Source organism: Urocitellus parryii, chromosome 9 (assembly GCF_045843805.1).
Source record: "Urocitellus parryii isolate mUroPar1 chromosome 9, mUroPar1.hap1, whole genome shotgun sequence".
Classification (NCBI taxonomy): domain Eukaryota; kingdom Metazoa; phylum Chordata; class Mammalia; order Rodentia; family Sciuridae; genus Urocitellus; species Urocitellus parryii.
Window position 1 is genome coordinate 121,992,937 of NC_135539.1, and position 144,179 is coordinate 122,137,115.

General features: G+C 33.8%; 1 pseudogene; it reads left to right on the forward strand.

Annotated features, from left to right (window-relative positions):
- The first annotated feature begins 7,503 nt into the window (after positions 1–7,503).
- Positions 7,504–95,809, forward strand: LOC113197305 (small ribosomal subunit protein mS33 pseudogene; annotated as a pseudogene).
- The last annotated feature ends 48,370 nt before the right edge of the window (positions 95,810–144,179 follow it).

The window sequence follows — 144,179 nt, forward strand, 5'->3', positions numbered from 1 at the left end:
CAATTTCCCCGTGCCTCATGATGATTTGTTCTGATGTATGCAAAGCCTCCCGCCCACCCCAAAAAGTGTACTTAAGCTCTGTTTGAACCTCTGCTCGGGGCTCTGGGCTGCTCTCCCTTCTTGAGTGAGCACAGAGTCCCAGCGCGCTGGAATGGATCCCCAATAAATCCCCTTTTGCCAATTGCATGGAGTAAGTCTCTTGTGTGGTCTCTCCCTCCGAAGCTCTGCCGGACCCCTCTTACATTTGGTGCGTTGGCCGGGAACAGCGCATCGCCGGACAGGGAGACCCTAACAATGGACTACTTCGGGGGGTAAGTAAGGCGCCTTATCTTCTTCTTCTTCTCCTCCTCCTTCTTCTCCTTCTTGTTTTTCCTTTGCGATCGCTCAGAGTCTGGTCTGGTTTTGGGCTGGAGAGCGTGAGCTCTCAGAGCCTTCTGGTTTTGGGCAGGAGAGCGTGAGCTCTCAGAGCCTTCTGGTTTTGGGCTGGAGAGCGTGAGCTCTCAGAGCCTTCTGGTGCTCAATGGCGGGCGTGAGCCCCCAGAGGGCGTGAGCCCTCAGAGCCTTTCTGGTTTTGGGTTGGTAGCGTATGGTTCCCAGTGGAAAACGTGAGTTTTCCCTGGCTGTGGCTGGCTGTGGCGGACAGACGTGTCTTTAGCCAGCCACGTTCCCCAGAGGGACGCCCTGGGGAACTCAGGGGAGGGACGAAGGTCCTTCATCAGGGGGGGCGAAAACGCCCCAGTCGGTGCTGCCAACCCGTCTGGTTTTGCCGGCGACTCTTTGTCTACTGTCTGGGTTGAGTTTATTGTCTGTCTTTAGTCTTTGCCTCTGAACTCATGTTAAACGTTTATTGTATGTGTGTCGGTTGTCTCCTCTCCCTGCTTGGTCCAGGCCGCGGGCGCCGAGTGGCGGTCTGAGCGGTTCCTTCTGTGGCACGGGCTTCGCTTTGCCTGGTCTGGGTCGGCCGCCGGGACTTCTGTCTTTTTCTCCGCTTCATTCTGTGTTTGTGTCTCGTTTGTATTGTCTCTCTGCGCTTCAGAGCAGAGTGGCCCACCCTCGGAGTTGAACGGCCCCCAGGAGAGTCCCTCCATCTCTCTCTCTAATCTGCAAAGTCAGATATTGTCTTTTAGCCGGGGCCGCATGGCCATCCAGATCATGGCTTCTAACCTTTCAGGACCTCTGCGAATCTCTTCCTGCATGGGTGGGGTCCGCGCAGTTTGCTGGGAGGATTCCACCCGATGGTAGGGCGGATCTGTCCTGTCCTTGTTCCTCCTGGCCCCTCCACCCACCTGTCCTTTCCGCCCCTTCGCTGTTTCCCCTCCCCGGAAGTGGGGGGGTGCTCCAGCGGGCGGGGTCGGAGGTAAGGTCGGCAGGGGACCGCCCCTCCCCCTCCTCTGCCTGCGACCGGTTGCCATCAGGCGCATTTCCGGGCGGGTCAGAGATGGGAGTTGGCAAGGGACTGCCCCCTCCCTCCGACCACCTGGCGAGCGGGGGAAGGTGGCTGGGGCACCCTGCCCTTTCCCTCCCTCGTGGAGGCAGAAGGGACCAGGTCCCCAGAGTCTGAGTCGTTGCTTGGGAATGCAGCCCCAAAGCGGGTGCATTTGTTACTTTGCTCCCCTTTGTTAAACAAAATTAGGAAAACAATGTTTTCTTTCCCTCCCTTAGTTGGCTTGAGTACAAATAGAGATGCCTGCTGATTAAATTGGTGTTATTTGGCTTTGGGGGATGGGAACCAAATTTTCAGTCACAAATTTTGACACTTCCAAGGGGGCTTTTAAGAAGTCCCCACTTTGCTTTCTTGGGAAAGCTTAGCACTCAAAATAACTGCAAGCAGAGGATGAGCATTTTGGGAGCTGGCTACTAAAAATTTAGGAAAAAAAAAATGCCTAGTGTCAAACCAAACTGGAGGAGCTGATCCTGCGGGTGAGAGATAAGATTAAGGGGCTCCCAGCAGCTGCCAGAGCCATTTAGCTCTGGGGAGTGTCCTCAGTCCTTATCTACATCTTAAGGATTAAGCCACCTCCCACTTAAAAAGAAGGGACACTGAATGCAGTAAGTCAGTCACACTGAGAATTTGCTGTGACCTTGCATGTGTGTTTGAGAAAGGTGACCCTGCTCAATGACCAGGGTGGATCCAGGATTAGGGTGTATCCTGCAGGTTTTAGGAAGTATCCGGGTTTAAGATAATTTGAGTTTAGGGCGTTCCCGGATTACAATAGGGGTTTTAGGGAAGTTGGAGGTTGAAGATTATTGCTGCTAGGATTTGGGTGTTCCTGCTGCTTGTTCCCGTTTGAGTTCTCATGAGATTAAAATGGGATTAGGGAAAAGCCTCTTGGAGTAGGTAAATTGGTGGCAGAACTTGGATTTCCCCAGAACCTGTTTGTGTAGAGGCCAGTGTGAGTTCGGGAATAAAGGATTGCTGTTTGAATCTACAAGGTGTGTGGTGGCTCGTGATTCTGTGCCAAGCCGAGACATTGGCAGCCCCTACGTGAGGACATCTTGTCCACTCATGGGAAATCTAAGGTGCCACTGATAGGAGTCATAATTAAATGGAAGTTCAAAACCTGGAGAGATTTTTTTTTTCTTATCTGGTCTGTTTTAAAGGTTATTATAGATTGTTTCTTAACATCTGGTATCTAGATGAGTTTGAAGCATTGTATAATCTTGCAGTTAAAAGTTAGGGTTAGGTAATTGTCTAGTTTGTGGTTTCAGACAATCCATGCCAGAGAACTTAGATACTTAGGATAGAAAATTTAAAAAAACTCTATTTCCAAGTTGGCAAGTAACTCCCAATCATTCAGTTTTATTTTCTCATCAATTTTTGAACTGGATAGCCTAAGAAGATTTCACTAGGTATACAGTGCATTGATTTGGGCAAGGATAGTAAATTACGATTTGGTATCTGTTTCTCTCAGTGTGTAAGATTTAACAAAAAGTGTTGAATTAAAATGTTGGTCTGGTTTATTGAAATGACATTAATTAGCAACAGTCTTGGGAATTTTCAAAGCTTAATTTTGGATATATATGGTAGTGTGTGGTTCTCTTTTAAAATTTTTCAGGCAATTTAGTACTACTTTAGGAACTTCAGAACAAAGAAAGTGGCTTAATGATCTTGAAGGTACTTCTTCTGATGGTGGCTTTTATATTATCAAGAAGGATCCTATTTTCCGTTCTGTGTGAGCAAGTTTTTCTAGTGTAGAAAGATATAAAGATAAAAATTTGTAAATTGTATCTTAAATTAAAAAAAAAATGTGACTTATGGTTAAAATGCCTTAGGCATAAAGTTTCTGTTCAGAATTCTGGTCTTCCCAGGTCCTTCCAGAATTCAGCCAGGACTTGAGTTGATATGCAAATAGAAGAAGCCTGAGGCTCAATAGGAGACAGATCTGAGGCCCAAGGGAAAAAAAAAAAAAGAATAAAGATGTCTTACCTGAACTCAAACTAGATTAAACCAAAAAGTAAACTGAATGGCATTTACTAATTACTGGTGGTTAATTTTTTTAGGACTTTTGCTTTTTTCTTAGATTCTGTCTCTTTATTTTTGAGCTCATGATTTTGTTCCTACAGACAAGTTAATGTTTTTCTGATAAGTTCTATTTTTGATCAACTGGAGTTTTTTTTTTTTTTTTTGAAACATTGCATGGAGATTTCATCTGCGAAAAGCTACAAGGCCTTCACTATTATGTGTGCACACTCTTGTTATGTGTTGTATGTCGGTATGTCTGTATGTGTGTATGTCCATATATCCTGCAGTGATATGACAAATGACAGATGAGGAGCACTCATGAAAAATTAAAAATGGATCCAAATATCTTTAATTCACGTGATTCAAATGGTTCAATTTAAATTGGGTAAACAGATAAAAATAAAGATGTCTTTAAAATTAAGCTTATAAGTTTTTCTAGGTGTTCAAAAAGGCCCTAATAAAATGTTGATGTCTATGAAATAATCTGCTTAGATTCAAAGGTTTGCAGGTATTGTTTCAAAATGTGAACAGAAGGAGGTTAACAGATAAAAAAAAGAGAGAGAAACTTCTAGGTATGGACTTAATAGAGGGAAAGTGTGTTTCTGGATAAGAGTTTAAGTAATTAAGAGGGTTTAAGTAAGTGATAAAAAAGGTCTGTGCAAGTTGGTTATAAGTAAGTTTTTGAGCAAATAATCTTTAAGAAATTAAACAGCTGGTTAAACAAGTGCTGTTGTTTTAGAGAATTGTGCTATGTTATTTCTTTAAAAGCCCAAACTCGGTTAGCATAAAATCATCAATGCAATTGTGATGTTACTAATGTGTTCATATCTTCCAGGTATACAAGTCTGTAAGGTAGAAGCTTTACAAGCTGGTGTTCTAAAGTTGTATGGTAATTTTAGGCTCAAAGAGAAAAACATGCTGGAAATGTGTTTTGTAACTGGACTTGTTATCAGTGAGATATGTAAAGTTCTATGTTGCTTTCTACACTGAGACACAATTTAAATGTATTTTTAAGTTAATGAGAGCCTAATCTGGGTAAAGGTTTTATTGTAAAACACAAAAGTACTTTGCTACTTTCCTACAAGAGGTTAAAAGTTTTCAGCCTTTCTTTAATTTATGTTTTAGATGTGATATTATATTGTGTTAGCTAATATTCATGTAAGATTGAGCAACAATTTATGTAGACTTTGTAAAATGATGTCTAAAAAGCAAAGATTAGCTTCAGAACTATAGTATTTAAGACTTATGATGAGCCCCGCCTTACTTGAGATAAGGCTCTATGTCCCATCTCATGTGAAAGTGACTATGGAAGAAGTAGGCCAGATTTCAGTGCATTTAAGGTTGTGTCCAAAAGTTGGTTTTGACACGATTGCCAGGACCTCAAACAGGGGATTATAATGTATAACTCAGCCAGAATTCAGGTAGCTATTACATAAACTAAATATGTTTTTATCCTAGTTAGTTTTGTTTGTAGTTTGCTTTTAGATGGTCTAAGGACTGCCTGTTAATGTTTTAAAGAAGTACTGCTTTAAGAACTCACAACCTGGGTTAACTTAAGATAAGGATTTATCACATACAGGATAGAGAGATAGTCAAAGCCAAAGCACAGCTGTTCCTGGACATCTTAAATGATAATAATAAATAGACTGGAGGCTACAAAAGAGATTCTTAGACAGAAATGCCTGATAACTGTCAAAGGGACTGTTAGAGTAGTTGTAGTCTAAGGCCTTTATTTCTAACCAACACAGGTAGGCTTGATGTTTGCCAGTATGGTTATCCAGCCCTGAGTAGCAGAATTAAAGATTTCTCTATTAGACACAGAGGTCAGTAAAAGGATTTTGCATGATCAGATGGCATTAAATTATTAGACTATATCTTAAGGGAAAAGACATCTGTAAACCTAAATGTTAGTTGTTGTGTTGACATCCCTGACATTTTTGACAATGTGACAAATTCCTTAAAGAATTACATGCTCAGATAGAAGCCATGTCCTCAGCAACATTGTCGTGGAAACAGTATCTTAACTCCTAGTTCCTGGTATTGCCTGATAGGAAACATTGTTGATCTTTGTCTTGGCCATTATACTCATTGGCATATTTCTGGGCTGTGGCATTTCTTGCTGCATCAATCTGGTTCCAGTACTAATGAATTCTTGTTTCTCTTATAGACCACCTATCACTCGAATGGCCCTCCAGACTATTACTTCTCAATTGGACTTTTAGCATGGACCACTCAATAGACCCGATATTTTTTAAGGGGGACTCCAAACTGCTTGCCCCACACCATCCCTTTTCAGCCTGAAGAAGCCAGAAAGATCATCTTCGTCCCCCTTCCTCACAGCAGTAAGGAGTTCCCAAATTAGAGGGGGGAATGAAGCCAGATTTAAAGTTAGGTAGTCAGTGTAGTTAGATAAATCGGGGTCTAATACCAAGTGAAATCTAAAATGGAGGCCATGCTAAAAACGATTCCAGGAAACACAGGACAACTCGTGGTAATCGGAAGGCAGTGTGCTCCACTAACAGAGATGAAAAACGAGACTACCCAATAATTATGATTCATTACTTTTAAGATTAAAAGTAGTCAGAAAAAGGAGTGGGGAATGAAAGGGTAAAGTTTCTAAGCTGGAAAGCTTGAATGTAAAAGATTAGGTATGATTAAATTCCTCTGTTACACCCAGATTCCTTAGATAGTTAAGACAACACCCTACTGGCCATTTAGCCTAGGGCCCTGTGCAGTTCCTCACAGGGCCTGGACCAGTTTGAATGTGTAACCCGCTTACGAATGACCAATCACCCTCGCCCGCCAATGAATGTGCCAATCACGTTTCAGAGTTGTTGTTCAATTTCCCCGTGCCTCATGATGATTTGTTCTGATGTATGCAAAGCCTCCCGCCCTCCCCAAAAAGTGTACTTAGGCTCTGTTTGAACCTCTGCTCGGGGCTCTGGGCTGCTCTCCCTTCTTGAGTGAGCACAGAGTCCCAGCGCGCTGGAATGGATCCCCAATAAATCCCCTTTTGCCAATTGCATGGAGTAAGTCTCTTGTGTGGTCTCTCCCTCCGACGCTCCGCCGGACCCCTCTTACATCTCCATGACCCAGATCTCGGAGGGATATAAAGTCCAGGAGTGGGCAGGCAAGACAGAATAGATAGCTCCATGTCCACAAGGAAGGAAGTGGACTTACCCACTACCAGGAGCGTTGCCCTGGGCTCGTGGAGGGTTATGGGGGGATCCTTGAGTCTGGGCTTCTTCAGTCATCAGCCAGTCCCAGAAGCTCAAGAGAAGGGACTGCCTGTCTGGCCATACCCCCGTGATGAGAAGCCAGGGAGGGACCAGCCAGGGGACAGTCACTCTTCCAATTTCCCAGCTCCTTGTAGCTGGGGTATGGCCAAGAGGGGGGCCGTGGGTTAGGCACAGGCAGACCCAGTGGCCTTCTTGTCTGCCTGTGAAGCAGGCCCTGGGTGGGGCAGACTTCTGAGGACCCCTGGGAGCCCTGGTGGGGGCCGGAGCTGGCTGCAGACCTGAAACCAGGGCTTGTGTCCTGAGTGCCACCTTTTTCTGTAAGCAGGCCTGACAGCTGTGTTCAGCTGTTTCCTCACGGACATTATAAACTTTAAAGGCCATTTTCACCAAATCTCAGATGGGGGTTTGGGGACCATCCTCAGCCCACTTTGGCTTTTTTCTGATATCAGGGGCTGACTGGGTGATAAAATGAATGGCCAGAAGGGTCACCCCAGAGGGAGATTCAGGGTCTAATCTAGTACAGAGAGCGAGGGCCTCCATTAAGCAGGTAAGGAACATTTCGGGGTTCTCATCAGGCACTGAGTGACTTCTGGTAGTTTTTTAAAATGAACAGTCTTATTAGAAACTGCCTTTCTGCATGCCTTCCAGCAGACATTGTATCATCTGGGCACGGCGGTGTCAGCCCTGTTCTCCATTTTGATAGTCCCAATCAGGATTTGTGTTAGGGACTGCGGCTGCGCCTGTAGGCATGATGCTATCAGTCAAATGACCTGCTCTGCATGGTCCCATGTAGCTATCCAGATGGAGTGTGCTCATCCGGGTAAGGGTGGAGGTAAGGATGACTTGGACATTGTGCAAAGTAAGGTCATAGGCTTGGGAAAGGTATTTAAATTCTTTGATATAGATAGTGGGGTCAGCAGAAAAGGAGCCTAAGTGTTTTTTGATTTGGAGAGGTTTTTGTAGAGAAAAAGGGACATAAACCCAGATGACCCCTCAGATCCTGCCACCTCATGGAGAGGACAGAGAAGTTCAGGATCTTGGGTCATTTGGTGAGCCTAGTGTGGGCACTTAATGGGGAAGAGACAGGAGAGGGAGGGTGGTCTAACTCAGGTGGAAACAGTTCCAGATAAGAAGGAGGGTCAAGACAGGAGCGTCTAGAGGGTGGTAAGGAGAGTGTCTAGGGAGGTTCAGTAAGCAGAGTGGGGTCAGGAGCAGAGGGGGACTTGCAAGGAGGATTTGGAAAGTGGAGCAGATAGAGCAGAAAGAGGGGTGCGGGCACAAGTTCCAAAAGGAACCTCTAACCACTTTTCTGTCTGTTGGCAGAAATGGTCCAAATCAGTGAGGATTTTACAATCAAAATTCCCCTCAAGAGGCCATTTAGAGCCATTATCTAAAGTGTATTGTGGCCAGGCCACGGTGGAATAGAAAAGGAGCTGTTTATGGCATAAGTCTTGAGAGAGTCCCAAATTGGAAGAATTCATGTATAAACACCCCCAAGGGAGTTTTGAGTTCCAGAGTGGACTCTGTATTTCCTGTGATGTTTCCACACCTGGGTGAGCAGGAAGGAAAAAGGTGTCCCAATTACCTACTCTGCTCAACGGAGAATAGAGTGGTCTGGTCAGGGACTGAGACGTCTCTACAGTCCACTGGGGGCTGGAAGGGTCAGAGGGGAATCTCTGACTTGGTAGCGACTTACAGACAGTCCCTGCAATCAGGAGGGAGTTGACAGATCAAAAAGAAAGGACTTAACCCACATCTGCTGGATAGGATGAGGGCAAGTGGTCTGGAGATCCCTGATTGTTCCAGTGGTGGAGAGGAGCAGCCTCAACCCCTAGGAGAAAGGCATAAACTCCTTCCTGGTTTTGACACCATATGTAAAGCAGAATGGGAAGTGAGATCAGAAACCACAGAACAAGAATGAGGAACCAAAAGAAGGTTTATTGGCGACACTGTCAGGGAGGTTCACCGATCTGAGAAAGGGTGAGGGCCAGGGAAGTCGTGGGCAGGAAAGGCAAGAACAATGCTAATAAGGAAAACTGGAGGAAGGAGGGCCTGGGCAATCTAATTTGCAACTACTGACAGCAGGTTGGTGGAGGTGAGTTTAGGGGGACTGTGTCTGTCCCAGGTTGGTCAGGGTCAATGTGAGATGACAGGAACAATTGCTTCAGCCTGCAGGAATCCATGGTCATTGGGGTTTGCTGCTATGTCAGCTTCTGATTGACCATTTCAGCCAGGTGGCCTGCCCACAGCTGCCATGAAAGGGGAGGGGGAAGGGAAGCCTGCTCACCTAACAAAATAATAACTGAAAATATTTTGTAAATTACCAATATATACATTTTAATTTTTAATTAATGATGACTGTAAAAGTCTATAATTAATCAAAAGGTTTTTATAGTGTGTAATTTTAAAGACTGTAGGAAAAAAGCCAAATAAAGTAACATGTTTGTAGTGTCAATCTGTTATTAAGGATGCCAAACTCTGTTTAATTTCTAAGGGTTATGATACAGGACAAAACAATTAGTGTCACAGAAAACATCATAAATGTTATGCTCGAATTCAGGACCCCCAAAGACCACCAGAGACCCAAGATCGATGTAAGCAGCAAAGAGGTGTTTATTGCAAGCTAGCTCGGTCCTCCGCGTGCACACACAGCAACTGGTGATGCTGAGAGGCCCTGAGCCCAGGGTTTGCAGCAGTTTTATACATTCTTTGGAGAGGGCAGGGACTTCACATACATCATAGCAAATCATCACACACCGAGGGAAAATCAAATAACAACTCTAAAACATGATTATCACATTCACTGGCAGGAACAAGTTGGGTAGGGGTGATTGGTCAGAACAAAAGGGGTATTGGTTTGAACTGATTGGTTTGAGCCAAGAGGGGTGTATGTGCTGAACTACATGGTTTCCCAATATGTTATCAACCACCATAAACTACTGGGAGGGTCACCTGGCATCCCAGGTATTTCCCTGTCTCATGCTGATTGGTGGCTGCTAGGGGATTGCTATGGATCTCCACCTAGCCTGACTGAGTCAGGGACACCTGGGGCAGCAGATCTCTCCTGTTATTTGTAGATAAACAACTTAGCAGGGTGGGAATGTGCCTGGGAGTGCTCTGTGGGTTTTTCCAAGTACAAAGGCCATGTCCCTTCCTTGGACAGGCTTTGCTCTGAGATAGAGGCTGGTTTTTCAATAAATAGTTCAAATTTACTATTAACCTCAAGGATAAAAATCTATAATAATTTCATTCCCAGGTTGAAATGATAAAAAAACCATGGTTATTTTCCTTTATTTTTACTATCCTCCTATGCTAATAGTACAAATTCATGAATTTCACTGTGACATTTACATATATGTATATAATGTAAAGGTACAGCGAAACGTCAGAGGGAGAGACCACCCAAGAGACTGACTCCATGCAATTGGCAAAAGGGGATTTATTGGGGATCCATTCCAGCACGCTGGGGCTCCGTGCTGGGGCTCCGTGCTCACTCAAGAAGGGAGAGCAGCCCAGAGCCCAGCACTGAGCTCAAGCAGAGCTTAAGTACACTTTCTGGAGAGGGCGGTGGGCTTTGCATACATCAGAACAAATCATCATGAGGCGTGGGAAAATTGAACAACAACTCTGAGACGTGATTGGCACATTCATTGGCGGGAACAGATTGGGCGGGGGTGATTGGTCATTCGTAAGCGGGTTACACATTCAAACTGATTGGTTCAGGCCCTGTGACAAACTGCACAGGGCCCTAGGCTAAATGGCCAGTAGGGCGTTGTTTTAACTATCTCAGGAATCTGGGTGTAACAGAGGAACTTAATAATACCTAATCTTTTATATTCAAGCTTTCCAGCTTAGAAACTTTACCCTTTCAATATCATGAGTTAATCATGTCTAACTTCCCTTCTTGATCATGTCTAACTTCTCAAAGAATCTTCCTTCTTTACCCTCAACCCTGCCCAGTCCCTTTTTTCTTCCCTTATAGTCTTTTTTTGTTGTTGTTTTTGCTTGATTTTGTTTCCACATACGAGAAAAAACACATGTTACCTGCTATCCTCCAGTTTCATCTATTTTCCTAGAAATACAAAAATTGCATTCATTTTTATGGCTAAATAATACTCCATAGTGTACACATAGCATATTTTCTTATTCATTAATTTATTGTTGGGAACCTAGGCTGATTTCATATCCAATCTATTGTGAATAGTGCCACAATAATCATGGTTATGCAAATTCCTCTTTTGTAGGATGATGTCTTTTCCCTCAAATATATGTCCCAAAGTCAAGTAGTTAAATCACATGGTCATTATATTGTCATTTTTTTTGAGGAATCTGCATAATATTTTTCATAGTGGGTGTAGTAATTTATATTCTAAAAACTGTGATAAGGCTTCCATTTGATATCACTGGTTACCGCTGATGAGTCCTGCTTCTTCACATGTTGAAGTATAACATTAGAGAAGCACACTGAGGCAAGCATATAAAGCAAGCTTTATTTCAAAAGGCATAAGATAGACTTCTCCTATGAGGGAGAAGGGGGCCATAGCTGGTATCCCAAGAAGTGAGGGTGTTTTGCCTTTTTATATGTCCTAGGCTTCCTTTCTTCTCCTGCTCTCTTCCCCTTATCACTTTCCTTCCTTCCTAATGTCTAGGACTAGGAGATGCTCTCTGGGATGGCCAAAAGGTGGAAAACAGGTGGGCTGAAGGGGGAAGGGCAGGATGGAGCAGCTCAGGACATAATATTAACAGGTTTATAACTCCCTGTAGGGAGGGGCAATTCCTGGAACAGGTTACCTTAGCAACAGGTGGGGGGGGGCAGGTTATCTTGATAGGGTGGAGAGAAAGGGCTCAGAAGGCATTAAAATTTAAATTCCTCCATTCTCTGGATCTGACTCTTGCCTATCTGACTTCACTTTTCCTAGCATCCTATCTATCTATCTATCTCTATATATATTTAAATATAAATATATATTTAAATATGAATATATATTTAAATATGAAGATATATATATATATATATATATATATATATATATATATATATATAAAGATATATGCATATAAAGATATTCATACACACACTGTTATGCTCGAATTCGGGACCCCCAAAAGACCACCAGAGACCAAGATCGATGTAAGCAGCAAAGTGGTGTTTATTGAGAGCGAGCTCGGTCCTCCACTCGCACACAGCAACTGAGAGGCCCAAACCCAGGGTTTGCAGCAGTTTTATACACTCTTTGGGGAAGGCAGGGACTTCACATACATCATAGCATCTCTTAGCAAATCATCACACACAGCGGGAAAATCATAAAACAACTCTAAAACATGATTAGCACATTCACTGGCAAGAACAAGTTGGATAGGGGTGATTGGTTAGTATAAGAGGGGGATTCTTTGAACTGATTGGTTTAGGCCATGAGGGGAATATGGCTGAACTACATAGTTTCCCAACATGTTATCAACCACCATAAACTACTGGGAGGGTCATCTGGCATCCCAGGTATTTTCCCTATCTCATGCTGGTTGGTGGCTGCTAGAGGGTTGCTATGGGTCCCCACCTACCCTGACAGAGTCAGGGATACCTGGTGCAGCAGATCTCTCCTATTATATGCAGCTAAACAACTCAGCAGGGTGGGTATGTGCCTAAGAGTGCTCTGTGGGTCTTTCCAAGGACAAGGGTCATGCCCCCTTCCTTGGACAGGCTTTGCTCTGAAGTAGAGGCTGGTTTTTCAATTGCATTAAATACGCAGACCTGTGTCCTCCTACACCATCTGTTACTTCTGTTCCAGCACAATCAGGAATTAAATTGGAGCTACATTCTCAGTCAGTGAAACCTTGCCGGATAGGACCCCATACAGTCATATTTCCACCATGCTAAGGCCCACCAAACTCAAAGTTTCTCGCCAGCCCTCCCAGCCCTTAGTAGCTATAATCTCTACTGACATAAAGCATTCCGAACAGCAGTTGTTAGATTCCATACAGGATCCATATGAGCCTAATGTCAGGAGTCCACCACAGTATTCATGGCTACGACTACTTACTGAAACTGTAACCTTCTTAAATCTAACCCTCCCCACCATTACACCAACTGATTGCTACTTATGTGCCTCTCTGACTCGACCTTTGCTTGCAGCGGTTCCCTTGAACTTCTCGGCTCTGTCCTCTCAAATTTCTCCACTCCATCTGCCCGCCATTCTCTCCAAACCCTTTCACCCGAAGCTCCATTATGGGAACCCGAGGAGTCTAACCATACTGTGATTCCCCGGCGCTGCCTCCTGGGCTTGGGTGTCTCCCAGTCAAAGTTTGCCACTCTAACTTCACCTTTAACTTCACCCTCTATGCACCACCTGGCTCATTCTTCTGGTGTAAGCCGGAATTTCTGGTGGAGCTCTAGGACACTCCTTATGGGCTGTACAAGGCTTAAGTTCTAAACTTGAACAAGCACTCACTTCTACAGCAGAATCTCTAGCATCTTTACAAAGGCAGGTCACATCCTTGGCTCAAGTTACTTTTCAAAATCGAAGAGCTATAGACTTACTCACAGCCGAAAAAGGTGGAACCTATCTCTTCTTGAGGGAAGAATGCTGTTACTACATCAATGAATCAAGGCCTTGTGGAAACTAATGTAGTCAAGCTCACCGACTTGGCTACCTCTTTGAAAAATCCACCAAACCAAAACCCATTTGCCACCTTCTTTTTAGCCCACTTCCAATCGTGGCTGTTGCCTCTTTTAGGGCCCATATGTCTCCTTTTCCTGATGTGTCTGTTTCTGCCCTGTCTGCTTCGCTTCCTACAGGGCCAATTACGGAAGATCTCTAACCAAACTTTCAACCAGCTTCTGCTTAGGTACTACCAGCCTCTGATGACCAATGAACCCCCAACATCTTCAAGAGAACAGCTCACTCATTGCTGAAGCTCACTACCAGGCACGAAGGAATGCAACGGACATCAGACAGCGGGAGACAACTAACCCAGAGAACCTCTTAATCTGCCATCCTGGATTCTTGAGCCTTTATGTCCTTTTAAGCCTCCTCATGGCCCTTTGCTTTTCTTTGTCAGTCCCCCGACATGGAACTTCTGCCAAAAATTGACATTTATTGACATATTGATATAGCAATTTGTATACACGGTAAAAGCGGGAGTTCATAATCCACTTGAATCAAACCGTGTAATATGATGTATTAAGAACTATGTAATGTTATGAACGACCAATAAAAAAAAATAAAATAAAAAAAAAAATAAAAAAATTGACATTTGCTTTAATTTTTATCTTCATCCTGCTTTTGTTTGCTCTGATCTTCTTCAGGTGCTGGTGACGCCATGTCAAGGCAACTCTTACAGTATTTCCTAGAGTCTCTGCTACAGGATCAGTGGCTGATACCAACTATCTCCTCCTGTAAGGGGGGGGTCCGGCGGAGCGTCGGAGGGAGAGACCACACAAGAGACTTACTCCATGCAATTGGCAAAAGGGGATTTATTGGGGATCCATTCCAGCGCGCTGGGGCTCCGTGCTTACTCAAGAAGGGAGAGCAGCCCAGAGCCCAGAACGGAGGTCAGGTGGAGCTTAAGTACACTTTTTGGAGAGGGCGGTGGGCTTTGCATACATCAGAACAAATCTTCACGAGGCGCGGGGAAATTGAACAACAACTCTGAGACGTGATTGGCGGGAACAGGTCGGGCGGGGGTGATTGGTCATTTGTAAGTGGGTTACACATTCAAACTGATTGGTTTGGGCCCTGTGACAACTGCACAGGGCCCTAGGCTAAATGGCCAGTAGGGCGTTGTTTTAACTATCTCAGGAATTCCAAGTTCTGGGTGTAACAGAGGAACTTAATAATACCTAATCTTTTACATTCAAGCTTTCCAGCTTAGAAACTTTACCCTTTCACTCCATCCAGGACTGGTTCGATGCCATCGAAGACTTGTGGTTTCAGGGAACTTTCATAGACTTCACCCCTATGGAAGTAGCTGTCTATAGTCACTGGGTTTTATTTCTGGTTGCCATGATATACCCAGACCTGCCCCCCCAAAAAAAAACATTCCTCCACTTCCCCTTCTAGGCCCCAAGCTGCCCCCGAACAGCAGGAAGCAACCGGATCTGTCTAACGACGCCCCAATTCCTAAGAAAACAAAAAGGGAGGAATGTTGGGAAAACATATAACGGCAGCAGCACCCCAGAAAAAAAACCCTAACATGGCGCCTAACCACCCTCTTTCTCCTCTTTGTTTCTTTCACTGGCTCGAAACGTTCCCGCAGGCGCCAATGTTCAAACCCGGTTGGTGGGAAGCCTTAGCCCCAATAAGAATTCACTTCTTGGGTTCCAGAACTGACATATGGAAGAGCTTGCCAATAAACGGATGACTTGTTATCTACCTCGGCCCTGTGACCCCTCTTCAGACCTATATAAACACACAGCCTTTTGTAATAAAGTGGGAAACTCTTCGGTAATCTGTGTCGTATGGTGCGGCGTTTTCCAGTCTTACATGAGTCAATTTTCAAATTATGGCCATTTAATAGTATTGAGTCTCCAAATCCAAGAACACAAAGTATCCCCACATTCTAATGTCTACTTTTTTTTTCTTTTCTGTATTATAATTTTTCATTGTGGTGATATTTTACTTAGATTTATTCCAGATATTTTATTTTTAAAGGCTGTTATAAATGGGACTGCTATCCTGATTTCTTTCTCAATGAGCCTGTTAACTTTGAGAAAAGCTACTTATTTTTGTATGTTAATTTTGTATCATGTACTTTGCTGAATTTATTTATCCATTCTTGAGAAACTGATGTGACTCCATTTTTGAGAAACCAGCCTCTACCTCAGAGCAAAGCCTGTCCAAGGAAGGGGGCATGACCCTTGTCCTTGGAAAGACCCACAGAGCACTCTTAGGCACATACCCACCCTGCTGAGTTGTTTGTCTACAAGTAACAGGAGAGATCTGCTGCACCAGGTATCCCTGACTCAGTCAGACTAGGTGAGGACTCCTAGCAACCCCTTAGCAACCACCAATTAGCATGAGACAGGGAAAATACCTGGGATGCCAGATGACCCTCCCAGTAGTTCATGGTGGTTGATAACATGTTGGGAAAACACATAGTTCTGCACATACTCCCCTCATGGCTTAAACCAATCAGTTCAAAGGAATCCCCTTCTTGTACTAGCCAATCACCTTTACCCAACTTGTTCCTGCCAGTGAATGTGCTAATCATGTTTTAGAGTTGTTTTATGATTTTCCCGTGGTATGTGATGATTTACTAAGAGATGCTATGATATATGTAAAGTCACTGCTTTCCCCAAAGAGTGTATAAAACTGCTGCAAACCCTGGGCTCAGGGCGTCTCAGCGTCACCAGTTGCTGTGTGTGCAGAGGACTGAACTATCTCGCAATAAAGGCCTCTTTGCTGCTTACATGGATCTGGTGGCCTTTTGGGGGTCCCAAACTCGAGCATAACATTCTGAGAATCTTTCAAAGTCCTTTGGTTTCTGGAGGTATAGAATTAAATCATCTGCAACAGGAAAAGTTTTACTTTTTTCCTTTCTTATTTGAATATTTTTAATTTCTTTCTCTTGCCTAACTGCTCTAGCTAAAATTTCAAGCACCATACTGAGTAAGACTGATAAGAGTAGACTCCCTTGTATTATTCCTGACCTTAGAGGAAATGGTTTCAGGTTTTCTCCATTTAGTGTTATGTTGGCTATGGGCTTGTCATATACATATTGAGGTATGATCTTTGTATACCTAAATTATTGAGAATTTTTTTAATGAAGAGATGCTGGGTTTTATCAAAATCTTTTGCTTTATCTCTTGAGATGATCATGTGATTTTTATCCTTAATTTTACACATGAATTGTATGATGGATATTGATTTATAGATTTTTAAAACAACCTTGGATCCCTGAAATGAAACTGGCCTGAATATGGTGTATGTTCTTTTTATTGTACCGTTTTATCAATTTGAATCAATTTATTGAAGATTTTTTCATCTGCTGTTCCCAGGAATGTTGGGCATTAGTTTCCCTTTAGCTTGTATGCTCAAGTTTTGATAGCAGGATAATAGTGTCTTTGTAGAATGAATTCGGAAGGGTACATACTTTTCCTTTGTATTTTATGTAATAGTCTTGATTCCGCCAGTTATGGGTGACAAGTTCTGCTTCCTCATATGTTGAAGTTTGCACATTAGAGAAGCACACTGAGGCAAACATATAAAGCAGGGTTTATTTAACATAGACTTCTCCCAGGAGGGAGAAGGGGGCCATAGCTTGTATCCTGGTATTCCAAGAGGTGAGGTGTTCTGTCCTTTTTGTATTTCCTATGCTTCCTTTTTTCTCCTGTTCTCTTCCCTGTATCTTCTCCTTCCTGCTTATGTGACTAGGCCCAGGAATGCTTGGTGGGATGGCCAAAAGGTGGGAAACCAGTGGGCTGAAGGGGGAAGGGCAGGATGGAGCAGCCCAGGACACATTAATTAACAACTTTATAGCTCCCTGTAGGGAGGGGCAATTCCTGGGACAGATTACCTTGGCAACTGATTGGAGCAGGGGTAGGTTCTAGATAAGGGTGGAGGAAGGGCTCTGGAGGAATTAACATTTCAATCCCTCAGGGGACAGTCTCATATTTCCCAGACTTTCTCAAAATTGGCCTCCTTAATCTGACCTGACCTACCTATACTGACTGCCTCTCTAATTCTGGCTTTAGTTTGAGTATTGCTGGTGTCAGTTCTTCTTTAAAAGTCTCATAACTGAGCACTGAATCTATCCAGATGTGGGTTTTTTTTTTTGGGGGGGGGTTATTACAGCTTTAATTCTATTACTTGTTATTGATCTATTTAGATCCTTTTTGTTCAATTTTGGTAGATCACAAGTTTCCAGAAATTTTCCCATTCTAAATTTTTCCAAATTATTGGTGAAAGTGAGGAACCAGGAGACATGTGAGCGAGAAATGAAAGATGGAAACCAAGCAGAGACACACACAAGAGTTTATTTGTCAGAGCTGAGAAATAAAGGCACATCTCTCCATAGACAGAGAGAGGCAAAACGGGGGCCGGATCAAGGATTAGAGCAGGGCAGGTTCTAATGTGTGTCATGAAGGGTAGGGTTGGTATGAGGGAGTGGTGAGCCTTTCTCAGAAATGACCTTGGGCAGGAAAGCAAAATTTTTCTTAAAATGGTGATTGTCACTTAAGATGGTCATCCAGATGGTAAGCAAGGACCTTACAATTACATCTAGATTTTCAACATGCTCCCTAAGGATTCTCTGAAGTTCAGTGGTATATGCTGTAATGTCTTTTCAGTTCTGTTTTTATTCTTGTGTATTATCTTTCTCTTTCTCTTGGTTAGCTTAGCTAAATATTTGTCTCTTCTTCTTCTCCTCTTTCTCCTTCTTCTGCTTCTTTTTCTTCTTTGTAGTACTGGATATTAAAATTAGGGCCTTGTGCATGCTAGGCAAGTACTCTACCACTGAGCTATAGCTGTAGCCCTAAATTATGTTTATCTTTTTAAAGAACCAACACTTTGTTTCTGTGGGGTGTGTTGGAGACTCCTCACTGAAGTTAAGTTTGCATCTTGCAAGGGCGCCAAATTAAAACGTTTTCTCAACCAGTGCCCCTTGGGCACAGTGTTCACTCAATGTTCCTGAGTCACCCTGCCAATCAGCACCCACCACATTGCCTTCTTAAACCAAGCTTGCAAGGTCATGCTCTTTGCCCTCTTCCTCTCTTAACTCTTCCTCTTCTTTCTCTCCTCTATTCTCTTTCTCGTTCTTCCTCTCTTCTCTCTGCCCTCCTCCTCTCCTCTCTGCCTCTCCTTTTCTTCCCCTTCAGGCAGCCCCCTTAATAAATCTCTTGGTATAATCTCCATCTTGGGTGAGTCACTCGCCTTTCAGTTTCATTGATCCTTTGCATTATTATTTTAGTCTCTATTTCAATTAGTTTTCTGTAATCTTCTTGAAAGGAAAGTGACCACAACACTTGGAGCAACCAAGAGATCTTTATTGCAGCAGTGAAACAGAGGCGAAAAGAGAGAAAGAGAAGGAGAGAGAGAGAGGGAGAAAGAGAGAGAGAGAGGGGAGAGAGAGAGAGAGAGAGAGAGAGAGAGAGAGAGAGAGAAAGAAGAAAGAGAGTGCAAGAGCAAGAGAGACAGAGAGAGCAAGAGAGAGAGGGGCCCAGCAGGAAGGAGTTTTTATAGCCAAAATCTAATAGGGTCTCTGGGTCTGCAAGCTGCCTTGTTGGCACACAAGGGGGTTAAGTGCTCCGCCTTGAGAGGGGGTGTTGAGTGTTCAGCCTTGAGAGGGGGCTTGGGCATTTTGGCTTGAAGCAAACAGGTGATAAAGAACCAGACAGAGGGTTTGAGAAGCCAGGTCATCCTGCAGCTAACTTTGTTTGGCATGCCCTGCAGACAACTTATTCAGCTTGTCCTGTACCTAACACTTCTGATCTTTCTTATTTCTTTCCTTCTAATAATATTGAGTTTGGTTTGTTTTTGATTTCTAACATCTTGAGATACATAATTAGGTTAAGTGAGATAATTTTTCTTTTTCTTTTTATGCAGGCACTTATTGCTAGAAACTTCCTCTTTTTTTCAATAGTATATTTTTTAATCTCCATTTGTTTCTATAATTTCTATAGTTTCTTTTGCTGTTGATTTCTACTTTTATTCCATTGTGATCTAATAAGGTGAAAGAAATAATGTGACTTTGTTAAATTTGTTAAGACTTGATTTATATCTTAATATATGATCTATCTTGGAAAAAGTCCCATGTGCGGATAAATAGAATGTGTATTCTGCAGTTGCTGATTGGCATTTTGTTTATATATGTTAAGATCATTTGATATACAGTGTAACTAAACTCTGATGTTTCTTTGTTGATGTTTTTTGTCTGAATTATCTATCTGTTGGAGATAGCAGAGTATAAAGTCAACCACTATTCCTGAATTGTGTACTGTCTCTCTTTTTATGTCTAGTAGCACCTATTTTATAAAATTGAGTGCTCCGATATTTGGTACATGTATTAATCAATATGTACTGACCTCCTATTATTCCTCTAACATATTTGGTTTTAGAATCTATTTTGGTATATTTAAGAATAGATGCTTCTGCTTGCTTTCAAGTTCTATTTGCGTGGAATATAATTTTCTACTCTTTCACTTTCATTCTGTGCATGTCTTTATCAGTGAGGTGGGTTTCTCTTAAGGAGCTTATTGTTGGGTTCTGTTTTTAAATCAAATCATCCTGTGTCTTTTAATTGTAGAGATAAGAACATTTACATTCACGGTTTAGCATAGCACTGATAGAAAAATGAATACATAAGATAATGTAAAAATATAGACAATTCAGAAATAAATGCATGTATTTTTAGCTGATTCTCAACAAAATTGCCAAGAACTTAAATTTGGAAAAATTATTTATTCAATAATTGATGCTTAAAAAACTGGATAATACATATGTAGTAAAACTTGAGCTTTCCTCTCATTGGTTATATTTTTTCAGGTTAATTATAATCTTATGAGATCACATTTGTATATGTGATCTATTGTTGCATAAAATGTCATTAGGGAGCACATAATTGAATGTACCATGCTTTATTTATCCATTTATCCATTGGCATATACTCAGGTTGATTCCTTACCTTGGCTATTTTGAATAAAGCTCCAATAAACATGGAAGTGCAGATACATCCTTGACATACTGATTTCCATTCCTTTGCATACTTACCCAGAAGTGGAATTGCTAGATCCTGTGATAGTTCTATTTTTATTTTGTTGAGAGACTTCAATAATGATATGCAGAATGGCTGTATTAGTTTACATTCTCATTGTGTTAATTCTAATGTTTTTACATCTTTGGCAACATTTGTTATTTTTCATCTTTTTGATAAGGGCCATTGGAGCACGTGAGATGTGATATCTCACTTTAGTTATAATGTAGTTTGCACTCCCCTGATGATTAGTGGTCATAACCATTTTTCTTATGTATGCTAGTTGTCTGTGTGTCTTTAGCAAAATAGCTCTTAAGTCCTCTATTCATCTTTTAACTAGATTATTTTTATCCTTGAAATTGACATGTTGGTTTTCCTTATATGTTTTGGATATAATCCTCTTACCAGATGCATAGAGTTCTTTATTATATTACTTGTTTCTTTTGCTACCCAGGAGTTTGTTTTTGCTTTTTAAAAAATGCTTTAATCCATTTTTTTTTTTTTTACCTTTACTTGTGTTGTCTGTACTTTTTTGGTCATATACAAGAAATCTGTCTGCAGACCAACATCGTAGGCAATTTTCCCTATTTTTTCATATAGCAACTTTTGTTTCAAGTCTGATGTTTAAGCCTTTAATCTATTTTAAGTTGATTTTATATATAATTTAAGATGTTTTAGAATTTGACACAAAATTAAACTGAAGGTTATCTGCTTCTCATCCATATAATATTTCTGATGAATCTTGAGGGGTTTCCGTCCAGTGTTGTTATGGTTTTGATGTTTGGTATCCCCCAAAACCTCATGTGTGAGACATTGCAAAAATAATTTAAAGGAGAAATGATTGAGTTATGGAAACCTTAATCTAATTATTTTGTTACTCTCAAAATATGCTAAATGTAGACAAGGTGAGTGTAGTTGGAGGAGATGGATCATTTGGGCATGCCTTTGGGGTAGATATTTTGTAAGTTGAGCTTAGTCTCTCTTCTGTTTCCTAATGCCATGTCACAGCAACTAATGTTCTGCCTCACCTCAGGCCCCAATGAAAGCAGTTGTTGTCCTGACCGGCAGGACACATCAAAGTGGGCAGCGAACCTAGATGGGGAGAAATGAAGGGACAAGAGACACAAAAGGTGACAGCAAGACAGGAGTCTGATCAAGCTGCAAACTTTTATTGTTCACACAGGGGTATTTATATGCTGGGGATGGGGAAGCAATTGCTGGATGTGGGTGGTAAAACTGCCAGCTGCAAGATGTCTGATGATCCTGATAACCACAGGATGTTCCAGGGAGATGCCTCCCAGGTAGGATGTCTCCCAGGGGGCTGTCAGGCTATTCTTTGAAGGAGAATTTCCTTCTAGTCCCTGACAAGTTGTCTCTGTGGACAGAGACCTCTGAATCCCGAAGTCCCCCAATACACTTTTCTTCCTCTAATTCTTATTGTCAGGTCCCTTTTAACACAGAAGCAAAAAAACTTATGAAAACAAGTGTTTAATTAACTATTATTTCAAATATAAAAAGCTTAAGATCAAACGCAAATGTCAGAAAAACTCTTGATTGTATAATTCCTTTTGTGATAGCAGCAAATAGACAAAACAAAATATAAGAGAAAACTGATTTTCCATTAATTTATGTATTTATGTATTAACTATTATCAAAGAAAGCCAAAAGGGACATTTTAATCTTATTAAAAGGTTTATATTTACAGGATGCAATTAATAGTTGTTTAATTTTAAGTACTTGACAATAAGTTTAGGTAAATTTCAATGATCCTGTGAGGCAATACTAATTTTTTTTTTAATTCAAATATTTTTATTTCTTCCTAGTTCATTTAAGGTGACTTAAAAATTGACAAAAATGCAAAGCCCTGGCCTGAACTTAATTCTAATATCAGGGTAGTCTTCAACTGATAAACCTAAGGCATGACACCCAATTTCCTTTACACCCACACTAAACGGGTACATGGATATAACATACATATACACACATACTTGCAAATATATGTGTACACAAATGATTGTGGAGTCCAATAAAAAAGATTAAAGCATTAGAGGGTACATATATAATCTGATGCACAATATCTATTATTTGTTTATTAATGTGGGAAGAATATTAAAAGAAAAAGCACATTCAAAAGAGAATGCAGTATGAGAAACAATGACAATATTTAAAAGCAATTAAAAATCAGCTTGATAATATCTCTGTTGAAACTTCACACACCTGGTATAAAATTTATTTAGGAACATTATGATCTTAAGTAGATTAATAGAGTACTAATTTTATTCAAATAATCAACTTATCATAATGTATAACTTATTAAATTATATTAAATCTTCTTAAGCAATACATTTATTTTGTTTTTATTCTTATTTTTAGATTTGTTTTTGTTAATTAAATTAAGAGTAAAGTGATCACATATTCCTTCTCAATTAATTTGATTGATTGATTGATTGATTGATTAATATAGGGGATTGAACTCAGGGGCACTCAACCACTGAGCCACATCCCTAGTCCTATATTATATTTTATTTAGAGACAGAGTCTCAATGAGATACTTAATGCCTAAAATTGTGGCTGAGGCTGGCTTTGAACTCACAATCCTCCTGTTTCAGCCTCCTGAGCTGCTGGGTCATTTAGTTTTTGTTTATTAATTTTTTTTAATGTGAAGCAGAATGATTCCAAACTCAGAGTTTCTGCCAGAAATAGAGTTGTATTTGTAGTTTATAATCCATAACTGCCAATTTATTATTCTAAATAGTAAAAGCATTTTTTTGATCTCTAATTGCCAACAGTTAATTACTTATAAAATACTATAACAAAAATTTTCTCTCATGTTTTTTCACCTGATTAATCAAAACACAGGGTATATTTCTACTTATTGCTAAATATCTGTGTTAAAAATCTACTACAATTTTAGATTAATAAGAAAAATAACATAATACAAAGTAGTTTAACACTCGAATTAGAATTCAATATTCAGGATTTAATTCTAAAAACATTACATGAGGCTTATTCCTATATTCATACCATTCTCTCAAATATTAGTGAGGTAATTTATTGATTAAACTGCAAATACTTGCTTGCTATTATACATGAAAAATCAAAGCAATTTTACATCTGCTTCCACAAAATATTTTACTTCAAAGAGAAGCCTTGATTAATATTTTATTGGAATAGATTTATTTCCCAAATTTTACTTTTTGAACTTTTCCCTTTCCAGTTTCACTGGTTCTAAGAAATCACATTCTGGGTTTTCTTAAGAAATAGCAAATTATTAGGGGAAGGAAACAGTTACCAATACAATCACAAAATCATTCAAGCTTTATTTATACATGGATTAAAAACATCACATTGTGTATCATAAATATGTAAAAATATTATGTCAATAAAAATAAATTTAATTAAAAAATGTACAATAGGTAGTACTGCCTAGCTCCATATTCACCTCTGACTCCTTTTCATATATATATACACACATATATAGGAACTGGATACCCAGAATCCTATCAGCATGTATGTGTACATTATATATGTAAATGCACTTGTTGTTCCATAGAGGTCATATTTTTTAAAAAAATCTGAAGACATTTTAAAAAGACAGATGTGTGATAATGCTAAAAAATACATAAAATAAAAAAGACAGGTAAGAACAACAAAAACAAATACACACACACACATGTAATATTTTCTTATACAAGATGCCAAATTTGAAACTATAGACTCTGAAATAATTTATATAAAACATCAAAGATGCTACTGACTTCAAGGTGCTTCTGTACAAAATAATAATATAATTTTTGTTCTTATTGGTCATATGGGATGGTTATATGATGGTATTTGAGGAAAACAAACTGAAAGAGTCTCCACCATTGAATTGCTGGTAGGTGATGCTGGACAATGTAAGCTTGAAAAAGAGAGAAAGTAGTGGTAGATGTGCTGGGGATGTAGCTCAGTTGGTAGAGTGCTTGCCTCAAATGCATAAGGCCCTGGGTTCAATTCCTAGTACCACATTAAAAAAAAAAAAGTAAAGTAGTGGTGGCAGGGGGGGGTGGTGGTCTGTGATCAGATAATCCATAGATTTAAGATTCATTGAGTAACCTGCTTAATTTTGTTACTCCTCAATTCTCACATAAGTTAATTTCTAAGGTAACAATATGCAGTTAGATGACATGCTTCTTCATGGTACACAACTTGAATAAGCATATACAGAGAGTCTGTCAGAATCAAATGGATGATGGCATCAAGGCAACGCTAGAACAAAAATTGATAACTACGACTAAATATAAGTTATTGAATGTAAAAATAAATGAAATAGACTTTCACATTAAGGAACTAAAATATGTTTAAAACAAATTAAAAGAAAGGGCATAGAAAAAATTAAGAAAATATAATTAAATAAAAAAATAATTTAGATGTTACTAGAAAAAAGACTGTGTATAAATGAAATAAAATACACATATGTTTGGGATAGTTGGTAAAAGATAATTAAATCTGGATACAAAGCATTAAAAATAAAAAGTATATTGACAAATTTGAATGCTATTAAACCTGCTCTTTGTGCTAAAACAAAGTTTTATCAGTAAATTTGGAAAACCGTGAATAAAGTATGTGAATTTCAAAGAAAAGATTGTTAGTGTTAAATTACAGGTATTATTTAACTTAAAAAAGACTTTACTTAAAAAGTATGCTTTGTAATTCTATAAATTAATATAAAATTCACAGTTATATCAGGCAGCATTATTTACACAAAGAAAATAATGCATACTTTCCATTTAGTAAATGTAGGGTATAGGTGTTACCGCTGTTGACCGGTGACGAGTTCTTGCTCCCTGATGTTGAAGAATAACACCAAAGAAGCACACGCCGAGGCAAGGCCAGAGTAGAGATTAGAAATTTATTAAAGGACAGAAGAAAAGACTTCTCCCGGAGGAAGAAGGGGACCCAGAAGGTGGAATCCGTGGAAGTGCAGTTGTCTCCCCTTTTTATAGTTCTTTCAGTGATGGAATGTAGGTTGGAAGGCCCGAGGGGTAGACACAGGTGGGCCAAAGAAGTGGTCTGAGCAGGAAGGACTTCATTATCACTTCTTGGTGATGGGCTATCTCCAAATCTGCTGGGGGCTATTCATTAATACTTCTTCCAGGTGGACTTTGGCCTAGGGCCTCTTCAGGACTTCATTAACATTCCATGAGTTGTCCTGTTTTCCCTGAGTCATTCCCAGCATGGCCTCCATTTTAGATTTCACTCGGTATTAGACCCGATTTACCTAACTACACTGACTACCTAACTTTAAATCTGGCTTCATAGGTACTTATTAAGATATTAAGTATGTCAAGTACAGTGATGGAATAGAAAATAGTATACTATAATCACAGTTATTACATTAAAGGAAAACAAAGTTGTTTCAACTTTAGGAAAACTCAACATAATTCAATTCTACAAATACTAAAGGAAGGAAGCCCATTTGAATATTTCCATAGATACCAAAATACATTTAATGGTGTTTAATAAGTAACCCAATTTTTATTTATTTTTATTTTTTTTTAAGAGAGAGAATTTTGATATTTATTTTTTACTTTTCGGCAGACACAACATCTTTGTTTGTATGTGGTGCTGAGGATCGAACCCGGGCCACAAGCATGCCAGGTGAGCACGCTACTGCTTGAGCCACATCCCCAACCCCCAATTTTTAAATATTTTAAAAAAACATGTGGTAGGATATATCATTTATTTGTCCTTTTATTTTTAATTAGTATTAACAGTGAATCATGGAGAAACTATATACTTTAAATTATAAATGAAAGATACAAAACTGTTCATGCAAGAACATCAGAGAAATAATAAGAGAGTAAATAAGCCTCAGATTAAGAAACAAATTGAATTACAAACATTACATCTCCAAGTTTTTCCAGTGAATAACTATTTTAAAGTAAAAAAATGCTGTTAATTTTTAAATTAATATCCCAATTAATTGTCAAAATGTAAAAGTTCTATAATTTTCCAAATTATATTTTTAATACAACATCAACATTGATTTTGTGAAATAAAAATATACAAATAGATGTATCCTTTCTTAGGTGAATACTACATTAGCAGGATTGTATTCATTTTCTTCTCTTAACTTTACAGTACTGTTAACAAAACAGACGAAGAATTCAGATCTACCAAGGTCAGGTAATTAGCCCAACATTGTACACTTATGACATTATTGAGATGGTATGAAACTCAAGTTTGCATTTCTCTAAAGTCTATGATTATTAGCACTTCATTTTTCATAATAGGTAGATGAACACAGAAGAGATATATAGAAAGGTGCAAAACAGAGAGTGAGGGATCTTAGATACAATAATTTAGATATTTAAATTTTTAATAAGTATATATTTTATGGTTTACATATATTTATTTCTTACTTTTCACATCACAAGAAACTTAAAATATATGGTGATAAGTTGTATATTTAAAGTGGTATATAAATTATCTTATATCTTCTGTATTCATGTGCATCACCTGCTGATAATCTCAAGGTTATGCTTGCAAGGTTCATTGCTGCTATGTGCAGCTCTGTTTCATTACTATCTCTGGACATTTGGATTGTTTTAAATTTTGATGATGATAAACAAGACTGAAGTAAACTATGGTGTTCTTCACTGTGTGTAGTGTGAAGGTTTCTCCAGATATATAATTAGGGTGGAACCACTGAATAGTAGTTTTATTATGGTAATAGGCATCTTTAATTTTGTAAGATATTACCAATTGAAATTAAAGTGGGTTTTTTGTTGTTGTTGTTTTATTTTGGAAATACACTCCTGCCAACCTGCAGGGATTTCCCTTATGTACATCCTCAGCATCACAGGTATTATCAGACTCTTACTTTTTCCAGGATGAGGACACAGAGATCTTTTGACATGTATTGATTTCTGCCAGTTGCCATTCCTGCAGGACTCCTCATACTCATCTCAAAGAAATCATTCAATTTGGAGTTCTCTCTGCCCCAAGAAGCAGAGGCTAACCATTTTTAAACTTATAAATGAATTGGATAAAAGGTTAAAGGGGCTAGCATATGAACATATAACTTTACGAGAGGCAATTATCTAAAGGAAGCCTACTTTATAAAGTTAAAAAGGATATAAAGAAAAATTCTGCTCTCCAGACATTATTTCCTAGTGTCTGGCAAGCAGCACCAACTTGCTATCTTTTATCCTTTGTAATTGAAATATTCCTCCAAGGCTCATGTGTTATAGGCTTGGTCCCCTATGCAGGAAGTTTCAGAGGCAGCACTTTTAGGAAATTGTTGTATCATGAGGGCTCTATTCTCTTCAGTGGATTAATCCATTGATAGATTCATAATTTGAATGAACTATTGAGAGATGGTGAAAAATGTAGAGTTGCAACCTAATTAAAGAGAATAAGTCTTCGACGTTTATCCCTGGGGTCTATATTTATCCCAAGCCCTTTATTTGGTGTCTCTCTGAATCCCAGCTGCTGTGAGGTGAGATGCTTTCCTCCACCACACTCTTCTGCTTTGATTCTCAGCCTCACCAAGACCCAAAGCAATGAAGTTGGCCATCTATGGACTGAGACCTCTGAAACCGTGAGCCACACATAAACTTAGCTCGTCAAAAATTGTTCTTGTCAGGTTTTTGGTCACAGCAGAGAAAAGGCTGAAAAAGAAAAGATTTAATATTTCAAATACTGAGTCTCCTAACAAGCAATATTAGAATCCTAATTGAAAGTTAAGCATATTTAGGATGATTTACAATTGTGAAATCTTCTATGTGTATTAGGAATGTACAAATTTCTGAGTAACTATATTATAGCACAAAAGAAGCTATGAAAGTATAGAGTCTTTCTTACTCTTTATCATATTCAAGTAAACCCCAGGTCACTGACTGTCAAAATAAAACAGAACATCACGAATATCCTTCCCAAGGTTAATGATGTATTGATAGCTTTATCAATGGTAACTGAAATCTTCACTTTTATTATAAGGCCAACCATTGTATGCTGTTGATAGCATTATTCTGAGGGAATTTCATAAGCTGCTTTTGCACATGAAACATTGTGGTTATTGAATGTTACTGACATTTGCTCATTAAAAGCTGAATTTTCCTATGTGAGTATAAGAAATAAAATGAGACGCAGGGACTACTTTTCATGTGAAAGCAAAATGCTACAGCCAGTCAAATCAATACTGCACTATCCCTTGAATCAAGCTACTAGAGTGTTTTTGATTCAGAATATTCAACTAGCTATGCTGTCTTGTGGTCTATACATGAGCAAAGTATTTGCAATGTTTTTGAAATATTAACAGATTAAAGGATTTTGATATTTCTCACTATTTTTCATTAATAATGTTGTCCTCAAAATATATTTTTAATACCTTTGGCAAAGCTTGTGGGAGAACCTCAATTTCCTTACAAATAATTTTTTTTAAAAAAATTATAGGATAAGGAATTATTCGCTTAGAGATAGAAATTTTCTTTGAAAAAAGTAAGAAGAAATTTTAAAAAATGAACTCATAGTATTTAACAATTAAAATGCCAGATTATATTGTAATCAAGATATCATACTAATTCTACACACACCTCATACACACGGACCCGTACACACACACACACACACAGAGAATGCTTTTTTATACTTTAACAAAACACACAATAGCATTTTGATAAGGAATAATATTATGTATACTAAATCCTATTTAAATTGGTGACCTAACAGACAAGCATCACTTATCAAAAATCAAAAAACATTGCAGCTCCAAACAGGTTTATTTATTTATTTAAATAGATCCTATCTCTTTTTTTTAACATTTATTATAAAATAATTTTAGACTTGCAAGAAGTTGCAAAATAGCACAAAGGACTCTTGTGTTTCCTTCATTCAGTAGCTTTGGTTCTCTGCCTGTTGTAACTGCTGAAGATACAATTCAAATGAATGATGTTTTTTGTTGTTTTTTTTGAGAATTATGAACAGTCATTTCAGGTTGCAAACTGAGGAAAGAAATATTCTAGTCACCACTTCATTAATAAAGAAATTAATGAAATAGTAGTATGAGTTTGTTTTCCAAGGATTCTAGAAAGAATTCTTTGTGTGAGATTATGATGGAGTATAGAGAATAATTAGGAGATTATAGCATTAGATTATAAATGGAAAAATAATAAAAATCCTACTGCTTTTTTAGAGTACAAATTGTAAAAATCAAGTCATCATTAATAAGAACAGGGAGGTTGTGGTCACCCAAACTGAATGCATTATTATTAAATTCATTAACAAATATAACAAAATACAAGAATTGAATCACAGATGATTGAATCTGACAACACATACCAAAAAGCAGGTCTCACTGTGGAAACTGCCAGAGCTCACCCTGGGTCTCCTTGGAAGCCAGTTCAAGGTCCACATAGAATGGTTTAATTGCTCTAAAAATGCCCTGTACTTATTCATCCATCTTTCTTCCCCTGCCCTCAAACTGATATTTTACTGTCTCTAATTTTACCTATCACAAATATTATATAGTTGGAATCATATAAAATCTAGCCTTTTCAAACTAGCTTTTTCTACTTAGTAACAGTTAATATTATTCCATGTCTTTTGTGGCTTAATAGGTCAGGCATTCTATTATTAATTAACATTGCAGTTAACGGATTGCCACAGTTTACTTATCCATTTCAAAATTTCAATTATTCATTTCTGGTATTTAAGAAAGCAATTTTAATTTTAAATACTAACCATATATATTGCAACTTTGTTTTATCGATTAATTAGTTTCAGAAATTTTTGCACCATTTTTGGAATTTTCTACATGGAAATTAATGTCATGTGTAAACAAAGATAGTTTCATTTTTTCCTTCCTAATCTTCATGGCTTTCATTTCTTTTTATATTTATATTACATGAGCTAGGACTTTGAATAGGAAATTAAATACATTCATAAAGAATACATCTTTGAACTAGAAAGTATTCCATTTCTCATTATTTAATGTAATGTCAATTATCTGTATTTTGTAACTGTTCTTTGTCCAGTTGAAGGAATTTTCCTGTATTCTTAGATGCTGAGTGTTGTTTTTTTTCATGATAGGTATTGGTATTTTGCTCTTTTGCATCTATTGATATGTTAGGATGACTTTTCTGCATAGTCTAAAAACGTGACAGATAACTTTGTTTTTCAAGTACTGAACTAGTCTTGCATACCTAGAATAAATATATTCCACTTGACTATAGTGTTTATATTTAATTCCATATATACTTTTACATTTGATCTGCTAATACTTTGTTGAGGATATTTGCATGTATGTTCATGAGATATTCTGTTCTATTGGTTTCTTTTTTCCTTTTTTTTTGTTAGATTAATACTGATTTCATAGAACAATTTAGAAATTTTTCCCTCTGTTATGATAACCTGGGAAAGATTATAGAAAATTGGCAGTCCTAATGATTTCAAATCTTTAGTAATAATCTGCCTTCTGAATTAAAAATTACTGATAAACAATGTATAAAATTTTTGTATAAGATTTTAATTGTTTAAAAGATTAATCAATCAATCAATTAAAGTGAATTAATTTCTAAAAGAAATTAAAAACAAATGAAATATTTTAGTTGTCCTAGTTTTTTCAACACATTTAAAATTATTTTAAATCTATATTTCATTTGGTTAGGGCAGATACCATAAGACAGTGTTTCCAATTCTTTCCTCCCACTTCATACAAATTGGTCACTCATTTTACTTATCCATAATCTATAATAATAAACATATTGTTGATATTGCTAATTGGGAAAACAAAAACATTAGATCAATTAAGAATAGGACAATTAAGTATTTATTTTACCTTCATTTGTTAGTTCTCTAAAGACATTCACTTTCCTTATGTAGGTTTGGGGCTCTGATTTTTATCATTTCTTCCTCTCTGAAAATTTTATTTTTAACTTCCTTGCAAGACTGATCAAATGGTTCCAAATTCAATTAAATTTTGTTTGAGGATGTCTTTATTTCTCCTTAGCTTTAAGAGAGAATTTTACTACTTATTCAATTTACAATTCTTGTTTTCTTTGGCTTTGTCTTTCTTTAGTATTTTAAATGTTTCACTCCATTTTATTCTCTTTTTTAAATTTTGTCATTTGTTTTAATTAGTTATAAATGATAGTATAATGCAGTTATACACTTATATAATACATAGATGGGATATAATTTCTCATTTTTCTGAGTGTACATGTTACAGAATCATTGGTCATGTAGTCACATTTATACATAACAGTAATAATGTCTATTTCATTCTACTATCTTTCCTATCCCAACATTCCCTCTCCACCCCTCCCCTCACTTCTCTCTACCTGATCTAAGGTAACAGTGTTCTTCCCAAGTTCCCCCTTGCCTTATTGTGAATTAGCATCTGAATATTAGAGAAAACATTAGGTCTTTGGTTTTGTGGGATTGACTTATTTCGCTTAGCATGCTATTCTCCAACTCCAACCATTTATTGGCAAATGCCATAATTTTACTCTTCTTTAAAGCTGAGTAATATTCTATTGTGTATATATATCACATTTCTTTTACTTATTTTTTAATTTAATTTTTATTCTAATTTGTTTTATGACAGCAGAATGCATTACAATTCATATTACACATATACAGCACATTTTTTCATATTTCTGGTTGTATACAAAGTATAATCACGCCAATTCATGTCTTCATACATAGGGAAATGATGTCCATGTCATTCCACCATTTTTTACACCCCTTGCCTCCTCCCCACTCCTCCCTCCCCTTTGCCCTATCTAGAGTTCATCTAATCTTCACATGCTTCTCCTCCCAACCCAACTATGAATCAGCCTCCTTATATCAGAGAAAACATTCAACATTTGTTTTTTTTTGGGATTGGCTAACTTCACTTAGCATTATATTCTCCAGCTCCATCCATTTACCTTCAAATGTCATGATTGTATTCTCTTTTATTTGCTGAGTAATATTCCATTGTGTATAAATACCACATTTTCTTTATCCATTCATCTATTGAGGAACACCTAGGTTGGTTCCATAATCTAGCTATTGTGAATTCAGCTGCTGTAAATATTGATGTGGCTGTGTCACTATAGTATGCTGATTTTAAGTCCTTTGGGTATAAATCAAGGAGTGGTATAGGTGGGTCAAATGGTGGTTCCATTCCAATTTTCTGAAGAATCTTCATACTGCTTTCCACAGTGGTTACACTAATTTGCAGTCCCACCAGCAATGTATGAGTGTACCCTTTTCACCACATCCTTGCCAACATTTATTGTTGCCTGTATTCTTGATGATTGCCGTTCTGACAGGAGTGAGATGAAATCTTAGAGTAGTTTTGATTTGCATTTTTCTAATTGCTAGAGATGTTGAACACTTTTTAATATATTTGTTGATCAATGGTATTTCTTCTTCTGTGTAGAGTTTCAGTTTCTTAGCCCATTTATTGATTGGGTTATTTTTTTTTTTGGGTGTTAAATTTTTTGAGTTCTTTATATATCCTAGAGATTAATGCTTTATCAGAGGTGCATGTGGTAAATATTTTCTCGAAATCTGCAGTCTCTCTACTCAAGTTATTAATTGTTTCCTTTGCTGAGAAGAAACTTTTTAATTGAATCCATCCCATTCATTGATTCTTGATTTTACTTCTTTAGCTTTAGTAGTCTTGTTAAGGAAGTCAGATTCTAGGCAGATATGGTGAAGATTTGGACCTATTTTTTCTTCTATTAGGTGAATTTCACTCTTGCTTGCATGATTTCTGAAGAATCTGATTCTTATCATTTTCCTCTGTAGGTATTACATTTTTCTCTTTTGATTTTTCAGTTTGTCTTTGGTTTTCTGCAGTTAGAATATGAAATGTCTATGTAAAATATTTTAAATATTAATTTTAGCTTTGTGTCCCCTAAGCTTTCAGGATCTATAGTTTGAAGTCTGTCATTTATTTTATTTTTTACTGTTCTTAGAAATTTATTACTTAAATATTTCTTCGATCCCCATATCTCTTCCCTCTATTTTCTGGTGTCAGCATTATGCATATATTATACCTTTTTTCATATTTCTTGAAAATTCTGTTCTGTCTTGTACATTATTATTTCTTTTCATTTTGGAAATTTTCTACTGACATAGCATCATGCTCCCTAAATCTTTATTCAGTCCTGTCAAATCTATGATGAGTTCATCAAAGAAATTCTATATTCTTAATAACTCTGCTCCTCCTGCTTTCTATCATTCACTTTGGTTCTTAGAGTTTCTATTCTCTGCTCACATTGCCAATCTGAATTTTCATGTTTTCTACTTTTTTTTCCCTATTACTTTTGCATATTAATCTGAATTGTTTTAAATGTCTATCTGACTATACTAAAATCTCTGATATAGCTGACTTGAATTTAGATCCTTGTATTGTCTCTGAAGATAGGTTTTATTTATAGAGAATTTTCCTTTCATCATGTCTTGAAATGCTTTGCTGAAGGCTGGATATGATGGTTCATGAAAAAGGAGCTAAGGCAGCTAGATTTCAGAGTGTAGTTTTATGTTTTTCTGACTAGGAACTAGATTGCACTTACGGTTTGCTGTATCTGAAGTTTCTAGAGGATAAGATTTCCCCTAGTGTCCTTATTTGTGTCAACCGTGGTTTTCAGGTTTCCCTAGTGACTCCTTTTTAAATAGAATTTGATTTTTTTCAACTTTTTCATTGTAACAATCTGGTATATTACAACATGTAGTCTATAGTACTGTGATTGGCACTTTGCTTGCCATGGGCTTGTACTCCTGGGTTCTGACTTTCACAATGCTTCTAAGATATTTTGAACCTGGAAAACTAAAAGGGATTTGTCTTGGCTATTTAGCTTCTATTATGTTGGTGAAGCTCTATTAAAACAGTTATGTTTTAGAGGAATGATTTGTTAAAGATAATGGAAAACTTGAAGCATATTTCAAAAGTGGGAACTTCCCCCATCACCTTATAAGATGCATAAATGTTCTTCTGATGTATATTCTGAAAAGTTGGTGAGTGTTCCTGGATGTAAAACTCATGACCATAAGGATTCTCACAAAGTTTGGATCTTCAGGAATTTTCATCTCGACAGTTTGACCACACTCAGTCTTCAGCAGCTAGTCAATAATTGTCCTACCAGTTATTAGTTCTTGGAGTGGATTGTTTTTTTTTTTTTTTTTGTTGTTGTTTGTTTGTTTTTGTTTTATTCCTAGAAAACTATGATTCTCTGAATTTGTCTGCCTCTCCAGAATTCAGGGCAGTAGCTGTCCTATGACTTCAATTCTCTGAGAGAGCTAAAAGGAGTTGCTGATTCTCAGTAGCTTGACTTTTTTATTGTTCTTGAAAGGTGTAATGACTTCCAAGTTCTTTGTATGTTGGATCAAAAATGAGAAGAAACATGTTTTATTTAAAAATATCAGCATACAACAAAACATTAAAACTCCCTTATATTTTATTTAATATTTTTAAATAAAAGATTTATTTAATTTAATATTTAATATTTTATCATTGTTTTGCTTTACATAATACAAATGAATATACTCAGCATTTTTATGTTGATCCATTCTTTTTTCCTTAATTTTCTCAAATTCTTGAATAAGCCAAATCCTGAAATTCAAAATTATAGAGAAGTGAGGTATATTTTTGTTTTCACATAAGCTTGTGTGTTGGCTTTATGTAAATAATTCATTTTAGTCCTTTTTTCTTGTTCCTTTCCTTCTTTATTTATATTAGTGTAACTTCCAATTTTCCTTCTAAAATTCCATCATTGTCATTAGATCTGTTGTTTCATGTTCAACGGGGAAAAGCACACAAATATAAACAAGCTGCACTATCATGCTTTTTTTAAAGCTTCCTCGATCACATTATCATAGCAAACATATGCATTGCTAAAAATTAAGATTTAATTATTTCAAGGCATTGAATGATTTAATTCGGACTCTTGCTTCAATCAACAGCAGTCTTTCATATACTATATATAAACATCCTCATTTATTAATTCATTTTTGAATAATGTAAAATTGTTTTAATGAATATGTAAAGAAGGGAATGTGAGATACATGACTGGACAAGATCATTTACCAAAGAATATAAAAAGCTCATTTATCTTCCACTTTCTTATCCAAATTCAGTGCATAAAGAATTTTCCCTGATCTGTTTGTTAAATATTGCTAACCTCTTTCTTTCTTTCATTTAGTAGTATTGTCTGTTTCATGCAAAGCTTTTTAAAAACTGCCATGCATCTTACCCCTTTAGTATAGTGTCATCTTCCTGAATACAGTAATTTATCATTCTGTAATGACTGTGGCAGAGCTACAATTTTGAGCAGAGTACATTTCAGTTCTGTTGATTTGTCTATGCTCACCAAGTCTCTACTTCAGTGAGTCATATTCTATTTTTTTCTCTGGATGTAACTTTCACAGGGAAAGAATGGTCAGCACACATGTGCAAAGTCTCTCTAATGCTCTCTTTCCTCTGTCATTGATCTTGTCAGTACTTGAATCACTTGTGCTTCTCTATTTTTTTCCACTCTCACTAACATATGGAACTCCTATCTTTAGCTGTTGTCCCATCATGTGAAGACTAGATAATGGTGACCCACACGAGTTCAAACTAGTCATTGGGAAGCACATGTCTCTCTCTCTTCATGGACTCATTTCCCCAAATGGACAGTGATGAGTTTACATTAGGTCACCCTTAAAGTGAACAACTGTGGTCAAATGCAAGGTAAATTATAGGTTAGCACACAGGAGTTTGCCTGTAGCTAGTAGCTAGCTTTGACTTAGAACTATTTGTTCTTAAATGAATTGGGAATAATAATAGTTCCTTACTACTAACTAAAATTTGTACTTATTTCTTTTTCTTCCTTTATGTGTGTGTGTGTGTGTATGTGTATCTCTCTCTCTCTCTCTCTCTCTCTCTCTCTCTCTCTCCCTCCCTTCCTTCTTCCCTCCCTCCATATGTGTGTGTATATATAGATTTAATATATATATATATATATATATATATATATATATATATATAACATATAATACATACTACTGTCTGAAAGATAGCCTCCCCTGGATTCAATATGATTTTGACATGGTATCTTTGCACACATTACCAGCATTTCAATTATTATCATTTATAGCAGACACCATTGCTTTGGTATAATGGACAGATAACTTATTATTGATAGTAAGGAAAGGACAGAAAACAGGAGCAATGTAGGTATTCTTGTATTTCTTCCTTCAAAGTGTATTATAGAAAAACTAATATTACCCGAAGAGGACTCAGTAGAGTCTTGGAGTTCTTTTGTGAGACCTTAAATTACAAATGCAGAAAGTTGTCTCTGGATTAGGAATACTGGAGAAACTTTCTTCATATCTTTGATGTTAAGCAACGAAGAGTGGTATTATATCATTTGATCATATTTTATTCCTTTATTTTCCTAAAGAAATGCAACGTGAATCCAAGAAGAAAGTAGTATCAATAACTTGTCAGAATATGTCCTTTTACTTATACACATTTTACAAATTATCTCTAAACATAGGGTTCCAAGTTGACTATGGTATGTTCTGTAAATTTATAGAACAGAATTGTTATCCAAGTTATAAGTAATCAATAGGTGTATTGGAGTCATATTTCATTTGACTTGCAAATTGATAATCAAAGCTTCCTTACCTGAACTACAAAAGCTAATATATTACAGATGTATTTGCTCTACAAATGTTTAGAGACAGCTAAATTATATCATCTATCATTTGAAAAGGAGGGACTAGATCAATTAGAAAAATTTTAATTATTTCTTTTTGGAGTTTACATATACTAAGTGAAGCAGTGGTATACAGTAAAAAGAAAACAAAACCTTTAGAACTTTAAAATAGTCTTATAGAAACACATGCACACATATGTGAACTTTTGCATATATATAATATATCAAAGAATAATGACCTATAATGACCTATAATTCAATCCTGTCTAACTCAATAGATTTCTATGTCCTAATCTCTGTAATAGGCAAATATATTGTTACAGAGCAAATGAGAATTAAGATTTTAAGTAGAACTAAGTTTATTATTCATATGACCTTGAGATGGTATAATTATTAAGGATTAACTAAGTGGATCTAATATAATGTCAGAGACTCTTTTAAGGGATAAAGGAAGCAGAAGAGAGAGAACCAGATATACAATAATAGGAGAAAGACTAAGACCAGCAATTTTGGGATTGCAGATGGACAAATGGGGCCATGAGCCAAAGAATGCCTATGATCACTAGATGCTAAAATAGGAGAGGGAATGGATCTTTCCCTAGCAGCTCCAGAAGCCATACAATGCTGGCAAAACTTTGATTTTAACCCAGTGAAAACTGTTTTGTACTTATGACTCCAGAAGTATAAGATGATAAATTTGTGTTGGCTTAAGCCACTAAAAAATTTTGAGTCATTTTTTTTTTACAGCAGCAATAAGAAAATAGTACAATTAAATTCAGAATATTTCTTATTTTGATCTTTGTTTTTATTCAGGCAAATGTCTGTTTCTCATGACTTTTCTTTTTTCCATTTATAACTTGTTAAAAACTCAGGATTACTCTGATCAGCAATTTCTCTATTTCTCATTCTTTATTTCACAAATACTATCTCCCATCTGGCAGTCATGACCTAGGTGAGAAGATCACAAGTAGTTGACCGTTTTTAGCTATGCCATGGTCATCCTAGCAAGTATCTTTTGATTTCATTCTTTACACTGCAATTTGACTTGGACAGGATCAGCAATATTTTGGTAAGCATTATCCGAGTAAGAGAGTATTTTGTGAGGTGGACTCAAACCAAATGGTGCTCTATAATTGTTTGGCTATGTTTATTTCATATAAGAAGTTAGTAAGAAGAAGGAAATTGCTTGAAAAGGGAAAAATAAGTAGGAAAACTGCAGTAGCTAAATGTAAAATAAAGTACATAGAAAATAGTTGGGATATTATTGAATAGAAGTTTGAAAAGGCAAATCAGAGAAAAATAAAAGTAACTTTTCAATTTGCTCCTACTTTGGTGTTTTTGAAAATCAAATCCGTAAATTGGTTTTTAAAGTACAATAAGTTTTCCAAAGCAAAATATTTTTGCTAAATTCAAGTGTTTGGCCCATTTTGTTTTTCCAAGAAGAGAAAAAAATACTTCCAATTGTTGCTTCCACTAATTTTACTAGTGGTGACTGCTGTGGACAGAACTGTGCTCCACCCTCACCCCCCAATTCATATGTTGATGTTTTAATCTCCTATGTGACTATATTTGGAGATAAAACGCAAAAGGAGTAATTAAAATTAAATGAAATCACAGGGAGGGTCTGATGGTAAGGCCACCTGAGGACACACTGAGAAGGTAGACAATGCCAAGCCAGTGTCCTCACCAGAAACTGAACTTTGCTTGGCTTTAATCTGGGACTTCACATTTTTTTAAGGTATTTATTTTTTAGTTGTAGTTGGACGCAATAACTTTATTTAACTTATTTATTTTATGTGGTGCTGAGATCGAACCCAGGGACTTCACATTTTTAGGACTGTGAGAAATATATTTCTGTTGTTTGAGACTCTTGGCGATGATATTGGGTTATGGGAGCCCTAGAACACCGTAACAGTGACAATTCCTCCATAAATACACAAAGACTCATGCATACTAAAATAATGATGACAGCTTAAAAATACACTTAATGGAATATACCAACTTTCTCTGTGTATCATGTCTTAATGCTTTATTCTACAAAGTAGCTTTTTTCTAGACAAAATCTAAAATATTATTCCTGAAAATTTGTACTCCATACTCTAGTGTTGAGTATTATTTCACACCATTTCTATAATAGTAAATGATGTGGCTTTTGACTTAAGAAGAATGTGTTATAGAAAAAAATAATATCAGGGGATTACGAACGAGGAGCTCTAGTTTCAAGCCCCAGATATGTCAGTATCAATTGTGAAAGCTTTGAAAAACTTAAAATTCTACTTTTAAGTATATATATGCTTCTTTAAAATCAATAGGTTGGCTTTGATATATCAGATCTTTTCCAAATCTAAAATTATATAAGTATGCATGTCTCCTTGAACACTTCTAATTAGGAAATCTTCTTCATATTTTTGCCAATCTAACATTCTGTTCTATTTTTTCAGCTTCTACAGTCAAGTTTCAGTTATATTTTAACTACATATAGACATTTCACAGCATATGGCAATCCAACAGTTGAATGTCACTATTAAATAATGTTTAAATCAGAGAATGGATTTAATATATGCTTTTTATAAAATAGAATGAAAAATTATTGTATGCATTCCTGCCTCTGATCCTGGTCTAATTTCTAACCTAACTATATGAATTGCTTGTGAGGACTCTGGCTCCTGGTTGGAGATCTCTTTGCTATCTTTAGGTCCAACCATAGACAACTAAGAACCTTGTAAGACCCAGAAAAAGGCTGATGTTGGTGGACTTGACTAAGTGTAAGGACAGTGCACTGAAGTCTCTGAAGGGAGTGAGATCAAGGACTGAGGCCCTTCTTCCAGGTTCTGGTCTCTTTGTATTTGCATACCTAATTACCAGCTTTCATTCCCAGGTCTCTTTATTTCAGGTCTTGGCAGAGACCAGTCTTCTATGCTGAGGCCTCCCTATGCAGTAGATAGCAGAAAGTAGGAATGGGAAACCTTCATGATACTTCCCCCTTCTTTCACTTTTTCATTTCTACCACTCCACCTCTTGCCTACCTCCTCACCTTGCCTTAGTCCACATAACTGCCTGAGAGCTGGTATTCAGGGTTCCTTCAGCAATTAAAATGATCCCTCTGACTCTGCACTGATGTGTCTTTCCATGGAGGGAGTCCATCAGGGAGTCAGCACCTTTTCCAGCTTTAAAACTGGCTTATGCCATCTCAGTAAGTGATTAAGTGATTTAAGGCTTTCTTTCTTTCTTTCTTTTTTTAAACTCAGCTATTCTGGTATCTGGCAGCTCAGTACTCTGTCTTCTCTCCTTTTGTCTGTCTGTCTGTCTGTCTGTCTGTCTGTCTCTCTCTCTCTCTCTCCCTCCTTCCCTCCCTCCCTTCCTCCTTCCAGCTCAGTTGAGTTCTTTATAACCTTCTTTATAGCAAGATGGAACGTCTCTTTGGTGTAATCAACCTACATTTCCTAGTTTAGGCAAATATGTGTAGAAAAGCTTTAATTATGCTTTGATAGATCGCTTGCTATTTTGTTTTGTCTTATTTTATCAGATTAGACATAGTTTTTATTCATTCCTTGTCGGGGTTTTTAGCCCTCTTTCCCTCCTGACCTGCGGGAGAGATGGAGACGAGGACGAGCCAAGAAAGGAAGAATATATGCAGGTTTTGTAAAAGATAAAAAGAAATATGAATGACAAATCTTCATGGAAAACTGTTGTACAATTGTTAATTGGAAAATACACATTGAATTCACAATGATACATTTGAACCAATCAAAACTAAGTAAAATCTTTCTACATCAAACTGACAGTTATTTGTCTGTTAGAAAATCACAATATTATGTAGTCTAAAATAAGTTAAACTATGTCTTTGGAAAAGAATCAGCTTTAATCATTGAAAAATGAGGTGGCATGACCTCTCTTTATAAGACTGAACATTTGCACTCCTAAGTTTACACCCTAGAGAAGGGCTTGGCCATTCCTACCAATAAACTTGAAGAGAATCCCCAAATCTAAGCAAACTAACAAAAAACAAATAAATTAGGCAAATCTTACACAATGGAATAACATGGAGCACTGAAACTAAATACAATTCAGCTCCACTTGTGAACATCTATATCTTTTACGATGTACTTGAGTGACACAAAGAAATTTTCAAGAGATTTACTATATTATTATAATGCCATTTTATATATAAGTAAGTGATAAAAGTCTAAAAATATATAGGGGATACTTTTTTTTTTCATTTCAAGTTTCTATTATGTCTAGCAGGAGAGGGGAGTTCTATTTTTTTAATTTTTTATGTATGTATGACAGCAGAATGCATTGCAATTCTTATTACACATACAGAGCACAAGTTTTCATATTTTTGGTTGTATGCAAAGTATATTCACACCAATTTGTGTCTTCATACATGTTCTTTGGATAAGAGAGGAGTTACTATTTAAAGGGACTACAGTGTTGACATTCAGAGATGCAAAACTTTCTGTTTCCTGCATTGGAACAGAGGCTTTATGAGTGTTCATATCATATATGAAAATCTCTAGTTTAGCAAAGATTGCATCTTTCCATGGAACTTCCCTTTTAAAGAAAGTAAATATTTACCTCTTTGCATTCTTGTTTAAAATTCAGCAAGAAATGTTGTCAAATCTTTGCTTACCCATGGCAGCTGTTTCCAAAATTTTTCTTCTTTCAGTTCTTCTCATTATCTTGAGTATTTTGTCAGTCCTTACTGTTTTTCTATTTTATAAATATTTTTATTATTTTTAGTAGCAATTATACATGTGTATTTAAATAATATTTGTTTTTTAGCTCCTTTTACTTTTCTTAGATTACATAGAGCAAATGACTAGAATCATGCTGTCCAATGTTGTAGCTGCTAGGATTTCGTGGCTATTGAAATTTATTGGTAATTAAGTAAATTTTAAAAATTCAGGAGCTGTTATGTTACACATACTTTAAGTGTTTAATAACCACATAGGGTCCTTAGCTATCATTTTAAACAGTGTGCATTCTAGAACATTTCCTTAATTCAGAACCAGGTAATAAACCCATAAAGTAAACCAGCAAACCCAGAATTCTGCCATGTAGAATAATATTTGAATGGAATTTATGTCATATGTTCCTGTCTTCCACATAACTAATTTGATTGACTTATTAATTGCTCTTAAAATAAAACTCAATTACCTCAAACATTGATTTATATCTTAGACTTTACATTTAATCATGTAATTAAATATTTCCCACTAATAAGTTTTTTTTCTTTATCAAAAAAGTATATGAATTTGGAACACATTAAATACATAGCAGTTTTTCACATATAACTCATTAATAAAAGCACACAGAAACTCTTCCAAAAAATACTAAAACCTTACCATGAACTAATTTTATCAGAATTTTATGGTGGGATCTAGATATCACTATTTTAAAAATATTAAGTGGATAATTAGAATGTGAAGATCTTCAGTGAAAATATTTAAAATAGTTAAACTTCTTTAGTCACTATAGGTTTCCTAGATAAAACATGAAAGTAATCTTGCTTCACCCAAATTCTGTTTGTGTATACACATATGTATACAGATACATCACATTTATATATCCACAGATAGATGCACACACAAACACACACATATTACACATTATTAGAATAGTCTGTTTTTAATGAAACATGCTCAAATATTTTTAGATTTGCTGAAATTGGTAAGGATGATCTAGATAATTCCATAGAGCCCTACTGTCCCTTGTTTTTAATATTGTTCTTTACTATGCCATGTTTGTCACAGCTAACCAGTCAATTTGATACATTGCTAACTGCTTACCTCCATACTTTATATTTAGAGTTCACCATTTTTTCCCTAATGTTCACTTGCTGTCCCAGAAGTCTATGAAGAATATCCAGAATATCATATTACATTACACATTACATATTCTATTTCTTCAGGTTTCTCTAAATTATAACATTAGCTCTTTAGATTTTTTTTTTTTAACTCATCCTAAGTGTGGAGAGGTAATAGTCTGAGAGTTTGTAGAATGCTCCTCAGTGAAGATTAGTCTGATGTTTTCATAAGGTTTAGATTGAGTATTTGGTTTTTTGGGGGAAAACCCAGCGATGAAGTCATATTTAATACAACATATTAGGAATATATACTATTGTTTTAATTACTCACTGATAATGTGAACATTGATCCTTTGGCTTTCTCTACTGAAAAGTTTCTCATTTATTCCCCTTGCTTTGCCTTACTCTACAAGGAGAGTACTGTGCACAGCCAGCTTATTCACTCAGGAGACATGCCCCTTCTTCATGAGCAAAAAGATTACCTACAAAAAAAAATGAAATTTTGAAATTTGTGTGGTAGATTTGTCTATTTTCAGCATTTATTTATTGTTATATATTTATTTTTATTTTTTTAGAATTATTCATTTTACATTTTGAATTATAACCCAGTAGTCATTTATTTTGTTGCTCAGATTTTTTGGGGAATTGGGGACTTTTGTAGTTGGCTCCTGTGTCCTTGTGGCATACATCCATCACTGTAAAGTTTTGTTAGTGATTTAGGAGTTCCTTACCTTTTGGAACTAGAAGATTCTCACCTGCAATCTTCAAGGGGAGGGAATAAGTAACCACAGGAGGTGTTGACTGGCTGGAAATAAAAGGCCCAAAAAGTAGTATTAAGAAATAAAGCAAAGGAGAAGAAATATATTGAAACTGGGGGCTTGATGGGTGGAAAAGTCCTGATGGGTCTGACCCTAACAAAGGGGAAAAGCCCAAGAATGCTTTATTTATAGTGAAACACATCAAAGGAATTCATTGTGAGGAAGGGTTCTTCAAGTTAAATAAGAAGTGAGAGGCCATGGGGAAGTTGGCTGAATGGGGACTTATCTCTTGCATAGTAAATTCTTCCCCCTCCAGGCAACTGGTGCCTCAAGGCTAGCTGGGTACACTGATTCTCTTTCAACCTCTGGGGAGTTCCATTTGAATTTAGGGCTGTCTCAACCAATAAATTCCTCAGGGATCACAGAATTCTCTTTGAGTAGGATGTTTGACAAGGCAAAAAAGGCAGTCTCAGATGGGTGAGATTACACTGAGAGTCCTCCTAGGTATACACCTCCTGGAGATGTTTTAGACACGCCCACAATTCATTCATGGCTCCCAGCAGAAGATGCTTCAGAATTAACTTATATTTTTCCTGACCCACTCTAGGATCAATCAGTTTTTTAAAGAACATGCTTTCCTTTTATTAGAGACTGATACATATCTGATGCTAGCTGCATTCACTGCTCCTGGGGTATCCATGCTTCTGGATCCTCTCAGCTAACAAAAGAAATATGTGTGTATACTAACTCCTGCATATATCTACTCATATTTCTCTATGTAGACATCTGCATCCACATTAAGGTAAATATGAGCTCATATTGATGTCTCCCAATCTAAGCAATTGCACCATGAATCACTCCTATCTTCTCCCCATGACCCTAACCATCCACTATCTATTACTTCATTATTAATTTTCATTATACAAGTTCTTTCATTTTTACCATGATGATTAAGGTAGATATTATTAAAGTAGTGTGTAGTAAAATCTGAAATGAGTTAGTAAAGCAGATTATTGTTTTAACCAGAAAGCTAGAACTTATTTTTTTTTAAAATTTTAAGTTCCCTTCATTAGTACATCTTATTATATCAAGAGTTTTGAAAATGTTGCTCCATATGATTGGTGTGTTTGCTCTCTGAGTGGATTCTATCTGCTCTACACTTCATTAAATACAAAATATAACCAAATTCTAACACAAGTTTCAGAGTTTTTTTTTTTGTTGTTGTTGTTGTTTATTTGTTTGTTTTACTGATACCACTGCCCCTTACATTTTATATTATGCTTATTTTTAAAAATCTCAACAAATCACCTCAGGATATATGAGGAATACAGGAAATATCAATTCATTACTTTCTCTTTTGGGGTGGTTATGCTTTCTTACCACTTGTTCTATGTATCAAATTGAGGTTAAAAAAATGGAGCTATTCTAACGTTAATGACAGTTTTGTAATGCATCAAATAGCCACTGAAAACAAGTTGTCTGATTTTCCCATTCTAAGCCAGTCTTTCATAAATTGGGGTGCAATGACCCAACACCTGTGTCTGACAACCTAGGTCACTTGTTAACAAATGTGGGCTCTTGGGCTCCACACAGCTTACCTTAGTTACTTCAAGGTAAGAGCTAAGGATAAGATTTAACAAGCTCCCTGGATGATTCTGAGGCTCAATTACTAAGCCATTGCTTTATGTGTTCTACCTGGAATTAGGTAGAGGTTGGATACCCAATTAATAGAGGTTTTGTGTCTCCTAATTGGCTATCCTTCATCATGGGGCCCTGTAAGAAATAAATGTTGCTAATTTGCTTTCATTATCTTTTTTGAAGACATTAATTAATACCTAGTAAATTATTGAATGTTCAAAAATAGGAAACATCCTTTTAGGTAAAATTAAAATCGAAACAAGGTATAGGTTGATGTGAAATCCTAAGGAATTTGGCCATTGATGCTTTCTGGAACAGTTATGGGAGAAAAGAAAAGAAATACATATTGGAAAATTACACAACTTACTTAAAAAGTGTCAATGAGATGTCTGTCAGAAGGAAGCTTTTAACTTACATATGAAATTGAAGTAAGTAGCTTCGTGAGAAATTACCTTACAAAAATGTGCCAAACCAAAGAATCAACATTAAATCTCCATTTTCTAAGTTTAAAAATAAAGTCTCTAAAAAGTAAACCATACCTCCCCCCCCAAATTCTTCTTTTTACTCTTTCACAATTAATTATGAAATATTTTTATTTATTAACAAATTCTTAATCCTTTCTTGTCTGAGTAATTAATATCTGACAGTTGGCAATTTAAATGTGTTTTTACATTTCCTGTCCTTTTGGCTAGCATTGTCCAATCTAGTGACTGCAAAATCTTCAAGGTGCAGCTTGTCCTATCTTTAAGGACCAAAAATCACTTCATAAAATTTCTTTAGGAAAATAAGTGTCACATCTCTCTGGAGTTTCATCCATGTAATTATGCCCAAAGGCAAGAGAAATGAGGCAGCATAGATAAATAATCCCTTCATTTTCTAGTATAGTTCACTGCCACTCCAGCTGGTATAAACAAGTGTGGGGACTGCTTTCAAGCTTGGAAGCTCAAGGCAGCTCCTTGAATCCATAAATCAAACCCTTGTCTATATTATCTCTCTTACTGTCATTTACACAAACTCTTTGTGAACGTATGTAATTTCCTCCTCTCTCTTCATAATATCAAGACCACAAAATCTTTCCTCTTGAATATTTTTGCCTCCCCATGTGTTTTACGAAGATAAGTTTTGTGGCTGACTGACAAGTTTCCCTCGTTCTAATGATTCTTTCATTCAAGATAACAAATAAACAACAAAAGACAGTTACTTCCAGATATATATGACCATATATCATACTTTTCTATGTTCAAAGCCTTTTCTCCAACAGTCTATTTCATACAGACCAAAATATTTTTTCTTCTGATCAAAAATAATCTATATCAATGCATTATTATGTAATCATTATTATAATATTATTAGTATTTTTAACTACATATACTGAATATTAGATTAACAATCTTCAATTTTTAATGCTGCCATTGCTCACACACATACACACACACACACACATATACACAGCACACACTCTTTTTTCTTTACTTATAAATACTGTTGAGGACAATATGTTTGATGAAAAAAAAAAAAACAATTAAAAAATGTTTAGTGTCTCTAGTTTATATAGCAACAGCAAACCAGATTGTAAATGAAAATATTATAACATTTCCCAAATTCTATTTTATGCAAAACTACTGTTCAGAAAATCTTAGTAGATTTACAAAGATATAAAAACCAAATGTTATAAAACTGTTTATGAAACAAGTTTTTAAAAATAAAGTTTTTGAAAGCAGAATTTTTCTACATCTTTCACATGTCTGTAAAAATTGTGAACTCCAAAAATGATATAGAATATGTTGCACCCAAAACTTATTATGAAATCAAAATATACTCTCAACTCACAATTCTGTTCTAAAAAAAATCTCCTTCATCATATTTTAGCTTTTATATGAAATATAGCTTGGATAACACCCTTGTTAAATTACATATTTTGCATCTATTTTCTGATTCCTGTCTTATTTCCCAGAATCAAAGACATTGTTTTATTCATAATCCAATGTATTGTCCATATTCCTAATGCAAGTGGAATGCTTTATTTATACACATACTTATTTTCATTTAATAACAAACTATATTATTATCTTTATCTAATTTTGATTTCATGTCATTTAGAAGGTTAGTTATCTTTATTATAAATTCATTAAATAAAATTTCAAACTATTTAATAATAAGGAAGTAAACCTATTAAATATGAACAAAATATTTGAAAATAATCTCCTCAAAAGAAGACATACAAATGGCCAAGAAATACATAAAAGTGCTCATCATCTCCAATCTTTAGAGAAATGCAAATTTAAACAATAACTAGATGTTATCTTCTACCTTTTTCTTTGGTTATTATTGAAACAATGAAAGACAGTGTTTTTGAGAATGTGTCGAAAAGGAAAGCTGTATGTACTGTTGAGGGTATGAAGAATTACTACAGCCATTTTGAAAAGTAGTATGAAAGCTGCTGAACAAACTAAAAATAGAATTTCTATAAGATCCTACAGTGCTGTTTGTGAAAAGAATGTCTGCACTATCATATTAATTAAAATGTTATTCACAAAACTGAAAATCAATGATAAAAGAAGAAAGGAAAAATCAAACATCACCTGGAGAATGAACAATAGGTTGCTGAGTGATCAATGGGTTTTAGAAGACATCAAGGAGGAAATTAAAAAATTCCTAGAGTTAAATGAAAACACAGACACAACATATCGGAATCTATGGGACACATTGAAAGCAGTTCTAAGAGGAAAATTCATTGCTTGGAGTTCATTCCTCAAAAAAAGAAAAAACCAACAAATAAATGATCTCATACTTCATCTCAAAATCCTAGAAAAAGAAGAGCAAAACAACAGCAAAAGAAGTAGAAGGCAAGAAATAATTAAAATCAGAGCTGAAATTAATGAAATTGAAACAAAAGAAACAATTGAAAAAATTGACAAAACTAAAAGCTGGTTCTTTGAAAAAATAAATAAAATTGACAGACCCTTAGCCATGCTAACGAAGAGAAGAAGAGAGAGAACCCAAATTACTAGCATACGGGATGAAAAAGGCAATATCACAACAGACACTTCAGAAATACAGAAGATAATCAGAAATTACTTTGAATCCTTATACTCCAATAAAATAGAAGATAGTGAAGGCATAGATAAATTCCTTGAGTCCTATGATCTGCCCAGATTGAGCCAGGAGGATATAGACAACCTAAACAGACCAATAACAATAGAGGAAATAGAAGAAACCATCAAAAGACTACCAACTAAGAAAAGCCCAGGACCGGATGGGTATACAGCAGAGTTTTACAAAACCTTTAAAGAGGAACTAACACCAATACTTTTCAAGCTATTTCAGGAAATAGAAAAAGAGGGAGAACTTCCAAATTCATTCTACGAGGCCAACATCACCCTGATGCCGAAACCAGACAAAGACACTTCAAAGAAGGAAAACTACAGACCAATATCTCTAATGAACCTTGACGCAAAAATCCTCAATAAAATTCTGGCGAATCGGATTCAAATACATATCAAAAAAATTATACATCATGATCAAGTAGGATTCATCCCTGGGATGCAAGGCTGGTTTAATATACGGAAATCAATAAATGTTATTCACCACATCAATAGACTTAAAAATAAGAACCATATGATCATCTCAATAGATGCAGAAAAAGCATTCGACAAAGTACAGCATCCCTTTATGTTCAAAACGCTAGAAAAATTAGGGATAACAGGATCATACCTCAACATGGTAAAAGCAATCTATGATAAGCCACAGGCCAGCATCATTCTGAATGGAGAAAAATTGAAGGCATTCCCTCTAAGATCTGGTACAAGACAGGGATGCCCTCTCTCACCACTTCTGTTCAACATAGTCCTCGAAACACTGGCCAGAGCAATTAGACAGTCAAAAGAAATTAAAGGCATAAAAATAGGAAAAGAAGAACTTAAATTATCACTATTTGCAGATGATATGATTCTATACCTAGCAGACCCAAAAGGGTCTACAAAGAAGCTATTAGAGCTAATAAATGAATTCAGCAAAGTGGCAGGATATAAGATCAACACGCATAAATCAAAGGCATTCCTGTATATCAGCGACAAATCCTCTGAAACGGAAATGAGGACAACTACTCCATTCACAATATCCCCCCAAAAAATAAAATACTTGGGAATCAACCTAACAAAAGAGGTGAAAGATTTATACAATGAAAATTACAGAACCCTAAAGAAAGACATAGAAGAAGACCTTAGAAGATGGAAAAACATACCCTGCTCATGGATAGGCAGAACTAACATCATCAAAATGGCGATATTACCAAAAGTTCTCTATAAGTTCAATGCAATGCCAATCAAAATCCCAACAGCATATCTTGTAGAAATAGATAAAAGAATCATGAAATTCATATGGAATAATAAAAGACCCAGAATAGCAAAAACAATACTAAGCAGGAAGTGTGAATCAGGCGGTATAGCGATACCAGACTTCAAACTATACTACAGAGCAATAGTAACAAAAACAGCATGGTACTGGTACCAAAACAGGCGGGTGGACCAATGGTACAGAATAGAGGACACAGTAACCAATCCACAAAACTACAACTATCTTATTTTTGATAAAGGGGCTAAAAGCATGCAATGGAGGAAGGATAGCATCTTCAACAAATGGTGCTGGGAAAACTGGAAATCCATTTGCACCAAAATGAATCTGAATCCCTATCTCTCGCCGTGCACAAAAGTTAACTCAAAATGGATCAAGGAGCTTGATATTAAATCAGAGACACGGCATCTGATAGAAGAAAAAGTTGGTTATGATCTACACGCTGTGGGATCGGGCTCCAAATTCCTCAATAGGACACCCATAGCGCTAGAGTTAACAAATAGAATCAACAAATGGGACTTACTCAAACTAAAAAGTTTTTTCTCAGCAAAAGAAACAATAAGAGAGATAAACAGGGAGCCTACATCCTGGGAACAAATCTTTACTCCACACACTTCAGATAGAGCCCTAATAACCAGAATATACAAAGAACTCAAAAAATTAGACAATAAGATAACAAATAACCCAATCAATAAATGGGCCAAGGACCTGAACAGACACTTCTCAGAGGAGGACATACAATCAGTCAACAAGTACATGAAAAAATGCTCACCATCGCTAGCAGTCAGAGAAATGCAAATCAAAACTACCCTAAGATACCATCTCACTCCAGTAAGACTGGCAGCCATTAGGAAGTCAAACAACAATAAGTGCTGGAGAGGATGCGGGGAAAAGGGCACTCTTGTTCACTGCTGGTGGGACTGCAAATTGGTGCAGCCAATTTGGAAAGCAGTATGGAGATTTCTCGGAAAGCTGGGAATGGAACCACCATTTGACCCAGCTATTCCCCTTCTCGGTCTATTCCCTAAAGCCCTAACAAGAGCATGCTACAGGGACACTGCTACATCGATGTTCATAGCAGCTCAATTCACGATAGCAAGACTGTGGAACCAGCCTAGATGCCCTTCAATAGATGAATGGATAAAAAAAATGTGGCATTTATATACAATGGAGTATTATTCTGCATTAAAAAATGACAAAATCATAGAATTTGGAGGGAAATGGATGGCATTAGAGCAGATTATGCTAAGTGAAGCTAGTCAATCTTTAAAAAACAAATACCAAATGACTCCTTTGATATAAGGGGAGTTAACAAGGACAGGGTAGGGACGAAGAGCTTGAGAAGAATATTTACATTAAACAGGGATGAGAGGTGGGAGGGAAAGGGAGTGAGAAGGGAAATTGCATGGAAATGGAAGGCGATCCACGGGGTTATACAAAATGTCATATAAGAGGAAAGGAGGGGTAAGACAAGATAATACAAATGGAAGAAATGATTTACAGTAGAAGGGGTAGAGAGAGAAAAGGGGAGGGGAGGGGAGGGGAGGGGAGGGGAGGGGAGGGGGGATAGTAGAGAATAGGACAGACAGCAGAATACATCAGACACTAGAAAGGCAATATGTCAATCAATGGAAGGGTAACTGATGTGATACAGCAATTTGTATACGGGGTAAAAGCGGGAGTTCATAATCCACTTGAATCAAACCGTGTAATATGATGTATTAAGAACTATGTAATGTTATGAACGACCAATAAAAAAAAAAAACTGAGATAAATTTTTCACTTTGTACATTGATCTGAAAAACAAAACAAAACAAAACAAAACAAAAAAAAAAAAACAATAACCAAGTCATGGAAATGAGATGATTTTAAATGTTTTTACCACAAAGTAATGATAAATATATGAGGTGATGAATATGCTAACTAAACCAATTTGATCCTTTCACAAAGTATACAGACAATAAATCATCACATTATATTCCCCCAATACACACACGTATTATTTACAATTAAAAATAAAATAAAATTTAAGGTAAAAAATACAACTGTGGTACAGGACAACAGATTGTTGTCTTCTTCACTCATGCATTCCAAGTATCCATAATACTGTTTTCAATATAATGGGAATTCAATAAATAATTGGTGAGGACAGGAAAAAACATAAGTAAATGCAATCATGTTGCTAATTGTATTACATGGATTTGGATGAATTCTACAATTACTAGAGATTGTCAAATTGTATAGAAAAGCAGACACTCAGCATGAGATGTACTTATAAATGCAAAACAGATGGAAAGAAAACGTATGAAAATAGGTCATCAAACAGTAAATATGTGAAATAAAGAAAAACATGTCAAGAAATGTTCTTATTCCTTATAAATGTATGTGAATTTTTAAGCACATATGCATATGAAAATGTGTATGTGCACATGCTTGTTTTACAGCACTGCGTATTCTACCCTTTCTGATTTTGTCCTTGTATTATGGCTACATGGAGTACTGTTTTATTTTACTTTGGGATGTAATCTTTTTAAGTACATGGTGTGTTTTGGTGTGTGTGCGTGTGTGTGTGTGTGTGTGTGTGTGTGTGTGTTATTTTGTCAAGAAAATAATGATGATTCTTTGAAGTGCATGAAAATTTTAATCACATTACCTTGTGTTCTCAGGTAAGCCAAACTTTCCATTTCTTCAAGCAGCAAGAACTGAATAGTGGAAAAACTTCCTTCAAATTAATGTAGCACTCCTTGCCTTTTAATGATAGCGATCCTGAATCAGTTCTTATATTACAGTTATTAGGGTTTTTTGTTGTTGTTTTGCCTTTATATAATATACTAAAATATATTCATCAGGGTTCAACACAAAAAAAAATGGACCTAAAGGAGTAGATAGATGATGAATGGACAGACAGATGAAGAGATTGACTAAAAGGAATGGGCTTTATGTTTAAAGTAGCTGACAATTCCAAGATCTATAATCATCAAACCTGGAGACTTATGGAAGCCAAGACTGTGGTTGCATTCTGAAGGCTGGTAGCCTCAACACCTAGGATGAGCTGTTTGGGTTTGAGTCCAAATACAGGCAATGACAAATGCTCTATTTTGATGATATTTAGGCAGAAACAATTATGTTTAACCAACTTTTCATTTTATTCAGGCCTTCAAATGATTGGATGAGACCTACTCATACTGGGGAAGATAATCTTTGATACAAATATTCCTCACACTCAGAAACTTCCTGAAAATCACACCATAATAATGATCAAACAAATATTTGTTCATCCCATGGCACCATCAAGTAGATACATAAAATAAACCATAACACGAGTTGATAGACATATACTATTAGGGTGACTGTAATTTTTAATTTTTATTAGACAAATGTGGAAAAAATTTGTATGCTTCATTCTTTTTACCCGGATAGTTCAATGAATAGATTTTTCTGTGATTTGTTCTTCCTTTCCTTGGCTGGTGTCTTTGAGTGTGTGCATTCTGGTTGAACTCTTTGTTAGATGAACAATACAATAACTCCTGGTGTGACCTTGTGATCCTGCTCTTTACTGGTTCCTCTGCTTTTAAGGGCATCATTATTTTAAAGTGTACCTTTATTTGGACTTGCCCTTGATGTACCTTCTTCCTCCTAATCTTTCCTTAAGATCCTCCCTGGGCTTAGATAATCTTTTCTTGCCTACATCAAACTACACGTCTTTGCTAGTCTTTGCATAACTCACACTGATGGCAGGCATCCTCCTTTAAATGCAGCTTAAGTCACAGCTTTCTCTCAGGCAAGGGGTGGTGAAAAGAGCATGAACTTTAGAAGTAGACAGGTCTAGGCACCATCGCCTGCTTTCTAATTACTGTGGTGTGTGTGATCTTTAGAAAAGGAGTTAACTCTTTCGAAGGCCTTCCTTCCTATTTTCTCATTTGTAAGATGAAGACCAAAAACAGAACAAGACAACAAAAATCAAACCTCATAACTTTATAATTAATGTTAAATAAATAATTGTATATGGTTGGAGGTAGACAATTTAATAAGTGCATATTTTGTGAGCAATTGCTGTGTATAAGGTACTCAGATATTTGTAGTTATTGTTTTTGCAAGGGAATTCAATTGATTAAACTTGTGTTTTCTAAATGAATTCAGCATGTAGTTTAAAAAAAAAAAAAGACAGTCTGGAACCAGAACCAAACAGAACACTTGTTCAAACCTACTTCTGCTAGTTGTCAACATTTATGAACCTGGAGATGAGGCAAGTAAGTTAATTTCCTGCCTGTATTTTCTAATTCTAATTTTAAACTTGATCTAGTATCCATCTTATAAGGTTGTTGTGAGGTTTAAATAAATAACTGTGTTTCAACTTTCTTGATATATTTTTCTATATATTCAAGTGGTTTGGCAAAGTTTTCTATACATTTTCAATGGTTTGATCACAGGCACATATTAAAGCTGTGTTGGTGACTGCTACAGAATTCACATACTTGTCTAGTTTCCTAGTATTCACGGGTTCGCTGAGTTGTTACTCTGATTTGAAATCTACACTATTAACTTTTAGGATAAAATTTTGCTGCATATGTTGATAGTGTTTTAAATAATCCCAAACTTTTAAATGTTTTTATTAATATAAATTGTACTCTCTATTTCTAAATTTGGGGAATTGATAGTTATTAATATTGAACTATATTTTAACACATTTTTATTCATAATCCAATGTATTGTCACATTTCTAAGTATGATTCAATATTAATAACTATCAATTTTTCTAAAAGCATATAAAAATTCAGTATCCTACTGGTGCAATTATCTATACTATTTAAGACACTGTAATTTAATTCATGTCTCTCCTGAATGTGACTCTTTTCATGAAAGGAAATTAATCAGATGAATAAATTTAATTATGTAAATTGCTATTTTATGCCTTCCATCTTAGTAGGTTTAAAACTACTATTGTGTAGTTAATTGGCAAGTCTTATGCTGACATTCAAACATACCTCACTTTTCCAACTAAATATATTCATTATTGTTTTATTTCAATCACTCAAGATCCCTAAATTATTTAATTTCCTTCTATCTGAAATAGGTACACTTCTCAGATAGAGGTAAGTATACTTCTATGATAGTCCATAATGACAATCCTGGTAGTGATGAACTATAATTTTGTCCCCTTAAGATGGAATATGGTAAACTAGATATGACACTTTCATGATTAGTTTACAAAGGTTTGTGGTTTCTATCTTGCAAGCAGACTTTGTATTGCCTTCTTAGCTTCCAGCTTTGAAGTACACTTTTAACTTTAAGAGATCATGCTATAAGAAACAGAGTGAGAATATAAACCTTTGGTTCCTGCACCCCAGAAAGAACTGAGTCAAACCAATAAGTAGTATAAGTGCAGAAGAGGACTTCCCTCAGTTGAGCTGTTGAATGAGACTGCAGACCTTGGGCTGACCTCAGAGTGTGGCCTTGGGAGTGGACATACCTCAGAGCTAAGACAGTCTCAGAGTCCTGCTAGTTGTCAACATTCTGACCTACAGAAGCTATGAGGTAGTAAATATGTGTTAGTTTAAGCCATTAAATCTTGGGTAATTTGTAACATAGTGCAAGTTAACAATACAACCTGAAAGGTAAGAATAATAGCATTTCTCAGTGCTATAAGCCAAGTCCTTTCTTCACTACAGAATGGCAAATTGTGATTTCATCTATACAATTTCAATTCCAATAAAAATATTATAACTGGTTATAAAATATATGTGAGATAAAATAAATATCATTCTATACATTACTAGTCATGTATAAGAAATAAAAAGAACAGATCATATTTATACTTGGGGTAATATTTTTTTCAAAGAATGGACTGATTGGATTTCTTAAAGTAGTTAAAGGAAATTTTTGCCTAAGACAAATTACAAATGGTAATTATCCCGTTGTTTTACATTTAGGAAACACAGACAATTATTTTGTTGCAAGAACTTTCCCAGTCATACTTCTCAAATATAGTCATATAATTGAAACAATATGAATTCTATTTAACATAATAATAATTAAGTCATGACCTAGTCACCCACATTGAGGAGTAGAACAAGAGCAACACTTTTTTTTTCTGAGTGTTCCTTTTGGTTGTACCTTTCTGTTTCTTCCAAGGAGGTATTTACTGCTTTAAATTATATACTTATTACTCTTTTACTCTGAAAAGTTTGCTACTTATGTCTATATATTAAAAATATCATATTTTCTTTGAAAGTATGCATGAAATTACAAAATGTCAGTTAGTGTGACTGGCTCAGATCAATTGATTACAAGGTAAATTAAGGAAATATAATTTTTTACATTCTCAGTAAAATAAACAATAATATAATTATTATCAAAATTTTAGCATACAGTTAATTTAATCATCCAAGTTTTAAAGGAAAGAGAATAACTGTTCTACTCTGTTTTATTATACTGAATTTCCAACAAAAGTATCCAAGTACTGTGACTACAGTATTGCATGTCCAATTAGATAATTCTCGGGAAATATTTATTAAACCTTTCATGTATGACACAAGTTCAAAAGAAAACAAGGTTTGCATTATTTAGAATACATCATAATCTACTTTGCATTAGGAAATATAATGCAGATATTAGTATAACATGAAGAAATTGATACAACTTGTATCAGGCAAGATAAAATTGGGCAGATTTAGTTTGAGTAAAACTTGAAAATATTTGGTTTAGTTATATCTGGAACATGAAATTTTTAATATATTGCCCACATATAGGAGCATCAACTGCTTACTTGGAGTAGACTCACAGCTCAAGAGGAACAAGCTTCTCCTAGAAGCTTCACCCAACACCAAGCTTGCGTAGCTATAAGAAAGGATACACAGTAGGAACTGAACAGCATATATAGCCACAGCCTAGAAGAAACCTTATGATTTCCAAGGCAGCGTTTTGGTGCTATTAACACACGAACATGTTGTCAACCTGAAGGAAGATATTAATACTGGTTCATTCTGCTTTTCTGTCTTGGAAGTGGCTTAGCTTCTAGATGCACCAGATTCACCATCAGATGTTCACAATAGTAAAAAGTATTTAGTTATATATGCAGTCTTTGCTCAAATTCTCACTTAAATTAAAATCTGAAGACTCCTAACAATTCCTTTCATTAATATTGTCAGATCAACCAAGGGTCATGTCCTAAGTTGTGCTTTAAGTTGGAATAGTAGATAATGGACCAGCTGTTCATTTTTTTTTTTTTGGTTTCACATACATTCTGGAATTATTTGAAGTTATTTTTCAAGACTAGAAGTCAATCATTTTGTTTATAACATGATTCTGAAGTTTAGTGATACCAATAGTTTCTAGCTCTAGATCCTAGTCATTACAATATATCCTTAGGAAGTTATTTGATTTTATCTAAGGTATAGAATAGAGCATGTCATAAGAACAAGTAAAATGGAATTGTTAAGGAGTGTGGATTATTCAAGTACTTCAAAGAAGAACTACTGCATAGCAACATAGAATGAGGATTGGGATAGATGGCTTTAGAGATGTAGGAAGCAGTAAAACATGCAAGATCTTATACATTAAGGTGTATGCAAATAATTTTCTGCTTTGAAAAGTCACTGAAAGAGAGAAAGCATTATATTCATAAACCAGACTGGTGAAGGTGTATCTAGGCTGCAATAAATTACTATGGAAAGTGACAGTGTGAAGGAACTCAAAGGATGAAGTAATTTGCCAGGGAGAGAATTCATTGGACACCCCGATTGTTTGACTCATGTGTAATATACATATACTCAGTTTTTTGTATAATTAAAATTAAATAACATACTTATTACAATGACAAGCATACTTATTAAATGATATGTATTGATAAAATAACATTTGTAATAGAGGATACATAAAATGATAAAGATAACATTTAACCATAGTGAATTGGAAGAAAACAGCAAAGTACATAGGAAAAAAGGAACTGGTAAATATTGACACAAGTAATGAGAAAAAGTGTCATGATTTTAGTTCTACTTGATAGTTCAGTGTCAATAGAGAGTATTTAGTTTCATTAATTAAGAAATAGAATACTGACAGGAAAGCCAAAGAATCTATTTAAATTATATCATTATTGCTGATTGATTGATTAAATATTCAAGTGCAGTGACTAACTTGCTATCTTTTAAAAATGAAATTGAATTTTTTCAAGTTAATTTAGTCAAGACCCAGGAAAAATTGAACCTCTTAGAATATTGAACATACCCCTATTCTTAAGAATTATTTTGAAATAAAAACCTATGCTATATAATATCTTTGTTTTTGTATCAAATCATATATCTGTAACTTCCTGGGAAGTTTTATATCTATGGTAATTAACAATATATCATGAAGTATTTCAGGCTTATTTTGCACAAACAGTTCTATTTTATGCTTATTTACATTTATCTTTATTGGCATTAAAGTTTATTACTATTGAATGTGTCTCTTTTATATGTTTGAAAAAATTACAACCCCTAGTTAATTATTATCCTTAGAATTTTACCATATCATATTAACAGAAGTTTGAAAAATTGTAAAATGAATTGCTAACTTTCATGCCCACAGAAACCAGGACATCAGAATGCCCTATTTTTTCTCCTTGCTCTCAGTTTACAGGCCAGTAAAATAGCTTGATTTTTCCCCAAACTCCTATTTTATAAATTATACTATTTGATATTGTTGTTCAAGAGAATTTGTGGTTTATAAAGTTTAATGTTGGGCTGGGGATGTGGCTCAAGCGGTAGCGCGCTCGCCTGGCACACGTGCGGCAGGGGTTTGATCCTCAGCACCACATACCAATAAAGATGTTGTGTCCGCCGATAAATAAATATTAAAATTAAAAAAAAATAAAGTTTAATGTTACAAATGTTCTGCTTTTTTTAATTAGTAGAATTCTATTTTTCTTCAGATAATAAAAACATTAAATTAGCAAAATATTTTTAACTTGAATTATTTTAATCCATCAATTAATGGCAGATACATTGAATTCAAAATTTAAGAGTCAATATAAGTAAAAGATTAATCATAACAATAAGACAAATATGTTTGGTACTGATTCTCAAAATAACCACGAAATCTTAAAATATTTATTCAAAATAGTGTTTTTGAGAAAAATAAACATTTCATTTTTTACTTTTTTACAACTTTTACTTCTCTTTTACTTAATGAGACATAACACTGTGGGACAATCGGCTTCCATTCTGTTGACAACAGCAGAAGCATTCTTTAATGCATTTTTTGATGTCCTATCAGGAGAAAATCAATGCAAAGAGAGGGAATATCTCTAGGCTTTTCTGCTCCTATGCTTTACTTTTATTCTTGGAATTCTTGACTTCCAAAGAAAGTCAAAATCTTCCAAGTGTAAGTCTAACCAAGACTCTTCACTATATTCTCGAGGAAAAACTGTTCAGTAAAAGAAAATGCAGCTTAAATATACCAATTGTTTGAAGTATATCTTTAACTTCGAATTCCCAAGGTTGGGGTGGGAAGTTTTATGTACCTAATGTCTTTCTACAGGAAAGTCTTTAAGAATTTTAGGGACTGCTTGAGGAATAAGGCAGTATATACAGTGTCTATAAACTGAGTACTAAATGTTTTGGCAAGGGTGCTATTGCTCCTGTCATATATTTAAGGAAATTGGACACTAGGGGAATATGTATCTTCTGTGGTGTTAGAAAAGAAAATGCTAACAGAGGTAAGGCTTTGGCTTTTACATTTTATTTTCAACTCTGAAATTTAGCCTCACAATTGTATTTCATTGCATATATTATAACCCTGTCATGGTAGCCATGATGACAGACAAGGATTAGAACTTCACAAGTATTTTCAGTGCTTTAGAACAGTATTTGGCTTTTGTAAGAAATAAAGAGAAACTATACCCCATGCCACCATGACTTCAATTTTATTTTTTTTTAATTTCTATAGAAGATATAAAAGTGCCAATTGTCACTTGGAACTCAAAAGACCCATTTTAGATTGACAGACATAGATGATTTATTCACTGCCATAAAATTTCACAATTTTCTCAAACCAAGATATATTATCACCACCTTGCTAGGAAACAGTTATATTTAAATGTAGTCTCTATAGGCAAGGAATTTATAATCACTTCCAGTTTCATTAGGGAATTACTGAAGAAAGAAGTTAAACTGGGCAACTAGTTGACACAATAAATAATCAAATATTGTTGTTCACTTTTGATAAAATAACATTTATAATAAATGATACATAAAAAGATAAAGATGACAGACAATAAAAAATGAGAGAATTTCTAAAAGTAGGAAATAAGCAATAGATGATAAGAATTTATAATAAGAAAAAGGATAGCTTTTATCACTGTTATTTAACATTATTGGATGGCATATAAATTATGTGATAAGACAAGAAAAATAAATTATAAGTTTATATTATATGAACTATATAAAACTTTCAGGAGTGTCTAGAATGCAATAAGTGTGCCCTAAACGAATTCAAGTTTTATTATTTATAGATGATAAGGGTCACTATCAGGGCAATCCAAAAATAAATAGAATATATTTTTTCATCATAAGAAGTTTAGTATGGGCTGGGGATGTGGCTCAAGCGGTAGCGCACTCGCCTGGCATGCATGCAGCCCGGGTTCGATCCTCAGCACCACATACAAACAAAGATGTTGTGTCCGCCGAGAACTAAAAAATAAATATTAAAATCTCTCTCTCTCTCTCTCTCTCTCTCTCTCTTTAAAAAAAAAAAGAAGTTTAGTACAGTGTCTGATTACTAAAATCAATAAATTCTTACACAATTATATTAACAAATTTGAGTATTTACTTATAAAAAATACCATTTCAATATAATAGCAATCTATTTTTGATTGTCAAATATTTCTGAAATAAATTTGGAATTTTTATTGGAAAATAAAAATAATATGCAAACATGTCAGAGTTTCAACCCTTCCAATTGAATGTATTTGCAAATTAATATAAATAGTTAAATGCACTTTTTTTAAACCAGGAATTGAACTCAGGAGTACTCAACCACTGAGCCATATCCCTAGCCCTATTTTGTATTTTGTTTAGAGATATGGTCTCAGTGAGTTGCTAAGCACATTGCCATTGCCGACGCTGGGGCTGGCTTTGAACTCCTGTCTCAGCCTCCGGAGTTGCTGGAATTACAGGCATACACCAAACTGCCCAGCTTAAATGCATTTTTTGTAGCATGATAAATTAAATTTAAATATAACAAAAAGATCAGTAAGCAGAAGCAATGCAGCTGATTCCCTTAAAGTGGGGTCCCAAAAACTTATTTATACAAAATTGCAATTTCTAAGAGATATGAGAAATATATTTAAAGCTAGATACAGTGGCACACACCTGTAATCCCAGTGGCTTAGGAGGCTGAGGCAGGAGGATCACAAGTTTAGCAAAGCCAGCCTTAGTAACTAGTAACTTAGGGAGGCACTAAGCAATTCAGGGAGACTCTGTCCCTAAATAAAATGTGAAAAAGGTCTGAGGATGTGGCTCAGTAGTTAAGTCCCTTGGGTTCAATCCCAGCTACAAATAAATAAATTAATACTTATATCAAATGTTGATTTTATAATTGGTTCTCCATTGAAATCATATATATGTATAATAAAATTATATATATATACACATATATATAATTTCATATATTTGAAAAGTGAATTTTGATAATTTTTCCATTAGTTATAGGATAATATAATCTTTATTCTATAGTCTGTTTATAGAGTGTTAGAAAATGAATTTACACTTGAACATTTACTTTTCTCAAAGTGAAACTATGCATTCATTTATTTAAAAGAAAATTTTGTGTTAATATTCATATTGAGCGGTTTCTTAAAAAAATGGTAATTTGCTGAATATGGAAATATGTGAGATAAAATTGTATTTAACCTCTTTCCTTCCCATGTAATTGCTTTCAACATAATTCAGGAAAATTTCTAGAATTAAAAATAAATTATATCAAGGAAAAGACTATGTTGAAAATATTGCAAAACAAATCACCAGCAAGAAGACACTAGGCGGGCTGGGGATGTGGCTCAAGAGGTAGCGCGCTCGCCTGGCATGCGCGGGGGGCTGGGTTGATCCTCAGCACCACATAAAAATAAAATAAAAGATGCTGTGTCCACTGAAAACTAAAAAATAAATATTAAAAAAATTCTCTCTCTAAAACAAACAAAAAAAGACACTGGCATAAAATTATTACTATGTATTCACAGAGAGGAATGCTGGGAAGTGAACAATCTATTTGGCATAATATATGGATTAATTTTCCAGGAGAAAGACCCTTCTGACCCTGTTACCTTTACCTTGTTTTAGAAAAATATAGAAATTGAGAAATTAACTATTTCAAAAGGTTATAAACACAGTGCAGTGCACCAGGAAGCTTGGATTAGGTGGTAGATACCTATAAGAAAATGTCTAATGAAATAGTTATCCTTTTACTGGAAATTGGAATGTTTAGAAAATGTTAGGATTTTGCTTGGGAAAGAGATGGGACAAGGAGAAAGCTGAGGGAATGGAGAATACCAGGTTTTAGCCCTCAGGCAGGCATTGCTAGGCTAAGTTTTGGAAAACAAGCTCTTTACAGGTCAAATACATTTCTATGTAAATAAAATTGTATACACTATTTTTAAGGTTATCTAACTATAAAAAAGTGGTGTGGGATGGAATATCACTATTCATAATGGCCAAGAAAGGGAAACAACCTAAGAGCCTTTCCACCTATGAATTGATTTGAAAAACAAAACAAAACTTGGTACGTATACACAATGGAACACTATTCAGCCATAAAAAGAATGTAGTACTGTGACAGCATGGATGCTAATAGAGATCATTATGTAATATGAAGTAAACTGGCACATGTTCTAAAATACAGCATCTAAAACAGTTAATCTAGAAATTAAGATTAGAATGGGTATTTCTAGAGCTTAAGTACAATGGGAAAGGAAGGAGATGGGGAAAAGTCAATCAATGAGTTAAAGAGACATAGAAGTAAGATACTTTGTTTTGCTATGGTACAGTAGGTGACTATAGCTAATGACAATTTACTGTATATTTCAAAAGTTAGAAGAGATTATTTGAATTATTTTATCATAAAGAAATGGTAGATGTATAAGGCGATAGCTAAGATTAACATCATTTAAACTCTAGATAGGGGAGAGGGATGGGAGGATAGGGGAGGGGGCAAAGACTTAGCAAGGATGGTGGAATGTGATAGACATCATTATCCAAAGCACATGTATGAAGACATGAATTGATGTAAACATACTTTATATACAACCAGAGATGTGAAAAATTGTGCTCTATATGTGTAACAAGAATTGTAATGCATTCTGCTATCATTTATTTAAAATAAATAAATAAATAAATATTACATAATGTGTTTATGCATTGAAACATCATGTTTGCTGATTAATATGTAAAATTTTATGTTTTCATGTAATATTTATGTTTTTTAAATATTTTTTAAAATTTATGTTTTCATTAATGAAAGTAATTTAATATTTTTTTAAAAGGAAGAAAAACAAGGTAATCCATGAGCTAAGCCATAAAGTAATAATCATGTCAGAATATTGAAGTCTTACAGAATATATTTTGTGATTACAAGAACATTAAATTTGAATTATAATATTTAATACTCTTAGTTTAAGAAAGAATGATATTATATTCATGTATGAATTCTCTCTCTGAAACTTATTCTCTCTGAAAAGCATTATCTAGAAAACAATATTCTATTAAATACTGTACTTAGTTAAGTTGAATATGTTTTTTATTGCTTAAGATATATCTATTCAACATTGGTATAATGTCTATTAATTCAATTTAGGTAAATAATATTTTGCTAGAATCTATGGTTTTATTGTTTCAAGAATGAGACTATGTCTATGAGAAATCTTAAAAAAGATTCAAATATCTGTCTGAATGTCACATTGATAAGTCTAATTCAAATAGTTAATGGAATTTTAAAGTTTAATGAGCTTTTCAGGGTTCATTAAACTTTTAAACTCTAACATTTACTGGACTCAAATGAACATTTTTGAGGGGTAAAAGTCACATTATATTATTAAGACAAAAGTAAACATGAACTTTTTTAAATTTTTGAAGTGGCAAGCATATTTTTTGTTCTTTTGTTCATTTTTTTTCAGTATTGAGGAATATCAGTATATAAAAACATTTAATTCATCCCCCAAAATATGATGATTACTTATGTGCATTACTCAACATGGATTGATTTTTAATTAAATTTATTGTAACTTATAAATGTAACAGAAATATTAGACATATTTATGGTATACAATTTGATGTTTCAATAAATGTATATATTATGTAATGTTTATTTTATTTTTATTTTTTTTTTTATTGGTCGTTCATAACATTACATAGTTCTTAATACATCATATTACACGGTTTGATTCAAGTGGATTATGAACTCCCGCTTTTACCCCGTATACAAATTGCTGTATCACATCAGTTACCCTTCCATTGATTGACATATTGCCTTTCTAGTGTCTGATGTATTCTGCTGTCTGTCCTATTCTCTACTATCCCCCCTCCCCTCCCCTCCCCTCCCCTCCCCTTTTCTCTCTCTACCCCTTCTACTGTAAATCATGTCTTCCATTTGTATTCTCTTGACTTACCCCTCCTTACCTCTTATATGACATTTTGTATAACCCTGAGGATCGCCTTCCATTTCCATGCAATTTCCCTTCTCACTCCCTTTCCCTCCCACCTCTCATCCCTGTTTACTGTAAATATTCTTCTCAAGCTCTTTGTCCCTACCCTGTCCTTGTTTACACCCCTTATATCAAAGGAGTCATTTGGTATTTGTTTTTTAAAGATTGACTAGCTTCACTTAGCATAATCTGCTCTAATGCCATCCATTTCCCTCCAAAATCTATAATTTTGTCATTTTTTAATGCAGAGTAATACTCCATAGTGTATAAATGCCACATTTTTTTTATCCATTCATCTATTGAAGGGCATCTAGGCTGGTTCCACAGTCTTGCTATCGTGAATTGAGCTGCTATGAACATCGATGTAGCAGTGTCCCTGTAGCATGCTCTTGTTAGGGCTTTAGGGAATAGACCGAGAAGGGGAATAGCTGGGTCAAATGGTGATTCCATTCCCAGCTTTCCGAGAAATCTCCATACTGCTTTCCAAATTGGCTGCACCAATTTGCAGTCCCACCAGCAATGAACAAGAGTGCCCTTTTCCCCGCATCCTCTCCAGCACTTATTGTTGTTTGACTTCCTAATGGCTGCCAGTCTTACTGGAGTGAGATGGTATCTTAGGGTAGTTTTGATTTGCATTTCTCTGACTGCTAGCGATGGTGAGCATTTTTTCATGTACTTGTTGACTGATTGTATGTCCTCCTCTGAGAAGTGTCTGTTCAGGTCCTTGGCCCATTTATTGATTGGGTTATTTGTTATCTTATTGTCTAATTTTTTGAGTTCTTTGTATATTCTGGTTATTAGGGCTCTATCTGAAGTGTGTGGAGTAAAGATTTGTTCCCAGGATGTAGGCTCCCTGTTTATCTCTCTTATTGTTTCTTTTGCTGAGAAAAAACTTTTTAGTTTGAGTAAGTCCCATTTGTTGATTCTATTTGTTAACTCTAGCGCTATGGGTGTCCTATTGAGGAATTTGGAGCCCGATCCCACAGCGTGTAGATCATAACCAACTTTTTCTTCTATCAGATGCCGTGTCTCTGATTTAATATCAAGCTCCTTGATCCATTTTGAGTTAACTTTTGTGCACGGCGAGAGATAGGGATTCAGATTCATTTTGGTGCAAATGGATTTCCAGTTTTCCCAGCACCATTTGTTGAAGATGCTATCCTTCCTCCATTGCATGCTTTTAGCCCCTTTATCAAAAATAAGATAGTTGTAGTTTTGTGGATTGGTTACTGTGTCCTCTATTCTGTACCATTGGTCCACCCGCCTGTTTTGGTACCAGTACCATGCTGTTTTTGTTACTATTGCTCTGTAGTATAGTTTGAAGTCTGGTATCGCTATACCGCCTGATTCACACTTCCTGCTTAGTATTGTTTTTGCTATTCTGGGTCTTTTATTATTCCATATGAATTTCATGATTCTTTTATCTATTTCTACAAGATATGCTGTTGGGATTTTGATTGGCATTGCATTGAACTTATAGAGAACTTTTGGTAATATCGCCATTTTGATGATGTTAGTTCTGCCTATCCATGAGCAGGGTATGTTTTTCCATCTTCTAAGGTCTTCTTCTATGTCTTTCTTTAGGGTTCTGTAATTTTCATTGTATAAATCTTTCACCTCTTTTGTTAGGTTGATTCCCAAGTATTTTATTTTTTGGGGGGATATTGTGAATGGAGTAGTTGTCCTCATTTCCGTTTCAGAGGATTTGTCGCTGATATACAGGAATGCCTTTGATTTATGCGTGTTGATCTTATATCCTGCCACTTTGCTGAATTCATTTATTAGCTCTAATAGCTTCTTTGTAGACCCTTTTGGGTCTGCTAGGTATAGAATCATATCATCTGCAAATAGTGATAATTTAAGTTCTTCTTTTCCTATTTTTATGCCTTTAATTTCTTTTGACTGTCTAATTGCTCTGGCCAGTGTTTCGAGGACTATGTTGAACAGAAGTGGTGAGAGAGGGCATCCCTGTCTTGTACCAGATCTTAGAGGGAATGCCTTCAATTTTTCTCCATTCAGAATGATGCTGGCCTGTGGCTTATCATAGATTGCTTTTACCATGTTGAGGTATGATCCTGTTATCCCTAATTTTTCTAGCGTTTTGAACATAAAGGGATGCTGTACTTTGTCGAATGCTTTTTCTGCATCTATTGAGATGATCATATGGTTCTTATTTTTAAGTCTATTGATGTGGTGAATAACATTTATTGATTTCCGTATATTAAACCAGCCTTGCATCCCAGGGATGAATCCTACTTGATCATGATGTATAATTTTTTTGATATGTATTTGAATCCGATTCGCCAGAATTTTATTGAGGATTTTTGCGTCAAGGTTCATTAGAGATATTGGTCTGTAGTTTTCCTTCTTTGATGTGTCTTTGTCTGGTTTCGGAATCAGGGTGATGTTGGCCTCGTAGAATGAATTTGGAAGTTCTCCCTCTTTTTCTATTTCCTGAAATAGCTTGAAAAGTACTGGTGTTAGTTCCTCTTTAAAGGTTTTGTAAAACTCTGCTGTATACCCATCCGGTCCTGGGCTTTTCTTAGTTGGTAGTCTTTTGATGGTTTCTTCTATTTCCTCTATTGTTATTGGTCTGTTTAGGTTGTCTATATCCTCCTGGCTCAATCTGGGCAGATCATAGGACTCAAGGAATTTATCTATGCCTTCACTATCTTCTATTTTATTGGAGTATAAGGATTCAAAGTAATTTCTGATTATCTTCTGTATTTCTGAAGTGTCTGTTGTGATATTGCCTTTTTCATCCCGTATGCTAGTAATTTGTGTTCTCTCTCTTCTTCTCTTCGTTAGCATGGCTAAGGGTCTGTCAATTTTATTTATTTTTTCAAAGAACCAGCTTTTAGTTTTGTCAATTTTTTCCATTGTTTCTTTTGTTTCAATTTCATTAATTTCAGCTCTGATTTTAATTATTTCTTGCCTTCTACTTCTTTTGCTGTTGTTTTGCTCTTCTTTTTCTAGGATTTTGAGATGAAGTATGAGATCATTTATTTGTTGGTTTTTTCTTTTTTTGAGGAATGAACTCCAAGCAATGAATTTTCCTCTTAGAACTGCTTTCAATGTGTCCCATAGATTCTGATATGTTGTGTCTGTGTTTTCATTTAACTCTAGGAATTTTTTAATTTCCTCCTTGATGTCTTCTAAAACCCATTGATCACTCAGCAACCTATTGTTCATTCTCCAGGTGATGCTTGCTTTTTCCTTTCTTCTTTTATCATTGATTTTCAGTTTCATTCCATTATGATCAGATAAGATGCATGGTATTATCTCTACCCCTTTGTATTGTCTAAGAGTTGCCCTGTGACATAGTATATGGTCTATTTTTGAGAAGGTTCCATGTGCTGCTGAGAAAAAAGTGTAGCTACTTGATGTTGGGTGGTATAGTCTATATATGTCAATTAAGTCTAGGTTGTTAATTGTGTTATTGAGTTCTATAGTTTCCTTATTTAACTTTTGTTTGGAAGATCTGTCCAGTGGTGAGAGAGGTGTGTTGAAGTCTCCCATGATTATTGTATGTTGGTCTATTAGACTCTTGAACTTGAGAAGAGTTTGCTTGATGAATACAGCTGCACCATTATTTGGGACATATATATTTATGATTGTTATGTCTTGTTGGTGTATGTTTCCCTTGAGCAGTATGAAGTGTCCTTCTATATCCCTTTTGATTAGCTTTGGCTTGAAATCTATTTTATTAGATATGAGTATGGACACTCCTGCTTGTTTCCGCGGTCCATATGAGTGATATGATTTTTCCCAACCTTTCACCTTCAGTCTATGTATATCTTTTCCTATCAAATGCATCTCCTGTAGACAGCATATTGTTGGGTCTTGTTTTTTGATCCATTCTACTAGCCTGTGTCTCTTAATTGGTGAGTTTAAGCCATTAACATTTAGGGTTATTATTGAGATATGGTTTGTTCTTCTATCCATATTTGTTTATTGATGTTACTAAACCTGATTTGTTATCCTCTTTGACTACTTTCCCCCCTTTACTGTCCTACCTCCCATTGTTGGTTTTCAATGTTATTTTCCATTTCCTCTTCCTGTAATGTTTTGCCAAGGATTTTTTGAAGAGATGGTTTTCTAGCTGCGAATTCTTTTAACTTTTGTTTATTGTGGAAGGTTTTAATTTCATCTTCTAACCTGAAGCTTAATTTAGCCGGATACACGATTCTTGGTTGGAGCCCATTGTCTTTCAGTGTTTGAAATATGTTATTCCAGGATCTTCTAGCTTTCAGAGTCTGTGTTGAGAGATCAGCTGTTATCCTGATTGGTTTACCCCTAAATGTAATCTGCTTTCTTTCTCTTGCAGCTTTTAAAATTCTCTCCTTATTCTGTATGTTGGACATCTTCATTATAATGTGTCTAGGTGTGGATCTCTTATGATTTTGCACATTTGGCGTCCTGTAGGCTTCTAGGATTTGGGATTCTGTCTCAATCTTCAATTCTGGGAAGTTTTCTCGTATTATTTCACTGAATAGACTGTTTATTCCTTTGGAATGGAGCTCTGTGCCTTCCTGTATCCCAATGACTCTTAAATTTGGTCTTTTGATATTGTCCCATAATTCTTGGATGTTCTGCTCATGGTTTCTTAGCAGACTTGCTGAGCTGTCTATGTTCTTTTCCAGTTGAAATACTTTGTCTTCATTGTCTCATGTTCTCTCTTCTAAGTGATCTACTCTGCTGGTAGTATTCTCAATTGAGTTTTTAAGTTGGTTTATAGTTTCCTGCATTTCTAGAATTTCAATTTGTTTGTTTTTTATTACCTCTATCTCCCTGTGAAATTGATCTTTTACTTCCTGGATTTGTTTGTCAATGTGATCTTTCATTGTCTGATTTTGCTGTCTCATGTCTTCCTTGAGACTCCAGATCATCTGAAGCATATATATCCTGAACTCTTTATCTGATATTCCATCTGTTGCAGCTATTACCTCTTCTAAAGTTGAGTTGACCTGCATTGCTTGTGGTCCTTTCTTTCCTTGTCTTTTCATACTGCTCGCGTTTCTTTCTGCTTGGTGCAACTGTTGTGTTTTGAAATTTACCCCCTATTTATTTATGTTGCTCTTGTATACTTGAAAAGTCTCCCTTGCAGGTGCGGGCGGCGGCTGTGCCCCTTCTCCAATTGGGGTGACGTGTCTACCACGCTGGCGGCTCTCTGGGCCTGTTCCGGGAGTGGAAGGCGGCTCTGCTCTGTCCCTATTCCAATTGGGGTGTCGTGACTACAATGCTGGCAGGTCGCAGGGCCTGTTCCAGGCGTGGGCGGTGGGCTTGGCTGGCGGGATTCCACCTAATGGCAGTCCCTAACCTCCCTGCTTGCTAATTAATGGCTTCTCTGAGGCGCCACGCCTTCTGTAGCTGCGGGGCAGGCCGCGCGAATCAGTTGGCCTGGATCTCCGGGGTCCTGCTGCTGGCTGTTTTGATGTTGCAAGCTGTTGGAGAGTGGTGGTGTATTCTTCAGCTTTCCCGGATGGTGGCCGCTGACTGCCTGGATGGAGTGTCCGCTGTTTTGATGTTGCACTCTGAAGGAGAGTGGCGGTGTATCCTTCAGCTTTCCCGGATGGTGGCCGCTGACTGCCTCGGCGGAGTGTCCGCTGTGGGGGATGGGACTGTACCGCTTCCTTCCCCTTCTGAGAACCCGTGCTCGGCCCAAGGGTCCGTGTGGGCTTGGCTGGTGGGATTCCACCTAATGGCCTTCCCTAACCTCCCTGCTTGCCAATTAATGGCTTCACTGAGGCGCCACGCCTTCTGTAGCCGCAGGGCAAGCCACGCGAATCAGTTGGCCTGGATCTCCGGGGCCCTGCTGCAGGCTGCTCTTATGTAATGTTTAAATCCAGTTGAAATATATCTTTCTCATCAAAAAGTTAGAATTTCTTTGTATTGAAAACATTAATATATGCCATTATGGAAAAACAATAAAGAGGTTCCTCAAAACATAAACAAGTAGAACTACAATTCATCTAGCCATCTCACTACTGGGTATGTATCCCAAGAAATGAAATCGGCATGTTAAAGAAATATCTGTGCTTCCATGTTTATTTGAACACTTTTCACAATAGGCAAGAAAGTAAGTCTAAGTGTCCTTCACATAAGATAACAAAAATGTGGCACATGTCCCCATGAATTCTTGTCCCTTCCTTGTCAGGACTCTATTGTAATGGCCCAGAATAAATGATTTTCATTCTGCACTACATATTTTTTTAACTAAAAGGTAGGGGAACTATTTTCCACCCTATCCTGTTAGAAATAAGAAGGTAATAAATGAAGATTAAAATTTTTCAGTGTCCCTAAAGAATTTCATTTTCTTAAGGCTTATCTGCCATATAATACATTAACACTATGATGAAGTGAATCACACAAGTCATAATTCTAAGGTCCAGATCTGTGTTGTCAACTATATACTGGATATTTTTTTCCCTTTACCTCTTCATTATTACTCCATAAAGCCTTTCACATGGAGCACCTTCATAACCAGGAATCTATACATACTAGGTCATCTGTATTTTTTGTCTCCAATTTCTAACTTCCATTTATCTTTTAACTGTTTGCAGTGAGTTGATTTCTACTACATCACTCCTTTGAAGTTTCTTTCCCTCCTGTCACTGAAAATTTTAGAATTTGGCAAACTCATTGGCAGTCTTCAATTTCAATATTACTGGAAAAGAATTTTCATCGATGATGATTTTTTTTTTGATGTATCAATACTCCACTTTTGGTTTAATTGCGTGTTAGTGAATGCATCTTCTCCATCACCACCATAATCTTTTCTTTTACCTATAGTCCTAGGCTTTGTATATTGCTTTACCTGAAGCTCAATACATTTAAAATTCTGCATCCTATTACATATACCTTCTTTCAGTAAAAAAAAAAAATTGATTTCAAATTTCATTTACATATCTGTGATTCATCACATTATTTATTTATTTGCTGTTTTAGATATACATGACAGAAGGGTGTATTCTGACATGTTATACATACATGGGGTGTGACCCATTACACTTTTTTTTTTTACCTGTCAGAGATTTTATTAGCAGGACTGTGGTATCCAGTCATAGAAGAGAAGGGGGGGGGAGAGAGAGAGAGAGAGAGGAGAAAGGAGGGGGGGAAAGGGGGAGAGACCCATTACACTTTTGATCCCATTCTTGTGGTTGACCATGGCGTGGAATTACATTGGTCATGTATTCACATATGAGCATAGGAACATTATATCTGATTCATTCATTGCATTATTTTTGTTGCATAAAATTAACCCAAACCTAGTAGCTTAAAGCAACAAAAACACTTATTCTTTTCAGTCTCTATGCATTGACTCTGATGTCAGTTAAAGAGCAGAGCACCTCATTCCATACTAGTCAGACTGTGGACTGGGATTGCAGAGATCTGAAACCCCAAGTGGGACTTACAGATCTGTTTCCAAGAGGGGTTGCTCACATGGCTGTCATTTTTAGGGAAAACTCATTTCCGCCCCACATGATAATTCTCTTCAGGAGTTTTGAGATTCCTCACAGCCCAGCGACTCCCTTCTCTCCTGACAAATGGCCCACTGGAAGAAAGTGAGAGCAAAGGGGGACTCATAATGAGTTGCATTTGCAATATTATATTTGCTTGCAGTGAATCATTAAGTTCTACCTGATCTAACGCAAAGATATTACTTTTCATTTTTCAAAAGGAAGAGTAATTTGTAGGCATATTTTAACACTAACAGCTCTATTAGTATCTATGTTCAGACTGGATTTCTTTGTGAGGATGATTGATAAATGTGCTTACAACTTAACATATTACCTAGATCCTTCTTTTGTTTTTCATACCCCAAACTTTGAACAGAATTAACTTTCTTCTTTGTGCTAGTTTCCTCCTTTATTCCTTCTTTAATTTTTCCAACACTGTGAATTAACTCTCCAAACCTCCCTCAAGACAATTGAGAAGCAATCAATTCTGCATTGGTACATAGCATTCAACCTAAAAGTGTCTCTACTACATATTTATCCAGAGAGTTACACATTCCACATTAGGGAGACATTTCCAACCTAATGAACTAATTACTTTGCTCAGTATTGAATATAATAGGATTGAACAAAAAATATCTTGAGGTTTTAGTATAATGGCCAAATTGTGAAAAATGAAAAGTATACAATAATAATCTAAAATAGAGCATATTATGTTTACTACAATGAGTAACACATTGAGCTGTATTTTTATAAATGTTTTTTTTGTTCATATGCGTTATATTTCATTGAGATAGAACTAATGAAAGCATACATGAGTTTTATTATAATTGGTTATAAGCCTTATAATATTATATGCAAAATAGTTTTGCATCATTACTTCCAAGAAATTTAATTAAATTGATGAAATTAAGAAACTTCCAGTCTTCTTCCCTTGTTTATTAACTTCTGGCATAATGATGTCTGCAGTTTTGTATGATGTATTTGACATGATGTAACTTTCATATGAATCTGATTTTTCAACCTTTTTAGATTATTTTTTTCTTTGTAGTTACCTATTCACATCATGGACATTGGTGCCATTTTGGACAGCTTTGTATTTTGCAATTTACTTTTTTCTTTTTCCCAAAAGCAAACCAACAATGCAGTATACCTGTGTAGTTATACACTGTCACTTATTATTTCAGTTATATAATGTGACTTGCTCTTTTAGAATTTTTATAGTGCATCTACTTTCACTCTATTTGCTCTCCTCAGAAATTTTTGCATAGTCTCCGAGGAATATGTTGAAGAATACTTTAAGTGTTATTGCAATTCATTTAAACTCTAATTCTCTTCATATCCTAATAAGTAAACTTTAATCATTGTTGGGTACCTTCACTTTGTTTCTCCTGAGAGGAGTAATTTCTCTGTGTATCAAACCTATCTGGTCATTATTGAAGAATTTTGAGAAAATTTTCATCTTGGCTGTTAACAATATCTTATAATCTGGTGTTCTTTACCAAGTGAGGCAAATTTGATCCCCAAGAGACATTTGGAAATATTTAGTGGCAATTTCAATGTTCACGACTGGGCTTCTACTGGGATCAGGTGTGTAAAATCAAGAGACAATACTATCTTCCAGGGCATAGGACAGTCTCTGATAATAAGGAATTATTTGTTCCAAAATATTAGTAGCACTGACATTGAGAAATGCTTTTGTACACATGTACTCTTCTAGAAAGTTATTTGATAAACAGAAACAGAAAACATTTACACTTATCTCTAGTGGCCTGAGCAATATATGAATCTTACTGTGTGGGTAAGTCCAGCAAATTTCCTGTCACATAAGGGAACTCATTAAAAATCATATGAATAAACAAATATTATGTATTCTTTTCCAAGAAAGAGATTTCCTTACCACTTAATGAATGTTAATAGCTGTTTTGAAGCAAATGCTGAAAGATAATTACCTTCTGTTCTATCAAAATTTTCTATCTATTATTGGACACATCACTCTTTCTTTGTATAAAAATATCAACAAACAGTTCATAACAGGAAGTGCAAAACTAAACTTTAACTGTGGTTAATTAGGTTGCACAGGGTAATGATTTGCACAGGTTACTGTCATTTAAATTACAGCTTCAAAAGTGTAGCCTACTGGGCTAATCTCAGGAAGAAAGAAATTCTCAAGGAGAATACAGTGCAATATGATGGATTCTTACTTGGATGTCAAGGTTTTAAAGCAATCAGATTGTGTTTAATGGCATTTAACAGGATATGTTATTTTTGATACATTTGTATTGTATTTTATGATACATGGAATGATTTTGACTTGCAACTGTTGTAATTATTATATTGCTAGTATGTTTTCTATTCCATTCTTTTTTGTATTTAATTTGTTTTATAAGAACTCTGAAAATAATAAAATGATAAGATAAATTATGTAACTACACTCAGGTTCTTAATGAACAGTATACAATCTGGTCAATGTTAAACCTTAAAATCATTTTCTATTGTTACATACTTGTGGCACACTTCATTTTGAAACATAAATGAAAGTGTGACTTTATAAAACATTTCTTGAACCACTAATTACTATAAATTAGAAATGCAATAAAATCGTGAATTATGAAAAATATATTAAAATTGGAAGAGAATTGATCACTATTTAAATAACAGGAACTCAACAGGAAGTCTAGATGTTTTCCATACATCAGTGAAAAATGTAATTAGAATTTTATAAGGATCTTATTGAAGTTGTACATTCCTTTCAGGTAGTATGAGCTTCATTTTAACACTGATTCTTCCAATCAATGGACATTTGAGGTTTTTCCATTTCTTTGTCTCAACACAACTTCATTAATGTTTTGTAGTTCTCACTGTATAGCGAAATAGTTTACCTTCTTCATTTAATTTATTCCTCAGTACTTTATTTCTTTTAGCACTATAAAAAAGTGTCACTTTCATGATTTAAAAATTTTTTTTAGATAGGTCACTATTGGTTTCAAAAAATTTAATGGAATTTTGTGTTGATTTTGTATCCTGGTATTTTACTAAACATGATACAAGTTACTTTATCTTTTTAACAGTTTTTTTTTTTCATGGTGTCTGATTTAGTCAGATTTTTGCTGCTGAGACCAAATTAGAGTACAAAATGTTTATTTGGGGACTTACACTTCCTTAGTCCATAGATGGCCGAAATCATTCCTCAATGTCTGAGGTGAGGCAGAATATCATGGTGGAGGAGTGTGGTGGAGCAGTGCAGCTTGGGACATGGCACCAGAGAGCAGAGAATGAGTGATGACTCCCTTCACCAGGGCGAAATATAAACCCTATAACACATCCCCTGAGACCCACCTCCTCCACCCACATCCTACCTGCTTTCAGTTACCACTTAGTTAATCCCTATTAAGGGATTAATTCACTGATTGGGTTAAGGCTCTCAAAACCAAATCAATTCACCTTGAAATCTTGCATTGTCGCATACATGAGCTTGGAGGGAACATCAAATATCTAAACCATAACAGAGTCTTTAAGGTTTCCTATATACAGATCATGTCATATGCAAAAAAAAAAAAAAAAATTAATGCTGTATAACAGATACATGTGGTTGGTATACAGTCTACAGCGAAGATAAATATTTTTGTTCATGTGTATATATGTATAAAAATTTAAAAAATTAAAGTTAATAAATAATAGTAAACATTTATTTTAAAATGATCATCTTCTCAGTATAAAAGATATAAAAGTATAATTATATTAAAGTCAAATTGTATTGAGATGCTCACTGTAAAAAATATAATGGAAAATGCAATTATGTAGTTATGTGTACAAAAATGTTCAGTGTTTTTCTTCAAAAAATGTCTAGGAATCCAATATTTGATAAAATATAAAATTTATTGAAAATAGTAGAAAAATCTTATTGCTGTAAACTGAAGCATATTACCCTAGACCATTTCCATCTAACTGAACCTTCACAGATGATGCAAATGTTTAATTGGACTGCAGAATAGCACTTAGTTACATGTAGACCCTCAGCACTTGAAATGTGGCAAATGTTATACCTGAACATTTTTTTTTTCATTTTACTGAAGAAGTTTAAATAGCAACATACATCTAGGGGCTACTCTATAGACCGCACAACCCTAGAATATTAGCCTAAATTTCTTATCAATAAATATTCTTCATAAATTAGTAAAACCAAGAAGGAATCTAATTTTAGGAATTTTTATGGAAAATAATTGATTCCTATGTGTGTTGTTCTTAAAGAGTTTTTGGCAAAATCTATTTTGATTAAGATAAAATAAGAAAGATCTGGGGAGAAAAACAAAAATGAAAGAGCAAGTTCAATTGTTGATTTGGTTGAATTTCCTTTTAAATAGAGAACTCATTTTTCAATGTGTGGGAGTTTCCCTTTAATAAAGACTTTAGAACATGTGCCTTAATTAACATCAACAGCCTGACTGAATATTTTGTGAACAATTCTCGCATGAAGAGCCTCAAAACTAACAATCTTATTCTTGGTTAGTTATTTTATGCGTAGTCTTTACCTAGCGGTGTGTGGTATTTTTATATAAATCTTTAATAACCCTTCCTGAAACATATCAGCATAAATCTTTCCTGCCTCCTTTGGAAATGAAGCACATTATGTGCTTGCAAATATTCAGTAGAAATTTTGCTGACCATAACATATTTGAAGTACAGTTTGATGCATTATTCAGAGATAAAGAGCCATTCTGTTCAGCCATCCTTAACAAGTGAAACTGCACATACTCCTCACATTGTCCTGACTTACCATACCAAGTCCACATGGGATCCCAATAGTATTTGTCAAAACCCCTGAACTTTTTTAATGCCCTAAAACTCTTTGTTTAATTGGTAAATATTCAAAGACATCCATTAGGACTTAGAAAAAAGAAGAACATTGTTGAGTGATTTTATCAGAAAAAAACTCATTTCAAATTCTGTAGGAGGACCATAAATCTATTTATGATTATGGCATCAAAAATTAAAACTTTAAAATTTCTTATAATCTGGTTATAGATTAATTTTCTTTTAACAAATTTAAGAGTAATATGTTTTTCTTCTTTTGTCTTTAATAAAATAGTATACATTTTCTCTGCAATGAAGACCTTCTCATTTGGACTAAAATGGTAATGATGATAATAATTTTTTTAACAAAATTATATATATAATCTATATACACACTGCCAACAATTTAATAGAGTGAGTGGTCTTGGAAAATTAAAGCTTCACTTATTTGGTTAAATATATGTTTTGACAGCATCCTTTGAGTGTGTTTATCTGAGTATGTTTTTGTGTGTTTGTGTGTACATGAATTATGTATTACTGAATTATATTAATTCATTGTGTCTCATCTTCACTTCTTTAGCCTCTACACTTTCAAAACTTACATAGATTGACTTTTGATTGATCCTCTAGATATGGTAATTGTACAATCTAAAAAAAAATATTTTCTAAAATATTTTGGGATAAGTAATAGCCAAAACAAATCTAGGAAATAAAATGGTTTTTGCTCTAATATTCTTGCCAAAACATCTCTCTACATTTTAGATTGTTTTAAATCAAAGGAAAATTACTATTGTAGTAATTAAAGTTATAGAGTCTTACATGTTATAATTTAAGTGACCAAATATGAACTTCTAGAGTTTTTTTTTCTACATAACATGAAGCTGGAAGATAAATAACTTGGTTTTAGTTAGAAACATAGCATGAGTAATTTGATTTTGAACCTGGAAGACACAATAGACTGATGGTTTACTTTGGCTCTAAAGATCTATATTTATAATAATAACCAATATTTACTTATATGATTGAATGAATATTGTGCTAAGTTTGGGGATGATAGAAATTTTGAAAAAATTCTACATTTGTGTACAAATATATATTCATTTTTGTAATATTAATGTACATATATTTGTATGCGAAATATTATCCATCTATCTAGACATTATATACGAGGCATGTCCTCTGTATGAATCATTTGAGGGAAAGCATTGTCTATGCTGTGCCCTGAGGATTTGCCTTTGGCTTTGGATATTTGGATACATTGCATAAAATTGTATTAAATGTTTGAGTTTCATGAAGCAGTTGGTGGATGTTTTTTTTTTAATATGTCCTAATTTTTTTTTCATTCTCAGATATTCATTCTCTTTTCTTTTCACCTTCATAAAAGAACATGGCCCTTCTTTTGATAGATTCCTAGAAGGAGGTAGTGATTAGATAGGATGTGTATTTAAATTTAGACTTTTTGTTTAAATTCAATTTGATTTTATTTACATTGTGCCCTCAAATATCTTGAGAAAGAACCAAAAATTACTCTACAGAAGAGTTTGTAGATAGAGTTCTGATATGAGCCCAGAGAACACTTTGTATGGAAGCATTCAACTAATTCTGTCTTCCGCATAGGCCTTCTTCCAGCTTTATTTGGTCACCGAGGAGTTTTCCTTGCAATTTATTTCCTTCTTCAGTTTTCTCAGTCATTGAGGATCTTTATCCTTTCTCTAAGTTGCCCTCAGCTTGGATGCACACAAGCTTTACATTTCTTGAAAGCCTGCAATGCACTGAAACCATGTGTCTTCCATCCATCCCCCCTTCCTTCCCTCTTTCCTTCCTTCCTTCCCTCCTTTCGTCCTCCCTTCCCTCTTTCCTTCCTTCCCACACTTCTTTCCTTCTTGCTTTCTTGCTCTCCTCTTCCCTCCCCTCCTTCTTTTAATAGACACATTTAACTTGTACATATTTATGGGTGTCCTGCGGTGTTTCATGTATGCATATAGTGTACAAATCAGAGAGATATTTTAGCTCACCCCAAACTAAAATAGTTGAAATTATATAGTGTCACAAATAAATGTCTCACAGCTTTTCTTCCCTGTTTTTTTTTTTTTTTAATTTTAGCAAAATTAGTTGAAAGCCCAACCCATCTTGACTTACTCTCAGCTGTGTTTCTCCCTTGGCTACTCTCATATATTTAATTTAGAAAAATGAAACACAGCCATTCTAGAAAAGAAATATGTCAACACTGTAATTCTCTAATAGTCTCCCCAAATTCTGGAGAATCTGGAAATTATATAGTAAATGAACTAATTTCAATTTCTTCTTTATTCCAACTTGTTGCAAAACTTTTCCTCTTTTCTTCATACCTAACAACAGAGGAAAAATTCTACCCTTTTGCTTAGATGACATGTAAAAAACAAAACAACAAGAAAAAAAAAACAGTTTTCCTATAAAAATAGAAGTCAACAGTATATTAATACACACCAAGGAGAAACATGTGCAGGGATAATATCTTATATAACTCATATCTCTGGATTATTGGTTCTCATTGTCTTGTAGAATCATCCAGGAATTCATTATTAATGAATATCTTCAAGTTCAATCCCAAGGTAATGAATAAGCAATTCTGGAACTATTGCCTGGCAATCTGTTTTTAACAACTTATTCAGTTCATTTTGATACATAGTAAAATTTAAAAATACTTTTCTATATTATTGTGACTAAGCGTAAATTGGTGTCAATAGAAGCATTATCTTACATACACGTGTGTAAGATTCAAAGATGTATGTCAAGTTTTGGCAAATGTTTTAGTCTTTTAACTACTAGCAGAAGTACATTTTAATAACTAAAACTCCCTCTTCCTCTTCCCCTTTTTAGTTCAAATTTGATATTCAGTATTTTAAGTTAGAATTCCTAGTTCCTCAATTTGTTGGTTTTCAGTTTCCTCATCTGTAATAGTCAGAGCTAGTAGGATTTTGGTGTAGACCAAGTATTTTTACTTGTGAAAAGTACTGAGTATGAACCTATGTGTATTGTAATTATGGTCACTTCTGTTTCTTCTAAGTGTTGTAGCTAGTGAAATCCCTTTTTGGGTATTAATTTGCAGTTTGTTTGCACAATACTTGTTCCTCAATAAGCTATAATGATAAGGATGATACGTTTCTGCTTTCTACTTATTGAGCATTTTTCGTGTCACCTCATATGATTTCTGAGTGTTCAAAATATACTAATTGAATAAATTGAAGCTCTGGTACTAAAAAAATATAACACATAGCTTTAAAGGTGGACCAAAAGGTATGGTGTTTTTTGAGGATGAGGTACACATTTTGAAATTTTAAGATGTGGCAAACAAAATACTATATTATATAAAACTTACAAATAAATATATTTACTATTCATCCACCAACATGTAATTAGTGTCCTAGTGTCTCAGGCATGTCAAAGACCCTTGGAAACACTTTCAAAAATTAATAATAAAAATTTTGTACCTCATGAATTTATAATCTCAAAGAAATATCACATAACAAATTATGTACCCAATAGATGTATAATTTTAATTTTAATAAAAGTGTAAGTTTTTCCTTAATGTGTATGTGAATGAGTTAATTTCAGAATGTCAGATTGATTTGTAATGATACAAATCGTCTCCATTCCTTTTTCCCTGTAATAATCTCTTCTCTCTTTTCCTTTGTTCACTAGAAAAGGCCATTAGGTGTTCACTTTTTTTAATTTCTTTATTTATCTAATAAACAAATTGTCAATGTATAGAAAATTAGAGAACAGGATTTTCTTGATTGTAAAGGTAGTTTGTAACACATCTGACTATAAAAAGCCTTAATAAATTTGTTGAAATTTACTTATATCCTAAAATGCTAGTATTATTTTAATTCATATTTAAAGAAGAAATAGTAGGAAATTCAAAATGGTATGAAATGTGTCATATCATTATTGTAAAAGAAGGTAATTACTGGATATAATTAAAGAACTGGTTATAAGATTGAAAACATTGCAAAAAATAACAATTAATAACAGGTTAGATAAAATTACAAAAATGCTTTACTTAATGGAATAGAATAAATCTACTAAAATCATTATTTAGATAAATATTTACTTAGCATGACATCTTCAATACACAGAAATAAAGGAACATTTCAAAGTGCTATGAAAGGCGATCTCCTTTTCGTGACCATATTTAAAATGAGGTAAAGAGAATCGTGTCAAGTCATGCAGTGAACTACACGTTCTTTTCCCTGCCCTGAATCTTTGCCCTTGGATTCTCCTAAGCACAGGGACTCTGAGCTTAGTCACATGTTTTACTTGGACCATTGGGAAGAAAGCCTATATGTTGCAACCATAAAGTTGAAAATGCTTCTTCAAGGATACTTGCCCTCTTCTCTTATGACCTGTGAACTCCACGTAGATAAACTCAAGCTGGCTTGCTGGAGGATGAGAGTGCATGTGGCTTATATCCAAGGATCCTCACTATTAGGCTGACAGAAACCAGGCAGAAAAATGAAGCGATTATATGTAATCTATTTGCCAGAAGACCCATCACTTGACCACAGACTTATGAAAGAGTATGAAGAGCAGTCCCCAGTCTTAAGTTGGCCTAAATCTAGTGAAGCAACTAGTCCACAGAGTTGTAAGGTCTTTAAGTGACTGAGACAGAAGTTACTTATTGTGCAGTGAAAGTTAATTTAGAATCATCTAGAGGATTGATCATGTTTGAATATCTGGACTATAAACAAGCTTTTACTAATCAAAGTTTATATTTTCTACATTGTCTTTTTAATTGAAAGAAAGACTTTAAATAAAAAGGCTTTATTTTATAACCTCCATATTCTCTTATATTTTCTAAAAATATTCATATTATAAAAACAAAAAGTTATATTTCAAAGTAGAAAGCACATCCATGAAGTTCAGAAAACATCAATGTGCTTTAAGTATAGTTACTTGAGCTTTAGAGCAAATGTACCCATCTTAAACTCTCACTCATAAGTTGAGGTAAAACTAATGCCTTCTGAGGGACATTTAGGTTTTGAGAAATAATTTTTTTTTAATTTCTTACATACATGACAATAGTAGAATGCATTACAATCATAATTATCCATTCACAACACCATTTTTTCGTAACTCTGTATATAAAGTATGTTCTCACCAAATTATGCCATTATACATGAGCTGTCATTATTATTATTATTTGCATTACAATTCTTAATACACCTTTATACCACAATTTATCTCTGATTGTATATTAGGTTTGTTGATCAGAACTTATTTCGGGAATTTTCTCTCCCCGATTTCTATATCCATGTAAATCACAGAGCCTTCTTTTGACAGACTCTTTTCATCATCTTTAATGCACAAATATTTGAAAAAAAATTATGCTATTGATTATTTGTTCCCAGGATATTTTTGTCGTAGCCTATGGTTTTCTGCTATTCTCTTATGTTTTATGTTTTAAACAAGATAACAAATTCTGTAACATGAGAGTTACACCTTCAGCTACTTTTCTATATCTTGTTTTATCTTGTAGAGTTCACAGGATACACAGCAGCTCCTGAATTCTACACGTACTTTGAACACTTGATGAATAATTGTATTAGTGCAAGATACTCTAGACTTTTTCTATGAATTTATAAATATTATTTCAAAAATAACAGTAGTATTTTAATTACTATATTCAATGGCATAGAAACAAATTTATACATAGACAAGATAATAATGCTTCTTATTTTTTGTAAGAATTCACTGATACAAAATGTAAAAGAAAAAAGAAAAAAAACAATTTTATTAAGTGCTCTGAATTCAGTATTAAAGTATTTATAATATAACCACTGACAGCATTATAGCTTTATCATTTTTATTGATAGGAAAATGTTAGTTTTTACAAGTCATACAAGTCATGTATCACAAGCTAATAACTTTAATAGTATAATTGGTTATTTTAAGGATAAAATATTTTATCTTTTATTTGATTGATACAAACTTTTAGGCTAAAGAGAAAATATCTATGTACACTGTGACTCTAGTTTGAGAGCTAAAAAGAAGAGAATTATAAAGCTGGATTTACTGTATGGCTCTTTATCTACCTTAAAATGGTATCTTCTGCAAATATAGTGTTTCTGATTGAATATATATATATATATATTTTTTTTTTTCAAAAGTGCTTCTCTCAAATTTTATAGTAGTATTTGGTATTGGATATTTATACAAAGAAAATAAAGACCTCTAATGTTAAAAACAAAATAGTATTTGTTTTCCTTTTTGTAAACTATACAACTACTTCAAAAATCTAATAAATAGTCCTGAAAATAGCCTTATGAAAACCTAAAGGCGATTGCATAATACTGGATCAAATTACATGCAAATTTTTATCTCACTTAAGTGTTATGGTCTGATATAAAAATGGAATGTTTTAAAAGAGCCATATTTCAAAAATTATAATTCATATTTCATTACAATATTGGAATCCAAGTTTTGTTATTTCATGATTTCTGTGATAGCTCAGATGGGTCAGATGCTTGCCTATTTCTTGAGAATTTTTATTTTCAATAGAGTGGCATATTTTTTTCAGAAATTTTGTAGATTTTTTTCTACTTTATATTAATGCTTTCAAACATGAATTATTAAACTTCATCTTTATTTGTTGGAAACCCAGGTTTTATAAATCTGAAGTTCTTTTTAATCTTTAGAAACTACACTTTTCAAAGCATTTTTATTTTAAAGTAGAAAATTTAATGACAGACATAATACTATTGCATCCATATGTTCATTTTATTCTGGAAAGAGTGTTTTTGAAATTGGCAAACTATACAGCACAAAGATCACTTAAAAATACCATAGTTTGAAAACAGCTGGTGACAAGAGATAACATATTGTTCTATCTCTACAAAAATTTATTTTAAATTCTAGAAGTATCTCTGTCACTTATATTTTACCATAAAGTTGAATTTGGAATTAATTTATATTCATATTTTATGAATACACAGAAAGTACCACATAAGTTATTCTAGACCAGATACAGAATACACTACTTTTAATACTTCAAAAAAAACTGCTTTTATCTTTGCATTTCTTTGTACATGTCATGAAATAATTCATGCCTGCGATAAAATTTGTAAATATTACATGTTCATCATTAACAATGACTAAGCATAGCTTTACCCATTACTAGATTAAGAAATAGAATATTTTGAAAACCATAGAAGAGTCTTGTATATTTTTCATATTTTTATTTTATACAGATTTTATTTTTTTTTAGATCAGGTTTTGAATAACAGAAAAAGTAAGCAAAATATACACTCACTATGTCCACACAAGCATGCACACGCAGATGCACATATTGCCTCCCTGGTTATCAACTTCCCTTAATAGAATAGCACACTTTTTATAATCCCTGAACCAACATTCGAAGCAACTGATATTTACTTATTCTTGAATCAATACTTTATTTTTTATTTTGAACACCATCCTACTTTATATTCTTTAATTGATGCATTTTAATTGACAAAGTGTATTCATTTAGGTTACAACATAATAATTTGACATATGTATACATGATCCTATATTCATGTTGAATTTTTTCCTTTTTATTACTGAGTAGTATTCTACAAAATGGGTACACTCAGTCCATCTCTCTCTCTCTCTCCCTCCTTCTCTCTCTTTTTAACCCAGTTACCAGTTAATAGACATTGGGATTGCTTTCTTGTTTTTTGTAATCAATAATCATGCTACTTTAAACATTTATGTATGAGGGTTGTGTTTTTTTTTTTTTGGTGAATTGCAATGAGCAGATATATAAGAGTGGAATTGCTAGGTGATATAAGTTTAACTTTTTAAGAACTTGCTAAAATATTTCAAAAGTGACAATTTGTTAATACTCCAGACCAAGAGTGAGTGAAGTTTATGTTTCTTCACCTCCTCACCACTCACTCACTTTTGGGTCCCCTTGATTATAGAGATGTGAGTTTAATTTGTTTTTACTCAATAACTCACAAAATGGAGAGCTTTTTTACATTCTTATTAATTATTACAAATATTGGATGAAATGTCTACCCCTATCTATTGCCTAATTTAAATTTATTTTGTTCTACCTTCATTGTTTAGTTATAACTATTCTTTTTTTTTAGAATTTTCTACTATAGAATATTGTTATTGAAAGTTGAAAGTAGTTTTAATTTTGCTTCTTAATACTCATCTTCTTATTCTATAAATATTCTAGTACTCTCTAGAACTTCCAGTAAAAATGAAATAGATGAATTGAAAACTGAGATGCTTATCTTGTCCTTCATCATAAAGGAGAAATAAAATATGGTTTTTATCATAGGATACCACATATTGGGTTTTTCTAAATACCTCTTATTGGTATTTAGGTATTAGGTATTTTGAAATCATTCACAGTTTTTTAAAAAGATTTTTAACATTAATGGGTGTTTGAATTGCCAAATGTTTTTCTGCTTCAATTAATACTTTTATGTTGCTTTGTACAAACTTACATTAATGAAGTGTTCATTATTAAGCTACCTTTGCTTTCCTGGAAGAAATCTCATTTGTTCAAATCCTGTATCTTTTCTCTAAGTTTCCAAAATTTCTTTTTCTAGTTTTAAAAAGTAATTTTGCATCACTATCTTAAGTGATATGTCTGTTCATTATTTGTGTTTGTTTTTGTTTGTTTTACTTGTAATGTTTATGTATAGTTTGGTTTCAGGGTTATATTGATCTCATTGGATGATTTCAGAAGTAAACTTTTATCCTCTATTTCTGCAAATGTTTGTTTTGTTTTCTAAAGATAGGTATTTAAAGGTTTAAGTATTTGTTTAGGTTTTTTCTTTCTTTCTTTCTTTTTTTTTTTTTTTTTTTTTGGTGTGTGGGGGTAGCGGGGATTGAACTCAGGGGGCCCTCAACCATTGAGCCACATCCGCAGCCTATTTTGTATTTTATTTAAAGACAGGGTCTCACAGAGTTGCTTAGTGCCTTGCTTTTGCTGAGGCTAGCTTTGAACTTGCAATCCTACTGCATCAGCCTCCTGAGTTGCTGGGATTACAGGCCTTCTCTACCTCATCTGGTTTTCTCTAGGGCTTTCTATTAGTCATTGAAGGTATCATTCAACATTACCATCAGACTGCAATCTCTTTTTAATGAATGAATACTCCTTTGCCAGTCTTTGAATTAGGAAAGACTTCTTATAAATTGTAAAGTAACAGAAAACTGTGCAATAAAATATTTTGTTATAAATTAATTGCCCAGTTCCTAGCATATTATGCTATCCTAGCACTCAATATGTTACTTTTTATAACGGAAATTTTTTCAAAACACAAGAGTAAGAAAATATGATGAATTCAGACTTTTATGAAGTAACTCTTACCCAGCTTCTACAATGATCAATTTCTGCCCAATAATTTTTTTTTGCTTTCATTCAAACCCTTTTTAAGTCCACAGAATTAGTCTTAAAATAAATAATAAAATATAATAGTTGAAGTATATATTATAATATTTCATTTCTCCAAACTTTTACATCTGTAAAAAAATCCACGCATAAGATCCTTAAAATAGCAATGATGCTTATTTATTATCATCCTATTATTGTAATCTTAGCCTGATAATGAAGGTATGTCATAATGATAACTATATTCATACTACTTAAAAAATATGTAAGTTCAATAACACATTGTTTATTTTTCTATTTTTCTTTTCTCTTAGATTTAATCTTTACTTTTCTAATTGTTTACCCTATACCTTTTAAGAATTTAATATGTTTTAAATTTTGTCAATTATCCCAGTTTATTTTTACATTATATTTTAAAAAATTATGGTCCAAACAAGTCCAGCACATCTCAGTGGATAATGAAATCTCTTCAACCTCTTTGGATTTGTTTTATTTCACCCCTATGGTGACATTTAACCTCTATGTTTTTATGCTTTCTGGTGTTTTGTTCCTTATGATTATCTTATAAAAGGTCATAAGATCTAAATACTTATTTAAGATGTGGTCATTGTATTTCATAGGAAGTGTAATATAATTTTATTCCTTACCCTAAGAGACACATCAAATTTCATTTTCTATCTTATGTAATGATTATAGCAACTAGGTTGGGTAAATAAAAGCATCTACAATATTAAAGATTACAGTGGATTAAATCACACGATATTTTCAAATCTATAGTTTAATAATACTCAGGAAAACAAACAAGAAAGCAAGAATATCTTGTTGGTCATTATTAGGAGTTGCTAAGCATCAATTCATTACTTTAAAAATGATTATTTAATCTTTTAAACAAATCTTTCTGTGTCCAATTCTGCCACCCACCTTTTCCTTTTCTTCATTTAATTCTGATTTTATCAAAGTTATACATGTACAGAGTTCACAAATTCAAAGTTAAAGGATTATAATTGTAAATCACCAGTCTCATACCTTTCCTTTCCCCAAAACTGCTGATTACTGTTGCCTAGAGTAAACTATCTCAAGCATTTTATCTATAACTTGTGTTTTTACCTTGATATATTTGAATATTATTATTGTGTTTTTTTTAAAACAAAACTTTTCAATTTTATATAATGTATCTAGGCTTCCTAATATAGAAATCAATATTAAGACTCACAGGCTTAACCCTCAGCCTTCAGAAGTATTTGTCTTTGCCAACAATTATAGAAATGTCGCTGCTATTATTTTAATATGTGCCTATGTGTGTGCCAAATTCTAAAATGATACATGATTTGCATAAGTAAAATATTCTTATTTTAAAACTGTTCCAACTGCCAGGGGATATTAATTTCTCATATATGTCATTTTAATTCTGTTTACATTTCTCTAATAGAAGTTTTAATCTTTTTCAACAATATCAAACACATAAAGGGTCAATTTCTTTTTCTTTTCCCTTGTGCTGGAGATTGAACCAGGGCTTCATGCATGCTAGGCAAGCAGTCTCTCACTGAGCTTCATCCCCAGCTCCTTTGTTTCCTTAGGGAGACCCACCTCTGTGATCATTCCTTTTTGATTCTGGGTCTGTTACAATACTGTCTTTATGATGATTCCATTTACATTTGTTTGGGGGTGCTTCATTCATCTTTCTTTCATTTTTTTCCTGAAGACCATGTGTTCTTTTTAGATTCCCCCTCCTTGTTTTGACACTGCAAGTAGTTCCTTGGATCCCAATAATTACTATTGGGGATCTATTGTTTTTATTCTGGTTGTCTGAAAAGATTTTTATTTTATCTTTACTTTTGAAATATAATTTGCCTGTTACATAAATCCAATTTCTAAGTCACTTTGCCACAGGAATTTAAATATGATTTCCTGTTATCTTCTCACTTTCCAGTGGTATTGTTAGGAAGTGCAATGGCTTCTGAATACTAATCTTTCTTATTTTGTGTATTTATCCACATGCATACTCAGGTTCATAAATTGTTCATTTTTAAAATTCCCCAAAATGTCATTTATGTAGTTATTTTAGCATAGATTTTTTGGACATTCATAAGGGCTTTTTAATCTGGAGAATAAATAGTATGTAAATTTTATCGATTCATTGATTTGACAGTTTCATTCATTTTACTTTCTATGTGTCCTTTTCTGAAACTCCTGGGCTTATATTATAATGCTCTTAGACTTTTTCTTAATTATTGCTTCTATTTATCTCTTTTCTAGTAGTTGTCTTTATTCTTATAATATAACAATTTCATTACATTTGAAAATTCTTTGATCAATTCATGTGTGCTTCTAAAATTTATCTGGTTTTGTTTACTGTGGACTCATAAAGAAAATGGAAAAAAATATATAAAATATATAAATATAAAATATATATATATCCAAAATTGTTTGATATTTTTATTAGTTGTTGAAAAACAATATGGACTAGTAATTAAGAGACACAGCTTTAAAAGTCAGAGATACAAGTTCAAATTCCAAATGCAGTTTTGCTATTCTGGTGACTGAGTTTGTTCAGGTTATTCAATTTTCTACCTTAATTACATACCAATACTAGAAAGGCAATAATACTCTCTCAGGTTTATTGCGTAGGTGAAATATAATAAGCAGCATGAGTGTTTTGCCTAATACTTGAAACATAATGTAATAACTATTAGAATTAGTAATTGTTCATTAATACTAGTATCATTGGTGGTACATAAATAACTGAATAAAATAATAGCAGATTATAATGTATAATGCCTGCTAGGATACTATTAAAATTTAGAAAATAAATTTGTTCCTAAGGTTTTATGAGAACCTCATTTATACATGTAGAGAAAGAAAGCCTCCTTGGACTAGAAGACTAGAAGTTAAAAGCTTTGAAAATAGCTAACACATCAATCTCACTTATATTAATGCAAGAAAAAATAAACATTAATAATCCTGGAGGAAGTGTGTAATAAAATTAGTATTTATTTTTGAAGATATTCTTTGAATATGACTTATTTGAGAATTGGGAAGAAAGACAATAAAGCCCTGATTTTATTGTCTTATTCTTCTAGATATTGGAGATTTGGGGATGGATATCCTGATATTTTGAAATGGACCTCACTGTTGTGCTAAACATGAAAAACCAAACTGTCCTCAAAATCTATATTATTGGAAGGTAGTAACAAATGGAATACCTTCAACACCAGAGTCTAGATCATGATGAAAAGAGCTCTCTCTCTCTCTCTCTCTCTCTCTCTCTCTCTCTCTCACACACACACACACACACACACACACACACACACACACCTCACTTTTCCATGTGTTCCAGCAATTTGAATACAGTGAGACAGTGCCCGAGTTCTGAGAAAGAGAGATACATGACTATAATAGCTTAAGCTAAAGGACCACCACAGCTCCTACAACCCTCGCTATAAGCTTTACTTTGATAATTAAAATTCCTTTTTACTTTCCTCTGTAACATTAGGATTTATAAGCAGACTATAGCTGAAATCATTGTTAATAATAAGAGCAAAGATATGATAATATACAATTTAAATACATGAATGAAAAAAATACGTATGGTAAAGCTTATCTGCTGGATTATCCAGTATAAGTGGATTACTGGATGTCCTTAATTCCAGTAACAAGATAGAGAGAAATTGTGCTTTTACAGCACAATGAAGTAATAATCTGAAAGTGATTTGGATTAGATTATTTAAAGTTGAAAATTCACAAGTTACCAAACTTGTAGGGGCTGTGCCTAGAAGCAAATCAAAGCAAAATATGTCAAACTGGGAAATGATGTGAATGGAGCAAACAGCTGAAGTCGGTGAATCAGACTATCAAAAGGGAATTATCAGGGGAAATAAAAAAAGACTAAGTTACTAAAAATTTTTGTCCACTAGCCAGGCTCCTGTTGTCATTACCTGCATCAACCACCTAGAGTTCCACATTACTGAAATTTTTCTACATCTCAAATCTCACAGTTCACTTCCTTGCAACTCAAATGCCATCACTCCATTGGCATCCCTTGATTTTATGGAGAAACTCATGTCCTTCATTTCCTTCTGTTGGGAGCTTCTCTGGCACCACTCCTTCTGCTCTCCACCTTGAATTTTTGACCTCGTTATTTCTTCATATTAAACCAACTGACACAAATACTACCTTCTAACTGCTTTGAAGAAAAATTCTACAAAAAATATTACAACCCTGAAGATAATTTAAAAACTTGGAAAAAATAGGCTACACTTCTTTGTATACTTTTTATTGTCCAGTAACTGGTCATTATATTGTTGCTGTTTCTTATCCCATTAATTATTAAACTCTTAATTCCTGTCACTCAACCTTTTCAGCATATCCTTTCAGGTTTTTCTTTAGTGCTTTGCTGTTTTTATTAATAGATGACAGTCCACATTAGGAAGTAAATACCAAGTAATCAGGCACTGAATCTGCTTTGCTCACTGCTTACCCTCTATGTCTTAACATTGCTTACAAACAAGCAATAAACTGGTAATAGATTGGGGCCTCAGTAATACTCAACTGTTGGATAATTTTTCTTTGACCAATCTGCTAATACAGTCTTCACATTCTTTTCAGATTATGTCTTATCATTTTGATTCCTTGATTCAATTTATAGAATTTGTCTTCTTTCTTTTAGAAAAGTTTAGAGGTAATTACATATGAACTACCTAAACAATATATGTATTGTTTATTAATCCGGAGAATATGCTACTTTCTTTATACTACTGTATCAAATGCTTAAGGTAGTAGTCCCAATGAAGTTAGCTAATTGTAATTTTAATTTCCTTTCCAAAATGAGAAATCATTCTGTAAAAAGCACAGATATTTGCAATGGGATGTCTTATAAGGTTGTCAATCACATGGCCAATATTTTGCTACCTGCTTTTACTGTAAAGCTGATTCTTGATTCAGAAGAATGTTTTGTAACATAACATGGAAAATTATGTTATTTAATAAGTTTATGGACTGTGATGCTAAAAGAAGTATAACAGAAGGGAAAACTGCATATCAAAATGCTAAATGAATATCCAATTCAACAAAGCAAATTGTTGGCCTCCTTCCTCATAATGAAATGAGTCCAAGTTTTGTCTGCTTTCAGTAACGGTTTGAGTCCCATATTAAAGAATTAGTATTTGTTGCTTCTTAAAAATTTAAAATTTGGAAAAAGTATATATGTGTTTTGAGCTTACACCTAGCAGCTATCCTGGCCTGGTATTAATTGGACACTGAGATGTACCTTTCTCTGAGTACATTTTCTTAACATTACCTCAAACCACTTCTGTGAAAAAATCATAGATAACAAGATAATTAATGTTTTCTGTTGGAAGCATATGCTTTTCCCAAGGTCATAGGCATCTTGTGCAATGATCTGATGGCACAGAATTATTACTGGGATCTCTGAAAGCAAATCTTGTAGAGTGTTTAAAAGAGAGATAAGATATTCTATTCAGTCCAAGAGACATCCTTTTTACTTTTATATGTGTTGGGAAACAGAAGGATAAGTACGGATGGAGTAGGGAAATGAAAGTTTGAGGACTTATAAGTTCTAGTTATTTGTACAACTTGCTCTTCTCTCATTGGTTACGCATACTTAGAATCAATTTTGAAACTTATTTTGTGGAGTTTTTTTACATAATTTCAAAAAGTCCTAAAATTCTGTATCTTGAATTTTCCCTTTATAGTTTGAATTTTGATGGTATCCCCTCCCTTCTCCAAGGCCTCCATGAGGGAACCCAATTCTATTAAAAGATTTTTAATTGAGAAGTGAAAGTCATTGGGAATGAGGACAGTTTGTACACTCTCTTGCCTCCCCCAAGCATCATCACCAACTCCATCTGAAAGGGGAGGTGGACTTGAAGGCTTCAAGAGTTTCAAGGGAAGCTACCAACTGGTTATTCATGCTACTTAAACCAATTCAATTCTGAAGATTCCAATCTTATCCTATAGATGTCCTACTTTTCACATAGTATAGCCAGCAGGACTTAAAGTGTAACTGACATTGTAATTTGCAACCCAGCAGGATCAACAGATCAAGGTTTGATTTTGGTTGTCAGGTATCTCAATTTTGCAGCTTAATAGATAAGATATTCTTTATCACTGTTATAGAAAGTTTTTTGGTTTCTGCTATTGCCTTGAGCAGCTATTTGAACTTTCATTTATTTTAAAGTTTCCTGAGACTGCGCCTACTTCACAATTCTTGATTTTCTCCTTTGTTCACACTGTTGGATGACAGTGGTGATGCAGTTCTCCAAACCTTAGCTCTCAATGAGGTTATTCTAGATGATCACCAGATAAGTAAAATTTCTCTGGCTTCCTTAGAACAAAGCTTCTTATATTTCAATAAGGAATATTAATAGGAACATGACCATCCAATTAAATCATTTGAAGATTATACACGTTTTCCTAGGAATCTTTTCCCTAGAATGTAGTTCAGTAATGTGGATGGTAAAGTAGTTGTCATGGAGCTAGGAAAACAGATTTCAAAAGGTTTTTTTTTTTTTTTTTTTTTGGCTAATGTTGGGATCCTAAGTCTTAGGAATTAGAAATTCCTCCAAAATTAAAAGGTGGTTGGGATGTTGGGGGGAAAAAAAAGAAGTATTATGTACACATAATCATTTCCTGTTGACTGACAATGTTTTTATTACCCAACACCTGCTTTCATTTCCTATTATCTTCTAACCCTCATTATAATGTATATTTAATTGCAGATTGCCTGGCACATTCCCAGTAGTCACCAAGAGTTGAGAGGTAAATCTATAGTTAATACATTGTTTATTTTAATAACATTTTGAAATGAAAGTGATGAGGCTGGACTAAATTATCTGCTTTATACTAGATCACAGAGGTTAAAAAGATAATTTCCTGGGCATCAAGACAATTTTTATTTTCATAACACAAAGCTTAACAATTTATGTAGATAAGCAGAATGATAAAACTAACTGAAGACAGAGAAAACAGCAAACATATGTATGCACATTAAAAACAAAAATCAAAGAAAGTTTTCAACTTCCATGGTTCTAAGTGCATTTACTAAAGATGTTGAAAAATATATCTCAAGTGAGAAATAATTCTTTTCAGCACAAGTGGTCATATATAAGATACTGTGCATATATGTGTATATACATATATATATATACATATATATGTTTGTTTATTCAATTATATATATTTTAATAAAGAGAGCTCATCAAGCCTTAAAGGTCACATTTTTAAATATAATTTTAGTATCCTAATGGCACATTTTTTATTAATTTTCTCATTTAATATTGTATTTTAATAGACTTATTGAGGTGTAATTGTCATAAAACACTGTACATATCGAATGCATGTTATTCCATGGATATGGTATTTTCATATATCCTTGAAACCATACCACAGTCAACATAATAAATATATCCCTCACCTGCAAAAGTTTCCTCCTACCCTTGCCCCGACTTTTGTAGGGGCAAGAACACTTAACTTGAGAGATATCCTCTTAAAAATTTTACAGTGTACAGTACAGTGCTGCTTACTACAGGCACTATATTATATAACAGACCTCTAGGACTTACTTATCATGTAATTCTGAAGCATTATGCCCTTTGACCAACTCCCCATTCTGCCATCTCCCAGCCCCTAGTCTTTACCATATGCTCTCTGCTTCTAGGAATTCAAGGATTTTTAATGGATCATGCAGAGTTTATCTATTCATGACTGGATTAGTTCACTTAGCAAAATGTCCTCTAGGTTTTTTCATGCCATTTCAGAAGGATGTTCTTCTTTTTAAAACTGAATAGCACTCCATTGCATGTATGCACTACATTTTACTTAATCAATTGTCTACTGAAGCTCATTTCTGTTTACCTGTAACGGTGTACCAATTGACCAACCTCTCCCTATTTTTCAGGCTTTCTTCCTCTCTACAGCCTCTGGTAACTACTATTTGATGAGATAAGCTTTTTTGGATTCCATGTGTGAATGAGATCATGTGGTATTTGTCAATCTGTGCCACAGTGCCTGCAGATTCATAGTGCTGCCACGATTGAAAGGATCACATACTTTTTAAATGTCTGAATAGTATTCCATAGTTCATAGGTATCATTTTCATCCATTCATCAATTGATGAATATTTTCCATTTCTCGACTACTGTGAGAAGTTCCTTAATAAACATGGAAAGGCAGATATCTCTTCAACATACTTATTTCCTTTGGGCATATATTCAGTAGTTCTAGTTTCTGAATTATAAAGAAGTATGATTTCTATTTTTTTAGGAAACATCATAGTATTTTTTCATAATGGCCTAATTAATTTACATTCCATTAATAATGTTCAAGGGTTCTATTTCCTTTACATCCTCACCAGCTCTTGCTATCTTTTGTTATTTTAATGGATGTTGGTGGAAAATCATTACTCCTTTTTTAATTTTAACACTATAATACAAATGAAGTTAAAAAACAGTATGAAAATAATAAAAAGCAAAAACAAATTACTTCAGAGGAAGTCCAAGAAATGAAAGAAATCTTAAAAGTAAGCATGAATCAAACTAAACTTATTGATTATATCCTGCAGTTAATAATTCAAGTATTTCAGCCAACAAATGACATACACACATATAGAAGCATTACTTGTAATGCTGAAAGATTATTCATGCAAGTTGTTTTCAAGTGATTGCAAATATATTAAATAAAATACATTAAGCAGTTTCTAATGTAGTACTAGAAAGCTTTTGTCTATATAAGACTACAGATTTCTGTTTCATATATGACTTTAGTGTCATATGTGTATAAATAGAATGAATAAAAATATTTTTCTATAGAAGGAAGTAATATTTATTTCCTGATATATGCTTGCATATGTTTAAATAGGAAAATGAGAAAAAAATAGATTAAATTAACATTATGATCATTAAAATTGATTGTTTTTTAAAGTTCTACAATACTCAGAAATATACATTTAGAAAAATTGATCATTCATTTAGTGGTTTAAACATTAAAAACATCTTAATGAAATGTACATATATTCATTTAGGATGTTAAAATAAAAATAAGTGCAAACAATATATAAATAAACTTTTAGTTAAGAGATGAAAAATCTTTTAAATACATATTTTCAATTTTGTAGACATAGGACATAGACAAATTGCTTTTGGATCACTCAATATGTTTTTTTATATTTGTTTGTTGTTTTTGGCTATTCTTTTGATTGAAACCAGGACACTGAAGTATATCCCAACCCCTTAATATATACAAGAAATATATTTTTGAAATAAAAAATCTATTAGAAATAACTGTGAGTCAACAAAGTTATGATAATGAAGTACAAAAAAATCTAATGTAAGCAAGTAATTATAGCTAAGTAAAAATAAGTGAATTAGTAAAAAGTCCAACATTAAGAAAAGTCTTTGAGCATAGTTAAGAAAATAGAGGAAAAAAATAGAAAGACATTAATATTTGAACATGTTAGAAATAATAAGATTAATGTAACAAAAAATCACTAGGAAATAGAGATTAAGAAATGTGATTTGGGGGCGTGTGGGTGAGGCAGGTAAGTCTCCTAGCTGCTCAAGAAATGTCTTTTAGAATATGCTTTGCGCATGACTCATCTGAGTGACCGGCTCTTCGGTGAAGTTGCCAGGCCAACTGATTCCAAATCCATGAAAGTAGTGAAACTATTGAGTGAGCAGTCATTGGCCAAGACAGATGACTGGTATCCAAATCACAACACATATTTTGCTCTCATGGGCACACTGCGTTTTCTTGGCCTCTACAGAGATAAGATAAGCATCAGGATTTTAAGGATGAGCAAAAGCCTCTAAAGAATCTTCTTGGAAAGGGGAAACCAAATAAAGGAGAAGGGAAAAGAGCAACAAAAAAGAAGTAGTGTCGGCCCATCAAGAGAGAAAATTTCTTCCTTAGTGATTATGAGAAGAAAGTACCATCTTTCCATGTATTAGAGGAATGTAATCTGCCTCAGTGAAGGTTACTTGGAGAGACACAATCCTCCCTGTATTGAAGTCTAATTCAATTAAATGGTGACTGGTCGCCAGGTGTGGTGGTGCATATATCTGTAATCTCCATTATTTGGGAGGCTGAGTCAAAAGGATTGCAAATTCCAGGCCAGCCTCAGCCACTGAGCAAGACTCTGTCTCAAATTTTTAAAATATGAACAAAAATAAAGGGATGTAATTCAGTGGTAAAGTACCTCTTGGTTCAGTCCCAAGTACCAAATAAAATAAAATTGTGACTGGTAAAAAAAAAAAAAAAAAAAAAAAAAAAAAAGGTTTCAATATAATTATTTTTTGGTAGAATATAAGTAAGCAATATGTCTCCAAAAGAAGAATCATAATTTCAATAACGAACATAAAATACATATACATATTTGAGATTTTAAAATATGCCTATCAACCTTTTTTAAAAATCAGTAGTTTAACAAGTTGATCATACAATTAAATTGTATTTATTTCCATGTCCTGGTTTCAATCATAATAGGAATCCATCATGCATATTTTAGTGTAAGAACTGTAAATAAAATGAGTATTTAATCTAGTTGCCACTTAAAAAAGTATATAATTGATTTCTAGCATACACTGTTCCACAGTTTGGAAATATTTTAAATGTTTAAGTGAGATACTTAAAATAGCCACATATACATTTTCCAATTATTATATTTTATATATAAAAATTCAAAACAATCAAGATGATACATAATAATATTTGAACTAACAGTGAGAAATCTTATGTTCACAATTTTGAAAATACATTTCAATTAAGTTAGTTTTCATTCAATAATCTGATATTTTTAAAATTACAATTATCAAAACAGGAAAATTTTGATTTTTTAGAAATAATTTTCCATTGATCAAAAACAATAAATCTGAATTACTTGGAGAAATTTGGATGATGCATGTATTATTAAGAAAGCTTATTCTGACGTACATGAACTTTTTTCTAATATTACAATAATAAATGTAGTGCAGCACTAAAATAGGCTAAAGTATAACACAAAAATTCTAGATACAAACAAAAATTTGCAAACAAACTATAAATACTATGTATATTTAAGATTAAAGTGTGAATTAAGTGTAAAGTAATGCCAGATTCAAGGAAAAGTAGCAAATTTTATTTCCATTTGGGGGAAAAAAAAAGGCATTCAAATGTCTACTTATTTACACAATGCCATTGGAAAAAAACACACTTGTTACACTGCCAGATAAAGAAACCAAAATGTATAATGTTCTTTCATGACTCACATGTTTTTATTATATATCAATTAAATTAGTTTTCCATTAATGTGCCCCACAGATAATATTGGTTCTGGTCAGTGAGCCAAAAAATTAACAAGCCACATATTATCCAATTAATTCAAACATTTTTCTTGATCAAAAATTATTCTGATTTTTTATTCATTCTTTAGAAAAACATGCAAATTGTTTAATTTAGGACCCCCAATCCCCATTGCCTGTAACTCCAAAAGTACTTACCACTTTTCTTTAGATAACCCTAACTTGAACCAATCGTGCCAGAACAAACAAGGAGCCTCAGAAAATCTCATCTAATATTAACTTGTGTGTCATAAAAATTAGAGTTGAGTAAGACTTCATAGGCTATCTTATTCTGGAAGAGCTAAAATATTCATTGATTTAAAAATAATTTTAAACATTCAAGTACTTAATTAAATTGACAATTACAATTTAATTTGATTAATGTAGAGTGAGAACAGTCCTCCCCCGTTTTTTCTAATTTTCTATTTAAGTGCATCTTAATCTTCTAAGTAAATAGATTTTAAAGTAAAAAGGGTTAAAAAAAAGAAAGAAAAGCAAGCACATAAAAATTATGCTCATTGATCAAAAACTTTGTTAAAATGGATCATTCTAGTACTTTAGAATGAAAAATAACTGACATTCAGTAAAAATATTACATTTATTGAACACAATGCTAGCAAATTTATAGTCATTATCCCACTTGATCAAAATTATCCTTTTATAAATACTGTTTTATTAAAAAAAAACTGAACTGCAATTCTTTTGGTTTTAACTTAAAAATACAATGGAAATCTTCAAATGAATCCATGTAATAATACTCTTCTATTTGCTTTCCTGTACCTTTTGTTTTATCTTTTCCCACATAACAGCCCAAGTCACCTTACAGTTTAGATATGCATTTGATAAACATCAGAAACTCTTATATCAATAGTATAATTTCAGTTCAATAAAACTTATTGTTCACATCACATGAAAAAGTGTTTTTCTTCTTAAAATCTCAAAATGTGTTGTAGAATCTTTGCTTATTTGATTATCAGTTAAATTTATTCTTCTTTTATGATAATTTGGAATTAAATATTGCAAAAGTGTACCAGAAAATATCTATAGGTTAAAGTGAAAGGTATACTTCTTGAAATAATTATATTTGACTAACAGGAATAATTAGCTGTCTAAGGACATTTATGTAAGCTTTTCAGATCTGCTCTTTTGGACAATGAATATAAAGAAAAGCCTCTGTAGTTGCGATAAAATAGAGACTATGAATTCTTTTCTTCATTTTCATGATCATATTAATCATGTCTAGCAATCCAACACTGAACATTATCATCACCATGCAGAGGAGAGCACAAAAGGAGCAACAGAACAATCACACTAAAATGCATCATGCAATTTCTCTCTTGATTCTATTTAATCTTTTGTTTGGTAATCTGTTTCTGAAAGTTGAATTAATGTATGCTAAAGTTCATGACGTATTAGCATCATTAGTCTGTTAACATTGTCATTTTAATTTCACTTGTAATTTTTTCTTTTAATTGCGTCACTACTCCCACTCCTCAGAGAAACAAATTTCATCTGTCTTTAAATGTATGCTTACTTTTGTAATGCTTAATATTATTACTATGAGTTGCCTTTTTAATATTTTTATAATGGTTTTGGTCTTTGCTTTGTTTCCTACTTTAAAATCTATCAATCATTGTATTTTAACTGCCAAAGGTATTTGTTTTGTATCCACCATATTTTATTTAAAATATTTATTTATTTATTTTTGTTGTAGTTGGACACAATACCTTTATTTCACTTGTTTATTTTTATGTGGTGCTGAGGATCTAACCCAGGGTCTCCCACGTGCTGAGCCACAACCCCAGCCCTGATTCTACCACATTTTTAATCCACTTGTCTGATGAGGAAGAGGAGAAGGAGGAAGAGGGGGAAGTGGTGTACTGCCCCTGACCAGCTGGGGCAGCTAAACTAAAGGTCACTCCAGTGAATTTTCTAAGGTATCAAATAAAACACAGACACACAATTTACCTTTAATTTAAGCCCCAGGATGGCTCCTCTGCCCTTAAGCTCCCCAAATGGGAGACAGAGGAATCTCAGGAGAGGCTGGAGAGAGAGAGAGAGAGAGAGAGAGAGAGAGGGAGGGATGCACTCTAGAAAGCTTGGGAGTGGTCTTTTATTGGGGGCACTCTCATTCTTTAGACATTTCCATCCAATAAAGATCAAGAGGGGTGGGGTTACAAGGACAGGTAAAGTAACTCAACCCCTGGGGCTGGAGGAAGGCATGCCTATGCATGAAGACATGTTTTTCGACATTTTTATGACTTCTAAGATGGGGCCGCCATCAAGGGCTGCTTAATGTGGCCAGATCACGGGAATTGACCGACAGGGCCTCAACCAATCAAAGAAGAAAGATGCTGGTCATATGGCATGGCAGCCTCCCACAGAGGTGGAAAAGTAGGGTAAGGATTTGGTGATGGGGATTGAATCCAGGGCCTGAATCCTGCTAGGTAAGCACTCCTCCAGTTACATCCCTATCCCTTTTTATTTTTTATTCTGAGGCAGTGTCTCACTAAATGACCAAGGCTCACCTCAATCTTGTGACCTTCATGCCTCAGGTTCTGTCTGGAGTCCCTAAGATTACAGGTGTGCATCGCCATTCCTGGCCCACTTCTGTAATTACAGACATCTAGTGTTTTTCAAATGTCACCTAACACAAAACTGCATCCAAATAAATGTTTTGTCCGTAGATCTTTAAGATGTGCATGTTATCTATCCAGAGCACATAATCAGAATTCCTGGGGCCTGGGCTTGTATGTATATTCATTATTGGCACTGCATGCAGTTTCCCCACTTTCTCAAAACAGAACCTAAACCTGCTCTACAGTTTTCTATCTGATAGCATTTGCAGTGGCATACTGTTGTCCAACAAATATTAAGAGGTTCAAATATTTAGGAGGTTCAAAATTGCTATCCATACCTTACAATCAAAAGGAGGCCAGCACACAAAGCTACTCATGGGGAACACATGGATCATTGGAGGAAAACAGATTAGGAGAAATCTGTTAAATGGTGGTATACTCTTTTAGCATAATTGATTCAATCGTAATACATATTCTATAGAAAATATGAGAATTACATAAATTAAACAAATCACATTGTATATCATGTGAGGATTTTTTCTTTAATTGAGTAATGGAATTTTTCTATAGCATGAAACAAGACAATGCCATCTTGTAATTAATTATGAAAGAAAAGGGAGATTTATCTAAGAACATAGTACCAGTTGATTTGTTGTGTTAAATGTTGATTTATATTTGAAAACAGAACCTAGTAGTTTTTAATGCAAACTAAATTTATTTTAACTTATATAAATATTGTACATTTTAATGGTCTACACTATGATGTTTCATTACATTTGTGCAAGGTACAATCAGGTTAAACATATCTATCTCTTCAGATGTTTAGCATTATTTTTTGAGGAAAACAAATTCCATTTTTCTATCTTTTTTGAGATATGAAGTACATAATTGCTACCTATCATTAACGCTTCTGTGGAATAGCAAATCAGAACTTCTTACTCCAATCCAACTATACTACTACATGTTGGTTACTCTTTTGCATGCTTCTAGTAATAATTGTCCTCTCTATTTCTATGGAGTAAACATTTAAATTCCACATATGAATAAGATCATGCTGTACTTTTCTATGTGTTCTCAACTTACTTAACATTATGATCTATAAATAACATCCATGTGATCTCAAATGAGAGGATTCCATTCATTCTTATTTTTTGAAGAATAAATCATAGTGCATTCTGTATTTGTATCATATTTTATTTATCCATTCATAAATTGATGGATAGTCAATTTGCTTGCATTTCTTAGCTATTGTGAATGTTGCTTTAATATACAAGGGAATAAAAATGTTTCTTGCACATACTGATTTATTTATTTTGAATATTTACCCAGGGGGAGATTACTCAATCAAATGGTAGTTCTATTTTTAATTTTTTGAGAAACCCTAGTGTTTTCCAAAACATCTGTACTAAATTACAATTCCAACAGATGTTTTCTCTACATCCCTATTTGTACTTTAGTCTTTTTCATAAAAGGTATTTTTACTATAGCATAGGAACATTTCATTTTTATTTTCATTTGCATTTCTCTGATGATTAGTGATGTTGAACATTTTCAACTATCCCAATTGGTCATTTGCATGTCTTCTGAATAATGTTTTTAAATCTATTGCACATTTTTTGTTAGACTTTTTTTTCCATTGAATTTTTTGAATTCCTCATCAGTCTAATTGTTTGCAAATATCCTCAACAATTATTGGGTTATTTTTTCACTCTGATGATGACTTCCTTTGTTCTTCAGAAAATTTTTGGTTCAATGTATTCAAATTTGTCTATGCTTGCTTGTATTTTCTCTATTTGGGGATCTTGTCCAATAAAAAATATTTTTTTTCTTTTATGTTTCCTTCTAGTCATTTTATTGAAGCAGATCTTACATTTAATCTTAAATTTATTTGATTTCATTTTGAAATGGGTAAAAGATGGAGGTCTAGCTTCATTCATCCATTTGTAGATACTCAATTTACCCAGCACAATTTATTAAAAAGATGTTCTTTCTATAATTCATATTCTTAACATCTTTACCAAAACTCAATTGACCAAAGATATCTGGGTTTATTTTAGGCTCTTGGTTCTCTTTATCAATCTGTTTATGCCAGTATTATGCTGTTTTGATTATTATGGCTTTGTAGTATATTTTAAAGCCAGGTAGTGTAATGCTTCTGTCTTTTTTCTTTTTGCCCATGATTACTCTGTCTATTCAGGGCTTTTCTAGTTCCATACAAATTTTAGAAGTGCTTTTGTCTAATTTTGTGAAGGATGGAATCATATTTTTATAGGAATTGTATTCAATCTGTAGATTGTTTTGGTTAGTATTAATATTTAAGAACATCGATTCATCCAATCTATGATGATGGAATGCCACTTCATCCTTGTATTTTCTTCAGTATCTTTCATCCTGTTTCATAAATTTCATGGTAGGGATCTTTCACTGATTGGGTTAAATTTATTCATAGCTACCTGTAGCTATTATAAGTGGGATTTTTGTCTTCATTTCTATTTCAAATTCTTTTCTTTAGGCATAAGGCACCATTACAGTTCTTAATATGTTGATTTAATATTCCAAAACTTTGTATAATGAATTAGTTAAAAGTATTTTTGTGTGGAATCTTTGGGGTTTTCTATATGTAAAATTTTATCATCTGGAAAAGACAAAAATTTGACTTCCTCTTCCAATTTGAATATACTTTTAAAATATTTTGTTTTTTTTTAGTTGGACACAATAACTTAATTTTTTCTTTATGTGGTGCTGAGGATCAAACCCAGCGCCTCACTCAAGCTAGGCAAGCTTTCTACCACTGAGCCACAACCCTCACCCCTTAATATACTTTATTTCTTTATATTGCATGATTTCTCAGGATAGGAGTTCTAACAGATGCTGAGTTTCTGTTCTCTGGACTAAAAGGCTCAGGGTTCACTCCAGGTAAACTGGGCTATTTGGGCTGCACGAAATACCCACACAAGAGACACAAATACTTTTTTCTTTGGAGTTGCTGTGATGGCTCCTCTGACATTAAGGGTCTGCAGGAAGAGAGAGAGAGAGAGCATCCGCTGACCCCTTTTATTGAGGGGAAGCTATTCAAATGAGGCAAGGGGTCAGGTTTCAGGGAGCTGAGTCTGTATTCATGATGTCCACTGTCAGCAGGTTGACTGACATGTAGGTAGGTCACACCCAAGGACACAGTAAGAGAAGGGGACACACAATGGCACTTCCATGGAAGATTCTATCCTAAACAGGGCAGGGGGTTATATTACAAAGGAACAGGTGAGTGTAGCTCCACCCATGGGGCTGTAGGAAGATAAGCCCAGGCACTGAAGACACAGTGGAACCCCTAGAAGAGCAGGGCAGTCTAGCAGCATGGGTGCCTGACTGCCACATTGCCCAGCAGGGGAATTAACTTAGTCACAAGTGCCAGGTAGGTCTCCCTCACCCACATAGAATAAAAATGCTAAAAGTGGGCATCTTTGTCCTTTTCCAGATCTTTGAGTGAAAACTTTCAGCTTTCCCCTATCCAGCATTGTTTTTATCACATATTTTTATCATTATTATGCAGATGTTTATTTCTTCTATACCTAATTTGCTCAGGTTTTTTAGTCAAAAAATATATTTATTTTATCACAAGTATTTTCTCAATATAATGAAATGATCATATAGTTCCTGTTCTTGATTTCTTTGATGTGTTGTATCACATTTTGATTTATATATATTGAATCATCTTGCATTACTGGTATAATCTTAATCATGATGAATAATATGTTTCATGTGCTGTTGGATTTGTTTTTTTTCTTTTTGTTCAATATAAGGATTTTTATATATATGTTTATCAGGGTTATTGAATTACGTCTTGTGTAGTGGGATTTGGTATCAGATAATCAGATAATTCTTGCCTCATAGAAAGTGTTTGAAATATTTTCTCCTGTTCATTTTTTAAAAATAATTTGGGGATAATTGGCATCTGTTCTTCTTTAAATGTTTGGCAAAACTCTGTAGCAACACCCACTGATCTAGAATTTCTTTTCTTTCTTTTTCTTTTGGTGGGTAATGACTAATTATTGATTCAATAATATAACTATTAAGAATCTGTTAAGGTCTTTCAGTTTTTGTTTCAATCTTGGTAAATTGTACATATCAAGAAATCTGCCCACTTATTCTAGGTTATCAAATTTGTTGTTGTTCATAATAATCTAGAGTGAACTTTTGTATTTTTTGAGCCCATAATACAGCCTCCCCTTTCACCTCTGCTCTTATTTTTTCTTATTTATGAATTATTTCTCTCTCTCTCTCTCTCTCTCTCTCTCTCTCTCTCGTTCTTGCTTAATTAACCTAGCTAAGATTGTGTCATTCTTTTAATCATCTTATAATCTATTTTTTGAAGAACTGGCTCTTCATTTCAGTCATATTTTATGTTTTTCTAGTCTCTCATTTCTGCTCTAAACATTATCATTTCTTTTCTTCTACTCATTTTGGGTTTGGTTTGTTTTTATTTTCCTTGAGATACACCAACAGGTTTTTATATGGGATCTTACTCCTTTTTGAATAGCATTGATTGCTATAGATTTCCCCCTCCATAGTGCTTTGCTATCTATGTTTTTGTATGATGTGTCTCTATTTTAATTTGTTTAGCACAACATTTAAATTTCTCCCTTAATTTTTTAATTAATGCATTAGTTGTTCAACAGTAAACTTTAAAAATTTCCTGGTATTTGTATAGTTTTCAGTGTATTTCAATATTTTTAGTTTGTTGAGATTTGTTTCATGGCCTATCATATGACCCATTGTTGCTGAGTGTACTGTGTTCTGATTACAAGATTATGTATTCTGCAGTTTTTGGATGAATTATTCTGTCCATATATGTTAGGTTGATTTAGTCTAGATTGAAAGTGGTTGTGCTGTTTCTTTGTTGACTTTATATCTGGATGATCTGTCCGTTGCTCAAAGTGGGTTGTGGCTAATGTCCTCTATTATAATTGTATTGTGGTCTGTCTCTCCCTTTAGGAGTACCAATATTTGCTTTATATATTTGGGTGCTCTGATATTGGCTAGATATATATTTATAATTGTTAATTCCTATTGGTGAGTTTATTCTCTTATTCTGATAACTTTTTGTACTTCTTTTTTTAAAGCACATTTTATCTGATAAAAGTATAATTTTCTTTCTTTTGGTTCCATTTGCATGGGTTACCTTTTGCCATTCCTGCTACCACCAAAAAGTAAGTAATAAAATGTCCCAAACCACTTCACTGAGTCCTTCAAGTTGTTCCTTTGAGATTGGAACATATTATGTTGGGGTCTTTGCAATTCCAAGGTTAAACAATGCAAAATACCTGAATATTGTAGTTCATTCTTCCAAGCTTCTACCTGGGGATGGAGTAGGCACATATGTATCATCAATAATCACTACACTGTCAGAATTAACTCCTTCACCCTTTTCCAAGCTAGAGAGTTATCTTTCCATGCTGTGTGGAGTATGCAGAGGGGTGACACTTGTAACTCTTTCTTCCTGCTTTTTATAATGTGTCTTTCCTACTTGTAATGGTTAATTTGAATTGCTATCTTGATTGGATTAGGAGATGCTGATGATTAAGAGGCTTCTGGTTGTATCAATGAGGGTGTGTCTAGAAATGATTGGGATGTGGGATAGCCAACCGAAGTGGAGAACCTCCTTAAGCATGAGCAGCAATGTCCAATAGGATGATGGCTTGGGTAAAAAAAAAAAAATAAAAGTTGGGAGAACAGAGGAGCAGCAGCAGATGCAAGCTCCATTCTTCCTGAGCGGGTTCTTTTTTGCTGCTTTGATCCACTGAGATTATCAGACACTTGCTTCTTAACTCTTCCAAAGAGGATTCTCCAGGGAGTTTCCAGAAGCCTTTGGTCTGGGACTAGGATAGAACCATTGATCCCTCTTGTTGTGGGGCTTCAGCCTCTTGGACTGTGTGGCTACTGGTTCTTCCAGCTTTCCAGCCTGCAGAAGGCCATTGTGGACTATCCAGCTTCTGAATATGTAAGTCAACCTAATAAATCCCATTTTTATAATTATACTTCCTGTTAATTCTGCTCCTCTAGAGAACCCTAGTACAGTTTTTATTACTCTAAAATCAGCTACTATGGTCCCTAATCTGACTTTCTTGGTGCTTGTGAAGGCATATCAGTGTGTGAATAAATGTTCACATTAGTGTGTCTTTGGTAAGACAAATGCCTAGGGGATCTTACTCAGCCAACATCTGTTTTTTCTCTCACCAGTTTGGATTTTTGTCTTTCCAACAGTTAGAAGGTATAGAGGATCTTTTGGTAAGCCCAATGACAACCCTATTCATTTGAATATGTTTGAGAAGAATAATGTTTCCTTATTTCTAGAGAATGAAGATAACAGATAAACATGTTATAGCATCCTCAAAAATTTAAAAAGTCATACAAGAATGAAGCTATTTTTATCCTTATTTTTCTGAGGCTATAAAATTTTTACGAGTAAATTTTTGTTTTTGTTTTTTTGTCAAAAAATGAATGTCAGAGGGACAATTTTAGAACTAGTGCTTTGACTTAGACTGCAGTTGTGAGAACTGAATGCAGGAGATGTAAAGAGTGACCTCAGGGAAGAAGTACCATTGGGTACAATGGACAGATGGCAGTTGCTTTCAAATGTTTAGAGAACATGAAGCCCTGAGGTTTTTCATGCTAATTGTTTAATGTACTGTTTTGCTGTTCTCTTTTTGTAACTAGGAGAGGAATACTATTTGGATTATTTTACTTTTAAAAAATTCATATATGATGGGCTGGGGATGTGGCTCAAGTGATAGCGCGCTTGCCTGGCATGCGTGTGGCCCGGGTTCGATCCTCAGCACCATATACAAACAAAGATGTTGTGTCCGCCGAAAAAACTAAAAAAAAAAAAAAAAATCATATATGACTTTAAAGAACTGGCATATTTATGTTATGGTTTAGTAAATATTTACATAAATATTTACATATTTTAATATATAAAAATATATACACATAAGTTAAAAATAATACATACTTATAATGTCATATATATAATGTCATATTTATAATGTCATATTTATAAATTTCCATACAAAATGTGCCATATTCATGAGAAAAGTTTAAAGATGTATCTGTCATATTTACACTGTGGTCTATATGCTCTAAGCAATGTTAAATAATTTGAATGTTAAACTAAATAAGTTAGCTATGTGTACATTTTCTTTAGTAAGCTGCAAAGTGAATCACTAAATGATTGTTGGCCAGTAAATGATGTGCACATTAAAGATGATAGTTTCCTGTATTCTGAATATAAGAGTGACGAATAAAAACACCTATTTGAATTGAAGTTTAAAATTAATGTGTGATAATTTGCTGTTCCTGTCCTCCTCTGGATTCTGGTATCCCTTCTCCATACTGCTGAGATTTATTCACTTATTCATATTGGAACTCCTCAATAAAGTGTTACCTTATTTGCTTATAAATGCATTTCCTATTTAAATTGTGAGGTATTAAGTGAGTATATAGTCTTAATTTTCTTCATATACTTATGTCTCAAGATAAGTCCACGATTTTGATTACACATATAAAACATTATTTATTTTTCATTTTCATATGTTATCTAGTTTGATCCTTATAAGGTCCCTGATATTTATTTGGATATAAAAAATCATTTAAATTAAATAACTTGTCTCAAAGAATGCATGTTGGTGCGATTATAATTCAGACATAGGTGCTGGTTTCCTTTCAGGAAAGCACTGGCTGCACTGGCAGCATCAGGCAGCACTGGCTGCATGAAGTCTGGCCAACCATGCCCGCAGACACACATCACATGTCCCATAAACTTCAGATTTATAAGGTTGAAACCCTTTATGGCTTTTACAAATCAAAAATTTTATGAAAAAATTCTACCATGACTGCATTTATAGATTTTACTTAAAGTGGCATATCTGGTCAATTGGATGGACAATGGTCCACTATCTGTTTCCTACTTAGAAGATAGCTGTTCACACCACTCCAGTCTAAAAGTCTGACAGGAAGCACCAGAGAACCATACTTATCCACCCTAGTCATTTGTGTTTCTAATATATTTTCTGTAGCATTCAAGTTAACTTCCCATCCCCTGCACGCATTTTCACTCATGATCAATATTATATAATACTACTTTACCTGTTTGTTGTAAGAAAGAAAAAAGAAAGAAAGAAGAAAATGTGTAAAAAGGAGAGAAATAAAGGGAAAGATGGGCAGGAAAGAATGGAAAAGAAAGAAGAAAGAACATAAGAATTTTTTGAATCTCATTAAAAACAAAAAAATCCTTAAAATATCTATTTAGGGAGAAACATTCTTGATATACATATACTAGAATGTATTTTATCACTAATCAGTACGTGTTCATAATCTGTATTGTTTGACTTTTTCCCATTACTCTGTATGGATTTCCATAAATATGAAGATTTTGTCATTCTGAATATAACAACGCGCTCTAGTAAAGATAGCCTGAGTACCAGATATTTGAAATTTGAAAATAGAACCTGAGAACAAACAATATTGATGAAGTAATTATTTACATATTATTAATTCTTAGCATATACATTACTTATTTTTTGCCTATTTTTTATTGCTTTCTATCATTATTGGCATAATCATGAAAATTTAGTAAAAGGAGACATTTTTGAAGGGAATCTTGATAATTATTTAACAGTGAAGACTAAAAAATTGTTACTGTGAAAGGAGAGAAAAAAGAAAAATTTACTAACTGTACAATAAGCAGGAAAATAACAAAGTTGAATTGATGTAGAGAATTTAGACAGCAAGAACCTAAACCACTGGAAAATCTGAAAGTATTTACTGTCATAAACAGCATCCCAGATTTTTTATATGTTCTTATTGAACACAAAATTCTAAAAGAAAAATGGAAGATTACTTGAAATATTTATGGACTTTGGACTCACACACAAGTAAGTAAAATAATTCATAATGCCTTTTACATGATATAAACAACACTAAATAAAAATAAAATATAGCAGGCAGTGAAAAGCTCATTTAGAAACAAAATCTTTCAAAGGCTTTGGCAACACTTAAAGGAAGCAAACCAATTTAAATCAAATAACTTAAGGAGCATTATCAAAGGGAAAATAATCATCTCATATTTATACATGCAGCATAATGAACCAAAAAACACAATAAGGCAAATACATTAGATTAGCATAATTTTATTTTACTATTCAGATTTATAAGTGAGAAATTGATTTTGCTTCAATTACTGTATTTCCCTGGGTTTTACACATTTTATTTCAATTTATGCTTCTGTTTGAATTTGGTACCATTCAATATTTTCTACAGATATTTGTCATGTTACAGGTTGATTTTAAATTTGCAATTATTGACATATTATTCATAACTACTTTGAATTAATAGATTTAGTAGATTTGCTATCCTTACTTCAGAATAAAATTTGGATTTCATTGTACCTCAAAAATGTTGTTTGGCTAAAATTTTCTTTCTTTCTTTCTTTCTTTCTTTCTTTCTTTCTTTCTTTCTTTCTTTCTTTTTTATTTTTAAGAATCATTGACCTACATGCCTTTAGTAATTGTAGGCATTCATTAACAAGCATTCATTAACTAAAATTCTGCCAGAAGAAATATATAATATTCAATTTCTGAAATTAGTTTTCCCTCCATTCTCAGACTAAAGCCATAAAGCCTCTTAAATTAAGAAAAAATCTTTTTTTTTTCTTTCAAAGGTTTGAATTTCATACATAATTAGGCTTGCATATTCTGAGAGAAAAAATTCTCCCATGATGATAGTCATACAAATAACATTTTAAATATGTTTTAATGAGGCTTTTACTAAACTATAGTAAAGCAGATAAACAGAAGACCCCAAATCTGTGTGCCTATTTTGTTCTTATGGTCTGCTAGTGATCACATCATCAATAAAAACAGACATATTTTAGACTACTAAATTATAATAATAAAGATATATTTCAATGTAAGGGTGCCTTACAACTAATAAATATCAATGAAATGAAGAAATTCAAGATATATTTGTAAGATATTATTTAATAGTATTAGTTAATGGTAACATTATCTTTAAAGTATTCTAAATAATATCTTTAAAATATCCTAATATTAAATAATAAAAATCATCAACAGTTTTTGAGTCTATGATTCACTGTCCTGCAGCACCTCAATGAGCCAAAGATGATATGAAATTTTAATATACTACTTCTGCTTGTCATATCCATTTTGACTTAATGTATTATATCTGATAAAAATTAACATACACACTTAGCATTAATTCTTAGGATTATTGTTTCTTTTTAGTTCCTATTTGTGTAATGCTTAATTAGATTGTTAATTAATTAGAGTTGCAAATAAGAGGAAGTATGGAGGATGTTTAGTGATAATTAGTTCTATTAAATATGGGTTTTTAGAAAATTAATTAGATTCAGTAATTTTTTGGGACTAGGGTCACATTATATTAATGGCTATAGGTCAACCAAATAAAATATTTTTATTAATTTAATGAAAGAAACTTCTCTGTAAATGCTAATAATTGTTAACATTTGTTAAATTATTAATGTGTTGGCCCACATGTTATTCAACTTATATGCATGATTCATAATCATTCCAAAGTCCCTAAGGTGGTTTATATGATTATCTTCTCTCTGGAAACCAGGACACTGAGGCACAGAGAGCTTGATTTATTTTTCTAAGGCTTACTCTTACATGTGGTTGAGTCTTGATTTGAAATTAGGCAGTCTGATGCTAACATCCTCCAAATTAATCCAGTTTCAGTATGCATTATGTAAGAGAAAAGGTGAATAAATAAGGAAATAACTACCAGGAAATAAATAAATAAACTTTTGAGAGTTGCATTAATTTATTAATAAATATAGTAAGTTTGTCTCAATTTGAAATAATGTAGAAGCAATAGTTCTGCTTTTTCTTTAATTTTCCATCTCAGTTTTGGAAAAGAAATATAATAAAATCTACAAAATATATTTGTAAGTAGTGGAAAAGTCACACAAACACACACAAGAAGGCAGGTAGAGATAAGTTCACTACATAAAAACACTGCTGATAAATGACTTCAAAGTTATTGAATTTCATTCCTCTCATTTTTAATTTTCAATGAAAAAGAAATCAAACTATCCCTATTCATCAATGACATGATTCTATATTTAGAAGACCCAAAAACTCCACCAGAAAAATTCTAGTGCTCACAAATGAATACAGAAAAGTAGTAGGATATAAAAAATTTCATAAATAAATTACATTCCTATAAATAAGTGCTGAATCAACTGAAAGAGAAATTAGGAAAACTATGCCATTTATAGTAGCCTCAAAAAAAAAGTTGGGGAATCAATCTAATAAAAGAGGTGAAAGACCTCTACAAAACTACAAACAGTGAAGAAAGAAATTGAAGAAGTCCACAGAAGATGGAAAGATCTCTTATATTCTTGGAGAGGCAGAATTAATATTGTCAAAATGGCCATACTACCAAAAGCTCTATACAGATTTAATGCAATTTGTATTAAAATTCTTATGACGTTCTTCACAAAAATACAAAAAGCAGTCATGAAATTTTACTTTGGAAAAAAAAAGAGACCCAGATAGCTAAAGCAACCCTTAGCAAGAAAAATGAAGCAGGAGTCATCATAATACATATAAATTTAACTGTATTACAGAGCTATAGTAACCAAAATGGCATTGTATTGGCACCAAAACAAACATATAGACCAATGGTAGAAAATAGAAGACAAAAAGAAGCACATAAAAATACAGTTATTTTATATTAGACAAAGGTGCCAAAAACATATTTTGGAGAAAGGATGGCCTTTTCAACAAATGCTACTGGGAAACTGAAAATCCATATGTAACAGAATGAAATCAAACTCCTATCTCTCACCCTTCACAAAACTGAAATTGGATTAAGGACCTAGTCATTACACCAGAGACCCAGGGCCTAATAGAAGAAAAAGTAATCCTGAATCTCCATTATGTTGGCTTAGAAACTGACTTTCTTATCAGGACTCCTAAAACACAAGAAGTAAAATAAAAAATCAACAAATGGGATGGTATCAAATTAAAAGTCTTCTTCACAATAAAGGAAACATTCAAGAGTGTGAAGAGAGCCTACAGAATGGGAGAAAATCTTTGCCACTTGCAACTTGGATACAGCATTTAGTATATATAAAGAACTCAAAAAACATAACCCAATCAATAAATGGGCAAAGGAACTGAACAGACACTTCACAGAAGAAGTATGACCAATCAACAAATATATGAAAAAATGTTCAACATTTCTAGCAGTTAGAGAAATTAAAACTACACTGAGATTTTATCTCATTCCAGTCAGAATGACAATTATCAAAAATAAAAGTAAGAGTAAATGTTGACAAAGATGTGGGGAAATACATTGTTGATGGGACTGCAAGTAAAGTAGTATTGGAAAACGTGGAAATGAAACCACAATTTGACCTAATTATCCTACTCCTCTGTATATCCAATGTACTTAAAATCAGCATAGTATAGTCATGCAGTCACATCAATGTTTACAGCAGCTCAATTCACAATAGCTAAAAACCAACCTAGGTGCCATGGCCAACATGGCCAAACTAGCAGGTTCTAGGTTCCGGCAACAGGCAATGGGAGATTGGAAGAAATAAAGAGTCAACACATGCAGATCTTGAAGCTTGAACAGCTGGTGTCGGATGGAGCACTGCTTTCTGATGGAGAGGCAGGTCTAAAGAATTACACCAGCAATCTTTATTATATATGTCTCTAAGTCAGATTAAAGATTATGCAAGCATTATCTTTTGTATTCTTGAAAGTCACAGAGTTAGCAGCAACATGCAACTATTTCCTCAGTTACATTCTAGGGTTGCAATGTGCCATGTTAGGAGAATTGTGCACTTTTATTCTCAGGCACAGCGGCTCCTGGGATAAGGTTGAGGCTGATAAGACTCTAGCATGGAGGATATCTCCATAGCAACCGGGCATCCTATGCCTTTCACAGAAACTTTCCCAGTCACCAAGTATGCCACAGCCATGAAGCCATCAGGGACCCCAATCTCAGACACTGGTCTCCCAGTCACTGTCACTGCTCTCCACACCTAGGTGCCCTGGTACATATATACAATGGAATATTATTGAGCAAAAATGAAATTATGGATAGAACTGAAGAATATCACACTAATTGAAATAAGCCAATTCCCCCAAAGCCAAAGGCCAAATGTTCTCTCTGATATGTAGATTCTAGCTCACAATAAGGGAAGAGGGTACAGAAAAATGTACTTTGGATTAGAAAAAGGGGAATGAAATAAGGGTGTAAAAAAGGGAATTGGAAAGATAGTAGAATGAATCTGTCTTTACTTTTTTACGTTTATATATGAATACATTAGCAATTTAATTCCAAATCATGTGCAACCCTTCTGCTTGAGAAGGATTACTTCTTGTATGTATAATATGCCAAAATACATTCTATTGTCATGCATAACTAAAAACAACAAATGAAAACATAATTTTTAAAAAGCGGCCAAAAATGAATAAAAATAAGAAAAGAAGTCAATTTTACATGCACCAATTTTAGTTCTCACAAGCAATCAATAGAGTTCTTCTCGTTCCACATCCCTTCTAAAATTTGGTGTTTTCAGTATTCTGGATTTTGGCAGTTCTAATAGGTGTGTAATAGTAAATCAACATATTTTTAATTTGCATTTCCCTGTTGACATATGATACAGAGTATCTTCCACATGATTGTTTTCTGTCTGATGGTTTAATTTATGTATTAATTTTATTGCATTAAGGAATATATAGATTGTTAGTAAGATTTATGTTTCTGGGTATGACTATGAATGTGTTTGTAGAAGGGATTGGCATTTAAATCAGTGGATTAAGGAAGATCCCCTTTCCTGAATGTGGATTTGCACTATACAATTTTTAAGGGCTTGTACTAGGAAAAAAAATGCAAAAGAAAGATTAATTCCTTCTCCTTTTTGGAGCTGGTACTTCCATCCTCTCCGACTTTTGGATATCAGAACTATAGATACTTGGGACTTTGGATGCCAATACCTATACCAGTGGCCCCTGAGTTTGGGTTAACAGTTACATCATGAATTCCCTAGTTCTCAGATCTTTGGACTTTGACCAAGTTATACTAGTGAATTCCCTGGTTTTCCAATTGTACACAGCATAAGTTGGGACTTTTAAGTCTTCATAATTATGTAAAATAATTTCCATCATAATTTCCATCTACATCTATGTATCTCAGTGATTCTGTTCCTCTGGAGAATCCTGACAGATATACCAGCTACATATTTTCTTTGGTAATGTGTCTGTTAAGGTTGGATCCTTTCCTTTATCAGGTTGTTTATTTTCTTGTTGATATTTAAATATTTAAATGTTTGTTTTTTAATATATATTTGGATAACAATTTTTTTATCAGATGTGCTTTTTACATACAGAAGACCATGTGTTCTCATTCTCTTCACATTGCATTTTTCAGAGAAGATTTTCACATTTGCAATATCCAGCTTATCAATTTTTTCTTTCATCTATTGCACTGTCCTCTCCTGCATGGCTGTTTATTCAGTTTCCCTAAAGAGGTGGCAAGGAGATTGAGAAACGACAGACAGAGTCAAAAGTAGAGACAAAGTTTGGGCCCAGTGGGTCAGCCAACCTCTGATGAAGGAAGACTGACCATGAGCAAGCTTGGCACATTTTTTATGTAGGTTTTTAACATCAAAGGGATTTATTGTTAGAAAGTGACTTTTAAACAAAAAGAACCAAGGTCAAGATATGAACAGCCCGATTACATTATTAGCTTGCATGTATAATTCTCTAAACCCCTTGTGGTTGGTGTTTGAACCTTAAGTCATGAACTGATAAATTCTGTGGATAGCACAGAATTCCCCTTTGAACAGGATGCCACCATAGCAACTGGGTAAACTTCGATCAGAGCTTTTGCACTGAGAAATTTCCAAGAGAGGTATTGCCTCTGTCTCTGGACAGTTGAACGTCCATAATTAATTCACCAACATCGTGCCTTTGATATTCTATGTAAAAAGTAATCACCATATCCACAGTAATAATCTTCTAGGGGTTCCGTAGCTTTGTATTTTACACTTAGGCACATGATACATTTTGAGTTGATGTTTGTGAAAGGTTTCCACAGAGTACTTTCAAAGAAACACAAAGATTTGTGTTTGATTCAATAATTGGGAAATATACTCTAGTAAAGTTGACACACAAAATCATCATTGTCCTCTAACAATTACATATATATGTATGTATGTGTGTGTATATATACATATACATACATAGTATATGTATATTTATATACTATATATACATTATATATATGCATGCATATATACACACACAAACACACACATACACACATAAATACTTTTCCCAAGTGTAAAGGTTAGCAGGCTTGAGGCTTAGGATGTCAGGCAGCAGGAATTCCCTTTAATTTAAGGGTTGGTAACCTTTCGTGTTCTATTCACGCTTTCAACGGATTGGATAATCCCAATCCATATTGAGAGTGGACGCCAGAGCTACTTTCCTTAGTCTATCCATTTAATTTTTGAACTCTTACTTAAATGCTCTTACAGAAGCACCCAGAATAATGTTTGATTCAACTAGGTAGGAGTCCCCGTACCCAGCCTAGTTGACATATAACATTAACTATCATATACAATTTCTAGCAAAATCCTCAAAATATTTTTATAAATATAAAAAAGATTATTATTTTTTTATAGAAAGGTTGAGGAGCCAGGAAAGCTAAAATAATTTTATATTTAAGTTCATTGCTTATTTCTCTGCCTTAGTATATAAGAGAAATTTTTTATCAAATGTATAAATGACATTTAGGAAAGAAAGTATTCATTCCTCACTCTCTCTCTTTCTTTCTTTTGAGAATTACATAGAAGGAAAATGTGCTTTCTCTCTTCCTTTCACTGGTTTTTCTTCCTGAAGATGCCAAAGAGAAGAGCAACATATGAGCAGCAGGACTCCCCACCCCTCTGGGAACTGCTTCCCTCAGATGAACTCAGCACTCCTAAGTCCAGCTTTACCATAGTAAGTTAATATCTTCATCTCTAACTTCTTTGGCATCATCTATCGTTTCAGAACTCGAATGAGTGAGATCTTGGAATTCACTTCTAATACTGGACCATCTTACAGCATAGCAGAAGATTAAAACCTTCACACTTTGTAAATACTTAGTAACTATAATATTCAAACATTATGTAATGAAATATTCTTTGATTTCAAACAAGGATGTGGAATTCCTGAAAAAAAATCTAACAAAAATTGTTCAGAATTATTTCAAAAATGATAATTTTTTCTTGGTGGAGATAGTTGAATCAAAAAATTCGGGAATCTTCCTACATTAGACCAGGTATTAACATAGTTGAATAAGTTAATAAACTAAATAATTATGACCATAATTCTAGCAATAAAATGTTGAACAAAATTTGATAGCATCAATATTTTATTTCAAACATTTTTAGTCAATTATATAGTCAATTATATACAACAAAAACAGTTTTAAATCAAGCAAAAATTGTAATATAAGATAGTGAAAAGCTAAAGGCATTGTGAATTAAATGAGGAATAAGTTATTACTACTGTAAATAACAATATTTTACAATTTTAAAATCACCCTTCTGGCTAATGTGATGTCCCCTATAAATACCATGAGATTTTACTTCAAAAATCTTGATAAGAAGCCAAAAAAGTCATAATTCCTTACAAAGTTAGGGAAGCCAAGATTCTCAGAAATATTTTAGAAATCTATAGCTTTCTAGGAGATATATATATATATATATATATATATATATATATATATATAAAAGCTCCAATCATAGGAAAGATAAAATTCATGAATAACATACAAATTGTCTTAGTGTGTGAGGGAGGTGTGTGTGTGTATGCATGTACATGTAGCAAGATTATTAGATATGAGAATTTAGAAACTTTCAATACTGACTGATAGAAAATGTATGTTTGTGTTCACCCTCAAAATTCAAATTTGGAAGCCCTAAATCCCAATATAATGATATTTGGGGAGTGGAGGAATTTTGGAGGTAATTAGCTAATAAAGGTGGAATACTCATGATCAGATTAGTGCCCTTATATGAAGAAAAAAGATCTCTCTCTGCCATGGGATGGTGTATCAGTAGGGCATCCAATTTCAAGTCAAGAAATACCCACCCCCCAAAATGAAGTGGTTAGCACTTTAGTTTTGAGTTCATCAGCTTCCACTACTGGGAAAAATATTTTTTATTGTTTATGCCAACTAGTATTTTTGTTTAGCAGCCCAAACTGACTAAGACACCTATTAGATATTTGCGCAAATTCAAGTAAAATTTTATTGGGGGTTTAACAAATTACACTTCCTCTGAAAAAATGCATTTTTATTATAATTATTTTGAAAATAAAGAAAGAAATAAAAATGAAGTTACAAAGAAGTTATAATTTCATGTTGTTATTGTAGAATTAAAGCAAAAAAAATAACTTTTGCTATAGAGATAGGAGAATATATAAAGTGACCAAGAAAATAAAAACTCAAACAAGTTGATATGGAAGATTAATTTATTATGAAGCTTGTTTTTCAAACCAGATTAAAATAGATGCATATGTCCAGTAAGGTATCTTCAATCCATTATTAAAATATTGAAATAAATAAAAGACTAAATATAAAATCATTATTAAATTGTTAGAAGAAAATATATAGCTTTTATATGTTTATTTTTTAGTGTAGGGAAGATATCCTCAAAAAAGATGCACATTCAGAAAGCATAAACTGAAACACTTGATTTTATGGAAAACATTATACAGAATATTAAATTACAAATAAAAACCTGTCTTAACAACTAAATGGCTATCAATCATAGAATACTTAAATAAATTGCCATGCATATAATTGAATACTGTATATAAATGAAATAGAACTTACTACAATTTAATAAACAATATGGATGAATTTTATAAGACTAATTTTAACAGAATTTAGCTAGAACAGAGAAGAATGTACTCTGTGTATTAATTCATCTGAAGTTCAAAGCACTGGTGAATTCAGAATAGTGTTTAGGGATGCAAGCTTACATAAATAAACTGTAAAGAAAAATCATCAACCAATTGCCATGAAATTTAGAACAATAGAACAATTTAGAACAATTGAACTATTGAGTGCTGATGCTCTTCTTTAGAGGAATTAGCATGATGTTTTTCTTTTACACCAAAACGTATAATTTAGTCCATGTAGGTAAGGCTATATTTTATGGCAAGTACCAAATATTAAGAGTGAATAAAAAAGAAACATAATAAGGAGTCAGACAAGGACAAGAAGAGAAAATGGTAGGATATTATGTGAGAATAGTCAGCATGTAGGCTTAAATAAGAACCAAATACAGTGGAGAGTGTGCAATGAACGCCCATGCTCTGGTTTGGACTGAGGTTTTCTGTAAGAATTTGACTGACTCAAGAAAAAGGATATAAAATAGTGCAAAAAATATTAGTCATATACCATAATTTTCCACAAAGTAGTTATACAAATAGGAAAACAATCTTTTTAATATTTTATTAGTGCATTGAAGTTTATATATAATCATGAGGTTCATTCTGACATAATCACATTCTTCCCCTTCCTGTCTCTCCTCCCTCCCTCTCTATCATCTTCCTGTACCCCACTGATCTCCCCTCTATTTTCCTGGGATTCCCTCACCCTTTTTCCCCCTTATTTTGCTCTGGCTTCCACATATGAGAGAAAACATACAACCCTCGAGTTTTTGAAGTCTGGCTTGTTTTAGTTATCATGATGTTCCCTATTTCCATCCATTTAGCAGCAAATGCCATGATTTAATTCCCATTTATGGCTGAATAAAATTCCATTGTGTATATATAACACATTTTCTTTATCCTTTTACCTATTGACTGGCACCTGCACTAGTTCCATAACTTGGCTTTTGTGAATTGAGCTGCTATAAACATTGACATGCCTGAGTCTTTATAGGTATACTGAATTTAGTACTTTTGGAAAAATACCAAGGAGTGGGATAGCTGGGTCATATGGTGAAACATCTTATGCCAAAATAAGTCAAATAACACAAGCAGAAAAGTTGCAATAAAATATATTAAGACAAAATCATAAAAATGTGACCACTTTCATCAGTACTCACAAATTTGCTGATGCTTTTCTTTAGAGAAATTAGCATGAACACAAAATAGTTGTCATTTTGTGATATTTAGATATTTTATAATATTCTGTTTAATAAAATTTTGAGGGGAGAGAAACTGTGTTATATACTGGGGTTGTGGTCAATAATTTTAAAGTATTATTCAGCATAAAATGTTCATTAGTTAATACTTTAATTTTTTTGTGGGGGAGATTAAACCTAGGGTTGCTTAACCACTGAGTGACATTCCCAACTCTTTTTTGTTATAATATATTTTACTAGAGACAGGGTCTGACTGAATTAGTAAATGCCTTGCTAAATTGCTGAGACTGGTTTTGAACTTTCGATCCTCCTGCCTCAGACTCCTGAGCCCCTGGGATTACAGGCGTGCACTACTGCACCCGGTAAATTTCAACTTCTTGAAGTCTCTTTACTTCTTGGTCTCTATTTTTAGAAAATTACCTGAAAATGTATAAAATAATCCATGAATTTTCAATAAAATTATGTTTGTGGTTTTGAGTAAGTAATAGCAACACCAACTAAAATCCACACAAACACATAGGGAAACAAGCAAAATGAATATATACATACACACATATATTTTATATTATTTTTCACTTTTAACCATAGAATGTATGATTATATAAATGCCTTGAAAGTTATCAGTGTTATGTTATTAAGTGATAACTCAAGTCTCTAAAAATATACTGATGGCATGGTTTCACTTGTATCAGTTAAACAAATATACCTGTATTAATTTTTAAATTTTGATAAATCAGCATTTAAAATATTAAGTCATAAGAACTTTACTAAAATTTAGCTATCTTTTAGAATGACTTTGTGGTACTTAAGGTAGCAATTGAATAACCAGATTTTTTTTGTGTTTGTTGACAAAGTTTAATTTTGTAGCAACATAAAGTTAGTGCCTCTAAAGAGAATCCATTCCCTGAAATAGTGCATTTTTTTTTGCTCCATACAATATGAGGATGCATAATGAATAACCACTTGCATAGTAAATGCTTGAACAGCAGTAGCAGTTGGCTGAATTATAATAAATTAAAGTTCTCTTCAATTTTGTTTAAGTAATATAACAACTGACGTTATTACTCTTAGGAGGTGTGTTAAGTGTGCAAACATAGATTAAATTTTAAAAAATGTTCTTTATTCAGCAGTTACTATGGCAAGCTACTAGAATAGTATTCAACTGTTTATATATTTTTTAAGATAATTGCCCTTAATTTTGCACATTTAATAAACTTAGTCTAAAAATATTTGCTTATTCAATGTGCTGACTGGGTCCTGATAATTTTAATGCATATTTTTCATGTAGTGGATGCCCTAGTTTAATACAATTGTGCACGGCAAAAGCATTCACCTTCAGATTCTGTTTTAAATATATCCATTCTTGGAATTATAGGCCCTATTCTTAAAAGACAGGAAACATGGGTTCTGTATTTAGTCACAGACCACCTGGAATTCAGTAAGTCTTGCCTCTCCCTTAAGTTGTCTTACTTCATTTCCAAACCTATAACATTCTTACTATCCAGAACCCCTATCTTTTCCTGGTCTGTTATTTTCTTTTCCTTTCTCTCTTCCATCAACCTTCATTACACTCCTCAAAAACAATACAATAATAACAAATAAAACCAAATGCACAACAGTAACATCCTGTATCCAATGTCAGAAAACATCCATCACAAATTCAAAGAAAAGTAACAGCAATAGCAACCCATTGATCAACTTTATTTCTATTTCCTAACTCCTTTCTTCCAGTTTCTAAAATCAGTGGTTCTCAAGTTGTCAACTATTTGCCATATTCTTCAATGGGGAATTATCCCTGGGAACCTTCTCCACACCCAATTCCCTGTAGCTATAGCACAGATATGAGAGGACATGCATCATAAAGGCAACCACCCATTGCACTGGCAATAGAAAGTCGCGTGGATGGAAAATGTTATTAGAAACAAAACTTTGTTTGCAATATTTTGGATCAGATATAATTATGGTTGGATTTTATTTTAATTAAAGCAATTATTATACATCTGTACTGTGATGACGTGTATCTCTGACTTCTAAATTTATTTTTATATGATGTTGAATTTCTTGTCATGATAAATCATTATTTCTTAAACTAAATGATTACCTAGAGCTAGTTTTCTTATAACTATTCTAAGTAATTATCATCACATTAAATGAGAAACACTAGTGATAATCAATAGAATTAGATATTCATTAATTTTGAATATTAAAATTCACAATGATTTGAACACACTTTTTAGTTGTTACTCGAATCCTAAAAATAATATCATTGAAAATAAGCTGTTCCAAGTAAATCAAAATATTTTGAGAAACATTTTGGAACTTAAAGGTGGAGGATACACAACTTTGTGAACAAACCAAATGCAATGACGTTGATCACATTAAACCTGGTCACTTTTATGTTATGTGAATTTTACCTTGATACATTATTTCCTGTGTGTATTTTATATTTTTATGTGCGTTTTTAATCAACACAGAGCAATTTTATACATTTATGGAGTGCAGTGTGACAAATAATGAAGGCTCTCAATCACTCATGGGATAGGAATAGTTTGGTCAACAGGAGCAAAATTAGACTTAAATGGGGGGATAATTTCTGGTGTTTATTGCACAGTTTGTGACAAAATTCAAAATTAAAATTGTGTATTTCAAAATAACTGGAAGGTAACTATTTTTTTTAAATTGGTGTGTTACATCAATACAAAATAGTGTTATTCATTGGTGATGTATTTGTATATGAAGGTAATATATTTAGGTCAATTTCATTGCCTATCACCTATCATTTTTCTTCCTGTCTGCCCATTTCTATCCTCTACTCTATTGGTCTCCCTTTTATCTTTCTGAAAACCCCTTGCCTGTGTCTTTTTCTCCCTACCTTCCACTTTCCTAGTCTGCCTGATTGACTTTCCTAGTCTGCCTGACTTTCCTAGTCGGCCTGATTTCACTTAACCTGATACTCTCCAGTTCTATTCATGTTCTTGAAACTGACATAATTCTTAGACATACATGACATAATTCATAGTTATGGGCCACATTTCGAGGCTTTTTGTAAAACTTTTTGATTATGAGGCAGGGTGTTGCTTAATTGCTTAGGACCTCCTTAAGTTGCTGAGACTAGCTTCGAACTTGTGATCCTCCTGCTTCAGTCCTCTGAGTCTCTGGGATTACATGAGCCACCATGGCCAACCATGAACACCTGTACAAATTCAAGACTGTTTTTCTAAAAACTAACAAGGTATGCAACTGTGCATTAGATCCCCAATGTTAATTAGTCATAAGAGACCTCCAACACATTCATTGAATGTCTCTGGGTATATGGAAGTTGTGGGAAAATGCCAAAAGGGATATATTTTGTATTTTGAACAGGGATACCATGTGCAGTATTATAAAAACGGCCACTTTGTGTTTCTCTCCCACAGAACTTTTAATATATATATGGCAAGCAGACTACATTTCTTATAAGTGAAAAGTCTTGCAGAATCCAAGGCTTCTCAGGTAACTTGTATTTAATGGAATTTGGTGATTATTTAATCACTCCTGGGTTTCAGTAATTTTAATGACCCCTTCAAAATACTAATCAAAACTTCAACCTTCTATCAGAAGCATCACTTTCCTCTTTATTCTTCCAGCTAGAACTTAAATAAATGAAAATGATACATTCATGGAAGATTGTGTGATTGGCTTATTTTTTCCCCACTCATTCCTCCTTCTGCCTCTTGCCATTGTTCTGGTTAGCTGCAGTTACAACTCCAGGTTTGGAGCCAGATTTCTAACTAGAATAGGAATATTTTAAGATAATTTCTCTCTGGATCTATCTGATATTTAAAACTGCTGCTACATTTTTCCACTCATCATATGCTTCCTTGAGAATTCTTGATGATAGGAGGTGCTTGTATACACATAAATAATTCTTCCGCTTCTTTACCTACATGCCATTCAAAATGTTTGCCTGTTTGTGCATTCAGCACACTTTCCACTGATTTCTTCTGTCAGCTCACATTACCTTAAGATCAACACTTCTTCTCCAGAATGTACATGTACAGCAAACCTCCCTTCTCTATATTCAACCTGGTTTACCTGTCCCCAGCATCCATCCACACAAATTGATTGGAGAGGATTATGATTGTTTTTCAGTACATCAGCAAATATGTTGCTGTCCTCTCACGTCAAGCCCATTGCACCACTTTCTCATCTTCAGACTTCACTTTCAAATGTTCCCCAAACTCCAGGTACACATATAAAGCTCTCCAAGTGCTTCACTTTCACCAGTATTCCTTGGGAGAGCAGGAACCTACAGAAAAGCAGCCACTGCTTAAAAAAAAAATAACTCTTTTTAAAATTTCTGTATGATCTACCTCCTCATCCTCTGTGAATTGTGAGGTGTCTAAATCCTTCTCAAACATCTCTTTTACTTTCTCCTTGGGTTCTAGCATGCCCCTTAGAGTTATAAATCTATTAAAGAAATGCTAATACCTCAGATGAAATAGTAAATATAGTGTCAAATCCTGCAAATGAAGAGAGGCCCAATTTTTACCTACATAGTCATCACAAAGTCTAAATACGTGTATATGTGGATGTTTATTCTGGGGACTCTGCAATTCTTCCAAGTGCATCTCACACCACAGGTACATCAAAACCAGAAACCATACTCCTAACTTACCATTTCACCTTCCTCTTGCAAAATTTCATGGTCCACTTAGGTTCAAGATATTTGGATACATGGATTTTCTTCCACTGTGTGGGAAATCACAAAAGAGTTTCTTGGTTGAGTCATTGACTCTTTGTTATTTAAAGCCTTAGTTTTAGATCATGGACTCCTGACTCACTCCATCTTCTGCCTTGTTATTTTCAACCTGTGCACCCAGAGGAATGATTCAGGTAGACAACTGTGCTTTACTCAAGTAAACCATTTATTCAAATATTTACAATTGGAAATTAGTAACCCTAATTTACATTTACACACACACATTTATTTTTTACAAATGAATCTGCACCATTCATTATTGTTTAGATGCTAGTATGTATCATAAAATTCAACTCTTCAAACATTTCAATCAACTATTTTTAATGTTTAAGTATATTAAAGAGGAAAACTAAAAACATGTAACCATACTATTTGTGTTGCTCTTTATTCTTTAATGGAGACAAAGCTGAATGTGCTGTCAGTCTGAATACTTTAACATTTCTTTTGGACAAGGTTTGCTGGTAGGATTCGTGATCAAATTTTGTTAATTAGATAATATCCTTGTTTTACCTTTTTTGCTGAAAGTTTGAATTAAATGTGACTATTTCTGATAAGTCTTGTAACTTCAATTGTGTAATGCTAAAATTTTTATACTGTAACCTATAAATATGTTTTACTGGAATGCAAAGGTGTTTTAAAAGTAAACAATTGACTTCATAATCAAATTCATATGGAAAGAAACAAGTTATCCCAATACTGATAACCATCTGTACTGAACACTTAAAATTATACTAAAGACAATAAAAGAAATCTGTAATAAAGTGTGTATCATATCTATGGATGATGAAAGTCAATTGTATAAGATATTGTTTCTCTGTGAATTATTTTTAGTGTAATTTAATGCCAGTAATACTTTTGTAGAAATATGCATTGAGCTTAAGATTCTTTCACTTTGTCTCTCTTCCTCATATGTCTGTATGAAGTAAAAAAGAGACAAGAAGAATGAAAATAAATGGGTCAGTAGGTAATTGACTTATACATATCAACTTTATTATGAAGACAGGATGTAAATTAAATTGCAAGAATTGATGGAAGGATAGAAGAATAAACATAGGTATTATGTCAAAAGTTAGAATCTACATATGCATATATCTTTGTAAAGGATATTGGCCATAGAAAATAAATGGCATTGTTACAATTCAATATGGTAATAATAGTTTATGGAGTCAATGTCGGGGAAAAGTGTTGCAGTCAAGTAAAAAAGATAAAGTGCATTCTTCCATGCCAGTAAATCACAACTTGATTAATTTCATATGACAAACAGAATTTCAAAATAGGAGAACATTTTTATATTTTTAACATGATATGTGAGACTAAATTAGAATACCAATATAGGAATATAAAATTCTAAAATGTAATACTATGACCAAAGTTAAAATATTATACACAATAAGGGCTGGGGATGTGGCTCAAGCGGTAGCGCGCTCGCCTGGCAAGCGTGCGGCCTGGGTTCGATCCTCAGCACCACATACCAACAAAGATGTTGTGTCTGCCGAGAACTAAAAATAAGTATTAAAAATTCTCTCTTTCTCTCTCTCCTCTCTCACTCTCTCTTTAAAAAAATATTATACACAATAAGAAAAGATACTTCATTGAACAATATAAATAATGTATAAACATAAGCATATGTGTATATACATATATGTGTATGTCCATATATATATATATATATATATATGACCATTGAAAAATAAAAAGACAATCTTATAGATATGTATGTAAACTCTACAAACACACCTAAGTTGCCTGAGACAAAATGAAATACAGTAACATTATTTTACGTCTTTGCATTAGAAAATTAAAAGACTTCATTCATAGATAATGTGAATAACTCTTGCTAACTAAAGCTGCTAACATTGAAATAAAATTTCTTTAGGATGTGTGCTAGTCACAGTTCAAAGGCTACATTCAAAAAAATTTATTTTCATCTGTTTGAGTAACATTTTTTTTTCTCTAGTGTCTTAAGTCTAAGCAAGCATGAAATAAAACTATAAATCAAGCCTGATATCTACTGATTGCCAATTTCCATGGTATAAATATACTCAAAATAGCCTAATAAATTCAAACTAGCAGTGCAACATCACTGAACATGGAGTTGTGAGATATTTTCAGTAACAAACCAATTCTTAGAAAACTTACAGATCATAGGTAATAATAAAATATAAAAAAATCAGGGATGATTGAGTTGATTTTAATACACAACATTTATTTGCATTCTGTGTTTTACGATTGTTCACAAAATTTCTGTGACATTATACAGAAATGGCTAAAATCATAAGATCCAATTGAGGATTGGATCTGGCATGCCACTGTACCTAAATATTATCACCGAAAAGTTTTCTGTAATAATGAGATATTGAAAATAAAACATATAAAAACAATATGGAGATTCGGTAACTCAACTGACTAGAAAGACTCTTCTTTTTAGTAGTATAGATTCTCTAAGTTGAATAAACTGATCACTTGGATGCCCAGTTGTTAGTACTGATGTGAATATTGTAGTCTCAAGGGCTTGCTCACTGAAGTTGACTATTATTTAAATATTTTCCTTAGGAATCAGATAAACACATAAAAGTTGACATCTATTTATTCAAAAAGTAACTTTCAAGGTGGGAAACAAAAGAAGAAAAAATACTTTGCAAAATTATTTGGTCATACTAGAATATAGGTCAATTTTGCTACTTCAAATGTTAATAATTCATATAAGTAGCCTTTATTGCAACAAGAAATTCTAAAGTGAATGTCTTCAGTTTTATATCCCTCTTAAGATTATGAGTACAGGCTTGAATTAAATATCCATAATTATATGGCACAGCTACAAAATAGATTGAACCATTCCCAATAATCTTATAATGTAAAGTATAGTCTTTTATTTAGGTTAGGATAAAACAAAAAAAAAAAAAAACAAAAGAAAGAAAAAGGAAAAAAATCAATAAGAACTGCAGTCAAACCTATGAATTAAGGTACACATAGGTACATAGTTAAAAAATCTATGAATCAATAGTAAATTGGTGATTGAAAACTAGAGCAATCAATATTTTCATTATTAACTTTACAGTTAACATTATTATTTGATTTTTATGGTATCTTCAACTGATCTACTGTGTGCAGGATTTTCAAAGATTCAAGTCTGGGGATTCCTTCTCTCTAAGTGTCATGTTTCTAAATTCGAAATAAAGGTTTGTTAACTCCTCACTTGTAGAATCTTCTGTTCCAAAGAAGCAGCAATTGTTATCTTTAAGCCTTTTTCAAGATACTAAAAAGAAGATGGAATACTAATGCAGTGGATAGAACTCAAAGGTGTACCTTCACTTACATATATGAGCCTTGGAATGTGACCATGATAAGGACGACTGAATGTTCAGTCTCATGATCACATCAAACTATTTGCCCTGTCTTAACTATGGTATTGCATTAAGGGTGAAGAAAAGTTAAAAAAAAAAGGGCTAAAATCATATGGAGACTGTTTTGAACCTTTTCACATCTATTCAAAAGGATATACTATGCTTGAGACTCTATTCTAGGCAAAAGGAATACAGTATAAGGAGCATGAGCAATGATTACAATAAGTGTAAATTTTAGGTCTCTAAATATCTAAATGGATTCATAAAATATAAGGAATCGATGATATATTTGCTTCATTCAGTGAGATTCTGGTTGTGAATATATACAAAGAACATGAAACTATATACAGCAAAAGAGCTATGCCAGCCTGAGATCAATTTAAATGATTATTTTGTTAAAGGTTTGTCTCTTCATGTATAATAGAAGTTACAGTAGGTAGCAGACAGTTTTTCTCTCCATAAAATCACCATGGGAACTACCACAGAGAATTACAAACTCCAAGACCCTTTATGATAGCATTTTCATTTTGTGTGTAAAGTTTTTTTCTTTCTTGCAAATCTTTCAATGCAATATTATTGGGAAAGAATTCACATATCCCTAGAAATATATTAAAGCCAAGTTCAATTAATATAAAAAAGAAAGATTTTGAAAACTGTGACTCAGCAAATCATGCCAAACTTTCTTTCTGTCTTGCATTTTAAGGCCATGGGTAATTTTTTTAATTCCTTTTATTTTCAGACTAACAAATAAAATTTTCCCTTGACTCAAACTATCATGCATAATTGATTGAATGAAGGTGTACACCAACAGGGCAGCAAAGCCCCACTAATGGACAATCCATTCAGATCAAGATTTTGTAATGGGAGTCTCTTAATTAGCGACATGTCTTTGTAAGCAAAGTTTTTAAATCTTATTTTCCATTAATAATTAACAAATCTAACAAATGGAGTTTAAGTGGAGAACAGTTGATTGAATCTCTGTAAGTGGAAATCAGATAAGTTGAGCAACAATATTTCTCTTCCATTCATGCTTTGTATTCTATTTTTCCATGGGTTAACATTATTATGGTTTATTTTATATCATTTTAAACTTATAATAAGTCACTATTTTAGGATTGTATATTGTTAAATTTTCAAAGGTAAACCTTTAAATTGCTAATTTAATGTCAGTAACCTGTGACATGTTAAGTGTCTCTGTAAGCCAGGATGGATATTGAAAAATTCATATCTGACAGATTTTAAAACTGGTTCTTTTAATCATGGGCACTCATTATCATATTTGAGACAGATATTGTTTTCTCCACTGAATTGTAATAATTATCTCTTTTTTCTCCTAAGATAATTTTCAATGAACAATTAATGTTTGGGTTGAAGACAAATACATCAATCAGTTGACAGATCCTTTACCAGTAAATGTTGTTGTCTTTACTTCAGGAAATAGATACTAGTTAATATCACATTTTCCAGTATTTAAATATTTTCTAATAACTTGGTGGAATTCATGAGCTAATTTTTAGTTAATTCTCATAGCTATATTAGCATTTCAGCTGCAACTGAATCTGCCTAATCCTGGCATGCATTTATTTTATGAAAAGAAAGCTACATGCTGTATTTCAATTTTTCCCAAGCAAACTGAAATTATTTTTGTAAAATTTAAAACTACCAAAGGAAGGATGCCATTTGAGGGTATTGGTTTTGAGGGTACTTATTTGTTTATTTACTTGGGTACTGAGTATTTAACCCAGTATGCTTTACCACTAAGCTACATCTCCAGATCTTTTTTATGTTTTATTTTGAGACAGGGTCTCTCTAAGTTGCCAAGGCTGGACTCAAAGTTGAAATTCTCTTTTCTCAGCCTTTTGAGTTGCTGGGATTAAAGGTATGTGCCACCACTCCCAGCAGGATTATTGTAATTTTTAAAAAGATTTGTATTTTACAGAAGAAAAATGTGTTAATCATCATTCTTGTCAAAATAGAAACAATATAAAACTCAGAAATTTGAAGTGGTAGTTAAAAGGGCAAGTAATCTAAGTTGTTATCCCTAATATGGTGGATTATTTGGAAGTGATCTTATATTTAATTTAGTCCATCATTCAAATATAGTTAATTGTTATGATTTGGGTCCATAATGTCACCCAGAAAGCTCATGGTTTAGGCAATGCAGGAATGTTCATAGCTGAAATGATTAGATTATGAAAGCTGTAACCTCATCTGTGGATTAATCCACTTTATTAATTAATAATCAGACTACTGAGTGTTAACTGTAGGCAGTGATGCAGGCAGTTAAAGGAAGTAGGTCACTGTTGACATTCCCTTGGACTCCATCTTGTCCCTGGCTCTTCTCTCTCTTTCTATTTTCCCTCGCCCTCTCATTTTTTGCTCCCATGAGATGAGCAGATTTTCTCCACCACACCCTTCTGTCATGATGTTCTGTACCCTGGGCAACGGAGATGGGCAACTACAGATTGAATCTCTGAAACTATGAAACCAAAATCTTCCTCATCTAAGTTGTACTTGTCAAGTATTTTGGTCATATGAACAGAAACCTAACACACACATTAATATATTAAATATTTTATAATTTTTTTAATCAGAAAAAATTAATTTCTTATTCTGTTTTTTGAATTAAGCATTAAAATTTAATGTGCTGTAGCAATTCATTTGAGGTTTTGTTGGTAAATAGACAGAGGAAAAGATTTAATTATAGATTGCTTTTTTATTCCAATGTTGAGTAAACAGATGTTTTGTTTTAAAAATGGTTATACCAGGCTAAAATATAAGACAATATATTTTTGCTGTTTTGAAAACATTAATTTGATAAGAAAAATAAATTTATAATAAAATTGATCACTCATATAGAATTTCATGAATTATAAGTCAGTTTTTAAATTAACCGTTACTCTAGCTAATAAGAAGCTAACAGGAACGATATTATCTCCATTTGATATTCTGGAATCATCTCTCATGATTTAAATTTTCAGCAAAACTTTGTTCTGCACCTCTACTGATCTTTGATCATACTTTATTTATAATTTATTTTTAACTCATTGTGGGGATCTCTGGGGGTATACACTAAATGATCAATAATGTTTTTTGGCTGCATAAACAATTTGTTCCCAGATTCTGTTGCAAATAATAAAACTCCTACAGGTTTTTCCCACAGGATACAACCAATAAACATAAAGATATTGTTAAAAAATTATCAACACTTCAAGGAAAGATTTATTCATATAGATTACCTATATTCAATTTAGGTCAATTAGGACTTTAAAAATATTTTAGTGGTGCATTCTAATTATACACAATAGTAGGATTCATTGTGAAGTATTTGTACAGGCACAAAGCATATATTTGTCTGTTTGAGATCTCTGAGCTTTATATACATGTATCCATGCTTAGGCCATTACCCTATAAAAGCCTGGTAAGATAGTTCTGGGGTTCCAGGGTTCCCAGACTCTGTCCAGAGCTGATTAAACCAGAAGTAGAAACCTTAGATAAAGCAGGGTAATTGGATTTACTGAAATGGTATCCTGGATATAGGATATACAAACTTGGTTATTTAACTGTGACACCCTTGGACAGTAAGTACCTTGGAGTTCAGGCTGCCATCTAGGGAGAGACCTATACCTACTTCTAGGAAAGCAGATGGGTGAGGAGAGCTGTAGTTTTCAAAGAGAATAAAATGAAACCATGCAAAGAAGCAGAAAATCTATTTCACTTGACCTCCAGGGTCAGAAGAGAGAAAGAGATAATGTACCAGTGCTTAGGAGGTCCCAAGGTACTTTTGCTCTTAAATTTTGAAATACCCCCATGTATTTTAGCATTTTGAGAGATCCCCGTGTATTTACCCTTTCACCTGTAAATGTGCCTTGATTTTCTTTACCTTTAAACAGAGCAAATAAGGAATATAGAAATATAGCCTTAGAAAAAAGAAAATATGAACAGAATTTTTAAAAATTGCACTTGGTTAAATTGACTAGTTCAAGACAAGGTCTGTGCTGAGAAAATAGAACTATACTGCATTCTGCTGCATCAGGCTCTTTGGAAGCAGTGTTGAAAACCATGCACTTTTAAATTCTGGGCACATTTGGAATTATTCAGAGCGTAGCCACCTTTACTTGGCAAGAAAACAAGGTAGAGGCTTCCTGAGGGAACTTACCCTTGGAATGTGCCTATTCTATCACTCTGATATCTGTGAATAAAATGTTGTAGCACTAGTTCCATCCTGATTTCACCTATCCTCAGTAAATAGCCTAAACACCTGCAAAATTAGGTCCTCACATAACCTTCACATTACTGCCATTTAATCCCGAAAACAGAAAAACACACAGAAATAAAATGAAATTTTAAATTTTTATTTACACCAGAAAACACTTAATATACACAGAAAGAAGACAGAGTCATAGTTTTACATAAAGTACAAACACAATACATTTGAGTAAATGTATTCTTTTCTATTTTTTCTATTTTAGTTTTAATCATTTTGACCATCTATCAGGACTCCCTTTTGGAGTGCCACCCCCATTTTTGGTCTCTGAGCCCCTGGTTGATTCCCAATATGATAAGCACAATTCAGTTAACTACACAGGCTCTCTCAGATCATGCAAGCACACAACGTCGAATTCAGGAATATATTGCTTTCATTGTGACCATGAGTCTGAGGAAATTGCTTTAAGGCTATGTTTCCTGATTTGATTACCCCAAATTTTATACTGCTGTGCACAAAGTGTCTGGAGAACAATTGCCTGCATTTGTCACCTCTATTTTAAAAGTATTAGGTGTCTTTGAAACATTTGAACCCTCTCACTGAAAAATGTCACATAGCATATGGCCCAGGGCAATGATGTGTAGGTATATAATTATGCTGCTGAAATACATGCTGAAAAACAGTATGCAGCTTTGAAAACTTAGATTTATTCCCTTCTTTTTATTCTCACAATCTCTGCTTTAGTGTATGATTTCATCAGTTACAATGTGAAATTGTGTAATATTATTCTAAGTACTTTGGCGGATGCAAATAGGAGGAAAGCAACTTTGAGGCCCAAGATAAAATTTTTAGTTAAGATAGAGCATGAATTTTTAAATAAGCAGTTGCTAGAGAGGTCCCTGCAAGGAGTGATACAAATGTGACCAATAGGAGTCACTGAGAAATTTTAAGCAAGAAAGTACACAAACATACAGACATTTTTTTTTTTTTTTTTTTTTTTTTTTTAGGAAGACTCTTTTCTGCAGTCTGGGAATTAGGTGGTCAATATTACATTGTGTTAACATTGCATAAATCAGATTATATTAACACCTTAACATTAATTTGGAAAAAAATGTGCATTCAATTAGGTATTGTTTTAAACTTGCATTAAATCTAACAATATATATGTGATATTTTGAGTCCAGGTTTTACTTGCTCTTGCTTCCTACCAACCAGCTGACATATTTCTTCAAATAAAAGATATAATAACAACAACACTTTACCAAAGAAATAAGGAGACTTGTCCTGGGGTCTGAGTAGCCAATACAAATTCAAATCATTAAATTATCAGGCCACAGAGACTTGTCCCAGGGTGTCAGAGTTAAATAACTAAAGATCTGGGCAAAAGACCTTAGATAGAGTTTTAGCTGTCTCTCTCTCTCTCACACACACACACACACACACACACACACACACACACACACATTTATGGTTTGAATAAGAGGTGTTTCCCCAAAGCTCCTGTGTTATAATAGGAATTATTAGATCCTAAGACCTGTAATCTATCAGTCCATCCTAGTGTGAGTGCAGCACTGGGTGATAACTGTAGACAAGTGAGACATGCCTGGATAGGGTTTGGTCACTGGAGGTATGCATTAGAAGGGCGCATCTTCCATGCAGTTGGACCCTTCCCTTTCTCTTCTTCTTGGGCATAATGAGCTGAGGGACTTCTCAATCATACACGTCCACCACAATGCTCTTCCTCATCTAGGATTTAGAGTAATGGAGTTTTCCCAATCAGTTTTCAGGACTGATTCTCTGAAACTGGGAGCCAAAATAAAGTTTTGGTCCTCTAAGTTGTCCCTGTCTGGAATTTTAGTCACAGCAATGAAATACTGAGTAACACATACATTCATTTCACCAAAGATCAAACAGGTCATGATTTTGCTATACCCCCCAAAAGATGGGTAAGCAGGTGTAAGCAACAGACTCTTTCCTGTTCAGCTTCATGGACAAAACAACAATACATTCAATAAACCTCTATTATTAATAAGTATATGTATAAACAAGGTCTTCTCTTTCAAAATGAATGTATGTATATATTTGTGTTGAGTAGGTAAAAACACAAATATATATATATATATATATATATATATATATATATGTATATATATATATGTATATATATCAAAGGTGATAAAATTTTCTCTATAAAAATTCATCTTATAGAGAAAAATAAAATAAGATAAAGGAATAAATTGTGATAGCCTGTGGTTTTTAGATAAGGTTGTTAATAAAAACTCTGATAAGGAGTCATACAAGATCTGTGTAGGAAAAAAAGCTAAGATAAAGAGGAATCACTCAAAAAATGCTGCATACAAATTAGTTCTTCTGAATTGCTAAGAAATACTAATTTTGCCAGGATTAGATGAAATTCCAACTCTGGCCTATCATCTGAGCCTTAATGGAAATGGAAATGACATAGGAATAATTGATTTCCTTCAATGTGGGAAAAAACACATGTTCATTTTTTATTGCTTTCTGAGTTTTGCAAACAATATTAGAGAAGTTCATAAATGGACATTTGCAGGCAGCCTAATATTTATTCTCTTAAAACTTTTCTGGAAAAAATTAATAATGTATATTTTGTCTTGGAATATAAATAATGAAAATGTTCTTCATTTACATGTCCAGAGGGAGGTCATTTTTTAACTTATTTTATCTGACTTTCCATACATAGAGTATGTCATATTTACCATAACAAATTGCCACAGTGAGTGGCTTCAACATCAAAAATGGATTTCTTCATTTTCTGAAGGCTAGCAGTCCTAGATCAAGGTTTAGGCAGGGTTGATCTCCACTGAGGGCCTCTCTTCTTGGCTTTATAGGGCGGTTTTTCCAACTGTCTTCACATGGCTTTCCCTCTTTGAGGGACTAATGATTGTGAATCTGCTTTGTTTTTAAGGACTCCGGTGGTATTAGATTAGGGCCCAAATGAAAAACTACATTATAACCTTCATTACCTCTGTAAAGGTCATATACAAAGGAATAGGATTTTAATATGTGAATTTCATGGAGACATGATTCATGCTAAAATATTTTTCCTTCATATATTTCTTACCACAAATTCAGAATCATTTGGCTTTAGAAAAGTATTTTCAGGGGGCGGGAGATGTGGCTCAAGCGGTAGCGTGTTCGCCTGGCATGGGTTCGGCCCGAGTTCAATCCTCAGTACCATATACAAACAATTTGTTGTGTCCGCTGAAAACTAAAAAAAATAAATATGAAAATTCTCTCTCTCTCTCTCTCTCTCTCTCTCTCTCTCAAAAAATAAATAAATAAATAAATAAATAAATAAATAAATTGAGTTAAATGCACCTGTTTCTTAAAAAAAAAGTGTTTTCAAATTATACAAAAACATCAACTTCAATATATAATATGCATGCTATATTTATGTACATTTATTTCTATCTGCAATTTTTCCTTGTCATCAAAATATATATTATTAACAATTTTTTTTTGTCTTCTGCATGAGTTTTATCAGGATGGCTGTCTGCTGTGTGTTGGTGTATACTACATACATATGTGCATAAATATACATATGCATATACACAGGATGCATTATTGTAAGTTATAATAGAACATAAAAGGGATCAATAAAATTAGATATTTCATAAAAAGATACCTACATTTGTCATATTCCCACTATTTTATTTCTCAATTTTTTTCTCCCAGTACTGTAGATAATGTATGAAACTTTTATATTATTGAAAATAAGTCTTCCATCATTCCGAAAAGATATAATTATTTTTAATAGTCTATTTTTTTAGGTTGATTTTTTTCTACCCAGGAAAACCTACTCTGTGGTTAAAGCTCTAAAATAAATCAAAAGGGAAGTCATTATTTCAGGCAATAGAAGTGGGAATCAGACTGTTCCAGTTAGGGGTCAACTTTAGTCACCTATCTTAATGATTAATCCTTTAAGTCACAGATTTCCTAAACAAAATCATCTTCTACTTTCTCCCTTGAGCATCATTTTGTCAGCTCCTGTGCTTGAGTTTTGCTTACATTGAGTTTTCGAAAGGTCAAATTACATACTTTAAATTTCTGTTATTTGCAAAAACAAAACAAACAAACAAACAAAAAAAACCCTCCACATTATTTCCTAAGGTTCGCATTATTTACTTTCCTGATTTCAGTTATTTTGCCAAAAATACTTATAGAAGTAGTTTTGAAATATCTATATTAAACACCTACAAAACTGAAAGAGGAAAAACAATATTATAAGATACCTGAAGAAAGATGAGGAAAAGACAGTTCATTACAGGACAGAACATGGAGACAAAATCTCCAAAATGAAGATAAAATATTAGCTATTTTAACTCCAGGCTTGCCCCAGGCACTATCTGACAATAAAAGGAAGGAAAAGGTTATGGCAATTGGATGAGAAAGTCCCCAATTCTCCTTTCTCTTTCTAGTTCATATTTCTTAAACATTAAACCATGGAGATATTTGAACCCTAGAGTGAATGAATTTCAGACACTTAGAATGCTTATGAAGTCTCTTCCTATCTGAGGATAAATGCAGGGTCAGTGAGTTCACGCTGCAAATTTTCAGGGGAAAGAAATCCAAATACTGTATGCTATTAAAAACCTATCACTCTTTAACCTTTAACTTCGGGTGTGAAACCACATGTAATTCAATTTAATTGCAATAGAGTTAAAGATTGGATTTTTCTTATCACTATATCATTATTTCTTTCTTCTTTGGCAAAGATGGGACAGAAACCAAGGCAGGGAGTCAACATCCAGGACCTCAGGAAGTGTAGGGTTACCAGATTCATGGTCCTCTACAGTCTTTGTATCACAAAGCTCTGCTATGGCATCCCCTTCCATTTTCCTCCTTTAGTCAATGCCAGCTGGGAACTGTGTTATATTCAGTGATCAGCGATTATGGGACTATCTAACAATGTCTTAATTCCCAACAGTTCCTCAAATTGGCTTTAGAATAACACTATCAAAATAAAATATCCACAAACAAATGTGGCATGTAATAATGTCAGAATAGTTCAGCAAACGAGGACCCCTGAATAGATAGTGATAGATTTTTGGTGTTCCATCAAATCTGGAGTTATTCTTAAGGGACTTTGTAGCAGCTATTTTCATGGCTAGTCCTCCCCCACTGTGACAAGAGACTATGGCTGAATGATTAATTGGTTTGTTTTGGTTGTTGTAGACCTTCTCTGAGTCAGAAAAATGGATGTAATGACCTCCAGAATTGCCTTCGGGTCTTATAGTCAGGAAAACTAATATATTGCAAGCAACCAAATCTATAGCAAAAAATTAGCATTGTAAATAGATGCATTTTTCTCCACACATTGTTTCCATGCTGCTTTCTATGAGGAAATGTTAGATTATTAACTAATCTAATTTTCACTCAGCATAAAATACTTTATTTTGCTGCCGTGACCATTTTGGCTTCGTGGACACTGCCGTCTCGAATTACTAGGGATATATTCTTTTCAATATTAAAAATCCATTTGCTGTCTTCTATGCAACAGCATCCCACCCTCCACTTGCCTCCTGGAGAACAATAAAGAGCTACACACCTACCTGATGCTGATCATACTGTTTACACACAGCAGATGCTGACAGGGTTATAAACTGGCACGTAAAATTAAAATGCATCGCCACATGTTAGGAAGGTTGCTGGAGCTGTGTTGCTAAAATAAAATCTAATATTTAACACACCATATGCTACATTTGAGTAAAATAAATGGGTGCTTAAAGCAAGAGATGCATTTATTTTCTTATTTAGTTTCCTTGTTGAAGGTGTAATGCAGTTACTTTTAATATTAATCTGCTCATTGAGAGAAAGTGAATGGATCTAGGAAAACTGGTAATGCCTATCTGCCATGCCTTCCCATCTGTCCAGAGGACTCCTTTTACTGAGTCTTCTCCTTATCACTTTCATTAAAAGCTATGGTACCATTTTCCTACAAAGATAAAAAAGAGTTTAGTGAAAAATTTTCTCTGGAAACTAATAGTGTTGTTAACCTGACAACAATGGGAAATTAGGCAATATGGAAGAGCGCTACTTCATTCATGTTGGTCTTTTTTTCTGAAAAAATTCAAATATTAAGACAATATCTCACAATGTCCACAATATGTTACCATCTTCTTGTAATTACTACAATGTTCACTTTCAAAATATAGGAAATGGAAAAGGCACTTAGAGAATGAAATTCAAGAATTAATGAAAACAATGATTATAAAATAGAATCCTTTCTTAGCATAAAGCCCAACTTGAACCCTGCTGTGGCAGGTGGATGCATGCATCCTGGTGCAATGGTGGTAGGAGATGTTTAGAGATCAGTTTCAGGAAAATTTTAAGATTTTTACTTGCATTATTATTATTATTATTATTATTATTATCATCATTATTATTATTATTATTAATTAAATCCAGGGTGCTTAACAACTGAGAAATCCCCTGCCCTCTTTTTTTTATTTAGAGACAGGGTCTCTCTAAATTCCTAAGGGTCTTGCTAAGTTTCTAAGGCTGGCTTTGAACTCATGATCCTCCTGCTTCAGCCTGATCAGCAGCTGAGATTACAGGCATGCACCACCACCATGCCCAGCACCATCTTATTTTTATTGGACTGTCCTTGAAGGAGAAATATTAGAAGAAATCTGAACTGCATGAGCTCCTGTGTAGACTCTTGCAGGTAGTAGACTACCTCCAAAGTTTTCCTGTACTTAAGATATTACAATGGAGCCCTGTCCAGAGGACATCATTATGTTGGAATTTATATTCTTTGATGCCTTCAAATGGACTTTTTTTTTTTTTGTACTGCACATGGTATTTCCAAATCACCTTGGTGTAAATGTTATCCTGGATATGTCCATCAAACTGGAAGCCAAATCCAGTTGGAAAACATGTACATCATGATATAGAATAAATAATCTAGGATCTATCAAGAGTAGAAGTTAAAGTCTCAAAATATAGATATAAGAGTATTTACAAAGAAGAAATTTTTAAAAAAATAGTGATTGAAAAAAGTTCTAAAATGCATAAACTGATTATATCTAGACTATATGTTTCTTACTAATTCCCTCTTGATGTATCTACCAAAAAAATCTCTACCCCAAATCACATAGACCCCTAAGGATAGCATATTAATTTTCTAAATATTATCACAGACCTCGTAACTTAAAGATTTACAGATGCATTCTCTTAACAGTTCTGGAGGACAGGGGCCCAAAACCAAATTCTCTGGGCTAAAGCCAACATTTTAGCAAGGATGGATCTTCCAGAGGCTCTAGGCAACAGTCCATTCTTTGCTTCTTTTAGCTTTTGGTGGCTATATCCCTTGTTGTTGTTCTCAATCCAATAATTGCTTTTGTGTGGTGGCGTTGTCTTCTTAAGGAGCATTGTAATTGTGTCAGGCCTCACCTAGATAATCCTTGCCACATCCATAAAATCAGATCGTCAAATTTATCACATACACAAAGGACTTTTTGTTAAATAACAACATATTAACTGTGTTTGTGAATTAAGACATAGGTGAATAATTTTTCATTAGTTTATTAAAGTTATAAATAACATCAGGGCACATTTTGACATAATATACAAGCATGGGACATAATTTGCTTTAATTCAGTGCCTGGTACTTCCCCTTTCTCTCCTATCCTCCCTTCCCCTGTTCCCTTTCTTTTACTTTAATGATCTTTAAGGATGTATTTTGAGCTGTGAGGTAGCATTATTCAGCCTACAGGTAGCAAATAAAACTACCACATTTTAAAAATTTAATTACATATATTTAAAGTGTACAGCATAATTTTTTGATCCTTAGGGAAGAGATCATTACAAGTCAAGGAAATTCATGTATCCTTGCCCTCTTGTAGTTACCCATTCAATATTTTTGTGTGTGTGTGTGTGGTGAAACAAAAAACCTGAAAATATATTATCATAGCAAATTTCCACCATAAAATAAAGCGTTATAAACTATAGTCATCATGCTGTAAATCTCATTGTCATTTCACATAAAAATTTGTACCTCTGACCAATATCTCCCTATTTTCCCCACCTCTTTATCACTGGTAACCATGGTTTTACTCTCTATCATAAAGAGAATAATCAACAAAATAAGAATGCAATCTACAGATTAGGAGAAAATGTATGATATCTATTTATGTGATAAGTTAATATCTAAAATATATAGGGAACTCAAATAATTCAGTAGAAAATAAATAAATTGCTTGACTAAACAATGGGCGATTATCTGAGTAGACATTTCCACAAACCTGGATCTTTTACTAAAAGACACAATGAAGAATCTTCATGCCAATCACCAGTGACATCAATGTAAGCATAGGAACAACTTCAGTGGAATGTGGGAAGTAAAAGATGACTGTGGATATCAATTGAAGGGACCAAAAATTATCAGTGAACACACTCAAAATGGGTGGTTCCCCATTCTTGGAGAAAACCTGAGCAAGCAAGTCTGAACATGATCAGGGAGAAATCCTCTGATGTGCCAAGTAGATTATTATTGCAGTTCAGTAGAAACAGAAAAAGATCAAATGATATACAGTAGTTCAAATTCTTGAAGGGTAAAAAGATATAGAAAATAGATGTTCTCAGAAAGGCAGAATCTTACTCTGAAGAAAAGTTAATGAATATAAGTTAATTTGAAAGTTAGTCTGACTAGACTAGGTTAAGAAAAAGGGAAAGAAGAGGACCAGATGGGAGGGATGAGTAGATCAACCTCATACCAGGAAATTCTTAACAGCAAAACAGAATGTCTCCCTAAAATTGAAGGAAACAGAAATGGCTCACAGAGAAGAGCAACCACAGAGCATTCCACTATGACAAAAATAAATCTACACCCCTCATGCCACAAAAAGACTGTATCTTTTTAAGAATGGAAACAAGTGGGAATCACACTAAAATATGACACACAGTTATTATGAGAAACAAAAAGATAAAAATAAAATGAATAGGTTCCTAAATGATAATAACAATCGCCAAAAATATTTGCAAACTTTAACCCAATAGTTTTACACTTTAAAATTGACAACTTATTTAACATGAAAGAATTGTAAAAAAAAACAAAAAAAGATTTCAAATATATGGCTAGAAATGAGTAGGATATGAAATAAAATCTAACAATTGCAAATTTAATGTTTCATTTTATTTTTAATTGATAAATAGTGCTTACATAAATGTATGGGTACATTGTGATGTTTTCATACCTGTTTACATTGTAAAATGGTTGAATTTTACATATTCATGAGTTACATATTCATCACTTCAAATACTTTTTGTTTGCAGCAAAAATATATAAAATCTACTCTTTAAGCAGTTTTGAAATATAAATGTTATTGTTAACTATAGTCACCTTTGTACTATGTAGGCAAATAATGCCTTAAATAAATGATATACATTTGATTGGGTCCCCAATTGACTGGGAGAGGGAGAAAAATGGTATAAAAGGGTAGACATTTTACTGACTGTATAAAACAATCTACCAGTCCTACTTCTACTACTATCCAAAGAAAAATATTTGGAAAAGAACTTTTGAAAGATTGTGTACTGAAACTTTTACTGACTTAATGACTTATATTAGGCTTTAAAGATTAAGGAAAAAATGCTTAGATCGACATTGAAACAAAAAATTCCTCAGCAATATTAAGGGGAAAATTCAGAACAATGCCAGCAATATTTCTACAATATTCAACACTTTAAGACAATCAAGAAAAACATGAGTAAAATTTCATTTAGAAATGCTAATTTTAAGTTAAAAGGCCATAGAAAAATAATTAATAAAAATAAACAGAATAAGCTGGGTAAGGTGGCACATGCCTATAATCCCAGAGGCTTGGAAGGTTGAGACAGGAGGATCATAAGTCAAAGTCAGACTCAGTAAAAGTGAGGTGCTAAGTAACTCAGTGAGACCCTGTCTCTAAATAAAATACAAAATAGGACTGAGGATGTGGCTCAGTAGTCAAATGCCCCTTAGTTTAGCTCCTGGTACCAAAAAAGAAAAATAATAATGAACCGAAGAGAAAATTTTTACTAATATAGTTCAAGAATATCTCTAGGAAGTAATCTTCAACTTTATAGAAAATGAATCAGATACATTTGGAAAAAAAGTGTGGATGTTTATATTGATAACTATTATGTTAAACTGTGACTAAAACGAAAAAGTAGTATATGTGTGTATCCTAAATAATAAAGAAATGATACAATTTTCAAAAAATATTGGATCAGAAAAAATATTATACACATATGCTTGAAATCATACAATACCATGTGAGAATAGTACTAAAGAATAGGTTGCATGAGTGTGACCCAGAGGAGAGGAAAGAACAATAATTCCATAATTGTTGAATCAGAATCTAAAAAACTGTAGTGTTTGGTGTGATGTTAATACAAAGGGAAATATCAGAAAAATAAATTTCTATAAATATCCAAATATCACAGACATTGACACAAAACTACAATAAAATGAAACAGAAAGCCAATTACATAATGAAGAAATCACACATAGTAAATAAAACATTAAGTGTATATTCATGATGAAGAGCTAATACTTGTACTGTTGAAATCTGTTATCTCATTTAGTCTTAGTGAAAATCTGTAAAAGTATTGTTAACGCAACATTAAAAATTACATCATGTAGACCAAATATCTTGTTTACATCAATAATTGTTCATCAGTATTATCTTCATATTTACTTTGAAAATTTTGCTTCACAAAAAGTAAGTCTAACTCCATCTTCCACTAAAAATAAGAAAAGAACCTCAAGGTTATCTGTACTTAGAATAGAAATGAATGGAAGGCTAAATTTAAACCAGCTTCCCCCGACACACACACAATCAGGATTTATACATTATTAATGTACAATATTATATAATGGAAAGTAGATTATATAATAAAAAAGTTGCACACTGCAAATAAAATATTAAGTATACATTCATAAAACATTAAGAAACACTACTTATGATAGATAACAAATTCAAAATGTTAAATTTTGCTCACAACAATGTGTATGAGCTATGGATACAAAATACAAAAGTTTGAATATATGGGCACCAAATAGCAAAATGGCTGCTTTTTTTAAGCTGAGAATAAAGAATGCACAAAGAAAAAAAGACAGATACAGCTTATGGTAACAGAGAACTTTAGAAGAACTTTAGAAAATCTTTCTCATACTTAGATAAATTATATGGATCAGAAAAATAATCATTATAAGGCTTCTTACTGAACAAAAAAATAAGATAGCTATTAGAGGTATGTGTTAAATTTTGTATTTCTAAAATAAAGAGCACACATTATTTCTAGAAAAACATAAAAGTTACAAAAAGTGACCATACTATGGTCCAAAAAAAGAAAACTTTACAGAAATTTTAGAATACAAACATCTATTCCCTTAGAATAAGGAATGAACAAGAAAGCACCAGTTAACACAAAACAAGAGAACAATAAGATCTCCCCTTCAGGACATTAAAAAAAAAAAACAAACGGTAATAAGAAAATTATTTTAAAAATATATAACTCTTGGACAAGTACAGAAATGCAAAAAAAAATTATAGAACTTCTAAAAACAATTACAATGCAAAAACTAGAAAATGTCAGATACAGCTAAAGAGACATTTTGAGGAACACTTATTGTGTAAATCGTTTACATCAAAGCAACAAACTTTCAATTTAAAAATGGAGACAAAACAGCAAATCAAACACTGCCATCATCTTAGTTGTTGTTGTCCTAGTCCTAGTCCTCCTCATCCTCATTGTCTCAATGACCTTCCACTCATAAGTGCTAGAGTTTACCTAAGACCCATAATCTCTCAGATAAAAATATTTTTAAAGTTGAGTGTCCTTCAAGTGCCTGAAATGTTGTGTTTGCTTAACTTGAAGCTTCCTTCTTCTCAGGCTTTCTTTCACTTATTCTACTCATTGTTTTCCCTTGCTCAACTCAGTGTATGACAGCTGCCAGGGCATAGGAATGTAAGCCAACCTGTGCTGTGTCTGACACTTCTGTGCTGTTATCAGCATCACTTTGATAGTGGTTCAGCAAGTTCTAATATTTGCACTGCTGAAAGCTTTGTATTGTCCTCTATCCTTGAATATGAATCAATAAAAATGATAAAATTACCAGGAAGCCAATTCCTTATCCATATACAAGTTTGCATATGTCATCATAAGTATGGTAATTTGGTAGCATCAGAATCAAATACATTTTTGATTTGTGACTGCACAATTCTAGGCTTGTCTAAAAAAAGGAACTCTGTAGCAGGAACATAAAAATTCATCTAAGCTTTTCTATTCTGTTTTCCCTTTCTGTAACACTGTATAGAATGAGTAAATAAAGAGGTGCTTACTATAAAGTTTAAACACATAATACATTCAGAACTTGAAGTTATCTTGGCCTCATCCCACAGTGCTGCTGATGGTTATACCATTTCTATTCCCGGAGGAAGTTCCCCCAGATTCACCACAGGTACACTCATTAATGCTGTTCTCCAATCCTGTCCCGTAGGGATATCGGCAATCATCACATTCCTGGTTCATATGTCCTAAAGGTACTTAGCAACTTAACAAATTACTCGTAAAATGGAATGGCAGAACAGCACATCCTAAATGAATTTTGAGAATACTGACTTGAGTTGTCCATCCGTGGCTGTTTAAAATAGAGTAAAATTCAATGACATTAAACTTCAGTTCCTCATTCACACTAGTCACATATCAAGTATGCAATAGCCACTTGTGATGGATAATTACACTTTTGAGTTTTAGACAGAACAGATATGAAACCTATCATAGCAGAAATATCCATTAGACTTTCACCCTAGCTTCATAATAGTCTTTTT